Genomic DNA, 130226 nt, shown 5'->3' on the forward strand with positions numbered 1-130226 from the left:
AGACGTACACCATACATGGAAAACACAGTCTCCCCACTTCATGTCTCAACTCTGTCACATAGCAACACTACGGTATCCATAGAAACTGCTTCAAACTTAAAACAAAATGTATTTATATCTCTTTTGTCAGAAAAAAAAGTGTTCTTTATTAGGGGTGGATTGATTTAATTGCCAGTGAATCTTTCTTGTTTATTTGTATTAGTTTACCTTCTGTAAGACTTTGCAATGCCTTTGTCTAGATAACATGAGCCGAAGGGAACTATTTATAAGTAAGGGCAAATAAACGTTATGTACCATGTGACTTCAAATGTCTTCAGGAAAAGTGCACAAACTGGATTTTCTCACTGTGTCAAAAGATAGAGTTCACATGTTAACACCATCTTTTCACATGAGGAGAATTACATGTTTTCACCTCACGTGAAATCTGCGGTTCCACATGTTAAAAGCTTTCACGTGAAAATCGGATAGGCAGTTTCACGTGGTACTGCATTTTCACATGTGGAATTGCACACACATTAGAGGTAGACTCAGCGATATGACGTAGATGCAGAAAGTAAACAGCATACTTAGTGGGTAAATATCCACAACAACTAAGAGCGTTGGAACGCAAGGCTCAACTTCTCCACTGTTTTGGTCCCGTGGCTACCATGCTGTAACAGTGTGAAGTGAACCCATGCACATGTGCAGATACTGTGTATGACCGTGTGAGAGAGAAGTCTTGCATCTTGCTCATCTCAATATCTGCATTGCTGCTCATTGCAACGTCATTTTGCTGAGTCTACCTTTAACTTGTTGCAGTAGTAATGTTTCCACCGGTGGAATTAGGGTGACCATTTCTAAAAAGCCAAAATGCAGGACAAGGGAATGATTTTGCGGGATATTCGCGGAACAGTGGACATATTTTTTTTGGGGGGGTGCAGGTTAATGGATCACGTTCAAATGGGAACATAGTTCTACTGTATGAATGACACTGCCTGTTACAAGGGCAATCCTTACACACATTTTTGGATTTATAAATTAATGATATGTACCCACTGACTTTTGATGAATTTAACTTATAAATGCCTCATGAGCTTAGTTCAACTGTCGTATCTCATCAGAACCCATAATATAAGCTTGTTTGTAAACAAAGTAAATGTAAACAATTACTGTATAGCTTAAAAACATGGTTAAAACTATAATTTTCATATCATGTCAGTCCTTGAATCCATAGAGTAGTCTATGGATTTGAGAGTGGTTGCAAATTCTCCAGCCCCATCCCTCAGCTTTTTATTGAAACTGTGGCGGGGAGGACTCTTTGTTATTAATGTTTAAATTAAAGATTGCCGCTTTAAACACCTTAAATAGAGTCAATATTTATTGAAAGCAAAACATAAACCCCAATATATTGATAGCAAAACATAATATTGCATTGAAATAATTCCGATAAATTCAAATGAATTGTAAATGGATGCCAAAAAAATGTTTCAGTGATTTTTTTAAATGATTACATAAAACACCTCCCTCTTTCCTGCAATTTTCCCAACCTAGTATCACAGATTATTGTGAAATAGATGCCAATTGCTTATTGGAAATTCTTGACAGGCATGTGAAAAAGTAATAAATAAAATAAATAAAAATAACATGTATCTATTTAGCTAGCATGTTACCAAACCCTAACCTTAACCCTAACCCCTAAACCTAACCCTAACCTTAACCCCTAGCCTAGCTAACTTTAGCCACCTAGCTAGCCTAGCTAACGTTAGCCACCTAGCTAGCCAAGCTAACGTTAGCCACAACAAATTGTACACAAATGCGTTATGAAGAAAGAAAATAGTGTAATACACACGAAATGCGTTGTGATGAAAATCGTGTAACACACATGAAAAAGTGGATGGATTTTGAATAAGTTATTTGTGTCTATTTCACAATAAACTGTGATAATACCATCTCCTGAGTGGCGCAGTGGTCTAAGGCACTGCATCGCAGTGCTAACTGTGCCACTAGAGATCCTGGTTCGAATCCAGGATTCTCTGGGAGACTCATGGGCGGCGCACAATTGGCCCAGCGTTGTCCAGGGTAGGGGAGGGAATGAATAGCGTCAGTGAATGCGGTGGGCGAAGTCAAACGCAGGACACAGAGCTTACTGGAAACGCACCATAAACTACTGCCGATGACGAAAACAATCACACACAATAAAAGACAGAGGGTTATATAGGGAATACATCGCAACATCATAGGGAACAGGTGTACACAATTAAGACCAATCAAGTCAAACACAGAAACATAGATTGGTAGCAGCTAGTACTCCGGGAACGCCGAAGCCTGCCCGAGCAAGGAGGAAGGGCTGAATCCGTGACAGACTCGTGTTAAAATTAAATTAAAGAAAATAAGTTTCACATGTGTCTGAAAACCACATGTGTATTTTTCACGTGAGTTTATGTCAATAATTGAGAAAAAAATCCTGAAAAACGCATGTCAAAAATGTTATAAATTGATTTGCATTTTAATGAGGGAAATAAGTATTTGACCCCCTCTCAATTAGAAAGATTTCTGGCTCCCTCTCAATTAGAAAGATTTCTGGCTCCCAGGTGTCTTTTATACAGGTAACGAGCCGAGATTAGGAGCACACAAGGGAGTGCTCCTAATCTCAGCATGTTACCTGTATAAAAGACACCTGTCCACAGAAGCAATCAATCAATCAGATTCCACTCTCCACCATGGCCAAGACCAAAGAGCTCTCCAAGGATGTCAGGGACAAGATTGTAGACCTACAAAAGGCTGGAATGGGCTACAAGACCATCGCCAAGCAGCTTGGTGAGAAGGTGACAACATTTGGTGCGATTATTCGCAAATGGAAGAAACACAAAATAACTGTCAATCTCCCTCGGCCTGGGGCTCCATGCAAGATCTCACCTCGTGGAGTTGCAATGATCATGAGAACGGTGAGGAATCAGCCCAGAACTACACGGGAGGATCTTGTCAATGATCTCAAGGCAGCTGGGACAATAGTCACCAAGAAAACAATTGGTAACACACTACGCCGTGATGAACTGAAATCCTGCAGCGCCCGCAAGGTCCCCCTGCTCAAGAAAGCACATATACAGGCCCGTCTGAAGTTTGCCAATGAACATCTGAATGATTCAGAGGAGAACTGGGCGAAAGTGTTGTGGTCAGATGAGACCAAAATCGAGCTCTTTGGCATCAACTCAACTCGCCGTGTTTGGAGGAGGAGGAATGCTGCCTATGACCCTGTGGTCCTCTGTAGCTCAGCTGGTAGAGCACGGCGCTTGTAACGCCAAGGTAGTGGGTTCGATCCCCGGGACCACCCATACACAAAAATGTATGCACGCATGACTGTAAGTCGCTTTGGATAAAAGCGTCTGCTAAATGGCATATTATTATTATTATTATTTAACACCATCCCCACCATCAAACATGGAGTTGGAAACATTATGCTTTGGGGGTGTTTTTCTGCTAAGGGGACAGGACAACTTCACCGCATCAAAGGGATGATGGACAGGGCCATGTACCGTCAAATCTTGGGTGAGAACCTCCTTCCCTCAGCCAGGTTATTGAAAATGGGTCGTGGATGGGTATTCCAGCATGACAATGACCCAAAACACATGGCCAAGGCAACAAAGGAGTGGCTCAAGAAGAAGCACATTAAGGTCCTGGAGTGGCCTAGCCAGTCTCCAGACCTTAATCCCATAGAAAATCTGTGGAGGGAGCTGAAGGTTCGAGTTGCCAAACGTCAGCCTCGAAACCTTAATGACTTGGAGAAGATCTGCAAAGAGGAGTGGGACAAAATCCCTCCTGAGATGTGTGCAAACCTGGTGGCCAACTACAAGAAACGTCATGTTTTGCAGAGGGGTCAAATACTTATTTCCCTCATTAAAATGCAAATCAATTTATAACATTCTTGACATGCGTTTTTCTGGATTTTTTTGTTGTTATTCTGTCTCTCACTGTTCAAATAAACCTACCATTAAAATTATAGACTGATCATGTCTTTGTCAGTGGGCAAACGTACAAAATCAGCAGGGGATCAAATACCTTTTTCCCTCACTGTATATATAATCTCTACAATTCTCTAATATGATCATATCCAGCCTAAATGGACAGCATACATCTTCACGTGACATTTGTTCTGAGGTAGAATACAGATAAAAACCTTTTAGTTGGTAGCAGTATCGCTTCATCACATCATCACATCAGTATTGCTTGTCTCAATTATTCTGAAAGCCAGATGCCCAATTAAAAAGACACTCCAACTGAAACACTATGCCGTCCCCTATCAACAACGACGCTGGTACCAGCAATGAAATTACATTTGAATTGCAAATCTGGCTGCCTTTTGTTTGCTGTGAATAATATTTGGATGTGTATTTTGTTTGTTTTGGGTGTGCATGGGAATTTAAATGGAGACCTGGAAGAGTGACTGTGTGTTGTAATAGATCTGTATTCCTCGTTAGTATAACAGGTTGTGTATTAAGCTGGTTGAGTTGCTGTTGCTGCAAAGGTCACATCACTTCATTGCTCTGAGGAAAGAATTATTAGATGTTGTGCATATGTTATTACTATGTTACTATGAATTATTAGATTGCTACATGCTTTCTGACAGAGTTGCCAGTCAAAAACGTTGCCAGTCAAAAATATGAATTATTCACACATGTTGATCATTAAATTATCATGCAGTCTATGTGATCTTTTAATTTCATTTTGATTGTAAACATCAAGAATGGATATATGGGAATTCAATTATAAACAGACCGAACCCAAGATAAGTTTGCTGCTCACAACAACAGGACCATGAGACATCAAAGAATGTCAAGTGCATTCACTTCAGCCGTTAACCTGGGGCTACGCCTTTGAACTGTAATCTTTGAGTCTTTAAAAGGAGCCTCTTGAGTTTGTTTTCTCGTGTCCTCCAGTCACTGACCTTCCCTCCAGGACGATACATCACCATCATTTTGCTTTGTTGGAGAGAGACATCCTCAATTCCCCAGAGATGGAGAAAGAGAAGACAGTAGGTGATTTCTACTGGGATGAGGCAATGATGTGATGAGGCTTGGAGCTGTCTGGAAAGGACAAAGGACCAAAGGCCATGAACTGCACAACCTTTCCATTGACTAACCTGGCTTTTTGTAGACATCTATTCAAATCCACGAATCTTGTTGTTCCAACAACAACACATTGAAAATCTCAGGAATTCAAGAGATCTCAATTACAAAAAATGATGTTTTAAGTGAAATATTTAGCATTTGTCAGAAGCCTAAAAAGACAGGAAATCCAAATGAGCATCAAAAAGCTAATTTGACCTATGCACTAACAAGGTTTTTCAGCATACGCAGCTTTGACACCTGCTAGAGTACTGTAGCTGACCTGCTGCTGCTAATGTGGAGGCTGGGTTCCAGCAGCATTGTTTGCATCCCAAATTACACCCAATTCCCTACATAGTTTTACATAACTTTGCTTTATCTTGGCCAGGTCGCAGTTGTAAATGAGAACTTGTTCTCAACTGGCTTACCTGGTTAAATAAAGGTGAAATAAAAAATAAAATAAAAATAGTGCACTACTTTTGACCAGAGCCTGAAAGCCAGCGAAAGTGGAACATATTTGGGTATCTCAGATTGTTTTGGCAATTCTCACATAGAAACTCCATTGGGAAGAAGTACTGCATGTTTAACATGGTTTTTACATTTGTATCAAAAAAATTTTTTTGGGGTGGGGGGGGATCAGAATTAAATTGGCCATTTTAGGCCCTTTTTAAACCCTATTATCCGTGAACTGTACAGACAACATCTGGTGTCATTATAATCCTTATAGTGTGCTCTGAAATATGAAGTTTTTTAAAATATATATTCTGAAATACAATTTTTACATTAATTTATTCAACATTAACAAATATGAAAACAACTAATCCTTTTGAAAACGACCTACAGTACCAGTCAAACGTTTGGACACACCTACTCATTCAAGGGTTTTTCTTTATTTTTACTATTTTCTACATTGTAGAATAATAGTGAAGACATCAAATCCCCCGACCTCAACCCAATTGAGATGGTTTGGGATGAGTCGGTCCGCAGAGTGAAGGAAAAGCAGCCAACAAGTGCTAAGCATATTTGGGAACTTCAAGACTATTGGAAAAGCATTCCAGGTGAAGCTGGTTGAGAGAATGCCAAGAGTGTGCAAAGCTGTCATCAAGGCAAAGGGTGGCTATTTGAAGAATCTCAAATATAAAATATATTTTGATTTGTTGAACACTTTTTTGGTTACTACATGATTCCATATGTGTTATTTCATAGTTTTGATGTCTTCACTATTATTCTACAATGTAAAAAATATTAATTCCCCTTTAATATGAATATCTCCAAACTACCCTTTTTGATTTAGCTTATTTTTAGACAAATTGTTTAGAACAATATACTCTTCAAACACTTCAAATTTCCAGAGTGGGCTCTCTGGTACCCTTTTTTTCAATTTTCGCCTAAAATGACATACCCAAATCGAACTGCCTGTAGATCATGACCTGAAGCAAGGACATGCATTTTCTTGATACCATTTGAAAGGAAACACTTTGAAGTTTATGGAAATGTGAAATTAATGTAGGAGAATATAACACATTAGATCTGGTAAAAGATAATACAAACAAAAAAACATGTGTTTTCTATTTTTGTTTTTGTTCCATATTCTTTGAAATGCAAGAGAAAGGCCACAATATAATATTGCAATTTAGGCGCAATTTAGATTTTGGCCACTAGATGGCAGCAGTGTGCGCGCAAAGTTTCAGATTGATCCAGTGAAGCATTGCAATACTGGACTATTTTGTATCAAGTCTGCCCAAATGTGCAGAATTGGTCAATTGACACATTTTCAAGTACATAACTATAGAGAACAAGTTCCTATGTGAGAATTGCCAGAACAATCTAAAAATATTGTCCGCTCCTGTTGGCGTGGAATCGCACTATAGTCTTGGAAATTCCTGACCTAGGGCAATGTCAGAACATTGTGGGAGGCAACCCGTCTTCCTAGAGAGACTAAGAGCCGTATGGGTCCGGGTCAAAAGTAGGGCACTATATAGGGAATAGGGTGCCATTTTGGGATGCAGACATATTGTACCAGTGGGCTAATATTAGCATGCTAAGAGAAACAGAGTCTAACAGGGTCACACTGTAATATGGACCCCTGAGAGGAAGAGACAAGACACTAGTCCATGGCAACAACACAATTATCAACACAGTGCAGAACATTAAAACCTCCCCTTCTACAGCTCTGTTCCCTCGTGTCATAGCTCCATTATTACACTCATTCTGGCAGTGACGTGAAAATTAAGCACTAATTTGTCAGGTATATGCCATGCCAAATGTGTCACAGTCACACAGTGAAGTGTCAGCATACTTCTTGCTACTTTATAGATTCTATAGATTATAATTAATATAAATCATATAGATTACACATTTTCAATTTGCAATACAACGTCTGTATCAAATAATTTAATAATTGGGAAAAAGATGGATGGGACTGTGTACACATTTAGCTGTGTAAAATACTGACACTTCAAGTTCTGTATTACCATAACGATTTACATTTATGGTATATAGATGGTGGATAAAATCTAATCTGATCCAGTGTCTTCCACGTGATTGATGAGGAATGCATTTCAATTGTTAGTTACTGCTTGACAGAGAGCGATCCAGGAAGCTTATGTCTGTGATCTATTAAACTCTGCGGCGCTAATTGTTTTTAACACATAATTTTGCTCTCTGAATATAAATTAGTAGGCTTACCCTCACAGTCACAGCATTACAGGATATGTGCAGAAGACGTTGCACTCAAGCAGATCAACGAAGTGAACTCTTTTGTGAACTCTTCTATGTTTAATTTATTTGATTTTGGTAATGTGCAAGAAATATAGCATGTTGAGAGTGAATTTACATTAAGACTTACCCACTTCATGAGTTTCTTATCCAAATAGGCTACTTATGGGATTACACATATGCGAAATAAAAAAATTCTGACAGGATTCTCATGTGTTATTCCACTGACTGGCATGATGATTAAGATGGAAATGACAGGGAGGGAATGGATGACCGTTTTAAATGATGGAAATTGAAGGTCAATCTTTCTTTCGATTACTGTCAATGAACCTTTTTCCACTATCATCTGTTTTACCACCTGTGCAGAAATGAATTCCAATGCAGTATTCTCAACCATCATGATATTTTATGCATTTTCATCAAGTAGATTCAAACTATAGTACTGTTACATGATGATATTTGATCAGAGAAAAATATTAAGCTTTTCATGAACATTACTAGCTAAGGGATGCAAGATACATAGCTACTGTACTGGTCCTGGTCTCAAAGAATAACAGAATATGGTGAAAACTTTACTATTAGTGCAAACTGTATGCATAGTTAATTTATCAATTAAAGGCCATTTGATCCACTTGGGAAGATGTGAATCTGTTATATTCACTTTATTCTCTGGATAAGAGCGTCTGCTAAATGACGTAAATGTAAATGTAAATGTAATTCTACAGTGAGGCTAATGGGGATACTTGGCCCAGTTCTACAGCCTCTCACTGATACACTGAAATTAATATGTCGGACAGATAAATTATCACCAATTGTACATAAATAGCATTTTGAGTGAGTGCCATAGTTTTCAATTGCAGATCTATGGGACCATTCTCATAAAGGGGATATCCTGGTCCATATCAAGGTTGGGTCGCCCCATAAAAAAAAATCTCCTCTCAGGGCAAAAAGGCCAGTGTGAAAACACCTAACTACAGACTGACAAACCCCATGCTGTTGTTTCTGTGATAAACAAATGTTGTTAACTATCCCCTAACTCTTAGCCATACCCACACATTTTGTAATGAATGTTATGTCCTGAAAATAGATAAACAAATCAATTTTGACATGTAGTCAATAACAATGACTTTCTCCATGATTTCTTCAGGCCAGGTGTTAATTGGAAACGGAAAGCAGACACTGAAGCAGTGTCCCTCAATACAAGATTTAGGGCTAGATTAAATCAGATTGACATTTGCATAGCGTTGTTTTGGTGGTATCAGAGGTGGAACTGAGCTGTAAAATCCACAAGCGACTTCTTGCGTTACCTTACACTGCGATTGGATGCAACGAAACCACACCAGGCTATAATCCGACAAATCCCATACAGCCTCATTAAGGCGTCCGCATACATAGATTGTTTATTTATTTTATTTTGTATAAACTCAGCAAAAAAAGAAACGTCCTCTCACTGTCAACTGCTTTATTTTCAGCAAACTTAACATGTATATGAACATAACAAGACTCAACAACTGAGACATAAACTGAACAAGTTCCACAGACATGTGACTAACAGAAATGGAATAATGTGTCCCTGAACAAAGGGGGGGTCAAAATCAAAAGTAACAGTCAGTATCTGGTGTGGCCACCAGCTGCATTAAGTAATGCAGTGCATCTCCTCCTCATGGACTGTACCAGATTTGCCAGTTATTGCTGTGAGATGTTACCCCACTCTTCCACCAAGGCACCTGCAAGTTCCCTGGCATTTCTGGGGGGAATGGCCCTAGCCCTCATCCTCCGATCCAACAGGTCCCAGACGTGCTCAATGGGATTGAGATCCGGGCTCTTCGCTGGCCATGGCAGAACACTGACATTCCTGTATTGCAGGAAATCACGCACAGAATGAGCAGTATGGCTGGTGGCATTGTCATTCTGGAGGGTCATGTCAGGATGAGCCTGCAGGAAGGGTACCACATGAGGGAGGAGGACGTCTTCCCTGTAACGCACAGTGTTTAGATTGCCTGCAATGACAACAAGCTCAGTCCGATGATGCTGTGACACACCGCCCAAGACCATGACGGACCCTCCACCTCCAAATCGATCCCGCTCCAGAGTACAGGCCTCGGTGTAAAACTCATTCCTTCGACGATAAACGCGAATCCGACCATCACCCCTGGTGAGACAAAACCGCGACTCCTCAGTGAAGAGCACTTTTTGCCAGTCCTGTCTGGTCCAGCGACGGTGGGTTTGTGCCAATAGGCGACGTTGTTGCCGGTGATGTCTGGTAAGGACCTGCCTTACAACAGGCCTACAAGCCCTCAGTCCAGCCTCTCTCAGCCTATTGCGGACAGTCTGAGCACTGATGGAGGGATTGTGCGTTCCTGGTGTAACTCGGGCAGTTGTTATTGCCATCCTGTACCTGTCCCGCAGGTGTGATGTTCGGATGTACCGATCCTGTGCAGGTGTTGTTACATGTGGTCTTCCACTGCGAGGACGATCAGCTGTCTGTCCTGTCTCCCTGTAGCGCTGTCTTAGGCGTCTCACAGTACGGACATTGCAATTTATTGCACTGGCCACATCTGCAGTCCTCATGCCTCCTTGCAGCATGCCTAAGGCACGTTCACGCACATGAGCAGGGACCCTGGGCATCTTTCTTTTGGTGCACGTCGACAGATCTCCCACAAGGTCAAAAACAGGGACCCGAACCAGTGATCCATCAGCCACCGGCCCAAGCTCCCAACCGCCGGGCCACCAGCCCTCCAAGATCCCCCCCACAGTTCCCCAAGAGCTGCCCCTCAACCATCCGAGAACGTCTGTGCTTGCATTCTCCCTAAAGACCTACGTTTGTCCCTCTTGATCCATCTTGATTAATTAAGAAATCTGTAATTAATTTTTGCAGAGGAGGTCTTAGTCATGCGCAATTTTCCATCTAACTAAGATGTTTAATGCAGTATTGCTCAAGTGAAAAAATTGCATTAAAACTAGTAATCTCTTGTTGAATGACAACAAACTTCATTGGAGAATCCCATCCATAGTTCCCACTCCTACTATTAGTAGTACTGTTGACCAATCACTGGCAAAGGGGCGTAGACTTTGGCTACCGAACTTCGACTTGCCTCAAGAAAAAAAAAGTGTTCAGGAACAGCCGAAAAATCCCAGCCAAACACCAAAACGAAGAAAAAAAACGTTATTATAATATATGTGTAAACTGTTTCGACTGGGAAGCATGTGACAGGCTTTAGAAGTTCATGCAGCCTCGTTACAAGTTGAAACACTCTAATTAGACTGATAGGCATAAATCCCCCCATCCAAATTAACATGACAACATGCATTAGCCTAACATCAATGGTTTGATATTTGAGAGTCATTATCTTCTAACATTGATAGAGCTTACACTTTCTAGCGACGTTTTGAACATATAACGTGGTAGGGATAAGAAGGAAGTGATTGGTTTGTGACATACAAGAGCAGCCACTCACCGATAGACATCAAAAAACTGTCAAAACATCTGCTATGCGGATGTCGGCCAACGCTGGTTAACACTCAGTCTGATTGACTCTAGGGCTAATGCTAATCCACTGACTGACAAGACAGTTGAACCATATACAGTTATCTTCAATATGGTCCTGTGATGATACGGTACTATAGTAAAGCAACGAGAGCACAAATAAATTCACTAATTCAACACTTTCTTCTGCTGTCAAAGGCATGTTGCTTAGCCACCTTGCAAAAAGCAACTGTCCTTTGGTCTTTGTAAGGGATGACTAAGCAGGCAACGCGACAACTGAGTATTACATTTACATTTGAGTCATTTAGCAGACGCTCTTATCCAGAGCGACTTACAGTTAGTGAATACATTTTTTTTTTTTATACTGGCCCCCCATGGGAATCCAACCCACAACTATCAACTGAGCTACATCCCTGCCGGCCATTCCCTCCCCTACCCTGGACGACGCTGGGCCAATTGTGCGCCGCCCATGAGTCTCCCGATCGCGGCCGGCTGCGACAGAGCCTGGACTCGAACCAGGATCTCTAGTGGCACAGTTAGCACTGCGATGCAGTGCCTTAGACCACTGCACCACTCAGGAGATAGGGTGTAGGGTGCAAATATTAGGGGTTTTATTTTTCCAAACTTGAAGTTGTTTACAAAGTAAGAGAAGTAAAAACCCTAGTGCATAAAAAGAGTACTTAAAGGTCTGTAAATTAATGAACGTAAAACTGTTCTAATGCCTCAAACATAAATAAATGTATAACTGAGATCTACATAGGAGAACAGGCACCACTCCATGGGTTAACCCCTAGAGTCGATGTCCGCGCCACCACGGAAATCTAATTAGCATAATCAAACAATCCCCATAAAAATCTGTCAATTTAAACTAGAGGTATGCATTGGATACGTTGCATCCGCCGATGTCACATTTCCGCATCTGCGGTGAAAGGTGACAGAGCTAGAGCGGTGTTTGTCAAACCATGAGACATCCCGAAAATTGGTCTTCTCACAAAATCGTCTGTAGCGTCCGAATGTAAGGGGTTAATATGCATGCAGAGGCCAAAATGAGCTCCATACCGCATTGTTGTGCGTCTCTCAAGTCATGTTGTAACAATGCGGAGGGCGCCGTATAGATCGGCATTGACATGATTGGCTGACGGTAGGTGATGGTGGGTGGTCCTGTATAAACACAAACTCACTTCCTTGATAACTTCCTTCACAACAGCTCTGCGCTGCTCCGTGAAGCACAAGAGGTATGAATGCCCCGACTTCTGCAGAGGCCATATCACTGTAAATGCTGCACTGCCAATGCAGAAGTCAGATTGACCATGCAGCGCCTTTCAGACTATTATGGGTTAACTGAAGCCATAAGGTTAGCACACAGAATATAAAGGGAATGGCCAATTCCAAATATCTGAGGCAGGTAGGCTACAAAGATGCACATAAATGATCAATGAATTAAAATGAAAACCATGTGTTCGGTCATTATTTGATTGGACACATTTTTTTTGGTGCAAATCAATGTTAAAGGGAAACTTCACCGCTAGACACTATTTGGGGTGTTTTTCAGTCTGCCTACATAATTCTGAGTGATGAGGGGGTGTTTCAGACATAATTAACACTTTAGTCACATGTAAAAAAAAATATATATACAGCCGTGGTCAAAAGTTTTGAGAATGACACAAATATAAATTTTCACAAAGTCTGCTGCCTCAGTTTTTATGATGGCAATTTGCATATACTCCAGAATGTTATGAAGAGTGATCAGATGAATTGCAATTAATTGCAAAGTCCCTCTTTGCCATGAAAATAAACTTAATCCCCAAAAAACATTTCCACTGCATTTCAGCCCTGCCACAAAAGGACCAGCTGACATCATGTCAGTGATTCCCTCGTTAACACAGGTGAGAGTGTTGACGAGGACAAGGCTGGAGATCACACTGTCATGCTGATTGAGTTAGAATAACAGACTAGAAGCTTTAAAAAGGAGGGTGGTGTTTGAAATCATTGTTCTTCCTCTGTTAACCATGGTTACCTGCAAGGAAACACATGCCATCATCATTGCTTTGCACAAAAAGGGCTTCGCAGGCAAGGATATTGCTGCTAGTAAGATTGCACCTAAATCAACCATTTATCGGATCATCAAGAACTTCAAGGAGAGAGGTTCAATTGTTGTGAAGAAGGCTTCAGGGCGCCCAGGAAAGTCCAGCAAGCGCCAGGACCGTCTCCTAAAGTTGATTCAGCTGCATGTTCGGGGCACCACCAGTGCAGAGCTTGCTCAGGAATGGCAGCAGGCAGGTGTGAGTGCATCTGCACGCACAGTGAGGCGAAGACTTTTGGAGGATGGCCTGGTGTCAAGAAGGGCAGCGAGGAAGCCGCTTCTCTCCAGGAAAAACATCAGGGACAGACTGATATTCTGCAAAAGGTACAGGGATTGGACTGCTGATGACTGGGGTAAAGTCATTTTCTCTGATGAATCCCCTTTCCGATTGTTTGGGGCATCCGGAAAAAAGCTTGTCCGGAGAAGACAAGGTGAGCGCTACCATCAGTCCTGTGTCATGCCAACAGTAAAGCATCCTGTGTGGGGTTGCTTCTCAGCCAAGGGAGTGGGTTCACTCACAATTTTGCCTAAGAACACAGCCATGAATAAAGAATGGTACCAACACATCCTCCGAGAGCAACTTCTCCCAACCATCCAAGAACAGTTTGGTGACGAACAATGCCTTTTCCAGCATGATGGAGCACCTTGCCATAAGGCAAAAGTGATAACTAAGTGGCTCGGGGAACAAAACATTGAAATGTTGAGTCCATGGCCAGGAAACTCCCCAGACCTTAATATATAATCCCATTGAGAACTTGTGGTCAATCCTCAAGAGGCGGGTGGACAAACAAAAACCCACAAATTCTGACAAACTCCAAGCATTGATTATGCAAGAATGGGCTGCCATCAGTCAGGATGTGGCCCAGATGTTAATTGACAGCATGCCAGTGCGGATTGCAGAGGTCTTGAAAAAGAAGGGTCAACACTGCAAATATTGACAATTTGCATAAACTTGATGTAATTGTCAATAAAGGCCTTTGACATTCATGGAATGCTTGTAATTATTCTTCAGTATACCATAGTAACATTTGACAAAAATATCTAAAAACACTGAAGCAGCAAACTTTGTGAAAATTAATATTTGTGTCATTCTCAAAACTTTTGACCACGACTGTACATACTGTATGTACAACAGCTAGCAATATCTATACCACAATGCAGTTGTGAGCATTCTATATTATACTACAACATCAGTCTAACTGAATATGGATGTTGTGTTGGTTGAATGTTCCAGGCAGTTTCCAGAATGTTCTTCAGCTGGTGAACCTCTTCTTGTGTAGGGTAATGGCAGCTGGTTTAGCAAGCTTTGGAGCTGTGGTGATGTTGGCAGGGATGTTGGATTTGTGGGGCTGTGACTCTGGCTCCTTGTAGACATTCGTCTGGTCCTTTCTGCACTCCACAGCCAGGTGGACAAACCTCTTGTAGACATTCTTCACCATCCGCTGCTTTGACCTCTTACAGAAGATTTGTTTGTAATGCAAGTCTCCTGGAAAGACATGAAGACGGATCATGAGGATGTGTAACCATACAATAAACCATGTTCATCTGTAAACACAAAAGGGTACAGTAGACTGGTGAGTGTTTTGTCACCCTCAGAGTCAATAATGGGGCATTGAGATGGGCTGTTAGCAAAGATGTGAAAAGTTCGAGGGGGGGCTTGACTTGTAGAAAGTCTAGTCATATTGTTGTGTATGAGCACCTACAGTTGTGCTGTTGAGTAGAGAAGCACTGCCAACAATAGAGTGAATAGGCTAGAAGAGTATACTAACAGCCCCTCTCCCCATGCCAAAGAACTGACTGCAAAGGTGTGAAAAGTTTGAGGAGCACCCGTCTCGTTGACAGTTCAGTGTTTTGATGATTTTGTTTTCTCAAGGGGGTATTGTGCTTTTAAAAACACTGTTGGTTGTACTGGCTTGTTTCAAAGTCAGATGATGTTGAGCTTGAGCTTATTCCAGTCTGAAAGCATTCATCCAATAGGTCTACAGGCTCTGTACTACTAAAGCTGGTGTCAAGGTCATCGTCATCAGCAGCAAGATTATCTTTAGGACACACAGTAGTCAGAGATTAGACAACATTTTACTACTTTGCCCCCTTCAATACACACTCAAAGTACTAACACTGAACAAAAATATACATTTCAAAGATTTTACTGAGTTACAGTTCATATAAGGAAATCAGTCATTTAAAATAAATTCATTAGGCCCTAATCTATGGATTTCACATGACTGGGAATACAGATATGTATCTGTTGCTCACAGATACCTTTAAAAAGAATTAGGGGTGTGGATCAGAAAAATCAGTATCTGGTGTGACCACCATTTGCCTCATGCGGCGTGACACATCTCCTTCGCATAGAGTTTATCAGGCTCTTGATTATGGCCTGTGGAATATTGTCCCACTCTTCTTCAATGGCTGTGCGAAGTTGCTGGATAATGGCGGGAACTGGAACACGCTGTTGTACACATCAATCCAGAGCATCCCAAACATGCTCAATGGGTGACATGTCTGATGAGTTTGCAGGCCATGGAGGAACAGACATTTTCAGCTTCCAGGAATTGTGTACAGATCCTTGCAACATGGGGATGGGCATTATCATGCTGAAACATGAGGTAATGGCGGCGGATGAATGACACAACAATGGGCCTCAGGATCTCGTCACGGTATCTCTGTGAATTCAAATTGCCATTGATAAAATGCAATTGTGTTTGTTGTCCATAGCTTATGCCTGCCCATACCATAACCCCACCGCCACCATGGGGCACTCTGTTCACAACGTTGATATAAGAAAACTGCTTGCCCACACAACGCATACACGCTGTCTGCCATCTGCCCGGTACAGTTGAAACCGGAATTCATCCGTGAAGAGCACACTTCTCCAGCATGCCAGTGGCTATCGAAGGTGAGCATTTGCCCACTGAAGTCGGTTACGACACCAAATTGCAGTCAGGTCAAGATCTTGGTGAGGACGACGAGCACGCAGATGAGCTTCCCTGAGACGGTTTCTGACAGTTTGTGCAGAAATTCTTCAGTTGTGCAAACCCACAGTTTCATCAGCTGTCCAGGTGGCTGGTATCAGACGATCCCGCAGGTGAAGAAGCCGGATGTGGAGGTCCTGGGCTGGCGTGGTTACACGTGGTCTGCGGTTGTGAGGCTGGTTGCACCTACTGCCAAATTCGCTAAAATGACATTGGAGGCGGCTTATGGTAGAGAAATGGCAACAGCTGTGGTGGACATTACTGCAGTCAGCATGCCAATTGCACGCTCCCTCAAAACTTGAGACATCTGTGGCATTCTGTAAACAAATTTGTGCACAGAATTTGAGAGAAATAAGCTTTTTGTGCATATGGAACATTTCTGGGATCTTTTATTTCAGCTCATGAAACATGGATCCAACACTTTACATGTTGCATTTATATTTTTGTTCAGTCCACACCCCCCTCTTCTGTCAATAGATCATACCAGGCCCGGCGCCACGAGGGGGCAAATGCCCCCTTAGTTGGAATAATAGTTTTGTATCCCTATTCTGTCCCACAATCTGCCCCCTCCGTCATGCCCAACCGATTTGTTGTGTATGCTTCATTCATGCATCTCACTTGCACGCATCGTACATACGTCATACACATTTTACCAGTTGAAAAAAACGTCCTTCACAGTAGAAGGGCGGGGTCAATTTGACCATTTAGGTTTACTTTCAAAGTTATGTACTACGCGCAGCTGGATGGAATTTAGCTAATGTTAACAGTTAGGTAGTTAGCTGATAGCATGATGGATATTAGAAAGTGGCTTCGCCAGGGCACAACGGCAGCATCGGATCAAAGCGGCGGGGAGGGGGAGAAGCCTGCCACAGAGGCCAAGGCCGCTGAGCCGACGCTAATCACAGAGGCCAAGGCCGCCGAGCCCAGCAGCAAAGGCACCTGCACAACCGCCTAGTGACATAGGAAGTAACCAACCCGAGGAGAGGCCTGCAGCCGCCAAGACCGAACCTAGCAGCAGCACCGCCAGGATATTACAAGCACCGACGCCTCTGTTAGTGCCTGATGACCTCTGTGATAAGGAGCCAGCGCAAGTTTGTCTGGGGAAATACCCAACCGGCCTGTACTGTGGGAGAAAATTGGCATTTTGTAGCGCGTGGTTCAAAGGCAGAGAGTAGCTGGAATATTCCTACAAGGCAGATGCAGCTTTCTGCTATCCTTGTCGAAAAAAAATTATTGTCTCCAATGCTAACGCCGATTAGGCGTTCACCCAAACTGGATATAATAACTGGCGACATGCCATTGATAGCAACAAGGGACTGGGGAGGCATGCATCAAGCAACGAACATTTGAAATGCATGGTACTTTGGACAGAAAGACAAGCAAGGACTGCACAGGGAGCGGAGATTTCAACACTTGCAGTGGTGGAAAAAGTACTACATTCTCATACTTGAGTAAAAGTAAAGATACCTTAATAGATAATGACTCAAGTAAAAGTGAAAGTCACCCAGTAAAATACTACTTGAGTAAAAGTCTAAAAGTATTTTCTTTTAAATATACTTAAGTATCAAAAGTAAAAGTAAAAAAGTAAAATTCCTTATATTAAGCAAACCAGACGGCACCATTTTCTTGTTTTTTATTTATTTACGGATAGCCAGGGGCACACGCCAACACTTAGACATTATTAAAAAACAAAGCATTTGTGTTTAGTGAGTCCGCCAGATCAGAGGCAGTAGGGATGACCAGGGATGTTCTCTTGATAAGTGTGCGAATTGGACCATTTTCTGTCCTGCGAAGCATTCAAAATGTAACGAGTACTTTTGGGTGTCAGGGAAAATGTATGGAGTAAAAAGTACAGAATTGTCTTTAGGAATGTAGTGAAGTAAAAGTAAAAGTAGTCAAAACTATAAATAGTAAATTAAAGTACAGATACTTGCTAGTGCCTTAAGCACAATTCCCCGCAATGCCACATACACATCTCATGACATCCAGCTAACTAATGTTGGCCTTAGCACCAAGAAGATTCTTAGTCAATGTTATGATGGGCCAATGTGATGTCTGGTAAACATGGCGGCATGCAAAAGGTAGTGCAGGACAAGCTGAATCAGGAAATACCGTATGTGCATTGCTTTAACCACCAGCTGCATTTAGTCATAGTGCACGCTATGTCCTCTGAGGGTGCATTGGATTACTTTTTTAAGGCGTGTAATTCCCTTTACAAGTTTCTCAGGAAACCAACTGTGGCTGCGCAATATACGTGAGAGAAACTGAGACGGCTGCTTGAGCAGTGATGGACTGATCATCTGGCTACGGTGAGTGTCATTATAACATCTCTGGACAGCATCATCCACCTGCTCAGAGAAATCGAGAGTACCCGCACCTACGGTACAGAGGTGCGACTTGAGGCTGTGGGCCTATTGAAAGCTGTTTTCGAGCCGAGCTTCAGATTCATTGCCTTCATGGTCCACAAAGTACTCAGCCTGCTCGACCCCCCTAACAAGTTACTTCAGGCTGAAGCAATCATCTGAGTCGTCCGCAGTGCCCACAATTGCGTGAAAAACTGCGACGTGACAGTGAGTTTGATGAGTTATGGGAGAAATACAAGCACACGGACACACCCGCTCCAAGCAAACGGCAAAGAGTAGTGAGTAGTAATCTGAAAAAATATGTGGTTGAAACAACAATTGGCCAGCAAGAAGAGGAGCACTCTGGATGCTATACTGGGAGAAATGTCAGCAAGATTTAACGAACGAAACAGCCAACCTGTTGAGGCCCTGTGTGCCTTGCACCCAGAGAATGAAACCTTTATGGATGTGGAAAAGGTGAAACCACTGCTGGACTTAATCTCAGGAGACTTTGTGGAAGCTGAGTTTACTGTCGCACGCCAGTTTCTACAGACTGAAATCGCCCGATCTGGAGAAGAAAAATGGACTACGCAGAGCATTTTGGATAGATACTCCGGGCCTCTAACAACAATGCCTACTGTGATGATGGCATTGAAGCTGGGATTAACATTTGGAGCATCCACGGCAACTTGCGAGAACTCTTTTTCAACATTGAAAAACGTATTCAGTGAGCACAGACGGAGCATGTTGCACAGGAGGAAAGCGCAGCTGATTCAACTGGCATTTGAGAGGGATCTTACAAGCAAATTCCGTGTGGATTGGAACGAGAGAATGCTGAGGAGGTTCAACACAGCATCAAGGCGGCTGCAACTCTTTTGAATCTGGATAAGAATAGGCAGCCTGGCTGGGCTTGTATTATTTTGTTATTTGCTAGCTTTTGGAAATGCGTGGCAAATGTCAGAAATGGGCGTAGACGTGATTTTCTTTATTAGTGTTGCTGCCAAGTCTACTGCTTGATTTCTGTGATGTGATTGGAAATGTTTGGTTTATAATATAATCGGATTGTTTTTAATGTTGTTTTGTATGGTAGCAGAGGTGCATTGCATTACATTGATGAGGGTGGGCAGACCTTGACCAATGATTGAGTAACGATGTAGCTTTACTGTTGCCATAAACAACTCGTTGCTATGGAATACTAATTTCTCTGTTATCATACGCAGTTATAGTATGGCACTCTTGTGGGGAAACAGCTTGGTATCTGCGTCCAAGCTGCATTGTACCGATAAGGCGTGGTAGTGCATTGTACATTATTGTTTGCTTTCCGCGATTGGAAATGCATTGCATTGGCATGGGGAAGTGTTATTACGGTAATTAGCAACTGTTTTGCATTGCATTGATGGGTATTGTGCATGTAGCTGTGTAGGGTTGTCATAACTTGCAATTTCTCGAGCCGGTTATGAATTGTCCTTGTTTGTAAAGCTGTGCAGTAGCCTGTATTCTTGCGGCAAGACAGCCGTGCGTGGCTGCAAATACATTGTGTGTAATTGTACTATCGATAATTATCCATCCTGTGTTATCAGCAAGCAAAAATAGTTGTGTCCCCTTAGTCATTTCTGATGCCCCCTTGCCGAGTTAATCCTGCCGCCGGGCCTGATGCATACTAACCTTTACACACAATACCCACCCCCAACAGACACCAGTCAGTCACCCACACCATCCCCTCCTTACTATTACCTCCTTTTCTCCAATTTAGACTTCAAGCCTTGCATGAACAATCAACTAAGCCTCCACAAAACAGAGAAAACTACAGTAGAAATTGTAGCCTACTTGTAAACACACCAACTATGACAAAAACACACGGACCATGTTCATGCCTAGCTCCAGTATATTTATTTGTTGATCATGGAGTCATGGAAAGATTTAGTAGATTTGAATAAGACTCTAGAAGGTGACTTAAACTAGTTCCTGGTGCTAAGCTTGATGTTGATGCCTCTGCAGATGTTGATGGGATCGGACTCTAAATAGAATAAAGTCACGTTAGCCTCTACATTAGTTAGTTAGCTAGCTAGCTAACAGTTAGCTAATGTAACCTAATGAAGCTAACGTTAGCTTGCAAAGTTACAAATCCCATCTCCAGATAGAAGCTGCCTAATTACATTGATATGCTTTGGAATTACTTGCCAGTTTATGAAAGCTAGCTAGCTAGATTTTGGTTTAGATAAACAAATGTAGTTTGCTAGCTAGCTAGTTCCATTTCGAAAACCTCTGGCTGAATGTGCTGGCTACAAACAGACATTTTGATCATTCTCACAACTCAACTGAAATTGCTATGAATTCTGGATATTGTGGTTTGCTTACAACCAGGCAATGTAGCTGGTGTGACGAGTACTGAGGATACGAAGAGGCAGGACGCAGACGCATGAATCAAAATGTAAAGGTTTACTTAACACTGAGCAAGAGAACAACAAAGAGCGAGTACACGACAAGACACTAACAATCACACACAACACAACACTGAACAGTCCAGGGCTATATAGGGGATGATAAGGTGCAGGTGCGCTGGAGGTGATTAGGGTGCGTTGGGTTTCCATTCCGGTGTTGCCGAGGTGGTGCGCTCAGACCGGTGGCTCAGTAGACTGGCGAATCAGAGTGCCGGAGGGGAGCAACGGGAGGAGATGTGACAGCTGGCCCGTTTCTACCTGTGAGATGCAGAAACACTTGAATTTGCGTATAGTGAGGAAATACAAAATAGTATGATATATATTATATGTTAATAGCATATTGATGGACATATATAGTGAAATAGAGTAGTGGTGAAATGTCCCTTTAAACTGCAAAGGATAGGGATATTTAGCTGTGCGGCTACATGTGGCCGTTACAGTCTTCACATACTAAGTAAACTCATAACATTTCCCAAAACCAAATACAAATTCATCACACAGACAGTACAATAATGATCTGAGGGGCATGTACTGTAAGAGTTCTTGCAACCTTCAGTCAGTGTGTCTGGTTATGACCAGTTACAATTATGTTCCCAGTTCCCCCACGTTGTTTCTATTAGATCCCAACCTCTGATGGTAGGTAATGACGAGTAATGGGACAGAAGCGCAATCAACCTGTCATCTGACTTCAGCGTGAATAGATCGTACTGCTGCCTCCACTTTCCCCTAAGGCTGACAGCAGCAAGCCAACAGAGTATTCCTTCCCACTGAAATATAAACAAGGCTAGCAGGAGTGTTGTGCACCTCTTGTTTGTTTTGTTTAGGAAATGGCACTGATGGGAAAATGTGATATCTTTGGACTAAGTATGCGTAAAATAAATGATATCTCCTGTAGTTTAAGTGAAAAAATAAGGGCCTAAGCCCAATGTGCTTGACATCCCTGAAGGCTAGGACCTGTAGGCTAATACAAACATCCCAGTCAGACACCAATATCTGACACCAGAAAGACGACACAACTAACCTGCTCTACGGCAGAGCTTAGAGTATGATGGTGAGATATGCCTTGGTAATTATCGGAAGGTAGGCTACCAGTTGATACTGACTGGGCAGATAGCTACTGTAGCTAGGTAAACAAATGGTTTACAAGGACTTCTGCAAGTGTTAAAGGAAAATACCACAAAAAAACTATATTTTGGTATTTGTTTCATTAGTCCACTCTTAATATAGTCCCAAAATGTTTTGCATGTCAGCAATCAAGTTTTCAACATATAGAACTTTCAAAATAGAGAAAGTGTAACAGTATGATGCGTTTTGCATCATATGATGATCCAGCTTTGCTTTACGTCACAGGGAAATTGCATTTGAGTCATTTGTTTTCTTGTCCGAAGTGACATCCCTCCCAATGACATGATTATTAATTCAAGCTTAGTCTCTGGCCCTTGATATCCGTTATCAAGCCTGCTCAGCTTTCTTGTAGCAAGCAGAGCCGTGCTGGAAATTATACTGTGAAAAATGAATAGGTCTACTGTACATTCTTCACAAAAACATCCCAGATGACAAAGCATCTATCAATAAAAGGATTTGCCGATCCAATGAACTTACCAATTAGACAAGTAAGACACGAATGGCCTACATTTCATATCCTGCGAATGTGCTCTTGTTGCTTTGTCTTGGAGCACCTATAGTATTTCTGCGTGTATTGTCTTGACTCTCTGTTGCAACTAAACTTGCGGTAACACCTTGATAGATTTCCCCCTGAAGAGCCCGTAAAAGGAAAACAGCAGCAACAAAAAAAGTCTTAAAACAGCAGAGTGGAGCGGTCAAATTCATCCTCTCCTTATTCACAGATCTGTGATCACCTGGCCAGAATAACAAAACAACCTCAGATACTGTAGTTGACAGATAGAGATGAGTGTTTTATTGATGTTTATTTTAGCATTGGTATTACTTTACCGTTATAATTATTTTAGTGTTAGTGTTGCTCCTGACTGCATCAACAAATGGCTGCTGTTGGATGAAAAAAAGGAAGGCTACCGTACACAGATGTCCCTCCCAAGTTCTGATAACAGCCACAATAATAAACTCATGAAAAACATCTAGTGTTCTGCAGTTTATTCTGAAACTGGTGATGGACAGAGAGGTCTAGGTTTTTTCCGCAGATATTTCAACATTCATGTGTTTGTTGTGTCTCACAATTACAGCTAACAGAATTTGAGTGTGCACAGGCTGAGGCAGGATGGGTTTTCCGACATGCATAATGCATATTCACAATGACTAGATAATTCATACTGGAGAGAGGAAGATAATTTTTCCACATTACAGGAGTTATGATATATTGATGTATCGAGTACCCTTCATTGCACGCATCTCAGTTGATTGCTCAAACCTCCAATGTTACAGTAAAATTCTGATACATTATATATAGAACTGCTCAATGAGATGAACACTAGAAAAGCATTCACTTTATACCTCTGCTCTGCCCCTGGCTAATGTTCATACTTCAGACCATTAGTTGGGGTGGTATTTGGGAGAGTGGTGAATACACATCTTCAAATCTTACAAAAATGTGGTTAGAAAGCCATAAAGTGTTGTATGTTGTTGTTTTAGTGCAAATAGCAGGTTATATGACTCCAGCATGGTCAGACATATGGTTCTCAGACATGCCACTATCTCTACGCTGCTCAAATTAGATTCTGCTCCAGCCCTGTTGGTACGGAGGGGAATTGAGTTTGCCACTGGTTCCTAATTTTGTAATTAAAATTGCAATCTAAGGGAGGGCTAAAGGCAGCCAGTCAAAGTGCCAATAAATCTCAACTAGAGGCCTCAAAACAACCAACTTGTAATGAATTCATTGTTTTGTATTTCAGTCTAGCGAAAGCTTGATAAACAGACTTTTGTAGTCGTTTTTGTTCTATATGGTAGAAATAAAATCACTGTTTATTGCATTTCCAATTGGATTATGTAGAAAAAACATATTCAAAGCTTTCTTGCTCTTTAATATTCATCTGTGTATATTATAATTAGCCATATATGTAATAAATGTGTCAATATACATTTCCTTTAGTGCACTGAATAGTTTATCATTCATTATATTCATTGTCAACATACATAAACATTGATGAATAAAGACAGGTGGAATTTGATTTCCAGGATATTTTGTTATTGAAAAAATGAAATAATATAGCCAGTGTATGCACACATCCAATACGCCACTTACAGAATTTAGATAATTTGTTTTATGTTTACGGTAAGTGATATGAACAAATATGTTATTCCCATGCCATGATCAAATACACTAATTAGGAAAATTAGATTTTGGCTGATTCATGAAAAGCTTTCATGCTGTTACTATAACCCAAACTGCTTGAACACTTATCAAGTCTCTTTTTAATTCATAGTGGCCATTGCCCCAAGAGGGTGATCTGATCTGTAATCGACTGTTTGTTATACTTTGGGACACCTACCCTTCAGCAAAATGGTTCTCACAAAAACAAATGGGTTAGCTAGCGTTTTTGCCAGAAAGTAGTTTCTAGTACAATTGAATAGAATAGATGCTGCTTTTAGAGCTAACAAGTGGATGGCTTAACATTTCATGAGGTGGGAGGGGAAGTGAGTTGAATACCAAACACTGCAGAGTAGAGTTGCTTGAATTAATCATTTTTTTTCGAGTGGAGAAGCTGCATGTGTCCAGAATTACTGCTAACTGATTATTATAAATATTTTTTGCCAATAATGCTGTGGCTATAGTGGTGGCCGTTATCCACTGGTAAACAAAGAGAATGTACACTACAAGAAAGCTGTTATTCACACCTGAATTACAAAGGGATTTGAGACCTTAGAACTGTCAGAAATAGGCAGGGGTCACAACCCATCCCACATACTTCCACACTGTGTGATGCTGCTGCTGCATGGTAGCTGTACATCCTAATGATAACAATATAGTAAGGTAATCCAACCCTACTGTAGGAAGCTGAGTGGCAGTTATCAATGCTCCATTGTCCATCTCTTCTTTGAGTGACAACAATGATGGAATGAACCCTGCTACAAAAAAAAAACGTCAATAGGAAATTTGAGTATTATCCTTTCACAAAAGACAATCAGTTCAAATGGGGTGACCTACAAACGATGTAATGAAGCAAGCTATGATCATATCAAGGAGACTTTCAATTCCTCTCCAGTGTAGGGTACTGCATAAAACTGAGATTCTGTGTGTAGTGTTGCGTCAGGGGGAGATCTGGGGTGATTAGTATTGGTCAGTCAGGTTTTAGGAAGCACAAGTACATGTGGGTAAGTGGGTGTGTCAAACGTTGCCTTCTATCAGATCAATGCAACATCCCATCACCCAGAGATGAGACGGTGAATGTTTTGATTGTGTGTGTGTGTCTGCTCATGTGCAATCCATTAATCTGAACCAGGCCACCTCTGAAAGCTGGACCAGGGGTGAAACCACAGTCAGTTCAACCACCAAAGACAGACTGAGTCGATCTCATCATAAAGCTAAAGACCTTAATTTTCCCTCAAGAATTTATTTAAGGTTCCTTGGATTATAGTCCTGAAACCCTTAGGGATTGTCCCTTCACACATCATAGACTAAAAAGTAAGGACCAAATCAACACTGCATATTAACTAGTATAGTTAATTTAAGGAATGATGAACTCAAAGTGTTGCTTTTGTCTCTGAGCCTTGGCCTCATTAAATGTGGAATGTGTAATAGGGATTTTCAGGTGAATAAAAGAGAAGCACAGTCGCAGATGAAGTTAATCAAAATCAACCCGGTTTATTACAAGAATTCAGGGAGAACACCTCCAGAACAGAAGCAAACAAAATGTCTTACTAACCTTCTCCTATGCAGGCCCTTATATTTTCATCTCACAGCACCAATGTTCTGTAAACATCTGCCGAGACACTTGTAAGAAGTCACCACATCAGCTGCTACAGAATCACACAGTGTCACAGAATATAATAACAATCAGTGTCCTCAGTCCTTGTACCTCCTGTCTGGCGTCAAGTCACTATATGAGAACAATCCAACTTTCAGTATCTAGTCTAGTGACCATCAACCAGTACACAAATGATTGTCCCAAATAGAACACTGGAAATCATGTGTATTACATAAAGTGAAAACATATACAGTTGAAGTCGTAAGTTTACATACACTTAGGTTGGAGTCATTAAAACTCGTTTTTAAACCACTTCACACATTTCTTGTTAACAAACTATAGTTTTGGCAAGTCGGTTAGGACATCCACTTTGTGCATGACACAAGTAATTTTTCCAACAATTTATTTCACTTATAATTCACTGTATCACAATTCCAGTGGGTCAGAAGTGAACATGCACTATGTTGACAGTGCCTTTAAACAGCTTGGAAAATTCCAGAAAATGATGTCATAGCTTTAGAAGCTTCTGATAGGCTAATTGACATAATTTGAGTGGATGTATTTCAAGGCCTACCTTCAAACTCAGTGCCTCTGTTCTTGACATCATGGGAAAATCCAAAGAAATCAGCCAAGACCTCAGAAAATAAATTGTAGACCTCCACAAGTCTGGTTCATCCTTGGGAGCAATTTCCAAACGCCTGAAGGTACCATGTTCATCTGTACAAACAATAGTACGCAAGTATAAACACCATGGGACCACGCAGCCTTCATACCGCTCAGGAAGGAGATGCGTTCTGTCTCCTAGTGATTAACGTACTTTGGTGCGAAAAGTGCAAATCAATCCCAGAACAACAGCAAAGGACCTTGTGAAGATGCTGGAGGAAACAGGTACAAAAGTATCTATATCTGTCACGCCCTGACTCTAGGACTCGTATTTGTTGAGTCAGGGTGTGTATTTTCTGTGTCGTGTTGTGCTATGTTTATTGTCTATGGTTAGATCTAGTATGTATAGATCTATGTTGGCCTGTGTGGTTCCCAATCAGAGGCAGCTGTTGCTCGTTGTCTCTGATTGGGGACCATACTTAGGCAGCCTTTTGGCACCTGTTAGTTGTGGGATCTTGTTCCGTGTAAGGTATGTTTGTGTGCTACCTTGGACTTCACGTTTCGTTTGTTGTTTTTGTCGGGTGTTTATTCGTTTAATAAACATGTATGCTTATCACGCTGCGCCTTGGTCCGTCTCGTACGTAAACGATCGTGACAGAAGATCCCACCAAAATAGGACCAAGCAGCGTGTTCAGGAGCAAACGCCGGGAATTCAACGGGAGGTTACATTAGTTGGGGGAGAATTACGGAGGAGGAGGCCGTCCGTTACCGGAGGGCGATGAATGAGGATGCCCAGGTAGGAGAGGAGAAACGGCGCCAACAGTGGCGACGACGGAGACCAGAGAGGCAACCCCAAGACATTTTTTTGGGGGGGCACACGGTGTGGACGACGAGGCAGCAGGAGGCAGCGACAGGGCGGATCTGCAGGTTAGGAGAGGAGGCCACCAGGTTAAGGGGGCTATTGGTTCAAAGGGAGCAGGAGTTATTTGCTCAGAGGGAGGAGCTACAGGAGGCTATAAGGGAGAAGGAGAGTGTAGAGGCACGGCGAGAGGAGCTGGTTAGGCAGCAGAAGGAGCGGGGGTTTATAAAGGAACCCAGTCCCGCTCCTCGCACCAAGCAAGTGGTGCGTGTCGCCAGTCCGGTCCGGCCCGTTCCTTATCCCCGCACTAAGCCAGTGGTGCGTGTTCCCAGTACGGCCCGACCCATTACTGCTCCCCGCACAAGGCCAGTGGTGTGTGTTCCCAGTACGGCCCGACCCGTTCCTGCTCCCCGCACTAAGCCAGTGGTGTGTGTTCCCAGTACGGTCTGGCCCGTTCCTGCTCCCCGCACTAAGCCAGTGGTGCGTGTTCCCAGTACGGCCCGACCCGTTCCTGCTCCCCGCACTAAGCCAGTGGTGCGCGTTGCCAGCCCGGCCCGGCCTGTTCCTGTCCCTCGCACCAAACCAGTGGTGCGCGTCACCAGTCCGGCCCGGCCTGTTCCTGCCCCTCGCACCAAACCAGTGGTGCGCGTCGCCAACCCGGCCCAGCCTGTTCCTGCTCCTCGCACCAAGCCAGTGGTGCGCTTCGCCAGCCCGGTCCGGCCTGTTCCTGTCCCTCGCACCAAGCCAGTGGTGCGCGTCGCCAGCCCGGTCCGGCCTGTTCCTGCCCCTCGCACCAAGCCAGTGGTGCGCGTCGCCAGCCCGGCCCGGCCTGTTCCTGCTCCCCGCACCAAGCCAGTGGTGCGCGTCGTCAGCACGGTCCGGCCCGTTCCTGCTCCCCGCACCAAGCCAGTGGTGTGTGTGTCCAGTCCGGCACGGCCCGTGCCTGTTCCACCGGTGCCTGATCCGGCACCGGTCAGCTGCTCCACTCCGGAGCCAGAGCAATCCGCTCCACCGGGGTCCAGTCCTACTCCGGTCAGCGGATCCACTCCGGAGCAATCCGCTCCACCGGGGTCCAGTCCAGCTCCGGTCAGCCGCTCCACTCCGGAGCCAGAGCAGTCCGCTCCACCGGTGCCTGATCCAGCTCCGGTCAGCGGCTCCACTCCGGAGCCAGAGCAGTTCGATCCACCGTCGTCGGGTCCAGCTCCAGTCAGCGGTTCCAGTCCAGACCCAGACGTCAGCCCCTCTCCAGGTTCGGGGTCTCCCACACCAGGGTCCAGACAGGGCTTGGTACGTCGTGGGAGGAAGGAGAGGGGAAGCAGCGCGCTGAGGTCCAGACCAGACCAGGGGCGCAACAGGGAGGTGGAGAGTAAGTGTTGGTCACGCCCGGAGCCGGATCCGCCTCCGAGGCGGAATGCCCACCCGGCCCCTACCCTGTTATGTTTATATGGCGCGGTCGGAGTCCACATCTTTGGGGGGGGGGGGTACTGTCACGCCCTGACTCTAGGACTCGTATTTGTTGAGTCAGGGTGTGTATTTTCTGTGTCGTGTTGTGCTATGTTTATTGTCTATGGTTAGATCTAGTATGTATAGATCTATGTTGGCCTGTGTGGTTCCCAATCAGAGGCAGCTGTTGCTCGTTGTCTCTGATTGGGGACCATACTTAGGCAGCATTTTGGCACCTGTTAGTTGTGGGATCTTGTTCCGTGTAAGGTATGTTTGTGTGCTACCTTGGACTTCACGTTTCGTTTGTTGTTTTTGTCGGGTGTTTATTCGTTTAATAAACATGTATGCTTATCACGCTGCGCCTTGGTCCGTCTCGTCCGTAAACGATCGTGACAATATCTACAGTAAAACGAGTCCTATATTGACATAACCTGAAAGGCCGCTCAGCAAGGAAGAAGCCACTGCTCCAAAACCGCCATAAAAAAGACAGACTACGGTTTGCAACTACACATGGGGACAAAGATCGTACTTTTTGGAGAAATGTCCTTTGGTCTGATGAAACAAAAATAGAACTGTTTGGCCATAATGACCATCGTTATGTTTGGAGGAAAAAGGGGGTTGCTTGCAAGCCGAAGAACACCATCCCAACCATGAAGCATGGGGGTGGCAGCATCATGCTGTGGGGGTGCTTTGCTGCGGGAGGGACTGGTGCACTTCACAAAATCGATGGCATCATGAGGAAGGAAAATTATGTGGATATATTGAAGCAACATCTCAAGACATCAGTCAGGAAGTTAAAGCTTGGTCGCAAATGGGTCTTCCAAATGGACAATGACCCCAAGCATACTTCCAAAGTTGTGGCAAAATGGCTTAAGGACAACAAAGTCAAGGTATTGGAGTGGCCATCACAATGCCCTGACCTCAACCCTATAGAAAATGTGTGGGCAGAACTGAAAAAGCATGTGCGAGCACGGAGGCCTACAAACCTGACTCAGTTACACCAGCTCTGTCAGGAGGAATGGGCCAAAATTCACCCAACTTCTTGTGGGAAACTTGTGGAAGGCTACCCGAAACGTTTGACCCAAGTTAAACAATTTAAAGGCAATGCTACCAAATACTAATTGAGTGTATTTAAACTTCTGACCCACTGGGAATATGATGAAATAAATAAAAGCTGAAATAAATAATTCTCTCTACTATTATTCTGACATTTCACATTCTTAAAATAAAGTGGTGATCCTAACTGACCTAAAACAGGGAATTTTTACTTGGATTAAATATCAGGAATGGTGAAAAACTGAATTTAAATGTATTTGGCTAAGGTGTATGTAAACTTCCGACTTCAACTGTACATACAGTGTATGCTAAGCATTGTGTTAATTACTCTTAACTGAATTTGAACTTTATTTATTTTATATACTGTAGTCCCATTACCGAATGACAATTAGCTGTCGAAGGAAAACAAATTTAAAGAGCTAATGATGTTTCCTGTTGATAACTACCAGTAGCCACATTATTCAGTACCTTAAATTAACATTCTGTAATACGTGAGATACATTTCTAGCCACTTCTTCTTTGTGTGCGGTATTCAGTCATGATATATAAAGATATATAAACAAGAAGATAAACAAATATTCTTAAGTAGGCATTAAATATATTCACTGGATAACCAACCCAAAAAGTCACATAGTGTGAGTTGATCAGAAACACAAGACAGAGACTCTTTGGCTCTCCAAGTGAAGTATAAGCATTACCAGTATCAACATTTGTTGGTTGCCTGAGGGAGATGCAACTGTGGATTTTGGCTCCAGAATACCAATAGTATTTATCAACCAAGAGAAAGCCCACTGGGCACACCACCTAATTTCAACTTGGAAATTTGGGTCATATTTGGTTGAGACTTTGATCAATGAGATTTCAACCTTTATTCACCCACTCAAAAAGATAGCCAGAAGTTGAACGTTGAATTCCCAAAGTGTTACCACTATGCTTTCAACCATCTAAGCACAACCCAATTCCAATGGAGAAACAATGTCTGATTTTTGGTTTAGTTGTCATTTAAATGTGTTTTCACTGCACTTTCAAACATTTAAAAGCACAACAAAGATCAAATGGGAATACAATGTCAGATATTTTGTATTTATACAACAACTTAATGTGTTATCACTGTGCTTCATCTAATAGCAAATCCACGTGACCTGGATTGCAGTTGAGATTACTTTAAAAAGTACATAGTGGAAGTGATCCGCTCCTCCGCACACTCCACTGGCTTCCAGTTGAAGCTCGCATCTGCTACAAGACCATGGTGCTTGCCTACGGAGCTGTGAGGGGAACGGCACCTCCGTACCTTCAGGCTCTGCTCAGTCCCTACACCCAAACGAGGGCACTGCGTTCATCCACCTCTGGCCTGCTGGCTCCCCTACCTCTGCGGAAGCACAGTTCCCGCTCAGCCCAGTCAAAACTGTTCGCTGCTCTGGCACCCCAATGGTGGAACAAGCTCCCTCACGACGCCAGGACAGCGGAGTCACTCACCACCTTCCGGAGATATTTGAAACCCCACCTCTTTAAGGAATACCTGGGATAGGATAAAGTAATCCTTCTACCCCCCTGCTCCAGGTGGAACTCTACCTGGCAACCATCCACCCGGCGCCCTCGGGATACGAGAGCTTGTCCGCCCTCATCTCCTGTCTGTCCGGCAAGGCGCTGGAGTGGGCCAACGCCAAGTGGGGGGGAATAGACACCGCTACAGTCAACTATGCGGAGTTCACCCGCCGCTTCAGGGCAGTATTCGATCATCCACCAGAGGGTAAGGCGGCGGGTGAACGTCTATTCCACCTTCGACAGGGGAGGAGGAGCACGCAGGAGTTCGCACTGGACTTCCGGACACTGGCTGCCAACGCGGGATGGAATGAGAGGGCCCTCATCGACCACTACAGATGTAGCCTGAGGGAGGACGTGCGTCGGGAATTGGCCTGCAGGGACACCAACCTAAACTTCGATCAACTGGTGGACATGTCGATTCGCCTGGACACCCTGTTGGCTACCCGCGGACGTCCGGACTCGGGGCCGTCCATTCCATCCCCCAGCACTTCCGAGCCGACCCCGATGGAGCTCGGAGGTGCTGGTACTAGGAGAGAGACCAGGACAGAGGCCGTCCCCTGCACCAACTGTGGCCGCAGAGGACACACTGCTGGTCGATGCTGGGGAGGGTCTCCTCGGAATCAAGGCAGTAGGCCGCACACTGATGAGTCATTCCAGGTGAGTAGGCGCCCAACTCACCCAGAGCTCCCTGTTGCGCATATGTGTATTAAAGTTGTGTTTCCCGAGGTTTCTCCTCATTCCCAGCATAAGGCGCTAGTCGATTCAGGCGCAGCTGGGAATTTTATTGATCGCCATTTCACCCATAAGTTAGGGATTCCTATAGTTCCAGTGGATGTGCCCTTCCCTATCCATGCCCTAGATAGTCGCCCTTTGGGGTCTGGGTTGATTAGGGAGGTCACGGCGCCGCTCAGGATGAGAACGCAGGAGGGCCATGAGGAGATAATTCGGTTGTGTTTGATTGACTCTCCTGCGTTTCCTGTGGTGTTGGGGCTTCCCTGGTTGACGTCTCATGACCCCAACATTTCATGGCAACAGAGGGCTCTCAAGGGATGGTCTGATTAGTGTGTCGGGAGGTGTGTGGGTGTTTCCGTAGGGGCCACGACGGTGGAAAGTCCGAACCAAGTTCCCACCATGCACATTCCACCTGAATATGCCGATTTGGCTCTCGCCTTCTGTAAAAAGAAGGCGACTCAATTACCACCCCATCGACAGGGGGATTGTGCGATAAACCTCCAAGTAGGCGCTGCGCTTCCACGTAGCCATGTGTATCCTCTGTCTCAGGCGGAGACCGCGGCTATGGAAACGAATCGCTGAGACAGGGATACATACGGCCGTCCACTTCCCCTGCGTCCTCGAGTTTCTTTTTTGTGAAGAAGAAAGATGGGGGTTTACGCCCGTGTATTGACTACCGTGGTCTCAATCAGATCACCATCAAATATAGCTATCCTCTCCCTCTGATTGCTAGTATGATGGAGTCATTACACGGGGCGCGATTCTTCACAAAATTGGATCTCAGGTGCGAGTACAACCTGGTGCGCATTAGGGAGGGAGATGAGTGGAAGACAGCATTCAGTACCACCTCGGGTCACTATGAGTACCTATCGTCATGCCATACGGGTTAATGAATGCTCCTTCAGTCTTCCAATCTTTTGTGGATGAGATTTTCCGGGACTTACATGGACAGGGTGTAGTGGTGTATATTGATGACATTCTAATATACTCCGCTACCCGCGCAGAGCATGTGTCCCTGGTTCGTCGGGTGCTTGGTAGACTGTTGGCGGAGAAATGTCTGTTCTTCCAGGAGTCCAAATTGACCGTGTTTCAGCCGTGCGCAATTGGCCGACTCCCTCCACGGTGAAGGAGGTGCAGCGGTTCTTGGGTTTTGCCAATTACTCCTGGAGGTTTATCCAGGGCTTTGGACAGGTAGCAGCTCCCATTACGGTGCGTCTGCAGTGGTCGGCTGAGGCGGACAGGGCTTTTAGGCATCTGAAGGACCTGTTTACCTCGGCTCCGGTGCTGGCACATCCGGATCCCTCTTTGGCGTTCCAAGTTGAGGTGGATGCGTCCGAGGCTGGGATCGGTGCTGTACTGTCTCAGCGCTCGGGTACGCCACCTAAACTCCGCCCCTGTGCTTTCTTTTCTAAGAAGCTCAGTCCGGCGGAGCGCAATTATGATGTGGGGGACAGGGAGCTGTTAGCTGTGGTGCAAGCCCTGAAGGTGTGGAGGCATTGGCTTTTTCTCATTTTGACTGACCATCGTAACCTGGAGTACATCCGGGCGGCGAGGAGGCTGAACCCTCGCCAGGCTAGGTGGGCTATGTTTTTCACCCGATTTGTATTTACGCTGACCTATAGACCAGGGTCACAGAACGCTAAGGCAGACGCCCTGTCCCGACTATATGACACAGAGGAGAGGTCCATTGAGCCTACTCCCATACTTCCGGAGTCTTGTCTGGTGGCACCGGTGGTATGGGAGGTTGATGCGGACATCGAGCGGGCGTTACGTACCGATCCTACTCCCCCACAGTGTCCAGAGGGCCGCTCGAGGTTCGTGATCGATTAATATATTGGGCTCACATGTCACCTTCCTCTGGCCATCCTGGTATTGGACGGACAGTGCACTGCCTTAGTGGAAAGTACTGGTGGCCCACTTTGGCTAAGGACGTGAGGGTTTATGTTTCCTCCTGCTCGGTGTGCCCTCAGTGTAAGGCGCCTAGACACCTACCAGAGGGAAATTACAACCCCTACCCGTTCCACAACGACCGTGGTCTCACCTCTCGGTGGATTTCGTCACGGACCTTCCCCCCTCCCAGGGGAATACGACGAACTTGGTCGTTGTGGATCGGTGTTCAAAGGCCTGCCGTCTCATTCCTATGCCAGGTCTCCCTACAGCCCTACAAACTGCTGACGCCCTGTTTACACACGTCTTCCGGCACTACGGGGTACCTGAGGATATAGTGTCTGATCGGGGTCCCCAGTTCACCTCTAGAGTCTGGAGGGCGTTTATGGAACGTCTGAGGGTCTCGATTAGCCTTACCGCAGGATTTCACCCCGAGAGTAATGGGCAGGTGGAGAGAGTGAACCAGGATGTTGGTAGGTTTCTGAGGTCCTATTGCCAGGACCGGCAGGGGGAGTGGTCGGAATATATCCCCTGGGCAGAAATAGCCCAAAACTCACTTCGCCACTCCTCAACTAACCTTACGCCTTTTCAGTGTGTGCTGGGTTATCAGCCGGTCCTGGCACCTTGGCATCAGAGCCAGATCGAAGCCCCTGCGGTGGACGAGTGGTTTTGGCGCTCGGAGGAAACCTGGAACACTGCGCATGTCCATCTACAGCGAGCGATCAGGCGGCAAAAGGCAAGCGCCGATCGCCACCGCAGTGAGGCTCCGGTGTATGCACCGGGAGATCGGGTCTGGCTCTCGACCCGAAACCTGCCCCTTCGCCTGCCCTGCCAGAAGCTGGGTCGGCAGTTTGTGGGGCCATTTAAAGTCCTGAGGAGATTGAACGAGGTATGTTATAGGTTACAACTGCCCATTAATTACCGCATTAACCCCTCGTTCCATGTGTCTCTCCTCAGGCCGGTAGTAGCTGGTCCACTCCAGGAGAGTGAGGTACGAGAGGCTCCTCCGCCCCCGCTGGACATCGAGGGGGCTCTAGCGTACTCAGTCCGTTCCATCTTGGATTCGAGGCGTCGGATGGGGGGCCTGCAGTATCTCGTGGAGTGGGAGGGGTACAGTCCGGAGGAACGGTGCTGGGTCCCTAGGAGGGACATCCTAGATCCCTCCATGTTGAGGGATTTCCACCGGAGTCATCCGACTCGCCCTGCTCCGCGTCCTCCTGGCCGTCCCCGAGGCCGGGGTCGGCGCACGGCTGGAGCCGCGCGTCAAGGGGGGGGGGGGTACTGTCACGGATTCAGCCGAGGCTGCTCCTCCTCCTTGCTCGGGCAGGCTTCGGCGTTCGTCGTCTCCGGAGTACTAGCTGCTGCCGATCGATGTTTCGGTGTTTGTCTTGTTTGGTCTTTATTGTTTACACCTGTTTCCCATTATGTTTTATTGTGTTCCCTTTATAACCCTCTGTTTCTCATTGTGTATTGTGCGTTATTGTTTTGGTCTTTTCGCAGTTGCCCATGTGTGCGGGTCTTATTATTTCCTCGCTGTTTGAGGTTGCCTGTGTACTTTGTATTTTGCACTGCATCCAGTAAAGTTTCTGCCAGTAGCTCGGTGTCCTGCTCTTGACTTCGCCTACCGCATACACGTCGCTGTGACAGTGGATTATAATTAATTGACATTTTTGTAGGGTTTGTCAGATTTTTCGCAAGGAAAAATCAAGTCTGACATTTCAAAGTGGAAATTACAAACTTTAGAAGCCTTTTTAAACCTCAATCAAATACACTACAAGTTTAAAATGTCCTGCATTGCAGGAAAGTTCTCCTGCAACAGGGTGGTCAAATGAAGATTCTACATCTGTATAAAACGCTCAAATGCTTACAACACAAATATTGCACAGAAGGAATAATAAGATGAAGCATTTTCAATTTCTCTATCTCCCTTTTTTGAAGTTGAGTGCAACATCCAGTGGCGTGTATTCATGGATGCCTAGGGAAGCCAGGCTTTCCCAAGAAATGGACAAAGAATAAAATGTCTCTCTGTGTTTCATCATTTTCAGCCAATTCGCAAGAGGCTGAATGTATGTCACCGGAGAAAGCATCCGAGCGAGCGAAACAGCACCCCTCTGTCTCTGTATGTGTAGCCCATCTATCTGATGCTGTCTGGTCAAAAAGAGTATGACATTGTTGCTGCCCGTAGCATTGAATGCAAGGGAAGCCAGCGAGCATTTAGCCTCCCTTGATAATAAAAGTATAAAATAATAGCAAATCAGCGTTGAGCTAAACTGAGTGTGCTCAACTGTGAATGGTCCTGGCGCACTAAGGAAATGTGTCATGGGATGCCAGTTTGGATTTGGCTACACACCAATCACATCACATCAAAAGCGAAACGTCATTGACAGAAAAAACTTTAATGCATCTCGTTGTGTCGTTGTCCTCCGGTGGCTAGCTACAGTAGCTAGCTAAAATTGTCCCTTTCCTAAATTAGCCGTGGATGGAGATAGGGATTTGGACTTGTGGTTTTACTTAATTCTCCATACTGGCCAATGATTATAACGGCGATTCTGATCCAACCATAAATTCATACATTGTGCCCCTGGCCTGAGAGGATGGGAGTTCAATATGTAGCGAGATGTATTGGGCTAATGTTAAAAAGCTGGCTCATCGTTACCCATGAAAGGAAGTTAGACTAGCGAGCAAGCATTTAGCCAGGTAGCCTAGGACAACAAAAACTAAAAGCGTGTACTGTATGACATAGTCATAGACCATTTAGACAACATGAAAGACAGGAGGATGGCATTGGCGTTTCTACAAGTAGGGTGAGTCAACATGTTTTTTCTACTTGCATGAACACACGCATGCACGCGCGCACACACACACACACACACACACACACACACACACACACACACACACACACACACACACACACACACACACACACACATACACACATACATCCACCCACCCACACACAGAGAGAGAAATCAGAACCATGGACAGCCATATTTAGCTTACGATGATTGGATTAAATAGTTTTTGGTATCTTTTAGACTAAGCATAGGTGATTTGATGATGTTGAAATGTTGAAGTTGAAATGGTGATGGAATAGTGGAGGCAGCTCCTGTTTTCTTTGTGACTTGCAGTAACTCTCCGTGGTTCTAAATCAACAGTTGTTTAGTAGTCTGAAAATGCTGGAAACATTAACTTGCTTAACCATTGCCAGTATGAAAAATTTATGCACTCACTAACTGTAAGTCGCTCTGGATAAGAGCATCTGCTAAATGACTAAAATGTAAAAATGTAAAAATGTAACTGTTTGTTACATGCAATGTGCTTTGTGGACTTCACCGGACAGAGGTTGCTCTCCGGTTTTGTGATGAAACAAAGGTGTGGTTGAATTTATTCTGCCACTGTGTCTTCTTATTGTCTCGGCCTTAGTCCTATACAGTGAGGGAAAAAAGTATTTGATCCCCTGCTGATTTGTATGTTTGCCCACTGACAAAGAAATGATCAGTCTATAATTTTAATGGTAGGTTTATTTGAACAGTGAGAGACAGAATAACAACAACAAAATCCAGAAAACTGCATGTCAAAAATGTTATAAATTGATTTCCATTTTAATGAGGGAAATAAGTATTTGACCCCCTCTCAATCAGAAAGATTTCTGGCTCCCTCTTAAAGGGAGTGCTCCTAATCTCAGTGTGTTACCTGTATAAAAGACACCTGTCCACAGAAGGAATCAATCAATCAGATTCCAAACTCTCCTTCATGGCCAAGACCAAAGAGCTCTCCAAGGATGTCAGGGACAAGATTGTAGACCTACACAAGGCTGGGATGGGCTACAAGACCATCGCCAAGCAGCTTGGTGAGAAGGTGACAACAGTTGGTGCGATTATTCGCAAATGGAAGAAACACAAAATAACTGTCAATCTCCCTCGGCCTGGGGCTCCATGCAAGATCTCACCTCGTGGAGTTGCAATGATCATGAGAACGGTGAGGAATCAGCCCAGAACTACATGGGAGGATCTTGTCAATGATCTCAAGGCAGCTGGGACCATAGTCACCAAGAAAACAATTGGTAACACACTACGCCGTGAAGGACTGAAATCCTGCAGGGCCCGCAAGGTCCCCCTGCTCAAGAAAGCACATATACAGGCCCGTCTGAAGTTTGCCAATGAACATCTGAATGATTCAGAGGAGAACTGGGTGAAAGTGTTGTGGTCAGATGAGACCAAAATCGAGCTCTTTGCCATCAACTCAACTCGCCGTGTTTGGAGGAGGAGGAATGCTGCCTTTGACCCCAAGAACACCATCCCCACTGTCAAACATGGAGGTGCAAACATTATGCTTTGGGTGTGTTTTTCTGCTAAGGGGACAGGACAACTTCACCGCATCAAATCTTGGGTTAGAACCTCCTTCCCTCAGCCAGGGCATTGAAAATGGGTCGTGGATGGGTATTCCAGCATGACAATGACCCAAAACACACGGCCAAGGCAACAAAGGAGTGGCTCAAGAAGAAGCACATTAAGGTCCTGGAGTGGCCTAGCCAGTCTCCAGACCTTAATCCCATAGAAAATCTGTGGAGGGAGCTGAAGGTTCGAGTTGCCAAACGTCAGCCTCGAAACCTTAATGACTTGGAGAAGATCTGCAAAGAGGAGTGGGACAAAATCCCTCCTGAGATGTGTGCAAACCTGGTGGCCAACTACAAGAAACGTCTGACCTCTGTGATTGCCAACAAGGGTTTTGCCACCAAGTACTAAGTCATGTTTTGCAGATCAATTTAAAATGCAAATCAATTTATAACATTTTTGACATGCGTTTTTCTGGATTTTTTTGTTGTTATTCTGTCTCTCACTGTTCAAATAAACCTACCATTAAAATTATAGACTGATCATGTCTTTGTCAGTGGGCAAACGTACAAAATCAGCAGGGGATCAAATACTTTTTTCCCTCACTGTATATCACGGTCACAAGGCATATGAACTAACAGGTTATAGAGCAAACAACGCAATTATCACACATAGCTTATAACATGGCTTTTTTTTCTGGCTTGACTTCCCCAGTGATGTTACCCACGCACCGCTACTGGCAACATCTGCACTTTCTCAGTTCTGTTTGGAATTATTCAATTAACCAAACACCAAAGCTTAGCTTCTGTCAAGCAGAGTAGATAAAACAAATTGGAATAGGCCCAAAAAAGGAAGATGGGCCGGGACTCCGCTGTCCTAGCTTCAGGGGGAAGCTGGTTCCACCATTGGGGTGCCAGGACAGAGAAGAGCTTGGACTGGACTGAGCGGGAGCTGCCCCGCTAGTCTATGGTCAAATTAGAGTGATTATTTCTGTTTCAAAGCTGGACCCCTCCGCTACGCTCACTAGCTAGATGCTGGTTGCTATGGATTTCTGTGAAAAACTCTCAGAATAATGGCAGAATGGAACATCCCACCTGTGATGTCAGAGCTGCGAGGCTAGCTGTTGATGTAGAGAGGAAGGGAGAGCCTATAGTCTGTTGCTCATGATAATCAAATAGCCTGCTAGTACTCTACAAGCCTTGTGCCTGTGTGCAGAGAGAGCAGAGTTGGTGTTCGATGCAGAAGCAACAGCAACAGTCAGGACTTCAGGTTTTCTTGTATTTTTGATCACTTTGTATAAACTAAAACTCACAGCTGTTGGAAGAACTGATAAACAACCACAGTGAGTATTTCATCAAATTTGTTCTTTTTTACCTAATCTCAGAGGATGTTAATACAAATACTGTACAGTATATCAATCCATTTTGACAGCTTTGGTAAATGCATAGTGGTATCAACTAAGTGCTATCAGTATTCAACAAGACTTCAGCAAGTGTGTATCTGTTGATGCTGACCACCCTATCAACATTTTATGTACTGTATTTTGTTATAATTTTCAGTGTAACACATTATAAAATATTGGGTGATGTAATATTTGAATTGCTAATGTACTAATCACCCTCACAGTTGCCATGATTATGATCATACAGTTCCAAATTTAAAAATGTTCAGCAAAATGTTTCTCTTGTGAGCATGTTTTTATATTCAGCAACAGTTAGTTGGAAAAATGAGTCAACCATGCATCACATTCAGATTACAGTATTATTACGTTTTTATAATGATACTCTTGCACACATTGAGATTTTCACATGTACAGTAGCTACGTATATACTGCAAGTTTACATTTTCCCTCAGGTTTTGAATTAAATATTCATTATATCATATTCTTCCAGTGCCATAAACATTTGAGCTACTGTCCACTCTGATTGTATCCAATGGTTCCATCTGTTCATCTCCATGTCTGACCGATGACTATGATTACCATACTGTAGATCACTACATGGTAAAAGAGTGGCAGATACATTAGAGACGGTACATGGTAAGTCACATGTATTTATTCTTAGAGGCTAGATTTTGTTGGAATTCTGTAGCTGTAGCATCCGAGCAACATACAGAGAAAATACTATATGTTCTAGTCTGACAGACGTTTCTTTTTTTCTTTTTTTTCCACCTTTATTTAACCAGGTAAGCCAGTAGAGAACAAGTTCTCATTTACAACTGCGACCTGGCCAAGATAAAGCAAAGCAGTGCGATAAAAACAACAACAACACAGAGTTACATATGGGATAAACAAAACGTACAGTCAAAAACACAATAGAAAATCTATATACAGTGTGTGCAAATGTAGTAAGTTATGGAGGTAAGGCAATAAATAGGCCATAGTGCAAAATAATTACAATTTAGTATTAACACTGGCGTGATAGATGTGCAGAAGATGATGTGCAAATAGAGATACTGGGGTGCAAATGAGCAAAATAACTAACAATATGGGGATGAGGTAGTTGGGTGGGCTAATTACAGATGGGCTGTGTACAGGTGCAGTGATCGGTAAGCTGCTCTGACAACTGATGCTTGAAGTTAGTGAGGGAGATAAGAGTCTCCAGCTTCAGAGATTTTTGCAGTTCGTTCCAGTCATTGGTAGCAGAGAACTGAAAGGAATGGCGGACAAAGGAGGTGTTGACTGACAGATAGGTCCCTCAACATAACAATGTTTTATCATACTCCTTGCCAACAGTTCCCCATATTTGGTTGTAAGTGTAGAGACCCGCTACACTAATGTATAGGCTGCTTTAGGCATTTCCATGCTCTACATACAGTCCCTAACATATTTCTGCTCTACACTGTAAACCCCTACACAGATTTTCTATATTTAGTTGCAACCCGCAACATGAAGGAAGCAAAACCTTGATTACATCTCTGAAAGCCACTACTGGAAATAGCCTAATGGCAAATTATGAGCAATACCAGACCTAAGAAGTGAAGCAATATGAGCTGAGTTGATTTACTGGCATTACTGTTGTTAGATCACATATGTTAGAGGGTCATTAATCAATTGTGATACTACCAATACTCTGATCATGATTTTCTGCAAATGTATTCGTGCACAGAATGCAAGTTCCTTCTTTAGACCCCTTTATGGTGTATGGTGTGTAACCCATAGATCTATTTCTCCCACTCTACAAGGTAATTCTGATTTTAATGAGATGAACTAATGACTTTCTTGTATTTACATCTATAGCAGTCATGCTCCCCCACCCCACTCTGACTGGGTCAGTCATTATAATCTGCTATTCCCAGATGTCTTTAGAAGTGGAGGACCTGAGCGACTGTCCTGACATGTTATTAGATCAGACTGCAGAGTCGCCATTTTAAAGGCATTAATTAACTTACATTCTCAATGGACCTGAGGAAAATAGTCTACAGAGCCCTTTCTGCTCTCTGGTCAGGGCTAACTGTCAACACAAATTAGGCTGGGATAGGTGGTGTGTGATTGGAGAGCAAAAAACTTCACTCTTTTCATATAACTTGAGTTGAGTGCCTTAAAACGTTGGCTAGTTCCCGCATAAAATATTCAATAGCAATTGATGTACAGTACAAATATCCCATTTAGAATGATTTATATATTTTGGGTCTGAGTAATTTGGGCAAACCAATGCTGGCTGAACAGTAAGCAGACAGAGGCTTACATAAAAAATGATGTGCATTTAAACAGCATAAGACATTTACTATCTCCTTTTCTACAATGACATGTTACAGTACAGGAGATTATAATTTACAGAGGAACCTACTGTCCATCTTTTTGAGTCACTACCCATTCTATCAAATCTATCCTATTTGCTCCCAGTACCACTGGTGAAAGTAACAGTCTTCACTCAACACCACACAAAATAACTTGTCTTTTTTAGTCACTACCATTCTATTTGCTACCACTGCAGAAAATACCAGTCTACAGTCAACTCCACACAAAACACATTTGTCTCCTGTTGTAATTGCCTAGAGCCCAGATCTGTTAATCCATCCCATCAATTAAAGTAGTTTCTCTTCTCTGTTCAGGCTGACACAAATCTAATAATGGTGTCCAGAAAGACTGGGTGTTGTTTTTTCTCAAAACGGTCCATCCCTCATCCATCTCTCTTTTATCTGTCGTTCCCTGTCCTCCCTGCCAGACCATCCCACTGAGGCCTGTAGTGGGGTCTGGTTTGGTCTAGTAGCAACACAGAGCAATCCCTGCAAACACTCTGTCCCTGCAGTGACAAGACAGACAGGACAGGCAGCTCTCTTAATGAACATCAGACATCAGACTGTCTGCCTGTGCACATCCCTACTGGGATGCTTTTATCACTGAAGAGCAGGGTTGGGGTCAAATGAACCTTAATTGAACCTGCAAACACTGCGCCGTCCAAGACAGGAAATGACAGTACTATAACAGGATACTAATATGTGGTAATGTAATCTCACAGCTGAGATCTTACATAATCATTATGCAATCTAAAGTTGTGTTCTGTTCCATCTGTTAGTTTACTTTCTAACAGAGAGTGTGATATCAAACAAATGGAGATGGAGAATAAAGAAACCATATGCATAAGAACCAAATTCATGAGAACAAGATAAGAATACTTATCTGATATAGCTAGATAGAAACTACGTTTTGTTTGACAAATGTCCTTTTACCCGCATAATTCATCTAAATTATGATGATTGAGAGCTACTGTCTATTCTCTCAAAACAAGAATTCCTTGGGCCGGAAGATACAGTAGATTGTGCACAGAATGCCCCAAGTGTTGTCCATTAGCCAGTTATGTTTCCAGTTGTGTAGCCTAATGATCACTTAAATATGACAGGGAAATCTACTCTCTATTCCAAACCAGTGCCGTAGACACTTCAGAAAGAAGAATATGGAGGTTAGGTTAGGGTGGAGGATGACCGTTTGGGTGCTACCGTAATTATTGTCAGTCACGGTGTGGTGGCGTTGAGGGGATGAGAAGGAGTGGTGAGCATAATATGGAGCAGTCGGGCAGAAAAGGAGGAATTGGCAGGGTCTTCTCAGCTTCTGTCTGGGTAGTCCTGAGGGCACGATGAAGGACAAGGACGGAACACTAAGATTAATGGAGAAAATGATCAAGTACGATAATTCCCATTAGCGGCCTGACATTTGCTGAGAGTGGGAAGAATCTACCGAAAGAAAGACAGAGCAACTGTAAGAAAGGATATCTCCATAGCTTGGCGTCGAAAGTTTCCCCACTGCACACAAAATAAACATTATTTCAACAAATTTGAAAGATTGCATGAAGGGTTCTCTTCAAAGTAAGAGCGACAGGAAAGATAAAGATGGTTTTCATTATCATTTCATAATCCAAGTATGCAAATATAAAGCACAGTATGTAAAATATACAATATACTGTATGAAACCAACTGTTGGTTATATGAAAGATGTATTCAAGTATGGTGTGGATTAAAGTAAATCACATTTGGATATTGTGGACAGCGGTGAGGGCTAGCAAGGCAATTATATCCCTTGAGATATTTCTTATTCCAATGTAGTCCATTTTTATTAAATCCACCCACTTACATCAGAAAAGGGCCCTTTTTTATATTCAGCAATTCCTGCCGGAGTTTCTGTTAGCATAGGTCTTACGATGTAAGGTTTGCTCCAGGCGTGGATTCTTGCCTGCATTAAAAACAGATCTGAAAAGAGAGAGAGAGAGAGAGAGAGAGAGAGAGAGAGAGAGAGAGAGAGAGAGAGAGAGAGAGAGAGAGAGAGAGAGAGAGAGAGAGAGAGAGAGAGAGAGAGAGAGAGAGAGAGAGAGAGAGAGACATGGCTTTAGGTCTATGTAGACACTGTTATACTGTTATGGGGTGAAGGAAATGATAGTCCTCCCAGGAGAGGAGAGCACACAAGTCATTAGAAGAACAGGGACGCAGACCAAGTCCTCCAGACAGACTCGTTTTTATCAATTTTGGCAAAGTAAGACCCGTCTGTAGTAGAGGGTGAAAAATAGTTCTCACACCACGTAGACAGGATTATTAAATAATGACAGAGAATACAAAACGAAAGAAATATATCTGATTTGCTTATTCAAATTCAACCTTGGTGTGAGTCTTCAATTTCACAGACCTTGATTCTGTATTGAATTGTAAATATTTGATTTATAAGAGATTGGCCAAATTTGGACTCAGTCTCGGTCATTTGATTTAAACTAAACATAAAAGTGTCTAGCTCAAAAATGCCTCAAGAATAATAATTTAAGCTTCGTATAATTAGTCAACTATAATGTACTTGTTTTTACACAGACTTATCTGAAACCAAACATATTTTACTCATGACCAAACCAATGGCCTCTAAAAGCTAACAGAAACTTCAATGTTGATTTAAGGTGTGTCAGAATTGAGAAAATATCACCAAATAAGGATGACTTCTGATCAACATAATATTTGTGCCATTACGATGCGCAGTGGTCTAAGGCACTGAATCGCAGTGCTAGCTGTGCCACTAGAGATCCTGGTTCGAATCCAGTGTCTGTCGTAGCCGGCCGCGACCAGGAGACCCATGAGGCGGCGCACAATTGGCCCAGCGTCGTCCAGGGTAGGGGAGGGAATGGCCGGCAGGGATGTAGCTCAGTTGGTAGAGCATGGCGTTTGCAACGCCAGGGTTGTGGGTTCGATTCCCACGGGGGGCCAGTATGAAAAAAATATATATATAATGTATGCACTCACTAACTGTAAGTCGCTCTGGATAAGAGCGTCTGCTAAATGACTAAAATGTAATGTAAATGTAATGTAAATGTGAACGACACAACTCCAGGATCTCAGTTATAGCCTTTCTCAGACACTTGAAGTGAGTTGCTCACTACATTTCCAAAGCAGTTTGTGTCAGATTCTCAAGGCGCTGTAGGAAATCTGCTGTATTTGTGTTACATTTCGAAGCCACAGACAACTCTAAAATGTCAGTAATAGCCTTTCTCAGACCCTTGACGTTTCCTGTAGAGTCTGGTAGTGCTTTTCAAAGACAGTTTGTGTCAGTTTCTCGAAGCACAGTTGGAGATGCATGAGCACTGCAGACAGAAAGAATCACAGCCCAGGCCAGTGACTCACAAGCAATCTGGAGAGAACATGCCCTGTGGCAAAGCTGCGATGGATACCACGGCACAGCGCCGGCACGGAGAGGCCCATCGAGAGAGGGCCAGACCTCAGGCGATCTGGTGGAGAGAGAAACATTTCTCTGGCTCTGTGTTGTTTCATCTCTTCCTCAGAGATTTCTGGGAGATACAGCTCTCCCTCAAGGAGGTGTTTAAAGGCACAGTAGAGTTCTAAAACACAACTACTTCACGGGTGCTCCTGTGACTGGAAACAGGCCAAAGGACCACCTGTTACTACTGGCCCCAGAGAGAAAACAAATAGTGCCTGGGCGATTGAAGGGTTTTATCTATCCTGTCTTTGCCATCCATGTATTTGGGCAAAGAAGAGGACAGGAATTTAAGATAATTTATTTGAGAATTGTATTTTTGGAGTATGAAGAACACATAATTGTTCTTTAATTTAGAGTGGAATGTTCTTTTTACTGTCTTTAGGCAAAGAAGAAGAGAGGATTTTAATAGTCTCACAATACATTTTATTACAGATTGGTATCGATCAGTATAATTACCTTGGAGCGTCAATAAATTAGTCAATTTAATGGACATTTCTTTTTACTGGATATTTAGGATTTTAGAAGCAGATACGACACAGTTTGTTGAAACTAAAATTATCTATTTGCCACACCACTTACTGGTGATATGTTGAGTATTCCATCAAGATACAGAATGCTGTTGAGAATCACTGCAGTGTCATTGGCCATCACAAAAGTGGCCTGTGTACAGTAGTTTATTCAAGCGGTTGAGTAGAAGTTGCTGTTCATTGTGACCGAAATGTCTCTCCTCACCCCATCTCATACATATCCATACACTTTACATTTACATTTTAGTCATCTATCAGACACTCTTATCCAGAGCAATTAATCAAGACTCTCATCCTTGCTGAACTCCACTGGCTACCGGTCAACTGTAGGATTGTATTTAAAATCATCCTCCTAGTGTTTTATAGCCTCAAATGTATTGAGTCCCACCTACATCAGCGACCTCATTTCTATCAATGAGCCACCTCGCACTCTCGGCTCCAGCAACTCCCTACTGCTTAAATTCCCCAAGACACGTCTCCGTACTATGGGGGACCGAGCCTTCTGCTCCCTTGCCCTTCGCCTATGGAATGCTCTCCCTGACCATCTGAGAGCTGCTCCATTAATCAGAACTTTTAAAACTGGCCTTAAAACACATTTCTACAGACTGTCATTCCTATAATCCTAATTTGGAAAGTCCTTTTAGGACTTATTATTGCTACTTCCTGCCTTGATTCAAAATGTACTGTGTTTATTGTCAGGAAGAGTGGGGTGTGCCCTACTACACAAGCGGCAATGAGTAAACACACAACAAAATAGTTAAAGTTTTAGATGCTTTTACTTTAGCTTTTAGTCTTACAGCTTTTACTTGCTAAGCTTTTTAGTGTCTCTTGAGTTTTAGTCCACAAAGCCATTAAGGCAAGAGGGTGGTTAAAGATGGCGGCCACCTATATCTCGTCGGCTGCGGTGTGGCTTCACTGGCAGAGTGTGTAATTCTCCTTCTGAGGAGTCTTTAGTAGAAGCGCGAAACCTAGTGTAAATGGGAGAGTAGGCGCGCTGTGGCTGTGTCTTCCTAACTGCTCCATTTGAGCGAGGTCCAGCTCTTGTGCCAGTCATTTGATTAGGGAATGCCTTGCAGGTGTGCTGATTAGTAATCCTGCACAGGTGTGTTGGGTGAGAAGAGCTGTGGCGTGTCTTCGGCTGGCCTGGAGCCAAAGGGAGTGCAGCTTTCCACAGGCTGAACTGAGTGCCGTTGTCCACTTTGCTGCAACCAGTGCCACTGTCCATGGTGCTGAAGTGAGCACACCTGTCTCCTGTGCTGAGGTGGGTGGGTGGCTCTGTCCATGGTGCTGAAGTGAGCACACCTGTCTCCTGTGCTGAGGTGGGTGGGTGGCTCTGTTCATGGTGCTGAACTGGGCGCCCTTCAGCCACATCTATGCCCATGTCTCTCACGGTGCCACATTTACTGTATATTGTATTTTATTGTAATTATTTATATTTTTGCCTATGTAGAGCTTTGAGATAACACTGTAATGAAAAGCGCTATACAAATTAAATGTATTATTATTAGTATTATTAAGATACTCTTTTCCTTCTATTTAAGATGGGGCACCCTGTTCTTTAGAAACAACCAGTGGCAAACCAAACACAGATTTCTCCCATGGGAAACCAAGCAGGCTAAATGAGAGGAATAGGTGAATGTTAATGTACCATATAATCTTTGCCTTCACTTGGGGTGGTTCACTCTGTGACAGGTGGGAAACAGAGAGAAGGCCAACTGTAATCATTGGTCCAAGGCACTGACCGTGCAAACAACTAATAACCATCCACTGACCGTGACGAACTCCGATCCCTCAATTTGTATAATTTTTGTCATGTGTTTTTTATTTACAGCTAAAATATGTGTTGTATTGTGGGATTGGTAGTCATTTCACACACAACAAGATGGAAATTGGAGTGTTACAAACGGCAATTCTTTGTAGTTGTAGCTGTATAACTAAGAGGTGATTGTATTGTAAAACATGTTCAGTACCACATGCACTCAATCCATCCCTAAATGCTCTAGCTACAATATAATCTGAAAAAATTAAAGCAGCATTGGAAAAACTACACTGCAACTGTAACACAATGGATAGCAGATGTTTTCTGACAGAAAATGGTTTGGTTATGTTTATATCAATTCATCTAGATGAGTAATCATGTTCAAATATGTGTAAATGGCATCTTTATGTAACAGGGACCAACGGTGTGGGTGTAGTGTTGCACCATTAGATGATAATGATCAGTCTGTTGTGACTAAACTGGGTAATGGGTTTGGGGTTGCCTCTGCTAAGCTGCCTTGAAGGTATAGGGGTCAGTCATATGACATACCAGCAGGAGGACGTCAAGAACAACTAAATATGCCCAATGTTGTTGAACCAGGAATGTGGCAGGAATGTTCATATTGGGAAGAGCCAATACTGGCAGTCTTGGCAGATTAGAAATCAATTTTTGTAAGCAGGAAGTCACCCCGCTCTTTATGATGATGTCATATTGCTGAGTCTAGGCCTACCTGCCTATGTGTCTGTATCTGTGTGTGTGTGAGTGTGTGTGTATGTCTGTGTGTACTGTGTATGCAGTGTCGTTATGCAGTGCTCCTGAAATAGAAGCAGTTTGCTATAAGATCTTGATTCCCATCTACTGTAAATAGAACTACATCACCTTTGGCTATGAATGAGTCTTGCCAAGTTCTCACCAGTGTTTTCATTCCAAGTACATTTATCATCTCACCCCAGTGTTTATCATAGTTACATGACTCCTCTACATGATACATCATTGCCCTATGGCTGAATAGAACCAATAGCATGTGTGACATCCACTACAATGACATCCACTACACAACCAGACCCCAGAATAATTTCAGCTCTCGTCAACGAGCATCAACATCACAGTGAAATCATATGTTGCCTAAAATCCTGAGTCAGAATTATTTATGAACCCAAGGCATTTTATATATCCATTAGACAGAGCTTTTAAGTGCATTACAGGGGAAATCAACCACAATCAGCAACTGTTTCAAGCATCTAAAAATCAACCAATAAATGTCATAGGGTTTATTTTGTTGAGGCTTTTGCTAATTAGTGACATATGAGAAAAGACAGTAAATCAATGATTTATTAATGTTTTTTGTTTTTCATATCACCTGGCACATGTTGACTCCACATATGTTATGTGTTAACTGTACATTATGGTCACATAGTAATCCTTTAAATTGAAAAATATTTTATCCTGTTTAAAAGTCAAAGGATTTAGGCCTACTACATCTGTGAAATTAACAGACCACTTATTTGAATGAACTTATAAGTGAAATTGCATGATACATAAAGTCAATAAAAACCCTAACTAGCAACAAAGATGCTTTGCCTCTTCCTCTCTGCTAGCAAGTACATTCCCCTCTATGAACAGTCAATAGAAAACTAGCTAGCTAGCTACCATTATTACATTAACCAACATTATCTTCATTCTTAATCAAGCTATTGTGAATGACTGACTGACATCAAAAATAATTGTGGGTAGTCATTAAACAAATCTGCCAAGAGTACCAATGCTACTAAAAACAAGTTAGCACAGTTAATAAAGTTACTAAAGAGAAATGTCCACCAAGTTGTGTGGACATAGGATGAGCAGCTAGCTAGCTATCTTCCCAGCTAATTTTTATTTTCTACCAGCCAGCAAAGTCAAAGCAGACGGTATTTTGTAGCTAACTACAAAGCTACACTACCAAAGTTATTGTCGGTAATTCCGTTAAATGAAAAGATGTAACGTTAGGAAAAAGATTATGAGATAATGATACATAGAATTTTGTGTTTTTCCTTTCCTCTACTTCTAAAGGTAAACGTGTGCCAGTGAGAGGTCGACCACAGGGATGTGACCAGCGATGGAGGTAGAGGGGTTGTTCCTGTACAGGTAAAGATGACTCTGCTGGCAGGAGATGGCTCAGACTACGACTACAGCGCTCTGAGCTGTGCCTCCGATGCCTCCCTCCTCCTCCCTCAACCCCCGCCCCTGTCAGAGCAGGAGGCCCTCAAGGGGGCTTTCTACAAACGGGCCCAGTTCCTTCCTGAGGACTCGGACCACCTCCTCACCAACACCACTTCGCCCTCCGCTACCCATAAACTTCACGCCATCATCAACGTGGGCGGGCTGCGTTATCAACTACCCTGGACCACCTTGGAGGACTTCCCTCTGTCCCGACTGGGCCAGCTGCGCCTCTGCAGCAGCTTCGACGAGATCATGCGCGTCTGCGATGATTACGATGTTGCTCGAAACGAGTTCTTCTTTGACCGTTCGCCCTGTGCCTTCCGCACCATCCTGACCTTCCTGCGGGCTGGGAAGCTGCGGTCCCTCAGGGAGATGTGTGCCCTCTCCTTCAGGGAGGAGCTGCTCTACTGGGGGGTCCCTGAAGAGAACCTGGAGTGGTGCTGCCGTCGCCGCCTCATCCAGCGGGTGGATGAGTGTGACGAGTTGGAGCGGGCCGCCCAGGAGGACGAGGAGGAGGAGCTGATGATGGACACGGACAGCAGGCACCGTAGGGGTTCCACTGCCCTGGCTACGGAAACCCGGATGGGACATTGTATGAACAAGCTGAGGGACATGGTGGAGAGGCCCCACTCTGGCCTGCCAGGGAAGATCTTTGCCTGTCTGTCGGTGCTGTTTGTCACCATCACGGCTGTCAACCTGTCCATCAGTACCTTGCCGGCCATGAGAGAGGAGGAGGAGCAAGTAGGTGGACATTGTGAGGACTAGGAGGCCTCAGTGCAGCACAACAGGTCATACACTCCGTACACTTCCCAGACCCTTGATAACAAAACCTGCACTTTGAAATTGTAAATAATCTTTCTTGAATATCAGAGCTGTAATGTAAAGCCCAAAGAGCATTTGTAAAGTTAAAGTAATAATGGATTACATGCATGGGCTATAATTTGCAAAGAAAACACATCTGAAACATGTGGAAAAGTATTGTTCTAATTTAATATACATGCTCAATTTCATGGCTGACTTCAATCACTGCAGTAATTCACTTTTTCTGGCCTTGGTAGCCAGAAAACATTTGAGTGACACACACACACCACTGCACTTCTCTGGTTTCATTGTGAATTCTAGGAGAGTACTTCCAGGTGGAGCAAAATCAATTAATTTGTTTTTAGCCACAGTTATCTGGCTGTAACCATCATGGAACATATTTTTTAACCCAGAAGTTAATTCATTACCCCAGAGGTGATGGACTTTAGATGGTGCTCCAAAGGCTGGTACCTGAGCAGTGCATTCCAAATTTGCATCCCTGATAGATTCTATTGTTAGACAGTTAGAATCAATTGAAGAGGAGTATTTTGCTTTCTAAACAGTGTTCTGTCTGAGAACAAGCTTATTGTACATTCTGTGTAGACATGATACACTGGTATAAGTAATTTCCTACTCTGTGGGAGTGTTTCATAATAATACTGCATGCTTTCTTTTGAAATAGAATCAACTCAAAAGCCACTTTATATCATACCGTATGTGCTTTGAATCGGTTAAACAATTTAATATCTACAATTGAAAAAACATTTCTAAAAAACAACCTTCCAAATAATACATAACCTTCGGGCTTGGAGAGCATTATTTCGTGTTAACTAAATTCAAGAATTTGTTTGTGTTTTTGTTTCAGTACATAGTTTTAAAAAATATTTTATGTAGCTGAATAAAGCAACACGTACAATCACAACACATCACTCAGAACCGTCTGAGCAGAGAACAGAGAACATAACAAATATTGGGAATAAGCTGTGAATAGAAAATATTTGGGCTGTTATAAATGGAGTCTGTGTTTAATACCCTGCAGTCGACAGTTTGACATTTGAGGAATAGAATTTGGGATACCACAATAACATAACTTAGATTTTAGGCAGCACCATAGCTCCCTCTAGTGTCAAACTACTCTTGCAACCACAAAAAGTCAAGAACAAGTTCAGAACATAAGCCTATACACCATGTATATGCTAGATGTTTATATACAGGTGCTAACCAGTATCTCTTGTGTCTTTTAGGGCAAGTGTTCCCAGATGTGCTACAACATCTTCATTGTGGAGACAGTGTGTGTGGGCTGGTTCTCCCTAGAGTTCACCCTGCGCTTCATCCAGGACAGAGACAAACTAGCCTTCCTGAGACGCCCTCTGAACCTCATAGACGTGGTGGCAATCCTGCCATACTACATCACCCTGGTAGTGGACAGCTACCAGGGGGAGAAGAAGCTGGGCTCGGGCAGCAGTTACCTGGATAAGGTGGGTCTGGTGCTCCGGATCCTCCGCGCCCTGAGGATCCTATATGTGATGCGGCTGGCCCGCCACTCCTTGGGCCTGCAGACTCTGGGGCTGACAGCGCGGCGCTGCACACGGGAGTTTGGGTTGCTCCTCCTCTTCCTCTGTGTGGCCATTGCCCTCTTCTCCCCGCTGCTCTACCTCATCGAGAACGAGATGGCCGCCACCCACGAGTTCAGCAGTATCCCCGCCACCTACTGGTGGGCTGTCATTACCATGACAACGGTGGGCTACGGGGACATGGTTCCGAGGAGCATCCCGGGTCAGGTGGTGGCGCTAAGCAGTATCCTGAGCGGGATTCTTCTCATGGCATTCCCAGTCACCTCCATCTTTCATACATTCTCCCGGTCGTACGTGGAACTGAAGCAGGAGCAGCAGAGGCTACTGCAAAGACGAACACACTTCCTTTTACGCAGGAGGATGGGTGGGCTGGGAAGTAACATGTCGCTGGAGAGTGACTACCCCAACTGTGGCTCCTCTGAGACCAGGGACCAGGACGACTGAGGAGGAGGAGGAGGAGGAGGAGGAGGAGGAGGAGGAGGAGGAGGAGGAGGAGGAGGAGGGGGAGGGGGAGGGAGAATTAAAGGAAACAAAGCACAAAGAGAATAAAACAAAAGAGGGGTTAGGACTTGGCAACTTCATCTGTGAACAGGGACCCAAATGACTAAGGATGATGAGAGAAAAAAAATCAAGGACACAAAGCATAGAGGTTAAGAGGACCTGGCAATGCTCTGCTAAAAATGTTTTAGTTTATTATTTTTCTCTGGACGATGTCATCTCTGTCTGGCATTATGATGTAATAGAGGCCGGAAATGTTCCCAGAAACCAGAAGTTCTGCACAATAACAGAAAGAAGATTATAATGAATCATATTAGATCATTGACATTTTGCTGTATAACAGAACATGATATTCCATAAATGCATATATCAAAAATAACATACAGTATAAGCTATATGTAATATGTGATCGATTTCTTATTCATTTTTGTGGCTCAATTGTGAAGAGTGAGTCCAGTCCATAACCATATTTCTTAAGAGTTAGAGGTGTATTGGTGCTCAGCACTGTTTGGGGTTGTATATGCAATTTTTTGTATGAAACATTGAAGAAACATGTATATGTCCATAGTTATTGTGTGCTCTGTCTCTTACAAATGTATTTCTAAATAATGCTGTTGGTTGTTAAGTATTTATAACTTACACTCTCTTTAAAGTTTAACTGAACTGAAGCTGATCTGCCTCGTGATTGCATGGACATATTTGTAATTTCACTGACTTTGTTGCTATTTCCCAACCAATTATATGTTTATTGGGTCCTTCTAATCACCCCAAACAACCCAAAACAACCCAAAAGTACCAACAAGTACCCAAAAGTACCCAATAGTACCCAAAAGAACCCAGAAGTACCCAAAAGAATCCCAAACAACCCCAAACAGGTAACCAAAAGAACCCCAAACAGCAGTGGAGGCTGGTGGGAGGAGCTATAGGTGGACGGCCTCATTGTAATAGCTGGAATGGAATTAATGGAACGGAGTCAAATTTGGTTTCTATATGTTTGATGTGTTTGATACCGTTCCATTTATGCCATTCCAGCCATTACAATGAACCCGTCCTCCTATAGCTCCTCCCACCAGCCTCCTCTGCCAAACAGGTATCAACAACCTAAAACAACCCCAAACAGCTACTCAAATGATCAGTTCAGGTTCACGTTTCCAACGTTTCAGGTGTTACGTCACTTTCACATGCTAGTCAGAACTGGGAAACTCCGAAATTTCAGTTTTGCTGAATGCGGCACATATAACTACAACCAGTTAGCAAGTCGGAAATGTCTGTGTTTCCTAGTTCCGACTAGCACATGAACGCGGCATTATGTCCGACTGAGCGAAGTGAGTGGGCGCGTTCACTTATGTCAAGGCGGTGACCAACGTTCGTCACCAACTTTCAAAGTGTGTTGCATTATGGGTATAAAAATTGTCAGACTACATGTCGGCTGCATGACCTTTACCACAACCATGTGATCAAAGGTCATGAACTTTCGAATGCAGGCGACTGGACTGCAACTTGAATTCGCAACCAAAGCATTGTGGGAGACGACCCTCTTCTGTTTTTTTGGAAGCAAAAGGCACTACATGTTCATAAATGGTTGATGTCGCCACCTATCATTGGTTATTATCAATGCATGTTTACTGTTTTGGGTGGATGACTATTTAGAGTTTAAATACATCTTTATCCTTACATCCTTTCAATCTAATTACATAGGCCTACATGTGATCCAAATTTCTAACATAAATAAATGAAATATCCTACTTGTGACAATATAGCTAATATATTTATCTAGATGCTACTGTAATGTTGTGTCCTGTGTTATAGCCTACAATTTGTCTAGTCTGTAATATTGTTAACATTTGTTGATCTTCTATTAAGTGTGAATAAAATTGAATACATATTGTAGGCTACACATGGCTTATTTTAGGGGATTTCTACACTGGCAATTTTAGAGGCTTAATCTGTGTCCAGGAAAACAGACCTTAATGAGCAAGTACCCAGACACCAGTCATGGGGTCAATACCAACTGCATTTGACTGCTTGGCATTTGGTTTACCCAGTAATGTATGTGAATTGATGTACATGTATAGTCTAATCCTTTTCATATTGTTTACCCATTATGTGAACTGATGTACATGTATAGTCTAATCCTGTTCTGTACAGTGAGTGTTTGTCCTTCATGTGCTTGAATCAAATTCTGTTCTTTACATGCTTACTGAGAAATGCAACATAAAGGTTGAGAATTAAAGAAATACACTTCAGGCTGTAGTGATGCTGGCCTTCATTCAATTACCATACAGTAAGAATCTTTGTGGACTCCATTTATTCACATCTGTTACAATTCCATGTTGCACAAGCACAAACAATGAGGAAGGTACAAGGCCATGAAGTAATGGCAAACAACAGAGCATATCCCATATGCTGCAAAAACACCTGTATGTTCTCATTCTAGTAGCCTATGCACTCACTACCTGGTTATATTTTGAGAAACCCATCACAAAAATGCAAAACAAGTCCTGTGAATGTTAGAAAGAGCTTGGGCTGGTATCTAACTTCCTTATCAGGATATTCATTCCTTGGACCATGTTGATCATGTTCAGCTTCGTGTAGGAGAAGTCGAATTTCGATTGCATCCACTTCATCGGCAATAACAAAGGCGAATGCCATGTCTGCCATTAGCTATGTTTCCATTAACTTTTTTTGACGACTTTTACAAAGTGCTCGCATAGAAAATAGATGCGACAATTGCCTGCTAGGGTGAGTTTCCTTTTAGGCTAACTATCTTATCGATAAAAACAGCTGGACATAATGACGTCACACCTAAATAAAATAAACAATATTTTTTTGCAAAAACCTACGGTTACTGTCGAATAACAATGTAGCGGTTGAAGTGTTTCCATTACCCCTTTAGACAAATTGCGCATTAATAAATTGCCGACAACCTCCCGCTTATCTGTGTCATGTCTCGGGTAGTCCGCGAAAGCCTGCATGTATAGAATGCAATAATTTACTAATATTTGCCATGGTCTAATAATTCTCCTGTGCCAACCCTATCGCCACGGTCCATGCCAGGGTGAAACGTGCACTCCTGTAGATCTGAAATAATTGGATGGTGAAACTTGCCAGCCAACCAGAAAAGCAAGGCGAAGCAATTTAGGTAAAAAAATGATTTTGCAAGCAGAAAGCATTTAGAATTAAATGTTGGTGGAGTGGAGCTTTATAGTTACACGGTGACATTACATTTACATTTTACATTTTAGTCATTTAGCAGACGCTCTTATCCAGAGCGACTTACAGGAGCAATTAGGGTTAAGTGCCTTGCTCAAGGGCACATTTACGTCATTTAGCAGACGCTCTTATCCAGAGCGACTCACCAATTGGTGCGTTCACCCTATAGCCAGTGGGATAATCACTGGGGGGGGGGGGGGGGGTAGAAGGATTACTTTATCCTATCCCAGGTATTCCTTAAAGAGGTGGGGTTTCAAATGTCTCCGGAAGGTGGTGAGTGACTCCGCTGTCCTGGCGTCGTGAGGGAGCTTGTTCCACCATTGAGGTGCCAGAGCAGCGAACAGTTTTGACTGGGCTGAGCGGGAACTATGCTTCCGCAGAGGAAGGGGAGCCAGCAGGCCAGAGGTGGATGAACGCAATGCCCTCGTTTGGGTGTAGGGACTGATCAGAGCCCGAAGGTACAGAGGTGCCGTTCCCCTCACTGCTCCATAGGCAAGCACCATGGTCTTGTAGCGGATGCGAGCTTCAACTGGAAGCCAGTGGAGTGTGCGGAGGAGGGGGGTGACGTGAGAGAACTTGGGAAGGTTGAACACCAGAAGGGCTGCGGCATTCTGGATGAGTTGTAGGGGTTTAATGGCACAGGCAGGGAGGCCAGCCAACAGCGAGTTGCAGTAGTCCAGACGGGAGATGACAAGTGCCTGGATTAGGACCTGTGCCGCTTCCTGTGTAAGGCAGGGTCGTACTCTCCGAATGTTGTAGAGCATGAACCTGCAGGAGCGGGTCACCGCCTTGATGTTGGCGGAGAACGACAGGGTGTTGTCCAGGGTCACGCCTAGGCTCTTCGCACTCTGGGAGGAGGACACAGCGGAGTTGTCAACCGTGATGGCGAGATCATGGAACGGGCAGTCCTTCCCCGGGAGGAAGAGCAGCTCCGTCTTGCCAGGGTTCAGCTTGAGGTGGTGATCCATCATCCATACTGATATGTCTGCCAGACATGCAGAGATGCGATTCGCCACCTGGTTATCAGAAGGGGGAAAGGAGAAGATTAGTTGTGTATCGTCAGCGTAGCAATGATAGGAGAGGCCATGTGAGGATATGACAGAGCCAAGTGACTTGGTGTATAGGGAGAAAAGGAGAGGGCCTAGAACTGAGCCCTGGGGGACACCAGCGGTGAGAGCACGTGGTGCGGAGACAGCTTCTCGCCACGCCACTTGGTAGGAGCGACCGGTCAGGTAGGACGCAATCCAGGAGTGAGCCGCGCCGGAGATGCCCAGCTCGGAGAGGGTGGAGAGGAGGATCTGATGGTTCACAGTATCAAAGGCAGCAGACAGGTCTAGAAGGACAAGAGCAGAGGAGAGAGAGTTAGCTTTAGCAGTGCGGAGAGCCTCCGTGACACAGAGAAGAGCAGTCTCAGTTGAATGACCAGTCCTGAAACCTGACTGGTTTGGATCAAGAAGGTAATTCTGAGAGAGATAGCAAGAGAGTTGGCTAAAGACGGCACGCTCAATAGTTTTGGAAAGAAAAGAAAGAAGGGATACTGGTCTGTAGTTGTTGACATCAGTGGGATCGAGTGTTGGTTTTTTGAGAAGGGGAGCAACTCTCGCTCTCTTGAAGACGGAAGGGACATGGCCAGCGGTCAAGGATGAGTTGATCAGCGAGGTGAGGTAGGGGAGAAGGTCACCGGAGATGGTCTGGAGAAGAGAGGAGGGGATGGGGTCAAGCGGGCAGGTTGTTGGGCGGCCTGCAGTCACAAGTCGCAGGATTTTATCTGGAGAGAGAGGGGAGAAAGAAGTCAAAGCATAGGGTAGGGCAGTGTGAGTAGGACCAGCAGTGTCATTAGACTTAACAAACGAGGATCGAATGTCGTCAACCTTCTTTTCAAAGTGGTTGACGAAGTCATCCACAGAGAGAGAGGAGGGGGGGGCGGGGGGGGGGAGGATTCAGGAGGGAGGAAAATGTGGCAAAGAGCTTCCTAGGGTTAGAGGCAGATGCTTGGAATTTAGAGTGGTAGAAAGTGGCCTTAGCAGCAGAAACAGATGAAGAAAATGTAGAGAGGAGGGAGTGAAAAGATGCCAGGTCGGCAGGGAGTTTAGTTTTCTTCCATTTCCGCTCCGCTGCCCGGAGCTCTGTTCTGTTAGCTCGCAATGAGTCATCAAGCCACGGAGCTGGAGGGGAGGACCGAGCCGGCCGGGAGGATAGGGGACACAGAGAGTCAAAGGATGCAGAAAGGGAGGAGAGGAGGGTTGAGGAGGCAGAATCAGGAGATTGGAGGGAGAAGGATTGAGCAGAGGGAAGAGATGATAGGATGGAAGAGGAGAGAGTAGTGGGAGAGAGAGAGCGAAGGTTGCGGCGGCGCATTACCATCTGTGTAGGGGCAGAGTGAGTAGTGTGGGAGGAGAGCGAGAGAGAAAAGGAAACAAAGTAGTGGTCGGAGACATGGAGGGGAGTTGCAGTGAGATTAGTAGAAGAGCAGCATCTAGTAAAGATGAGGTCAAGCGTATTGCCTGCCTTGTGAGTAGGGGGGGATGGTGAGAGGGTGAGGTCAAAAGAGGAGAGAAGTGGAAAGAAGGAGGCAGAGAGAAATGAGTCAAATGTGGACATAGGGAGGTTGAAATCCCCCAAAACTGTGAGGGGTGAGCCATCCTCAGGAAAGGAACTTATCAAGGCGTCAAGCTCATTGATGAACTCTCCAAGGGAACCTGGAGGGCGATAGATGACAAGGATATTAAGCTTAAATGGGCTAGTGACTGTGACAGCATGGAATTCAAATGAGGAGATAGACAGATGGGTTAGGGGAAAAATTGAGAATGTCCACTTGGGAGAGATCAATCAATCAATCAATTTTATTTTATATAGCCCTTCGTACATCAGCTAATGTCTCGAAGTGCTGTACAGAAACCCAGCCTAAAACCCCAAACAGCTAGTAATGCAGGTGTAGAAGCACGGTGGCTAGGAAAAACTCCCTAGAAAGGCCAAAACCTAGGAAGAAACCTAGAGAGGAACCAGGCTATGAGGGGTGGCCAGTCCTCTTCTGGCTGTGCCGGGTGGAGATTATAACAGAACCATGCCAAGATGTTCAAAAATGTTCATAAGTGACAAGCATGGTCAAATAATAATCAGGAATAAATCTCAGTTGGCTTTTCATAGCCGATCATTAAGAGTTGAAAACAGCAGGTCTGGGACAGGTAGGGGTTCCATAACCGCAGGCAGAACAGTTGAAACTGGAATAGCAGCAAGGCCAGGCGGACTGGGGACAGCAAGGAGTCACCACGGCCGGTAGTCCCGACGTATGGTCCTAGGGCTCAGGTCTCTCAGTTGGCTTTTCATAGCCGATCATTAAGAGTTGAAAACAGCAGGTCTGGGACAGGTAGGGGTTTCGTAACCGCAGGCAGAACAGTTGAAACTGGAATAGCAGCAAGGCCAGGCGGACTGGGGACAGCAAGGTGTCAGCATGCCCGGTAGTCCTGACGTATGGTCCTAGGACTCAGGTTCTCAGAGAGAAAGAGAGAACGAAAGAATTAGAGAGAGCATACTTAAATTCACACAGGACACTGGATAAGACAGGAGAAGTACTCCAGGTATAACCAACTAACCCCAGCCCCCCGACACATAAACTACTGCAGCATAAATACTGGAGGCTGAGACAGGAGCGGTCCGGAGACACTGTGGCCCCATCCGAAGAAACCCCCGGACAGGGCCAAACAGAAGGATATAACCCCACCCACTCTGCCAAAGCACAGCCCCCGCACCACTAGAGGGATATCCTCAACCACCAACTTACAATCCTGAGACAAGGCCGAGTATAGCCCACAGAGGTCTCCACCACAGCACAAACCAAGGGGGGGCGCCAACCCCGACAGGAAGATCACGTCAGTAACTCAACCCACTCAAGTGACGCACCCCTCCTAGGGACGGCATGAAAGAGCACCAGCAAGCCAGTGACTCAGCCCCTGTAACAGGGTTAGAGGCAGAGAACCCCAGTGGAGAGAGGGGAACCGGCCTGGCAGAGACAGCAAGGGCTGTTCGTTGCTCCAGAGCCTTTCCGTTCACCTTCACACTCCTGGGCCAGACTACACTCAATCATATGACCTACTGAAGAGATAAGTCTTCAGTAAAGACTTAAAGGTTGAGACCGAGTCTGCGTCTCTCACATGGGTAGGCAGACTGTTCCATAAAAATGGAGATCTATAGGAGAAAGCCCTGCCTCCCGCTGTTTGCTTAGAAATTCTAGGGACAATTAGGAGGCCTGCGTCTTGTGACCGTAGCGTACGTATTGGTATGTACGGCAGGACCAACTCGGAAAGATAGGTAGGAGCAAGCCCATGTAACGCTTTATAGGTTAACAGTAAAACCTTGAAATCAGCCCTTGCCTTAACAGGAAGCCAGTGTAGGGAAGCTAGCACTGGAGTAATATGATCAAATTTCTTGGTTCTAGTCAGGATTCTAGCAGCCGTATTTAGCACTAACTGAAGTTTATTTAGTGCTTTATCCGGGTAGCCGGAAAGTAGAGCATTGCAGTAGTCTAACCTAGAAGTAACAAATGCATGGATTAATTTTTCTGCATCATTTTTGGACAGAAAATTTCTGATTTTTGCAATGTTACGTAGATGGAAAAAAGCTGTCCTTGAAACAGTCTTGATATGAGATGAGGATTCCTGTGCCACCACCCCTCTGACCAGATGCTCTCGGGGTATGCGAGAACACATGGTCAGACGAGGAGAGAGCAGTAGGAGTAGCAGTGTTTTCAGTGGTAATCCATGTTTCCGTCAGCGCCAGGAAGTCGAGGGACTGGAGATTAGCATAGGCTGGGATGAAGTCAGCTTTGTTGGCAGCAGAACGGCAGTTCCAGAGGCTGCCTGAGACCTGGAACTCCAGGTGTGGGGTGCGTGCAGGGACCACCAGGTTAGAGAGGCAGCAGCCACGCGGTGTGGGGCGTTTGTGTAGCCTGTGCAGAGAGGAGAGAACAGGGATAGGCAGAGGCATAGTTGACAGGCTGTAGCAAATGGCTACAATAATGCAGAGGAGATCGGAATGAAATGAACTAAACATCGGGAGAGTAGAGAGCAGGGCCTCCCTCACCAAAAACTTCTACTTCTAACAACTATAATTGTTTCACTGAACCACCCGAACAAAAACTCTACCAACTTCCACCTTTAGAAATCAGAATTGTTGTGAACCACAGCGGTTCAATGTTTAAAGGAATAGACTAAAATAGGCTATAGTGCAAAATAATTACAATTTAGTATTAACACTGGAATGATGTGCAAGAGATGATGTGCAAATAGAGATACTGGGGTACAGATGAGCAAAATAAATAACAATATAGGGATGAGGTAGTTGGGCGGGCTAATTTCAGATGGGCTGTGTACAGGTGCAGTGATCGGTAAGGTGCTCTGACAACTGATGCTTAAAGTTAGTGAGGGAGATAAGTGTCTCCAGCTTCAGAGATTTTTGCAATTTGTTCCAGTCATTGGCAGCAGAGAACTGGAAGGAATTGCGGCCAAAGGAGGTGTTGGCTTTGGGGATGACCAGTGAGATATACCCGCTGGAGCGCAGACTACGGGTGGGTGTTGCTATGGTGACCAATGAGCTAAGATAAGGCGGGGATTTGCCTAGCAGTGATTTATAGATGGCCTGGAGCCAGTGGGTTTGGCGACGAATATGTAGTGAGGACCAGCCAACAAGAGCGTACAGGTCACAGTGGTGGGTATTATATGGGGCTTTGGAGACAAAACGGATGGCACTGTGATAGACAACATCCAATTTGCTGAGTAGAGTGTTGGAGGCTATTTTGTAAATGACATCGCCGAAGTCAAGGATCGGTAGGATAGTCAGTTTTACGAGGGCATGTTTGGCAGCATGAGTGAAGGAGGCTTTGTTGCGAAATAGGAAACCGATTCTAGATTTAACTTTGGATTGGAGATTCTTAATGTGAGTCTGGAAGGAGAGTTTACAGTCTAACCAGACACCTAGATATTTGTAGTTGTCCACGTACTCTAGGTCAGACCCGTCTAGAGTAGTGATTCTAGTCGGGTGGGCGGGTGCAAGCAGCGTTCGGTTGAAGAGCATGCATTTTGTTTTACTAGTGTTTAAGAGCAGTTGGAGGCTACTGAAGGAGTGTTGTATGGAATTGAAGCTCGTTTGGAGGTTTGTTAACACACTGTCCAATGAAGGGCCAGATGTATACAAAATGGTGTCGTCTGCGTAGAGGTGGATCTGAGAGTCACCAGCAGCAAGAGCGACGTCATTGATATACACAGAGAAAAGAGTTGGCCCAAGAATTGAACCCTGTGGCACCCCCATAGAGACTGCCATAGGTCCAGACAACAGGCCCTCCGATTTGACACATTGAACTCTATCTGAGAAGTAGTTGGTGAACCAGGCGAGGCAGTCATTTGAGAAACCAAGGCTATTTAGTCTGCCAATAAGAATGCGGTGGTTGACAGAGTCGAAAGCCTTGGCCAGGTCAATGAAAACGGCTGCACAGTACTGTCTATTATCGATCGCGGTTATAATATCATTTAGGACCTTGAGCGTGGCTGAAGTGCACCCATGACCAGCTCGGAAACCGGATTGCATAGCGGAGAAGGTACGGTGGGATTCGAAATGGTTGGTGATCTGTTTGTTGACTTGGCTTTCAAAAACTTTTGAAGGGCAGGATGGATATGGGTCTGTAACAGTTTGGATCACTGAGTGGCGCAGTGGTCTAAGGCACCGCAGTGCTAACTGTGCCACTAGAGATCCTGGTTCGAATCCAGGCTCTGTCGCAGCCGGCCGCGACCGGGAGACTCATGGGCGGCGCACAATTGGCCCAGTGTCGTCCAGGGTAGGGGAGGGAATGGCCGGCAGGGATGTAGCTCAGTTGATAGAGCATGGCGTTTGCAACGCCAGGGTTGTGGGTTCGATTCCCACGGGGGGCCAGTATAAAAAAAAAAATATATATATATATATATATATATTCACTAACTGTAAGTCGCTCTGGATAAGAGCGTCTGCTAAATGACTAAAATGTAAATGTAAATGTAGAGTGTCACCCCCTTTGAAGAGGGGGATGACCGCGGCAGCTTTCCAATCTCTGGGGATCTCAGACGTTACGAAAGAGAGGTTGAACAGGCTAGTAATAGGGGTTGCGACAATTTCGGCGGCTAGTTTTAGAAAGAAAGGGTCCAGATTGTCTAGTCCAGATGATTTGTAGGGGTCCAGATTTTGCAGCTCTTTTAGAACATCAGCTGTCTGGATTTGTGTGAAGGAGAAGCGGGGGGGGCATGGGCAAGTTGCAGCGGAGGGTGCAGAGCTGGTGGCCGGGGTAGTGGTAGCCAGGTGGAAAGCATGGCCAGCCGTAGCAAAATGCTTGTTGAAATTCTCGATTATTGTAGATTTATCGGTGGTGATAGTGTTTCCTAGCCTCAGTGCAGTGGGCAGCTGGGAGGAAGTGCTCTTATTTTCCATGGACTTTACAGTGTCCCAAAACTTTTTGGAGTTAGTGCTACAGGATGCAAATTTCTGTTTGAAAAAGTTAGCCTTTGCTTTCCTAACTGCTTGTGTATATTGGTTCCTAACTTCCCTGAAAAGTTGCATATCACGGGGGCTATTTGATGCTAATGCAGTACGCCACAGGATGTTTTTGTGCTGGTCAAGGGCAGTCAAGTCTGAGGAGAACCAGGGGCTATATCTGTTCTTAGTTCTGTATTTTTTGAATAGGGCATGTCTATTTAAGATTGAGAGGAAATTACTTTTAAAGAACAACCAGGCATCCTCTACTTGGTCACAACAAACCACCAATAGTGTGTTAACACACTAAGCAGATAATTCGTGTCCGTGTCTGTTGGCTAGCTAGCAATGGCCACTGCGTTGACCTTGTTTGAAGAACGGCTAGCTAGCTAGCTTCGTGCTACCCCCGGCACCGCCGAACAACAATGCCAACCCACAGTAACTAACCACAACAGCCCACGATGCCTAGCTATGACGCCATAGCTAACTAGCATGCTAGCATCCAATAACACACAGTTTAGCACCAATACTTGGTTACAACAAACCACCAAGAGTGTGTTAACACACTAAACAGATAATTCATGTCCGTGTCTAGTTTCTTTCGTAACGCAGCAAAAATTAAACGTTGGTTAGCTAGCACATTAACATTGGAAACAACTCTCCACCGTTGCACTAAACAGATAATTACCAATAAACGTTACCAGTAGCTACCCGCTAGCTAGCTAGCCTCGTGCTTCGCCGGGCATCCGCCGTAACAATACTTAAACAATACGTAAACAATACTTACCTACAATAATTGCCTACGGAAACCTACAATAACTACTAAATAAACTACCTACCTACCTACCTACGATCTAAATACCATCGATCTAAATACATCAATTGTCTTCAAAATGATTTGGCGATCATTTATATATATTTTTTTTTTTTTTTGTCGCAATAAGGAAAGTTAGACAAAAGACAAATCCACCTGTCAAACAAATAAAATGTTTGTTGATCTTTAGAAAATGTGTCATATTGGCCTATCTGCGTTTCCATTATGGAATAAACCTGGGTCAATGGAAACCTGCCTATAGAGCGCCACAGTGGAGGTGTAATAATACCCATAAAACCTAGCGATCAAACAGAAATGGTTCCAATCATTTTTCCCATATGGAATTTTAGAAACACTTAAAATAAGGTCTGTGTTTCGTGTAGGCGTACCCTGGCGTGACGTTTTGATAACCATGTAAACCTTGAGTGGCACTAGAGATCCTGGTTCGAATCCAGGCTCTGTCGCAGCCGGCCACGACCGGGAGACTCATGGGCGGAGCACAATTGGTCCAGGGTAGGGGATGGAATGGCCGGCAGGGATGTAGCTCAGTTGATAGAGCATGGCGTTTGCAACGCCAGGGTTGTGGGTTCGATTCCCACGGGGGGCCAATATAAAAAAAATATGTATTCACTAACTGTAAGTCGCTCTGGATAAGAGTGTCTACTAAAATGTAAATCTCTCTCGGACAAGGTGACTTTTATCAGGGATGAGGGGTTTCTTATTTGTCTGAAAGCAATGGCTAGCTAGTATGCTAACTATTCTAGCTAACTAACTGGCTGAATAAGTTGACGACGGACTCGCTCAAGCTGTCGGGACTAACCCACACGTTAGACACGGACACGAATGATCTGCTTGGCGTGTTGACACACTGGTGGTTTGTTGTGGCCGAATATTGGTGCTAAACCGATACTGTTGTTGGAGTCCGCCATGCTAGTTGGCTGTGGCGTCATATGACTAGGTGCCCTGGACGATTTTCACGGAAGAATACTGTACCAAGTTAGCTAGCTGAATAAACTAAGTTAGTCTATTCCTAGAAAACATTGAACCGCTGTAGTTTACAACAATTAGTTGGGACAGTTATATTTGGGTGTTTCAGTGAAACGTAAGTGAGGGAAGCCCCGCTCTCTCCTTTCCCAGATGTTTAGTTCATTTCATTCCGATCTCCTTTGCATTATTGTAGCCATTTTCTGTAGCCTGTCAACTATGCCTCTGTCTATCCCTGTTCTCTCCTCTCCGCACAGGCTATACAAACGCCTCACACCACGTGGCTGCTGCCTCTCTAACCTGGTGGTCCCTGCACGCACCACCCACGTGGAGTTCCAGGTCTCAGGCAGCCTCTGGAACTGCCGTTCTGCTGCCAACAAGGCAGAGTTAATCTCAGCCTATGCTACCCTCCAGTGCCTCGACTTCTTGGCTCTGACAGAAACATGGATTACCACTGAAAACACTGCTACTCCTACTGCTCTCTCCTCGTCTGACCATGTGTTCTCGCATACCCCGAGAGCATCTGGTCAGCGGGGTGGTGGCACAGGAATCCTCATCACTCCCAAGTGGACATTCTCTCTTTTTCCCCTGACCCATCTGTCTATCTCCTCATTTGAATTCGATGCTGTCACAGTCACTAGCCCATTCAAGCTTAACATCCTTGTCATTTATCGCCCTCCAGGTTCCCTTGGAGAGTTCATCAATGAGCTTGACGCCTTGATAAGTTCCTTTCCTGAGGATGGCTCACCCCTCACAGTTCTGGGTGACTTCAACCTCCCTACGTCTACCTTTGACTCATTTCTCTCTGCCTCCTTCTTTCCACTCCTCTCCTCCTCTTTTGACCTCACCCTCTCACCGTCCCCCCCTACTCACAAGGCAGGCAATACGCTTGACCTCATCTTTACTAGATGCTGTTCTTCTACTAATCTCACTGCAACTCCCCTCCATGTCTCCGACCACTACTTTGTATCCTTTTCTCTCTCGCTCTCCTCCAACACTACTCACTCTGCCCCTACTCAGATGGTAATGCGCCGTCGCAACCTTCGCTCTCTCTCTCCCGCTACTCTCTCCTCTTCCATCCTATCATCTCTTCCCTCTGCTCAATCCTTCTCCCTCCAATCTCCTGATTCTGCCTCCTCAACCCTCCTCTCCTCCCTTTCTGCATCCTTTGATCCTGTCCCCTATCCTCCCGGCCGGCTCGGTCCTCCCCTCCTGCTCCGTGGCTTGATGACTCATTGCGAGCTCACAGAACAGGGCTCCGGGCAGCCGAGCGGAAATGGAGGAAAATTAGACTCCCTGCGGACCTGGCATCTTTTCACTCCCTCCTCTCTACATTTTCTTCATCTGTTTCTGCTGCTAAAATCACTTTCTACCACTATAAATTCCAAGCATCTGCTTCTAACCCTAAGAAGCTCTTTGCCACCTTCTCCTCCCTGCTGAATCCTCCTCCCTCTCTGTGGATGACTTTGTCAACCATTTTGAAAAGAAGGTTGACGACATCCGATCCTCGTTTGTTAAGTCAAATGACACTGCTGGTCCTGCTCACACTGCCCTACCCTATACTTTGACTTATTCTCCCCTCTCACTCCAGATAAAATCTTGCGACTTGTGACGGCCGGCCGCCCAACAACCTGCCCGCTTGACCCTATCCCCTCCTCTCTTCTCCAGACCATCTCCAGTGACCTTCTCCCTTACCTCACCTCGCTCATCAACTCATCCTTGACCGCTGGCTATGTCCCTTCCATCTTCAAGAGAGCGAGAGTTGCACCCCTTCTCAAAAAACCAACACTCGATCCCTCTGATGTCAACAACTACAGACCAGTATCCCTTCTTTCTTTTCTCTCCAAAACTCTTGAGCGTGCCGTCTTTAGCCAACTCTCTTGCTATCTCTCTCAGAATGACCTTCTTGATCCAAACCAGTCAGGTTTCAAGACTGGTCATTCAACTGAGACTGCTCTTCTCTGTGTCACGGAGGCTCTCTGCACTGCTAAAGCTAACTCTCTCTCCTCTGCTCTTGTCCTTCTAGACCTGTCTGCTGCCTTTGATACTGTGAACCATCAGATCCTCCTCTCCACCCTCTCTGAGCTGGGCATCTCCGGCACCTCTGTACCTTCAGGCTCTGATCAGTCCCTACACCCAAACGAGGGCATTGCGTTCATCCACCTCTGGCCTGCTGGCCCCCCTACCTCTGCGGAAGCACAGTTCTCGCTCAGCCCAGTCAAAACTCTTCGCTGCTCTGGCACCCCAATGGTGGAACAAGCTCCCTCATGACGCCAGGACAGCCGAGTCACTCACCACCTTCCGGAGACACTTGAAACCCTACCTCTTCAAGGAATACCTGGGATAAAGTAATCCTTCTAACCCCCCCGTACCCCACCCCCCCCAAAACATTTTTATATATATATATATATATATATATATATATATATATATATATATATATATATACATATATATATATACATATTGTAAAGTGGTTATCCCACTGGCTATAAGGTGAATGCACCAATTTGTAAGTCGCTCTGGATAAGAGCGTCTGCTAAATGACGTAAATGTAAATGTAATGAATCACTTAATCACTGTGTTTTGTTGTATAATTATTTTCACTTAAGAAAATTGTGCCTCTCTCTTTTAGATCTGACACCCCTATTGGCTCAACCACAGCCCTCACAGCTGCAGTCGTCTGCTCCTGCACCTGCTACACCGGCCGCGACAGGTGATACAGGTAATTATCGCATGGATACATACATGCAAACTCTCCCTCACTTGGGGCTCTATTCAATCACATCCCCTTTAGCCGACATCCACATAGCGGTTGTTTTTGTGGTGTCTGAAGTGGAACTGTGTTAGAGCTGTCAAATCCACAAGCGGATTTGGCTGATAGAAATACTCATTATTTCGTTTAATGATTTAGAATTTTGAGCGTCATTCTTTCTATATAACCTACACTTTCTCGTTCTGAACTTGTAACGCGAGTAGGATGGGTGTGGCTTCGTGACAATGATCAAGTGCAGCTGCTTACCGATTTGACAAATCCAACGCAGTTACACCTCAGACACCACCAAAACATCAGCTATGCTGGTGTCGGCTATCGGCAGTTAACGCTTGATCTGATTAAATCCAGGCCTTACACTCATTCACTCTATTTAGTTGTATAATTATTGTCAGCTAAAAAAATTGTGCCTCTCTCTTTTAGATCTGCGACCCCCAGCAGTTCAGCTGCAGTCACAGCAGTCCTCTGCTGTGGTATTTAATTTACCGGCTGCACCAGTTCCTACTACACTGGCCATGAAGGGAGAAACTTTTGAGGATTCTCAGATGGATACAGGTAATTCAGAATTATATTACATACACATACGCTCACTCACTCACACCAACAGATATGCACACAAACATGTTGTTGAACTGTATACTTACTGTCACTTTGTGCATCTCTCTTTCAGATCTGCCAGGCACTCCACCACTGCCTGACAGCCTCACCCAGAAGTGCATACACTGGGCCTATCAAGACTGACAAGCAGAGATAGGTGGCTGACAAGGAAAAATAAAACACAATGTGCACACACACACCCTCGCTCTGTCTCTGTCAAACACACATTATCCCCAATGTAAATCAATTGTAATTACTTGTTTATTTTATTTATGCTCCATTTTATTTTAGGATTGGAGATATCTACTCCTACATATCCATTATCAATATCTACATAATTAATCTAAATAGCTATCAAATCAAAGTGTGATTGATAATATTTTAAATGAGTTTTGCTTAATGTGTACAGTTTGAGGAAATTCTGTGTGCTTTTTCTGAGTTGAAAAACATGCCTCCCTCTCACTCTCTCTCTCACACACTCACACATTAGACCCAATTTAAATATATTGTTTATTTTATGTATGCTCCATTTTATTTGAGGATAGTGTGCAATAAAGTACAGGTTTATTGGATATTTCTCTGATTTAAAATGAATGACCAAAAGGAAGTCGGCAGACCTGTAACCCTTTGGGAGTGTGTGCAGGTTTTGTCATCTGGAGCTGAAACAGGGCCCCAACAGCCCTCACACATATGTACAGGTGCTAGCTGTGCCACTAAAGATCCTGGTTCGAATCCAGGCTCTGTCGTAGCCGACCGCGACCGGGAGACCCATGGGGCGGCGCACAATTGGCCCAGCGTCGTCTAGGGGAGGGAATGGCCGGCAGGGATGTAGCTCAGTTGGTAGAGCATGGTGTTTGCAACGCCAGGGTTGTGGGTTCGATTCCCACGGGGGGCCAGTATAAAAAAAAGAAAAATTACTAACTGTAAGTCGCTCTGGATAAGAGCGTCTGCTAAATGACTAAAACATTTAAAATCATTAATAACTGACACAATTCTATAATTAATACATATTATAATACATAATAGAGTGACCAACTCTATTGTGATTGTTTAGGGTTTTAATTAGTCAACAAGTAGTGCCCCACGGTGGGATCGAACCGTGGCTCAAAAACAACAGACAATGTCACAACGCGTTCCGGCTATACAAGTCTGGCCACAACGCGGCGCCTGATCGTCGCTTGTTAACACAAACACAAAGTCATACAATCCCACCTATTTCTACAATTTATCTTCTTAAAATGTGATTTTGAACCTAAAGCTAACCTTCACCATACTACTAACCTTATGCCTAACCCTAACCTTAAATGAAGACCAAAAAGCACATTTTTGTTTTCATTCATTATTTTACGATAGTGAAAGTTTTGACTTTGTGGCTGTGGTAACTAGTGGAAACCGTTGTGCCTGTTGTTCACACGCGTGTCCGTCCTCTCATTGGCTACAATGGTCCCACCTGATCTTGCCTCCTCCCAACTGCCTTTTTTGAAGACATGGGGCACGTCGAGCAGATCACTTTTGTCAAGTCGCCTTTCAAAATGTGTTGCATTATGGGGATACAAATTGCCTGACCTGTGCCTACATGTTTCTCCAGAGTGGTGCAACTAGAGATTCTGGTTCGAATCCAGGCTCTGACGTAGCCGTCCGCGACCGGGAGACCCATGGGGCGGCGCACAATTGGCCCAGCGTCTTCCAGGATAGGGGAGGGAATGGCCGGCAGGGATGTAGCTCAGTTGGTAGAGCATGGCGTTTGCAACGCCAGGGTTGTGGGTTGCAAACGGCCATTCCCTCCACGACGCTGGGCAATGAAAAAAGTATGTATGCACTCACTAACTGTAAGTCGCTCTGGATAAGAGCGTCTGCTAAATGACGTAAATGTAATGTCGACTGCATGAACTTTACAGAAATCATGTGATCAAAGGTAATGAATTTGACAGCAAGTTTCTGCAGTTACTCTTCACCAACTTCTTCCTGCAGCATTGCCTGCATTGTGGGAGGCTCTATTGTAAACCAATCATTAGTGTGTTTTTGTTTGATCAACGTGAATGTGACCAAAGATATGACTGAAACAGGAACCAACTTCATGTGTATAACCTATATACAAATTAATGTGAAATTTGAGGCTCTCAGTAATTGTTTGTACAATGAACACACATATGATTTCAGTTTGTGAGTGTGTGATATGGGGTTGGAACCATGTTTATTTCAACATTATAAAGAAAAACTTGTATAAACAATGGCAACACTGCGATGTTGGTCTGAGCATTGCTGTAGGAAAATCAGTGTCCAACTTTTGTCTGTCGCAGATGCAACCCTCCCAACTTCACGCCTTGACTTTTGTCTACAGTCGGTAGCTTTCGCCTTACCACTGAACATAAATGGCTGTGTTCGAGAGCATCAAAACGACTGCAGTCGACTGGCTGATCTACAAATCACCTTGCATCATAAATAACGACTAATTATTGGTAGATCAGTCAGTCACAATTTCCCGTGATACATTGCGGTTTTGATCCTCTCAAACTCGAACATTTATTTTCATTGTTGTTAGCAGCCACTACAGTATCTGTTCAATCTGTCTAAAATAACTCAAAAATCTGTCATTAATTTTGATGTTTTTGCAGAGAAGGTCTTAGTCGCGCAATTTTGCATCTAACTAAAATGTTTGGTGCAGTATTTAAGTGAAAAAATGTGCATGAAAACGAGTCGTCTCTCGTTGAAAACACTCAATTTAATAATCCCTACTATTGACCAATCACCGACTGTAAGGGTGGATGGTAGGCCCCTTACTTGCCCTGGATGGTGTGAGCTGTTTGGCTGGTGTTGGTGAGCAAGGAGAGGCAGGAATCAGAATATCCAGTGCAAGGTTTTTATTTTAAGGTTCTTGGAGCAGGTGCAGGTATTTACAAAATATACTAATCATCCAACAAGATGCTGGACCAGGCTCAAAGTAAATAATAAACTGATAAACTAGTCAAATGAATATAAAGACTAAAGATCAGTCTGACTAGCCCCTAGGGCTCAGAAAACCCTAACTAACCCCTACAGAGACAGGAGGCCATCTTAATCTCCCATAAATCCAAATAAAATTGTCTTGGTCTCATACACATATTTAGCAGATGTTATTGCGGGTGTGGCGAAATGCTTGAGTTCCTAGCTCCAACAGTGTAGTAGGATCTAACAATTCACAACAATACACTCAAATCTCAAAGTAAAAGTATGGAATTAAGAAATATATAAATTAGGATGAGCAATGTCTGAGTGGCATTGACTACAATACAGTAGAATACAGTATGTATGTATGGAAGGAGTAAAACAGTATGTAAACATTATTAAAGTGGCCAGTGTTCCATTATTAAAGTGACCAGTGTTCCATGTCTATGTACACAGGGCAGCAGCCTCTAAGGTGCAGGGATGAGTAACTGGGTGGTAGCCGGCTAGTGACAGTGACTAAGTTCAGGGCAGGGTACTGGGTGGAAGCCAGCTAGTGATGGCTATATAACAGTCTGATGGCCTTGAGATAGAAGCTGTTTTTCAGTCTCTCGGTCCCAGCTTTGTTGCACCTGTACTGACCTCGCCTTCTGGATGATAGCGGGGTGAACAGGCCGTGGCTCGGGTGGTTGATGTCCTTGATGATATTTTTGGCTTTCCTGTGACATCGGGTGCTGTAGGTGTCCTGGAGGGCAGGCAGTGTGCCCCCAGTGATGTGTTGGGAAGACCACACCACCCTCTGGAGAGCTCTGCGGTTGCGGGTGGTGCAATTTCCGTATCAGGCAGTGATACAGCCCGACAGGATGCTCTCAATGGTGCATCTGTTAAAGTTTGTGAGGGTCTTAGGGGCGAAGCCGCATTTCTTCAGCCTCCTGAGGTAAAAGAGGCGCTGTTGCGCCTTCTACACCACACTGTCTGTGTGGGTGGACCATTTCAGATTGTCAGTGATGTGTACGCCGATTAACTTGAAGCTTTTCACCTTCTCCACTGCGGTCCCGTCGATGTGGATCTTGAGCATTTTTAACCTGGCAGAGGCCAGGAAAAAGGAAGCTCTTGTAATTGAATGCACTTTGTCTAACTAAGCCAATAAACGCTTCTTTTTTTGGGGGGGGGGGAGTACATACATACATATATACAGTGAGGGAAGAAAGTATTTGATCCCCTGCTGATTTTGTATGTTTGCCCACTGACAAAGAAATTATCAGTCTATAATTTTTATGGTAGGTTTATTTGAACAGTGAGAGACAGAATAACAACAACAAAATCCAGAAAAACGCATGTCAAAAATGTTATAAAATAATTGGCATTTTAATGAGGGAAATAAGTATTTGACCGCTCTGCAAAACATGACTTACTACTTGGTGGCAAAACCCTTGTTGGCAATCACAGAGACGTTTCTTGCAGTTGGCCACCAGGTTTGCACACATCTCAGGAGGGATTCTGTCCTACTCCTCTTTGCAGATCTTCTCCAAGTCATTAAGGTTTCAAGGCTGACGTTTGGCATCTCGAACCTTCAGCTCCCTCCACAGATTTTCTATGGGATTAAGGTCTGGAGACTGGCTAGGCCACTCCAGGACCTTAATGTGCTTCTTCTTGAGCCACTCCTTTGTTGCCTTGGCCGTGTGTTTTGGGTCATTGTCATGCTGGAATACCCATCCACAACCCATTTTCAATGCCCTGGCTGAGGGAAGGAGGTTCTCACCCAAGATTTGACGGTACATGGCCCCGTCCATCGTCCCTTTGATGCGGTGAAGTTGTCCTGTCCCCTTAGCAGAAAAACACCCCCAAAGCATAATGTTTCCACCTCCATGTTTGCCGGTGGGGATGGTGTTCTTGGGGTCATAGGCAGCATTCGTCCTCCTCCAAACACGGCGAGTTGAGTTGATGCCAAAGAGCTCCAATTTGGTCTCATCTGACCACAACACTTTCACCCAGTTCTCCTCTGAATCATTCAGATGTTCATTGGCAAACTTCAGACGGGCCTGTATATGTGCTTTCTTGAGCAGGGGGACCTTGCGGGCGCTGCAGGATTTCAGTCCTTCACGGCGTAGTGTGTTACCAATTGTTTTCTTGGTGACTATGGTCCCAGCTGCCTTGAGATCATTGACAAGATCCTCCCGTGTAGTTCTGGGATGATTCCTCACCGTTCTCATGATCATTGCAACTCCACGAGGTGAGATCTTGCATGGAGCCCCAGGCCAAGGGAGATTGACAGTTCTTTTGTGTTTCTTCCATTTGCGAATAATCGCACCAACTGTTGTCACCACCTCACCAAGCTGCTTGGCGATGGTCTTGTAGCCCATTCCAGCCTTGTGTAGGTCTACAATCTTGCCCCGAACATCCTTGGAGAGCTCTTTGGTCTTGGCCATGATGGAGAGTTTGGAATCTGATTGATTGATTGCTTCTGTGGACAGGTGTCTTATACAGGTAACAAGCTGAGATTAGGAGCACTCCCTTTAAGAGTGTGCTCCTAATCTCAGCTCATTACCTGTATAAAAGACACCTGGGAGCCAGAAATCTTTCTGATTGAGAGGGGGTCAAATACTTATTTCCCTCATTAAAATGCAAATCAATTTATAACATTTTTGACATGCGTTTTTCTGGATTTTTCTTGTTGTTATTCTGTCTCTCACTGTTCAAATAAACCTACCATTAAAATTATAGACTGATAATTTCTTTGTCAGTGGGCAAACATACAAAATCAGCAGGGGATCAAATACTTTTTTCCCCTCACTGTATATATATATATACATATACACACATACACACACACATACACACCCACATACATACATACATACATACATATCCTTTAAAACATTTGATATATTCCCCTTTATTACATTCCAACCCCGCCACCCTTTCCCCACTTGGAGTAAACTAGTGAACAACAACGCCTAGGCCTCTACTTCCAGCCCATACCCACTATCTACATTTTATGGACACAGTCAATTTTACAATAATTATATTTTGTTTGTTCTTTCTCCTGAACTTCTTCTACTCTCAACCTCTCCGATCATTTTCATGATGTCCATCCGGTTTGCTTCTATATGCCATAGCTTTCTAACTGTGCTCTTTCCCAAAAGCTCCCAACATACAACCTATATACTTATTATGGACACAGCGTGCCTACATTATTAGTTATCTTGTTATTGTTTGTTGTTAGTTGTTATTAGTCCCATCCTTCAATTCCATTCAACACCTCCCATCTATCTTTTAACACCATCCATATTGGATTTCTATTTGCCATATATATTTCAACTGTACTGTGATGTCTTACAAAAGTTCTGAACCTTTCTATTCTCATTGTTTCTACAGATTGTGAATTGAAAATAAACATTTTTGCTAATAGTATTATTATGTTATGGATCGATTGACTATGACTTTTCAGATCACCCAGTAGTGCTATCTGCAGGGTTAGCTCCAGGTAAATATTGCAATCCTTTAGCCATTCCTGGACCTGTGTCCAAAAACAAGCCAATAAACACTTAGCAAGTAAAGAACTCCACAACAGTTTAGATACTATAACCTGTACGAGACAGAAATATATAGAATCATTTTAAAGAGCTGGACTAGAGCAGAAACTCTTTCCTCACAATTAGTAATGGCGTGTCCCTTCTTAATGAGCAGACCATGGTCACCTGCGCGCTTGGTGGCCATGCCTCTCCACATGCTACAAGATAGATGTCATACACAAACATTTGTAAGAAAGATGATTTTGGCCCAGTGGGAGTGAGATTTTTAGAGGGAGATCTGGGAGATTCCTAGATGTGTGAAGAGTGCAGGAGGACATGAGACAAAGGAATGTGTAGTATCGGTGGGAAAAGTTGTGTGTAAACTGTAGGGCTACCCATGGCGCTGGAGATCAGAGGTGTCCGGTGAGAGAAAGGCAGGTTGAGGTTACCAGGATCAGAGTAGTGAAGAAGGTGTCGTATGCTGAGGCAGTGAAGAGAGTAGTAGAGGAAGATGGGTCCAGGTTGATTGATCCTAAGAGGATCCCTGTGAGTAGGCAGATGACAATAGTGATAGGAATAATGTGCTTCAGTAAGGTTGGTTTTTTGGCGTTCATGTCCATGGTTGTCAGGTGTACCGCAGGAATTGTACCGCAGGAATGTAAATCACAGAGGATAGATGTTGTGGTGGCAGCTGCAGAGAAGTACTTGGGTGTTTTAGATTTTACTGCAGAATAGTTACAAGATGTTATGAACAATAGTATCCTGTCCTCCCAGGCTGCTGGCCTGGAGTAGGATCAGATCAGGCCAAAGTAGTGGAATAGTGGTGAGGTTTTAATGGGTGCAGGGTTAGTTCATAGGGCAATTTTTTCACAAAGTGTTATGAATTCATACTGGAGAATAGTAGGCTGATACACAGCCACTACAGTAGGTGGCGGCATGCACCTAGAACATTTGTTTGCGGATCCCCATAATACCGAAGAAGAAGATTTGTAATAACCGCTTTAGACTGGCAAATAGTACTGCTTTAGACTAGCAACATAACTATACTGAACAAAAATATAAACTCAACAATTTCAAAGATTTTACTGAATTACAGTTCATAAGGGAAATCAGTCAATTGAAATTAATTAATTAGGCCCTAATCTATGGATTTCACATGATTTGGAATACAGATAAGCATCTGTTGGTCACAGATACCTGAAAAAAAGCTAGGGGTGTGACCACCATTTGCCTCATGCAGCATGACACGTCTCCTTCACATATAGTTCATCAGACTGATGATTGTGGCCTGTGGAATGTTGTCCCACTCCTCTTCAATGGCTGTGCAAAGTTGGTGGATATTGGCGGGAACTGGAACACGCGGTCGTACACATCGATCCAGAGCATCCCAAACATACTCAATGGGTGACATGTCTGGTGAGTATGCAGTCCATGGAAGAACTGGGACATTTTCAGCTTCCAGGAATTGTGTACAGATCCTTGAGACATGGGGCCATGCATTCTCATGCTGAAACATGAGGTGATGGTGGCGGATGAATGGCACGACAATTGGTTTCAGGATCTCATCACGATATGTCTGTGCATTCAAATTGCCATCGATAAAATACAATTGTGTTTGTTGTCCGTAGCTTATGCCTGCCAATACCATAACCCCCCTGCCACCATGGGGCACTCTGTTCATAACGTTGACATCAGCACAGCGCTCGTCCACACGACACCATACACGCTGTCTGCCATCTGCCTGGTACAGTTGAAACCAGGATTCATCTGTAAAGAGCACACTTCTCCAGCGTGCCAGTGGCCATCGAAGGTGAGCATTTGCCCACTGAAGTCGGTTACGACGCCGAACCGCAGTCAGGTCAAGACCCTGGTGAGGACAAAGAGCACGCAGATGGGCTTCCCTGAGATGGTTTCTGACAGTTTGTACAGAAATTATTTTATTGCGCAAACCCACAGTTTCATCAGCTGTCCGGGTGGCTGGTCTCAGTCGATCCCGCAGATGAAGAAGCCGGATGTGGAGGTCCTAGGCTGGCGTGGTTACACGTGGTCTGCGGTTGTGAGGCCGGTTGGACATACTGCCAAATTCTCAAAAAACGACGTTGGAGGCGGCTTATGGTAGAGAAATGTACACTAAATTCTCTGGCAACAGCTCTGGTGGACATGCCTGCAGTCAGCATGCCAATTGCACACGTTTTTAAAACTTGTGGCATTGTGTTGTGTGACAAAACTGCACATTGTAGAGTGGCCTTTTATTGTCCCCAGCACAAGGTGCACCTGTTTAATGATCATGCTGTTTAATCAGCTTCTTGATATGCCACACCTGTCAGGTGGATGCATTATCTTGGCAAAGGAGAAAAGCTCGCTAACAGGGATGTAAACATATTTGTGCACCCCATTTGAGAGAAATACGCTTTTTGTGCGTATGGAACATTTCTGGGATATTTTATTTCAGCTCATGAAACATAGGATCAACACTTTACATGTTGCGTTTATATTTTTGTTCAGTATATTTAGGAAGAGGTCATCATTTCATGGATTCTGTGAAGGAAGAAACTACATCGAACAAGTGGTAAGTAAGTTAAGTCCCAAAATGTGTTTTGCACCAAGTCAAATGAATGTATTGTGTAAGAGGTTTCATGATGATTGTATCTAGTAGATAATTTTAAGATTGTTCTATACATCAGTTTGGGTCTCTATAAGCTTCAATATAAGGTCCCAAACCTAGCATGAAAGTGCATCCTTGTAGTTGTGTGGGCTAATATAGTCAAAATGTTTGCCTTGGCGTAGGTTTAGCCAATGGCGATGGGGTAAATTGAGCCAATAGCAAGTTGAAAACACGCAAGTTGAAATTGAAGTGTTTTCTTCCCAGGTGTAATGAAATGCATTATCGCTGGGATATGAGGTAACAACAGGGCCTAGCCTATGTTAAAAGTGTTTACAAAAAGTACTAAGTGTTTGTTAGGTGTGCAGCCTGTGTTAAAAGATGCTTAAAGTGATTAAATTACAAAAAGGTATTGTGATTCTGTTGAATTGTGTTTGGGAAATAAAGATACACATTGTTTTAAAAAGGTAGTGGTACTATTTCATTCTCTACAGAAATTTGTAGGCTCTTAAAGCTGCACTATGTACCTTTTTGGGTGACCCGACCAAATGCACATAGACATTTTTGTAATAGATCTGTCATTCTCATTGAAAGCAAGTCTAAGAAGCGGTAGATCTGTTATGTGTTCTATGCTTCCCGTGCTTAAAATTTAGTTTTTGTGTCTTACTTTCGGTTTTCTACACCAGCATCAAACAGCTTAAAATATATTTCACAGCGGTTTAGATCGTACAATGATTCTCTACACTATACTTGCTTGTTTTGTCACAAACTGTAATGAGGCTAATTATTAGAATTTTAGCAACCAGGAAATGGCATAGTGCATCTTTAATTTACCCATTCCCTCAGCTCTATTTATAGCTGGGGTAAGTTTTGCCAAGATTTGACTATTTCCAGGGATGCACAACATACTGTATATGTAGATATGTTTGTTCCCTTGACGGCAAGATGCTGAATGTAAAAAATGGCTCAACTTACGCCACTCTCCCATATATTGTTTTTCTATATTTAGCCTACTGCCCTAAAATAATAGCATATTTTCATTACCCTAAAAATATAGACTCAAGGACTGTGCCTAAAGTAGCCCTTTGATTTTTAACCATGACCTGCAGTGAGAAATATACAAAATACCTGTCAAATTATTATGCATGCTTATGTATAATAAATGCATATCTAATTGTGAACATGTCCCGCCTTATCCCAATCACAGCCAATGGCAAAATTGTGGATACCTCCAAAATAGTGCATGTGTGCGGACTCTCCCTTTTTGCGGGCGGTGCTCAAATGGGGAACAATTCAAATGAGCCTAAAGCTAATTATGCAAAAACACAGCCTATTAGGGCTCCATAGTCAGCTGGGCCAATAGTCCAAATCCCTCCCCTTACCCACTCCTATCCCCTTCTGCCACCCTCAATGTTTTGGTCCTGAATTCTCTGCATGTGTGATTTACTACGCGCAGCAGTGAACGCAGTACCCTAGATATTTTTCCATCGCAAAATCTAGTCATACCTATCCTTTGATTTCTAGGCAATTGTCAAAGTGCTTGAAAGCCTACTCCCTTTCAGAATTATTGGGATTAAAATGATTGCTGCAATCAGACTATTTCTGACTGCCTCCATAATTCTCAGGCATTCCCCGTCATGACCTAGCCCGCCCTTCTGGTTGAATGGATGGGAAACTTCCTCAGTTCGACCATCGATTCTCTGCTGTGAACGTCGTCTGAAATCTGTTATCATTTTTGGGTTTACTTCGATGACGGATCTGTGTGTACTGTCGTTACATTCGATGAACTATTGTCCGTCTGGTAAATAAACGAGCAACGGCAATACACTGGTACGCGTTAGGGTAAGTGACTTGTTATTTTTGTATAAAGCCATTGATTGAACATAAACAATGTATCACAAATGTATCCGGTCCGTCAAGATGTATTGAAATGAAATGCATTCTGATCTCAACATTGCCGCAATGCTTCTGATAGACTACAGCTGATATGAAATAGATCGCTGGATCAGGGTGCTCAGGAGGGGCTTTCAATCCGATAAATTATTTGAATGCAAGTATGTTAATTGTGTGCTTACCATTTTACATAGATATTTTTTAGTAGTCAGTACTAGGATTGGGACACAAACCCCATTGATCATCAGTCTTTTTCGAGTAACTACATTTCTATGCCAATATGTAAGTCAATCGACAATACACTAGCGTGCGTGTGCGTGGTAGGGATATGTTACAAGTTTAAGGTGTTGATATACACTGAGTATACCAACCATTAGGAACACCTTCCTCAGAACAGCCTCAATTGTTTGGCGTATGGACTCTACAAGGTGTCAAGCATTCCACAGGGATGCTGGCCCATGTTGACTCCAATGCTTCCCACAGTTGTGTAAAGTTGGCTGGATGTCCTTTGGGTGGTGGACCATTCTTGATACACATGGGAAACTGTTGAGTGTGAAAAACTCAGCAGCGTTGCAGTTCTTGACACAAACCGGTGCGCCTGGCACCTACTACCATACCCCGTTCAAAGGCACTTACATTTTTTGTCTTGCCCATTCACCCTCTGAATGGCACACACAAACAATTCATGTCTCAATTGGCTTAAATCCTTTTTTAACCTTTCTCCACATTGATTGAAGTGGATTTAACAAGTGACATCAATAAGGGATCATAGTTTTCACCTGGATTCACTTGGTCAGTCTATGTCTTGTATACTCAGTGTACAGGCGGGTCTCTGCCGGTGCCTATGGCCTATTCACTAAACTATGGGTTGTTCTCCCACTCAAGATGAGTTAAAGAGACAAATATTGACTCTTAATAATGAAGCGGTATCCTAGCATGTCTAATTCCTGTTTTTGAACAAACAGTATGAATTATGTTTTCCCCATTGAGTATGGCTTTAAAGAGTAATGACATTATACTCCTGGTTTCAGTGTTGAGATGTAGGGAGTGGTCTACACTTGATTAAGTAATGGGTTCACCTGGCCCCATGGCAATTTAATGTATCCAACACTGAGAGTTGTCATAATCCTAAAGCACACACATATATTACACAGTATACATTAACTTTGTTTACACCGTGCAGAGTGTGTTGTCTTGTACATTTTGATCTGCTTGTTTTTTGTGAACAAAGGCAAAAATCTCATCTGCAATCCAGGAATTCACCCAGAATTTCACCCAGATAATCTTAGAATCACAAATTTGCCAAGGAATTTCATTTTTGTTTAAAATATTATATTGCCAGTAAATTGTCAACTGTTCATGGTTGTGTGTTCTGTGATGATGACAATGAATGTAGGGCGCAAGAACAGCAAGCCTATATCTATTTCTGCATTATTGAGGAATTATGTTGTTTGGCAGAGCATTCTGAAGCTATTAACATCTCTGTATAGGCTATATCCGTTCCAAAAATCAGTTAATCTGTCTCCCAAAATCTGACACGCAAATTTACGCTCCATGGATATTTAGTTCTACGGTTGTAATGCCCCAAAGCATACAAAATGATGAGATGAGCGCTGCAGTCATTTTAATCACCCTTTATTTTCCTCCAGAAGATTTCATTTAAATGTGTTTATTTTGTAATAAAACAATAGGATATTTCAATATGATTTTGCTGCTTTCTTGGCAGCCATCCTCTCTCTACATGACTTTTCAGCTGGCCTGTCAGTCATGAGCGTTTCACCACCATGCCTAACTGAATCTTCCCTGGCTGATTTGGGGGCCATTGATGAAGGAAAGGCCTCACAGACAGAACTTAATGCCCCTTGGAATCCTATGAAAGAATGTCATCCAGTGAAAGCTCTGGAACTTTATGTTGGTTCTGATGAGATCACTGCAATGTGGCTCTTGAAGCAGAAATTCCTGTCAATTGGTGGATTGGCCCCGTTGTTCCCCCTATATACTGAATCACTCTGTCTGACAGGGTAGTACACTACACTGGGCCTGGTGGTAGTCAATGACTTGCTTGTTTCCAAAGTCAGGCGTCCAAGCCTTGAGAATGATCTGCCTCTGAAACAAGTTGTGACTTCCTTTCATAAAATGTCTTTGTGTCTTTGTGCTCATAATGAAAAATAATAATGGAAAGGGCATTTCGACAGGCCTTGTAGAGCGACTTGAGGAGTGACTCCATTACCATGAATCTCACTCGAGGCTGTCTAATATGTACAGTTTTGACCCTATATTGTTGTCCTTGAATTGGAGAGTTAATCTAATTTGGCTGTAGGAAGCAAACTGGGCAAATGGAATGAAACAGAAAAGTCTAGCTAGTTTGCTAGTGAAGATAATTTCAGCCGGGTTGCCCCAGTTTCCTTCAGGTCAGACGAGGATTAATTGGAGTAAACTTTTAACTACTTAATTGCCTATAATATTATGGGCGGCAGGTAGCTTAGTGGGTAAGAGCGTTGTGCCAGTAACCGAAAGGTCGCTGGTTCTAATCCCCGAGCCGACTAGGTGAAAAATCTGTCTGTGCCCTTAAGCAAGGCACTTAACCCTAATTGCTCCTGTAAGTCGCTCTGGATAAGAGCGTCTGCTAAATGACTAAAATGTAAATGTCTGGTTCTTGTGCCTGAGGAATAGGATAGAAATGATGAACACATGGTGGGATGGTGAAAAGAATAACCCATACAGAGTATAGACGTGCTGTTTTGTTGGTCCAACAAGAATAGCACTACGTTCCCTGATATCTGATGCCAACAATCCCCCTTAATTTTGGCCTTCGGATTTATAATTCACAGTCACACTGCTCAGTGCAGTTGTATTGGTACTTTGGCTAGCTGGCACGAGGACTGTGACAGCTTCTGAACTCATTGAATTTTTCATGTGGCAGACGTACACTCAGACAGACACCAAACTTCTGTTGCTCTATCTGGCCCAGTTTCGGTGCTAATTAGTGCCCAGCAATGTTCAAGGGCAGCCATTTTAAGGGGGGATTGGAAATGCCACCTGTTCTCTTTCTGTTGAAGCAGGCTTTGTTTAGGGTAGTTTTTCCATAAACAGTGACATCTGTTTTTCAGGTGATCTTTAGCCAAGTGAGCCCTGGCCATCTTCACAGAGCTGGGTGGGGGTGTCTAAGACTTATTGTAATGTACTGACAGAGCTTCATGTAATAGTGTGTTTGTGAACGTGTGTGTGTGTGTAAAGGGAACCAGACTTATGACCTGGAGTGTATTACCAAGTTACATGTTACAGTGAGCTGAGCAGTGAACACCCCGCAGGATGTCACCTGAGTTACATCAGTAGATTTACGTAAGGGTGCACAATATGCAAAAGTCAAACCATTGTTAAATCAATGTTGTTAAAGTTTTCGGCTTAGCAACCACTGTATATTATAATAAGAATGGAAAGGGGTTGCACAGCACAGATAGCAGTCACTCACCCAGCCCTCTCTGCATGCAGCTGTCGGAGGCTCTGTGGCTGTTTTTGTGGCTGGAGACATTTTGAATTGAATATCTGATTGTGGTTCATTGAGAGGAATAGAACAGAGGAGGGACAGTGTCCTCTCAGTCCTCCCAGGGTTCAAGGCTAGTCACTTCCTGTTCTAGCCTAGCCTGCTCTGGGAACAAGGTGACAGGGGCCATACTTCTCATCTCAATCCCTCCACTGTTGCAAGGGAGTGGGGACGGGAGGGTTATCAGTCGAAATGTCTTGTTTGGATTTTCTTCTCACTCCCCCACTTCTCTTGACAGGAAATGGATCCTTTGCATTGAAAGAGATGTCTCTCTGTGTCCGTGTCTTAATGCAGTCACAGCTGGGCCTCAAAGTCAAGTTGTATGACTGCTTGCGGCTTCCTTTTGGCCAGGGCTCCCTTGAAAAAGAGATTCATATCTCAATGGGACTCACCTGGTTGATACATACAATTTTGAGATGATACTGTCTCTTTGAGATGCTGGACCAGCCTTGGTCTTTGTTCCTCTGCCCTACCTGAAAATCACTAAATTGGAATGGGTTTTATGTAAATGTTGTATTGACAAAATGTGCCTCTCAAGTTGGACTTGCTGTCCTTTTCCCTGCAGTTGTAATCTGACTGAAGACACAACACAGAACCTTTTTTTGTCTGTACTGGTCTAAAGTTCCATTTCAATATTAGTACAAGAGGATGTAGGTAGATGACACGATCTCAGATCCTCTCATTTACAGGGGAATGGAAACACACAATTCTCCTTTCTGGATTCGCTGTGTGACTTTAGTGTCTATTGTAACAAAAGACAGACCAGACCTGCATCACTGTGATTCCTGTGAGGGCTATTTGTTGACAACAACCATTACTAAGTCAGAGCAGCTCAAGGAGCAACAGAGAAAGGGGAATTATCTGTGAGTAGGAGTGGGAATGGAATCAGTCATGCTTGAAGAGCAGCCTTTATCTATCTATAACTGAAAACCTGTTCCACTCCTCAGTCCTCACATGATGGACAGACAGGAGCAGTTTTCCTGAGTGGTGGCCTTAGTCGACCTTGAGTGCCCTGATGCTTATCTGTGTGAGTGTGAGAGCCGCTCCCTGGGGTCCTCTTCCTCCTCATCAGTCGTGTGAGCTGAGCAGCAGCAGCCACGCCCTGGGGACTGGAAGCTATACAGCTGGTGTATTTATTAGTGCACACTGTAGCAAAACGTTATGCAACAAAAAGCCAAGCGTTTCTTATTGGATAAGTCCAGGTAGTCCCTCCCTGTTTGTCTGTTTTCTTCTATTTAGTGCCTAATGAACATGGCCCTGCTGTCCCATACCCAAAGGAAGTTTCCCCTGGTCCTCACCCCTGAATGGCAGTGTTCATTTCAATATTAAAATCAGGCTCTGTGGTGAACAAAGGCTGATATAAAAGCAACTGAGGATATCGCTCCATTGATGGGGCCCTCACCCTCAAATCAGTTATGGAAATTATGTTATGTTTTGATGATCATGCGCAATTTCACGGTAACGGAATTGTGCTGAGACTCAAAGTTTTCACTTAAAATGTATGCCAAACAGAAACCATTGATTTTTTAAAAAAGTTTAACAAACGTGGTCACAAAAAACTGAGGGAGATTTTACTGTCATTCTGTTAGCAAACTTTACATCTGAACTGTTTTTCGAGTAAATGGGTTTTTGCTAAATGTTCTTTGCCTAGTTGTATGGTTTGTTTTTAAAGGGATTCTCTGGTACTTTTGTATACTTTTTTTAGTCATTAATTCTGAAAGTATCGGTCACGAGCCAAAAGTGGTCCCCAATTGCTTAGTATGTCACATGGCGATATGTGCACCACGTCATTGCACCCTCTCTCTCTCTCTTTCTCTCTCTCTCTCTGCTGTGTCCACCCGCCCGTCCTTTTAAATCAAATCCAATTTTATTTGTCACATGCTTCATCAACAACAGGTGTTGACTAACAGTGAAATGCTTACTTAGCCCTTCCCAACAATGCAGAGAGAAAAATAATTTAAGAAAATAACACAAAGAATAAATACACAATGAGTAACGAAAACTTGGCTATATATACACAGGGTACCAGTACCAAGTCGATGTGCAGGGGTAAGAGATAATTGAGGGATATATGTAGTTATTGGTAGGGGAAAGTGACTAGGCAACAGGATAGATAATAAAACAGTAGCAGCAGTGTATGTGATGAGTCAAAAGAGTTAGTGCAAAAAGGGTCAATGCGGATAGTGTCGGTGACTGATGTGGTAAACTCCTCAATGTTATCAGATGAATCTCAGAACATATTACAGTCTGTGCTAGGGAAATAGTCCTGTAGCTTAGCATCTGCTTCATCGGACCACTTCTGTATTGAGCGCTTAACTGGTACTTCCTTTTTGAGTTTTTGCTTGTAAGCAGGAATCAGGAGGATAGAGTTATGGTCAGATTTGCCAAAGGGAGGGCGAGGGAGAGCCTTGTATGCGTTTCTGTGTGGAGTAAAGGGATCTAGAATTTTGACGCCTCTAGGTGCACAGGTGTGACATGCTGGTAAAATGAGGTATAACGGATTTCAGTTTCCCTGCATTAAAATGTTGTTGTTTGATGCAAGAAACCACTTTATTATTATTATTATTATTATTTCATACCATTATTACAGAGAATCAGACAAATTATGCTACTAAGCTTATTCAAGCCTGTCTCATAATACAACACTGCCCCTTTTAAGACAAAAAAAACCTCATTAACCCAACTCGCTTTTCTAAGATGTCTAGAAATGTACACGTTTTGTGCTCCTGTAGGAAGCAATCACTCCCCCATTGCTGACTACAAGTTATCTATAACTGGGCTAATAATTCACTAACTAGCAAAGGAAATGAACAAATGTGCACACGTGTCTACATGCAGCTCTTGCTTTGATCTCAAAACAAGTGCATCTACTGACGACCGCTCATGCTGTAAACAGTCCAGTTCAAAGTGAATGGCACAGATCCATATATGGCAATGGTCTACTTGCATATAGGTCTGCTGCAGCTCTGATTGGTTATGCCGCACCGGTCTGTGTAGCATTATACCTACAACAAAATCTACTGCATAGTTTGGTTTGTTTTCGGTATGTTGCATTGATTCGATCACAATTCCCACAGCAAAGGGAAACGCTGATAGTGTTAACTTGAGTGAAGTTCAATCTCGGGCTTCTCTGTGCGGGCTGATATTTCTTCTGTGTGGCAATCCCGGGGGAGCTGCGCACCCGCACACAGCTTAGAACATTGTTCATGACCCTAAGGTGGCAACACATACATTTTAAGTGATTTCATTGAGGCTTTCTCCATTTATACTGTTCAATCCAACCAGAAATAATTGTCAGCATTTTAATCAATTTCTGCATTTCCTGCACTCTATTATCATTTGCACACTGTGCCACGCAGCATGATATGGGTAAAAAATATAGGCCTAGTTAATTGGTGAACTGTTGGAATCATGGAAATAATATAATGATTATTCTATAGTTGTAATATAGTGGGCAGCACCTTGAATACGTTGTTGTTTGACATGACAACAAATGAATAAACCAGGGAGATATTGACAGGGTAGGAACCACAATGTTGGTCAGTGCATGGTTCCCATACTCCAATCCGCTCGCTTCAACCGGACAAACCGGGCTCACTTCAAAGCTAGCTTCTCGTTTTTGGGACACAACTGAGTCGTAACCCCATCCTTGTGGGTATTACTGTACTATGTGGGTATTACCGCACTAGCTACGAATGACGGAAAACTACTACAACGCTCACTCGACTACCACTACCAAACGCACAGGAAAAGAGGAGATGCAGTTTTTCGCATGAATTGATATGGTTTCTTCGTGGACGTACATAGTAGCTCACCAGCGCCAACACTTGGTAGTAGCTAACGTTAGCCAGCTGTAACTAGCTAGGTAGCACCGGTTCTCCATATGACGTTGAGAAATAGTGTATTGTGGGTAGCTCTGATGATATCCGGAAATAAGTTAATAAATATGTGAAAACGCTAAAACATAACTATGTTTGAAGTTAGAGGTAACCAGATCGTGACTACACCTAAGTTACTAAGTCTTTGACCACACTGTGTTGTTACTTTGGTGAGTAAAAACTCATGCTTCCTACCCTTTAGCATTAGAGATTGCGCAACAGCTGTTGTTAAAAAAAAGACTCCCCCCTCATCTTAATTTCCTGTAATTCTACACATTCTGCCATGGGGCGGAGAGAGAAAATAACAGTTTTCCAGCTAATTTTCAGCAGTTCTACACATTTTGCCGTAGGGTGGCACAGGACCGAGATTGGGAAACCCTGCAATAGATAATAACACAAGGAGTCCCGGATCCATATCCCAGATAGGCCCCCCAAAAATAAAAAGAGGCTCCTGCCACAGGTATAGCCTAATGTTGGTGCAAATCTATAATGAATGTTTCTTCTTTTGTAGAAAGATAATTGATGTTTTTTGACCGTTCTGTTCTGCTTCAGGATAGTTCTTGTCTCATTGAGGAAGTGCTCTTGTCTGAAGCCTCAAGAGGAAAATATAATTGAAACTCTTAGAATTTCCAGTCAAATGATGAACCAAACACTGATTCAGTCGGTTCTATAATATAATATATGCCATTTAGCAGACACTTTTATCCAAAGCGACTTAATCATATGTGCATACATTTTACGTATGGGTGGTCCCATGAATCGAACCCACTACCCTGGTGTTACAAACACCATGCTTTACCAACTGAGCTACAAAGGACCATAGTTCTAAATCCAAACATCCACTAGTCTAGTCTGGGGAAGTCTGTGTTGACGAGAACAACGATCAGTCTTCTATTGGTTTAGTGCTGCTTTTTGGTTTCAAGAACGGAAACACTCCCGTAAGTTATTGTAAAACGTTTATCTTTTCTATTTGAAATTGTGTATTCACTGGCTGACAATGAGTTTGGTTGGGAATGTTCTGGGATTCAATCCATGGCCTGTGGCATCATGAACATCTATCCACATCCTGGGTGTACGGTGTCTCTACCTGTTCCCAGAGCATTCCTCATGTGGGGTGTGTGAGTGGGAGAGGAGATAGGACCTGTCTTATCCTCCAATCTACATTCCACAGCCATGACTGGGGCTACCTCACTCTCTCTCACATTGACTGTACATAGACACACAGCCCGCCCAACAAACCGACCCACTACACACACCTGGTTGTCTCATTCCTCATACCTGTCGATGGCTCATACCTGTAATGGAGACTCTAATATTTGGGCTTGTGTGTATGCACACGTGCGTGATTGTGTTTAGAGTTGCTGTGAACTGCCATTTTACATTTTTATTCGCTTTTCCTGATGGAGTTCTCCCATCTCTATTATACACTATATATACAAAGGTATGTGGACACCCCTTCAAATTAGTGGATTGTGCTATTTCAGCCACACCCGTTGCTGACAGGAGTAGGAAATCAAGCACCCAGCCAAATGTCTGCCCTGCTAGAGCTGCCCCGGTCAACTGTAAGTGCTGTTATTGTGAAGTAGAAATGTCTGTCCTCGGTTGCAACACTCACTACTGAGTTCCAAACTGCCTCTGGAAGCAACATCAGCACAAGAACTGTTCATCACAAGAACTGTTCATTGAGAGCTTCATGAAATGGGTTTCCATAGCCGAGCAGCCGCACACAAGCCTAAGATCACCATGCGCAAAGCCAAGCGTCGGCTGGAGTGGTGTAAAGCTCACCGCCATTGGACTCTGGAGCAGTGGAGACGCGTTCTCTAGAGTGATGAGTCATGCTTCACCATCTGGCAGTCCGCCAGACAAATCTGTGTTTGCCGGATGCCAGGTGAACACTACCTGCCCGAATGCATAGTGCCAACTGTAAAGTTTGGTGGAGGAGGAATAATGGTCTGGGGGCTGTTTTTCATGGTTCGGGCTAGGCCCCTTAGTTCCAGTAAAGGGACATCTTAACGCTACAGCATACAATGACATTCTAGACGATTCTATGCTTCCAACTTTGTGGCAACAGTTTGGGGAAGGCCTTTTCCTGTTTCAACATGACAATGCCTCTGTGTACGACGCGAGGTCCATACTAAAATGGTTTGTCAAGATCTGTGTGGAAGAACTTGACTGGCCTGCACAGAGCCCTGACCTCAACCCCATCGAACACCTTTGGGATGAATTGGAACGCCGACTGCGAGCCAGGTCTAAACGCCCAACATCAGTGCCCGACCTCACTAATGCTCTTGTGGCTGAATGGAAGCGAGTCCCTGCGGCAATGTTCTAACATCTAGTGGAAAGCCTTCCCAGAAGAGTGGAGGCTGTTATAGCAGCAAAGGGGGGACCAACTCCATATTAATGCCCATGATTTTTTTTATGAGATGTTCGACGAGCAGGTGTCCACACACATTTGGTCATGTAATGTATATGTTTCCCTGCTGGGGTTTCAGATTTCAGAGCTACATGGATTTTTCTTAAATGGTAACAGTACTAGGCACTGCTGCCTAGATCAGAAGTTAAACCGTCAAACCCCCGAGTTACTGAAGCATGCAGCGCTCTCCAGTCTCTGTGGATGCTAGCTGGTCAGATGTTAGCTCAGTTGCTCTGATGTTCCCTCTTTGAAATAAGATTGAAAAGTGCTAGAAGCATCATTGAAGGGTTATACTTCATAGCATCTCAGTGCGTTCTGCTTTGTAACATGTTTGCTGGTTCTCTCCTTGATTATCCTATATTTCTGCCCTTGTCATTTATGTTGCGTAGTTTTTAATCTGTTCTGACAGTGTTCATAATGTGAACAAGCAAAACCGTAGGGAAGAAAACACATTGGTTATATTTTCGAATACATTTCTATGCGGATCTGTGTGTTTTTCAACTACTTGCGGTTGACTAGTTCAATAACATTTGGGAAGCTGGGAAAGAGGATGTTTGTTCTTGTCACGTGGCGGCATAGGCTGTGGAAGGAATTGGTTTATTTTATACATTTTCCTTTGGAAATCTCTTGAAAGGATTGGAGAAGAATTGGAAAAGCTAAACCCTTAGAATTATGCTTTTCTTCTGCCTCTCTCTCTCACTCACACTACTTGTCCCTCAAACACATGACCACAGATCATCAGTCTTTGTGCACATAATTACCATATTTAGATGAAGGGAAAGAGATGGTGAGGAGATGTGATTTTTTGGGGACAATGGCAGAACAGTATAGGGTACCCAAACATTACAGACTTCCGGTAAGGCTTCCAGGATTCCAAAGTGAAGCTATGGCAGAGCAGATTTAAACAATTCAACAATAAATCAGCCATTCTATTCTTAGTGTAAATATACCACGGTGACACAAAATGGATCTTCTTATGGTCTATAGAACACAATGCACACACAAAGTTCACTGCAGTGCAGTCACTTCATTGCTGAGCCCTAGATGCTTAAAGGCCCAGTGAAGTCAAAAATGTAATTTTTCTCTGTGTGTGTGTATATATACAGTGTTTCCACACTATGAGTTTGAAATAATACTGTGAAAATTATAATTTACATTTTTAGTCATTTAGCAGACACTCTTATCCAGAGTGACTTACAGGAGCAATTAGGGTTAAGTGCCTTGCTCAAGGGCACATTGACCGACTTTTCACCTAGTCGGCTCGGGGATTAATAATGCCCTTTTAGTGTAAGAGCTGGTTGAAAAGACCGTCTGAAATTTCCGTTGGTTTTGGTGGAATGCCTGGTGACATCACCAGGCGGTACATTAGTTAAAGGTCGACTTTGGGCATAAAAAAAACGGTCCAACTCCTCCTCTTTCTCAATTCTCAAACAGGAATGGGGTGTGCCTTTTGGTAGTTCATCATTGTGTCATTCTTGTCATGCGCGCCGCAACCGACATAGCTAGTTTGTTAGCTAAGCTAGCCACTTGTAGCTAGCCAGTAACTCCTCCAGTATGTGATTTCATTTCACAGGCTTTGTTTTTGGACAGAAGCTGTAGAGATCGGTAAGAAATGGCACTTCCGTAGCCAAATATCATATTTGTCCATTTTGTTTTGTATTAAATTGCCTGGTGTGCATTGATCAGTTATACAGTTTAAAGCTGTTATTTTTGCCCAAAGTCTACCTTTTAATAGACCAATAAGAAAGAGAGTTCCAAACCTCTCTGCCAATAGCAGCTAGTTTTCCCTTTTCTACTCAGACCACTCACAAGATGCCAAACACCCGGGGCTACAGCACATCAACGGTACCACTGATGCAACTCATCACTATGAAGTTGTGCAGCTGTTCTGTCAGTGATCATAGGGAGGCGTGATCAATCCACCTTTGACACCTTGCATTGTATTTATTTACTTGATGAAAATAGACACGCCTTCTCACCATCCGGTTAAAGTTTGAAACAGGAAGCTTTAGCTGCTATTAAGTTTCTGCTCGTACTTTTCAAAGCTTTTTACTGATGCATCAGGGGCGCATCATCACTCCAATCGAGCAAGTAAATAGTCTCCCTTAGCCTCTCCACCTCCATCAAGGCAAGGCAACGCCTCTGACATCGCATGGCCTAAGTGGATGACGAGAACAGCCAGCGTAACATCATTGATCTATGTTTTCTTTCATTTGTATTTTACATTTTAGTCATTTAGCAGATGCTCTTATCCAGAGCGACTTACCATAAGTAAACTGATTCAGTAAGACAGATGAGCTCGTTTAACGATGGAAAATACCCTAGTGAGTTAGGTTCGGAAGATGAACTGCGTCAAGTGAACTGCCGAGATGAGTTGAAGTTTGATTACCTGTTTGAATACGAACCACATGCCATATTCATGCCTAGTAGCACATGTCCTAGCAAAATTCTTGCTTGAGAAATTGATCTTTGCTAAAAAGCTAAAGGTTGTTTGACCATTATAAATTGAAAACGATCACAGTAAGGTACAAATTATTTGATATTGAGATAGAAACGTCTGCATTGGACCTTTTTTTAAAAAGGGAAATTCTGCTAAATTACATATTGATGAACCATCCCTTTTAAGATCTTTAACTCTCAGGCAGGAGAAAGTGACTAAGGCTTTGGGTTGCTTGCTTCAGTCTCTTCTATATTTATCGGAAGATATTTGGCCAAGATGGCAACCGTGAAGCCTGAGGCCTGAAATCAAACACGCTTTTGTATAAAGACGGTTTCACAAGATTACTGTAACCTAATAAACTGTTATTATAACTGCCATTTCTCACGTATATGAACGGCACAACTGCTCTTATAATGGCTACTTACTTCTCACATAGAATAACTACACAACTGGTTTTGCTTTGTCGCAACAAGATCATGAACTGCTGTCTTACCTGCCCATTGTCTTCCTAAAAGTTGAATAGTAGCCTCTGCAAACCTGTAACCTATCTGTATGGCTTCTAGGGCTGACCCTAATTAGTTGACTGGTCGATTGTTTGGTCGTTGGGCTGTTAGTCGACCGAGATTTATTTGCGCCCAGATGCGCAATGCACTTCTCTCTCCAGAATGCGCTCTCTCCCGCCAATTTGTGCACATTCATTGTTTCATAACTTAATTGTGTGAATTGTTTGCGTTTGATTGTTAGTGTATATAAATTCCCCATTACATATATCACCAGTAGTACATTTACCGTTAATTCCTATAATTTCTAATCTACAATGTTTGTTACTTTGGTTACGGTCATTTATTTTAGTGTATTCAATATTATTATTCCAGTCTTCCTGTTCTCATTGTCGGAGTGGACACATTGTTTGCAGAGTGCACAACCTATGCTACACTTGTGAGAAACAAGTGTTGGTTTATTTAATTTCACTTACGAGTTCTGTCAATTTAGTCATTGTCTTTTGTTTAGAGCCCTCCTGTCAATAGAAGTAGGCCTATAGGCTACCTGGCCTGCGTGCAAATGTAGGCATATAAATGTGCCCATTTGGGGATCTGATAGTATTTCTGATTGGCTTAACGCACCACCACTAATGACCCTTGGAGCTTCTCAAATAAATGTTTTCTTCACCTCAAATGGCAAGCAAATGAAGTCTGTTTTTACATCCATTGACAATTACAATAGTTCCTCAATGTATTTGAAAAATCTTTCCAGCTCTCTCCCTTTCGATAACCACTCAGCTTGAAAGGGAAAAATGTAATGCTCTGATCCAGTGGAAACGTCATAAAATAGGCTTCTTATCAGTGCTTGACTTGGACTGAAATAGGTTCCGGTACTCATTTTGGGTGCTGGTACTGTTATATTTAGGTGCAGGAGCTCCACAATACTTTTGAGCTAATATTCTATAAGAGGAACAGGAGCTCAAGCAGTAGAACATCTGAGGTGCTGGTACTCAGCTCCGGTGAGCTCCTGCCCAAGTCAAGCACTGCTTCTTATCCCTTGCGCAAATAGCCTACAGCTGTGTCTGTCCCGAGCTCACTGGCGCGGGAAACTCTAAGGCCCAGAATATTTTATACAATGTTGCAAGTTTGCTAGAGCAAGCTTCAGCCAGACCCAAGTTAATAGTTGATACGTTTCAAGTTCGTTGCAGACAGGCCATGGGGTAGCCAATGCGATTCATAGGATATTTATTTTCATCAGGATATTTTCTACCTGCAGGCTGCATTGTTTTTATTTTTTTGCTTTATGTAGGCTATATTTACGTAGTTGGCAATAGAAGTTACTTTTTAGGTTGATCATTTTCATTTAGATTTGGATAGAATTTTGATTAACCACATGACAATGAGTTTGAGATATGAAGACGTTATTATAAATTAATTGAAACTGTTTCACGAAAATATAAAAACCATAACTGCCACGCAGATGGGTAGAAATTGAAAGATAAATTGGCATTGCACATTACAAAGTTTCCCGACTCCTTGTGTAGCCTATTACCGGCAACTTCAGGAGAGTAATGGCAGAATCTGCGAAAGCCAGCAAGAGCGGGAGGAGAATAGTTGGGTCAGGGATTTTATTTATTTATTATTTCTTCATCTAGATCTCTGGTGCCCTCTTGAGGCATCAAACCGTAAGCTTAAAGCGTCAGACAAGCTCAATGCATATAGTTGATTTTATTCAAACACATAGGGTGTGTCTATATATGAATAAAAAATAAAATAGAAATGTAGCAATCAATTGGTCGAAAGAACAGAAGACTTTTGGTCGACCAATATATTTTTTTGTCGGGAACAGCCCTAATGGCTTCACTACTGCTCTGAAGCTGTCCACATCAGTAGTGTTTTTGTTTGCTACCTCTTTATTAGTTAAGGAGTGATGATCACTTTTGGCGCTCTAGGAGTTCCCTCTTTTTGATAGTATCGTGATTCAACAGTCAACCAATTTTTGTTTTTCAATTCCAAAATCAGTCAACAGCTTGAACCTCTTACGCATCATCAGAGACGGAAAGAGTCATATTTTGTAAATCCACTTCCCAAACTTGTGTAAGCTAACCATTTTAATTCTCCATGTCTGTCTCTTGAGAGCCTCTTTATAAGCCGCTAGGCATGGTACAGCACAGTCTGAGTTGGGATGGGTGTAGGCCTATGGCTCAGTCAGTCAGAGTTGCGTGGGAAACGGTGCTGTGATGCTATCTAACATGGGATTTAGCCCACACCGAGGTATAATCTGTGGATGATTCACACACAGAGCTGCTGTGGGACTGGGACTCGTCTCCTACTGTGTGTGACTCAGATCAGATGGGCCAGGCTTGCCCGGGTGGGAGGCTCACTGCAGGGATGGAGAGAGACTGGCGTGCTGCACTCTGCTAGCTCGGCTCGGCTCGGCTCGGCTCTGCTCTTGCTTGCCACACTCAATTTGGTCACAGAGTAGTTTGTGTCCTGGAATTACTTTGCTATGCCTCTGAATCATGGTTGAAGAGAGCAGGGATAGTGCTAGAAGTTGCTCCTCTCTGCTCTCGCCACACTCTCATTTTGTCACAGGATACTTTGTGATACATGATATTGATGTGTCCTATGTTGAGTAACTTGACTGAATTATAGGAGCATAGAGAATGTGGAGTGGTGTAAGTTTGTGTTTTGCCTTGAGATACTGTATGAGAGATGGAGTTGGATGTGGGGTGGTCCTGGTAGGGAAGGAATAATGAGAGAAGGAAGGAATGAAGCAAGGGAGAGATGATTTAAGGAAGCAAAAGGAGGGATGAAAAAGTGAAAATATCCAACTTTTTTTTTGTTGCTCTACAGTAAGTGAAGTACTATTTTTTTTTTTTTTACTTCACTTCTGTTGTTTAGGTTCTTTCAGAAAACTCCCTCCCTCCGTGACGTCACAGGAACTGTCCTCTGAACTAATCCCTTTTTATACAAAATGGCCCAGATTATTTTCGAGTTGAGCCTGAATTCCAAAATGATTTAATATGTGTTGCAGTGAGATTAAGAACTGGTGATAACAGGCCTTTAGAAAATCCATGGACCTGGGAACCCTGCCAGACCAGTGGGTCATTTGTTGTTGTGAAGTCGTAAATATGAAAGGCCTGCCTGAAGAGACAGGGTTATAAGGCTAACCAGCCTCAGCCTCTGAGCCTTTTTGAGGGTGAGAGCGATGTCACTCGCTTTCATGGTCACACTGACAGGACGTTTTGTTTTAAAACAGACGGTGATGTGAACTTAGATTGGGTTAAATTCACATCCCCCCACCCCAAACACACACATACCTGAGCAGTGAAAGGGATCAGTGCTCTGCACAGTACAGTAGACTCTTAAGAGACTGCTGGGTAAAGGAAAGTGGGTAAACGCTGCGTCCCAAATTGTAGCACTGCCGCAACGCGTAATATTTTACTGCAAAGACTGCACCAGAAGCGAACTCCTTCCTTCGCTACTCTTTCGTACGCATGAGGCTAAAATACATTGAGTTTCCCAAATGGCACCCTATTCCCTATGTGGCGCATTTCTTTTGACCAGAGACCTATGGGTCACTTTAAAGGTAATAGGCTGCCATTTTGGGATGCAGACTGTGTTTTTATAGGACTCTCTGGAGATCAAAACATAAATGGAAAGAATTTTCCAGGTTATTTCACTTCAGTCGCTCTCAGGACATGATAGGCATCCAACCTGATAGCTCAGAGACAGCCAGGGAGACTTCTCGCTCTTTCTCTCTCTGTCTTTCTCTCTTTATCTGATCAACTCGCTGCTGTTTCCGGCACGTTTCTCTGGAAAAAAAAAAAAAGGTGGGTGTGTACAAGTGCGTTTGGCCGTCGCATGTGGAATGCGAGGAATCACCTCCATGGCAACGACTTGTGTGTGGAGAGGTAAATATTGACTCCAGTAACTCCCCGTCCCGACCTGGTGTCTCTCAGTGATAGAGAGACCCTGCCTGGGCTGACAGCCTGTGGTATGGATCGACCGAGCCGCCTGGTTGTACTTGTGTCAGCACTTACTAGCAGCCTGCATCCTCTCACTCTCACTGTGGGTGGATGTTTACAGTTTTGGCCCTTGCAAAACCCCATGTTCAATTGTAACTGTCTTTTGTATACAGCCATGAACCAGAGCACCTGTCTTTGTCTGAGCAGGATAAGCATGACTTAAGTTACTTAATGAATTATCTGACTGAGTCCTAGATCTTCCTGGAGTCTGTAGGGGAGATTTACTGTTGGGTGCCTGCTCGTATTTAGCACACTGCGGCAGATGGATTTGTCTAGGCAGGATAAGATATGTGCTCGGCAGAGCCGCTGCCTGCAGTGAATCCGACCGGTATATCCGGTCTTTCAATTTTGTTGTAGCCATGTTGTTCTGTTACAGCTAGTCTTGACTCCCCAGATGGAATGTCATCACGGCATAGCCAAACACGATTACAGAATTGATGTTGATAATCTGTGGGGAACAAGCAGATGGTGGGCAGTGACGCAGAAAAGGAGGGCTGAGCTAAAGCCTCCCACTTTCCCTGCTTTCCCTTAAGTAATTACTTAGAGAGCATTAAGATGAAGGAATATATCCAGGGCCTGATCCATGGCTGTCTAAAAATGTTACAACTGTAGCAGTCAACTCCTCGCTTCCTCCATTCTTGTTTCCTCAGTTCCTCACCTAGCGTATTGGAGGAGGAGGTCCGAGGGAGGGACCTTAGATCCTATCCTCCAATGCACTTTGAGAAGAATTGAGGAAACAACGACCAAGTGTGGAAGCAAGGATTTGACGGTCAGTAACTTCCGTCTAAATGAGAACAACATGAAACCTTAGCCTCAGGGATATTTGACCTAGGATCCGATCTTTCCATACTTGATGTACAGTACCACAGTGTTTTGATATGAGTCTTTCTCTGAATCCTTTCCTTAGCATCCCCTGTTGACTATACCTGTGGCTCAGACTTGTATCCAGCTGATAACGATAGTAGTAGCCTGTGAAGCAGTTCACATGTTATGTAACAGGACAGAGTCAAGCTATATCTTGATTTGTTGTCTAGAACCTATGTGGTAAGATCAGGGATTGGCAACTGGTGGCCGGCCCACGGACCCCCTTTTACTGTTGAGTTATAATAGTAGAATACACAGGTGGTTTTGCATCAGCAGTTTCTCTTGTTATGTCAGTCACTGACAGTCACTCAATTAGCCCATGTCAGCTAACATTTTTTAGATGAGTAAGTTAGTCTAGCCAGCTATCTAAACTTGTAGTAATCATGGTCGAATTACCAACCGAGGGGCCCCCATAAGATTATTTTGTTACTCTCACTCAAATATCATATAAAAAAACTGCTAACATTTCTCGCCACCCTATGGCAAAATGTGTACAATTGCAGCAAATATGCTTTAAAACTGCACAATTTTCTCTACGCCCCATTGCAAAATGTGTAAAATTGCAGGACATTCACTCTAAAAATGCATGTTTTTCTCTCCACTGTCAAGAGGGGGGCCGCTAAAATCTTTTGCTCGTAAGGTGGGCAGGGGGGCCTCAAAAGGCTACACATGACTGCATGTGTGGTATGGATGTGGGTATGCAGACCTGCGAGCCACTGCGGCCCCTCATGATGAGTTCAGATTTTTGATGGCCCCCACCTCCATCAAAGTTACCCATCCCTGGGTTAGATGTACTATAAGTTGCACGCCACATGAAAGAAGAAGCACATCTACAGTACATATTTGTTTTTCCTGGCCTGAGCCTAAGAGACACAAACTGTACCGAGCTGTCCAGGGCTCAGATGCATACAGCATATTAAAACAATATTTGATGTCTGACTCATGCAAATGGAATACAATCATGATGGATATCTCTCCACCAGTCTGGCACCTGTTGTTCTGTCACTCATGTGATGGGAGGACTGCGGAAGGAAGACTAGTGGATAAGATGGGACATAAATGTCACGCCTCACCACTGACGTCAGACTGCTCAGCATGGTCACAATGACGACTTTCAGGATCATTATGTTCGTCTCTTTTGTTCCCCCCGTGGCGATTCTCATTATGAGTTTAAATTTGATTTCCTCTGTGTGGTTTTCAGCTGTCTCACTGGAATGAGCGTGCAATACTATGTAAATATTGGCTTTTCCTTTCTCACTTACTATCAACAGTCTATCATCATCATAGTTGGCTATAGGGTTTCAATCTTAGCCTGAACAAATCAAATCAAGCCTGCATGCTGTTTTATTACTTTCATAATATAATAATATGTCATTTAGCAGACTATTTTCTCCAAAGCGATTTACAGTAGTGTGTGTATACAAATTCGTATGGGTGGCCCCAGTGGGAATCAAACCCACAACCCCATGGCGTTGAAAGCGCCATGCTCTACCAACTGAGCCACGAAGGACCACTATTCATGAGTAAATGAAGACTGCTTGATTATCAATAATGAGCTTCAAAAAATTAAGCAGAGACACTAACTGAATTCATCAGGGATCTTTAAAAAAAATTGATGTTATTGAATTAATAGGAAATGTTCCGACAAAGAAGTGATGAATGTACCGTCTTAAAAAGATGAATGACACCATAGCCTTTGAATTGTCTCAGTTTCACTTTCCTATTCAGAGATGATCCTTTATCCTTTCAGAAGAAGCAGAAAAATGAAGAGAGAACGACAACAGAATATACAAAAAAACAACCGGCAGCGAAATGAAAAGACCATTCCCCCCATTCAGCCAAAGCCCATGAGACTTGAAGGATTTGGAATCCGTTGCCGGTTTCTTGTGCATAATTATCCCTCATCACCCCCTGCCTTGCTGCCAGAGGGATTTTACTGGGTTTCTTTCTGCATCGTAGTGAGTGGAGCAGGTGCTGAGTGCTTAGTTACTGCAATCTTATTCGAACCAATGAGGCACTGACTGGACCTCACTGGTTTATTACACACAGTGTACATGCACAAAGGGCAGAATCTGGGTATCTATCTTATCTATCTTATCTATTTATCACCCTTTTCCTGTGAACACATTATGGTCACTTCATGATTCATTTCCATATTTCCTAGTGGCTGTCATCAATAGAGAAGCAGCATTTGAAGATACATTAATACACACGCAAGGTTTTGGAAGACCTCGGGCCATAGCAAGCACAGCACAGTGGCTTGGGCATGAACACAGTGCTGCCTGTTTCAAACCATACAGTAGCCAAGCCAACACAGTGCGGTCTGGGTCGGATCTATAGTGTGAATCAAGTCTATTCAAATACATTTTTTGATTGAAGGGCTTGCTGGGAGTGTGAGCTAACAATATACTTCTTTGTTTGAGCAGCAGTGTAATAGAGGAAGGCTGGAATGCCCCAGAGCCCAGACCTTGAGACTTTGAGCCCCATCTGATGTTTACTTCACTCAGCTGTCTGAGACTTGGGTAGATTTGGTCAGATCTGACAAACAAGCTTTGTTGGGAGTTTTGTTTTGGATGTTAATGGGAGGAAATTCTGTTGAATTATTTTGCTGAAAATAGGGATTTATTTCAGATCACATGGTATGTTATGCTGCTATACATATTGCATGCTAAAGTCTAAAGCTGACTTAGAAATTACATTGATTGCTACTAATGAAATAGTTTCAGCATATTCACTAAGAAGCTGTTATGTATATTACTAAATAAATACCTGAGACATATTAAAACAACATCTCCATCATGAAGGTGCCAGTTGTGTGAAATGTGACGGGGTTAATTGATAGAGGGAGACAGTGAAATGGGAGAGGAAGTGTCTGAAAAGGCGTATTAACCATACAACCACAATCAGAATCACTTTATTCGCCAAGTAGCCTACATTTACACATACCCAGAATTCGACTTAGTGAATAGGTGCTGGCAGTAATAGACAATGTACAGACAGAATGCAGACACAAAGCCAACATTGTCACCATACAGAATATACAATATACATTAATTAAATACAGTAAACAAACATAAAACTCTGGAGTATAGGCTGATGTAGAGTGAGGATATACAATATACAGTGGATGAGACACAAAAGATACAAAGACCGGCTTGCTGTGCCACCTGTCTTCTTTGTGTCTGCCTGAGTGTGTGCGCTGACTGCGCTCTAACCTGGCCACACTGTTAGCTACTGTACAGTAAAACTACCCTGTTGTACAGACATACCCTTGGGGGACATATCGACCGCCTCTATCCTCATTGACCCCCTCTCTCTCCACTCCAGCCCCCCTTGCCTTCCAACAACCAGCCCCCTCCCACACCCTGACGCCGGCTGGGCTAGAAATGTAATGAGCCCCCCTGGTTCAGCTTTTCCTCCTCATGAAGTGTGTGTGTGTGTGTGTGTGTGTGTGTGAGAGAGAGAGAGAGAGAAAAATATGGAGGCTGGCAGGCTAGACGGGCTGCTGCTATGTCCTAGTCTACATCGGATCCATAGGAATCTCCTCAGCTGTTTGATAAGCAGCAAGAGGCTATGGGGCCTCCGTCTCCAACACTCCTGGCTGCCTGCCAAGTGTGTGTGTGTGTGCGTGTCTCTCCTCTGACTGACGAGAAGCACGGCTAGGTCTCACAAAGTTCCCCCTGGTGAAAGATGGGTGTTTTTCTTTGTGTCATACATTTTTCCAGCATGTGTCGTCAGTACATTGCAAGCCTCTGAGAAGCTGTCTGTCACCCTAGCCTTGCTAGCTAAATTCTTTGGATCTTACTTTGGAGTTTAGTTTAGTTACTTTGGAGTTTAGTTTATTAGAATCCCAATTAGCTACTGCACATGCAGCAGCTACTCTTCCTGAGGTCCACATAAAACATACAAATTCATGACGAAGTACAGAACAGTTATAGACAAGAACATACGATATTACAGATGCACAAAGATCATGCCCCCAAAACGTGCTAACCTCTCACCATTACCAATAACAGGGAGGTTACCATTTTTGGGGGTATGATATTTATGCATATAACTTTCTCACCTATCATTCCATTATTCACGATTCATTCAGGATTATCCGTAATCCTGGTAGCATCCACATTAATGTAGAAGTTCTCTTATTTACAGTAAAAGTGACTCCAAAATGACACAATATGTTATTTACCATTCATTTCTATTGGGCACAAAATAATCTGAAACACAACCAAAACAAACAGCAAATGTATCCAACAAGTTTGTAGAGTCACAAGCTTGAAGTAGTCATTGCGTGCAAGGAATATGGGACCAAATACTAAACTTTTGACAAAATGTTATACACCAAGTACATTTGTCCAAATACTTGACACCTTCAAATGGGGGGACTAGATACATAGTGCTTTAATTTCTAAACAGTAAAACAGATATGTACATGCCCTCAAATAAAAGGTGACGTTCTGTACTGTCGCCTCATATAAAACATTGAATCTCAAATCCAAAATGCTGGAGTATAGAGACTAATGAAAAGTTTTAGCTTCACTGTCCAAATAAATACATATCCATCCATAATAGTAGTGGAGGGTTGAGTCCCTAAATTATCCTGGACTTAGTGTAATGAATACCATGCACTAAACTGTGATTAGACTGAAATGTATCATGTGTTTATAACTGGAGCCACTTTCTAAGAACGCAGGGAGCTTAGGAGTAAAGAGCAAGAGTCTTTAAGAGATCTTAGCGCCTTAATTGTACGTTAAAGCGTAAACTCTCCTCATAGGTCATTGTTACTCTTGACAAAACCTCTTGTGGAATTGCAGCTCTTGGTTTTATTTTGTATTTTACTTAACCTTCATTTATCCATTCATTCTTCTTGAGATTAAATATATTTTTCTAGAGAGACCTGTTTTGTTTACAGCTGCTACAGTACTTCCTCTTTCATCTCTTGATTTATACAGACTGGTCATGTGATTATACAGACTGGTCATGTGATTATACAGACTGATTCAGCAACACCTCAATATTTATGCTCAATTGAACTCTGTCCAATTATGAGCCTGCATGTAGCCTTATGTCCGGATGGACTGTCGCCTTGGGCAACATGTTCACAGCATTCATTTGGAGCAAATGAGCTCGAGCGATGGCACGGCAGCAGGTCACACTATTCACTGGGTGGTAGGAGGGTGTGAATGAGAGGTTAGGTTGGGTACTGTACAACCAGTCCTTTGATCTGACTGATAGTGAGTCTATTGATCGTGACTCATTAATATCAGTGTGTGTGTAAACTAGAGCTGGGCTATATTGACAAAAATCCATATTGTAATAAATCGCCTGAATTGATGCGATAACAATAAATAGAAAGATAAGTTTATAACATTCATGTGCACCACACATTTTGTCAAATGATCCTTTAAACTACTACTAGTTTGATGGTTGTAGCCATCTTTGTCCCATTAACAATCCCCCATGTTAGCAAACGTATTTCATTTCAAACTTCACATGTCTTTTGGTGTTTGTTTTTTTACCCATTTTTCTCCAAATGGTAGTTAGTCTTGTCGTACGGACTCGGGAGAGGCGACGGTCGAGAGCCGTGCATCCTCCGAAACACAACCCAGCCGAGCCACACTGCTTCTTGACACAATGCCTGCTTAACCCGGAAACACCGTACACCTGGCGACCGTGTCACTGCGCCCGATTCATTCATTCCCATTCTGTATTTTCTGTATTTCATACATTTCATATTCAATCATCTCTCTTGGGGTGGAGAAGCCTCTGTTTGGTATGTTGGGTTGGGTTGTGGATGGAGGGTGGGTGGGTGGGTGTGTGTGGGTGGAAGCTGGGATGAGGGGTCTTACAGCTGTGGCTTCCTGTCTGGTGGCTGAGGAGCGGCAGCTGCAAGCCCATCCTTAGGGAAGCATTGGTTAAGCATGTATTATTACTGCACATGACACTGTACTTCTGTGGGTTAGAACATAGCAACTGTATGGCTTCCCATGTATCTCTGGTTTCTGCCCTTGGCCCTGCTCTCTGGTTTCCGCCCTTGGCCCTGCCCTTGGTTAAGAAGCCTGGGAGAGGCCTGGGGTCAGAGAGTGAGTGTTCTAATAAAAAAAATCTAATCAAATAAAAGTTTATTGGTCACGTACACAGATTTTCAGATGTTGCACTGCAAGTGCAGTAATACCTAGCAATACAAAACAATACATACATTACCCAAAAATGTGAAATTAAGAAATATCAGAACGAGCAATATCAGAATGAGAAATGTCAGAGTCCAGAATATAAATATTAGGGCTGTCCCTGACATCAACAGAAAAATGTGTCGACAGAGTCGTCTGTTCTTTTGACCAATTGATTGGTCGAAAAATGTGTATGTATATTTTTCCATACACCCTATGTTTGAATAAAATCAACTATATGTAGGCTACTGAGCTTGTCTGATGCTTTAAGAATGAAGACACAAATTACTAAAGAGGGAGCCAGAGATAAATACAGCCTAACCAGAAGAAAAACTGTTCCCGAGCCGCCTCCACCCGCTACCCGCTACCCGCTGCCCGCTGCTGCTGGCCTTCGCAGATTCTGCTGATGCCCGTAATAGGCTACACCAGCGGTCGGCAACCTTTTCCATTTGGAGTGCCAAGTTATCCTACCATTTCTACTGATCGGAGTGTCAGTTATGATATTCATATGCACATTTTCGTGGAACCGTTTCATTTAATTTATACTAAAGTCTAAATATCTCAAAATCAATGTCATGTGGTTAATAACAATTCTAAATGAAAATGATACAAATCTAAAAGTAACTTCTATTGCCATTGCCAATATGTAAAAATAGCCTACATAAAGCCAACCATTAAAAACACTGCAGCCTGCAGGTAGAAAATATCCTGATTTTAGAATAAATATCCTATAAATCACATTGGCTACGCATGGCCTGTCTGCAAGGAACTTGAAACATATCAACTATTGTATAAACTTGGTCAGGCCCAAAGCTCATACTGGCAAACTCGCAACATTGTATAAAATATTCTGGGTCCTCAGGGTTTCCCGCACCAGTGAGCACCGGACAGACACACAGCTGTTGGCTGTTTTGCACAAAGGATAAGAAGTAATCAGGCCTATTTTATGACATTTCCACCGGATCTGCGCATTACATTTGTTTCACCTTTCATGCTGAGTGGTAATCGAAAGGGAGAAAGCTGGAAAGGTTTTGAAAATAGGCTACACTGAGGAACTATTGTCATTCTCAATGGATGTAAAAACAGACTTCGTTTACTTGCTGTTTGAGGCGAAGAAAAAAAATATTTGAGAAGCTCCACAATGATGGTGAGCTAAGACAATCAGAAATAGTATCAGATCCCCAAATTGGCACACTTTTAGGCCTACATTTGCGCAAAGGCCAGGTAGACTAGTCTGGAGCGCTCCAAACAAAGACAATGAATAAATGGAATGAAATAAACCCAAAATATTTTCTCACAAGTGTAGCCTAGGTTGTGTGCTCTGCAAACAATGTGTCCACTCCTACAATGACAATGGTAAGACTGTAATAATAATAATATATTGAATACATCAACAGAAATGACCGTAACCAAACAAGCATTGTAGATTAGAAGTTATGGGAATTAATGGTAAATGTACTACTAGTGTGCCAACCCCGCAGCCTACGCAATGGATCAGTCCACTCAGACAGGCGTGAATCAGACACGTCTCGTGCCATATATAAAAAATATTATTATTATTATTTGTATTTATTTTTGCCACTGCTAGACTAAAAAAATCTTGGTCGACCAACAGCCTATTGACCAAACAATCAACTAAATGAGGTCAGCCCTAATAAATATAAAGTATCCAGATATACAATGGTGTTTGGCTGAAGGTAATGTAGCTATTCTAAGCCTATACCATCATGTAGAAAGGAGGTGAAGTCTGAACTGTGCTATATCTTAATGAGCTGTTTAATTAATCCAAACACAGCATCTTTTTTTTGTTGTTGCTGAAAGTGCAAAAACTCATAAGTCTCTCTGTTTGTCTTACAGGCCTAGGCCATGGGGGGAACCAAGAGCAAGCCCAAAACCGCAGGCCTTCGGACACGGAGTCTTGATGGTAACATCAGTTTAGGAGAAGGGGGTGGCGGCTACAACATCAGCCCCGCCCAGCACACACTCATGCCCAATCTGAGTCCAGCAGTGGGCGGGACACGCCGGTCCACTCAGCCGTTGATCAATACCCCAGAGCTGGCCCTGTTTGGGGGCGCGGAGTCCACCAATAGCGTCACATCTCCTAACAGAGGGACACTTGCAGGTAAGACTGGAGGGCCCAGATACCCCACTAATACCTAGAATGGAATATAAATAAATGATTAAATCATTCTATTTCACTAAAGGAATGATTATCTAAAACAGCCAGAGGTGCATTGAATGTAATTTATTTGATGCTACTGACAACTGTAGTACATGCGAATCTTATTCAGTACAATGTATGTTTGATACCCTTTTATGGAAAAGCTACTTAGTTTACTCTGCATATATGAATAGTACTGTGTCTTTTTAAACATGGTATTGCAATAGTACTTCATATTTAATGCCCCACTCATCTGAGATAATTGTGTCTATCTGCTCTCACCCCTGCAGGAGGTGTGACGACGTTCGTGGCACTGTATGACTACGAGTCTCGCACGGCCTCCGATCTGTCTTTCAGGAAGGGTGAACGGCTACAGATATTGAACAACACGTGAGGCAACACCACACACACACACTGAGATGAGTTTTTCAAGTTTCACATTTTATTAGTCGTATATACGGGATCCGCATGTTATACATCGTCCAACGAAATACTTACTTGCAGGATCCTTCGAAACAAGGCAACAACAAGAATAAATAATAAAATATAAGAATATGAACAAAGTAAATGGCTCAGCAGAATAGAATAAACATTTTAGCATAAGATGAAGATGGAGACATACACTCAGGGATAGACACAGACATACCCCCCGCACACACACACACACACACACACACACACACACACACACACACACACACTGTACTCTGCATGTCTGGTCTCTTGCTGCGCTGGCTGGCTTTTTTGCCCCCAAACCCTGTGTCAGTCACCCTCCCTCTGTAAAGTATGTAACCATAGAAACAGGCTCCCTTCACAAGGATCTGTTTTGTGTGAGCTGACAGGTTTTTGTTGTAGAATTCCTATTTTCTCCTGGTCATTCACAAACAGTACAGCTGTACATCTCACTGGTGCGTCCACATGGAAGCTGATATGTTTCTACCCCCTTCCTGTTGTGACTAGCCCTTTCCTGTTGTGACTAGCCCATCCTGTTGCGACTAGCCCATCCCGTTGTGACTAGCCCCTTCCTGTTGCGACTAGCCCCTTCCTGTTGCGACAAGCCCCTTCCTGTTGCGACAAGCCCCTTCCTGTTGCGACAAGCCCCTTCCTGTTGCGACAAGCCCCTTCCTGTTGCGACTAGCCCCTTCCTGTTGCGACAAGCCCCTTCCTGTTGCGACAAGCCCCTTCCTGTTGCGACTAGCCCCCTTCCTGTTGTGACTACCCCCTTCCTGCTGTCTCTACCTTAGTTGAATGCACAGATTGCAAGTCTTGCTAGATAATTGTCTGTTAAATAACTCTCATTTAAATGTACATGTTAAAATGATAGAAATGACTGTTCATTCATTCTAATGATGTCAGTCTGTGCTGCTTTTACACGTTTTAGGCTTTCTCTAATCAATAAAAGTGCAGTGGGCCATATTATTCTAGTGAGCCGAGCCCCCAATACTGCAGCTATAACAGTGTTGACCTAGAAGGCCTGAGCTGAGGACAATAGAACTATAGTGGATTATTGTGATTAGTGCATCTGCCCCCTGACGCTGCTACAGCTATTCCCTTAGGGTTACCAGGTCAAATACATAAACTCTGTGAACTCACCGAGATATGATAACCATAAGATAATGTTTCACTGTTTCCTATTTTATGAGCCAACCCATTCTTAGCTTTATTTCTGCACCATGCACTTGTTATTATATTATGAAGCTTTCTTGATACTAATATTAGGTCTGCACCAATTATATTATCTGTCCTCTGTTTTAGGTATGGCTGCTTAATGTCTCTTCTTTCTATAAAATCAATCAATAACCCTGTTTTCATGGACATACAGTATAAGCTTTAGACAAACTTCTGGTTTAATGGTTGTACTGTATGTCTTTGAAAAGTGAGCTAGGTTCCACTGTAGTGTTGGGATGAGGGGGTGGTGGATAACTGTTGTTGTAATGATTCTGTTCTGTATACTGTATCTCTAGCTACAAATCTGCTTTGCTAACACGCTTTCTGTCTCTTTTTTTTAACCCCATCCACCCCCTTCGCATCTCCTCTCTATCTCCATCTCCCCAAACTATTTCTCCATACCTTCATAATTGTATTTAGGAGAAAGTTGAACAGCAGGTCAGTGAAGCTTCTCTTGTCTTTGTGTCCTTCATGTGAATGAATACGCTGTGTGTATTTGTGTCCCAGTGTGTTCATGTCACTAACGCATCATAGTTACTGGTTCACATGATAACTTCCCTGCATTTGGTTAACGGTGTCATAGTACACGTTTGTGTTTGAATCCCCTGTGCATCCATACCATTAGTATTCCTAGTAGTTGTAGGGTTGATTTCCTGGACACAGATTAAGCCTAATCCTAGAGAATTTATTGGAGTTAACGTAGAATCTTCATTGATACATCTTCTTAGTCCAGGACCAGTTTTAATCTGTGTCCAGGAAACCGCCCTGTAGTCTACGGATATTGTAAATAATTTCCTCCCGTTGAGTCGACCCTGTATGAATGTGTGCTACTGTTTCACCATAGTCCTGTGCATGTGAAACTCCATGTGAAGAAGATCATCTGTGAGACTATTCGATATGTGTCTCCCAATATGAATGTACTGTGTGTAAAGTTTGTTTTCTTCACTCAGTCTGTGTTAAGAATCACTCCATATGAAGTAGAATCAAAATCAGCCCATGTAAACTAGAAGCACAGACTTGCAAAGGAGACCATCTGTGAAACATTTCCATTCTTGTCTCCACAGAGAAGGGGACTGGTGGCTGGCTCGCTCTCTGACCACGGGAGGAAGTGGTTACATCCCCAGCAATTATGTGGCTCCGTCCGACTCCATCCAGGCAGAAGAGTAAATCCCTCCCTCTCTTCTCTCCCTCTTATCTATTTATCCTTCCCACCTTTTCTTCTCTCTCGTATTTCATTTAATCAAGAATTGAAAATGAAACTGATGGAATTCAAAGAAATTCCAACTACAGTATCTCTCTATGCACCTTGAAGGCATACATACTCTACAAGCTGACATGCATAGACACACGTGATAATAACACACACAAACTAACCTGTGTAATGATTCCATTTCTTACCTTTATCCTACCAGTCATCTCAGATTGCCTATGGCTTCCAGGTAAGGGGCAGTAATCAGAATGCAATACTTATTTGATTGGGGCATGCACAGAAGGCAGTTCTCTCGCTCGCTCGCTCTCTCTCTCACACACCCCCACACTTTTTCCCTCCTCTCAACCTGGTCACTGTGTCCCGTGCTCTCTCCCCTCTCTTCCCTAGGTGGTATTTTGGGAAGATCACGCGTCGCGACTCGGAGCGGCTCCTCTTGAGTTTGGACAACAGGAGAGGGACGTTCCTGGTTAGAGAGAGCGAGACCACCAAAGGTGAGTGTCTGAGGCTAGCATCTCCAGTGGAAACACATCACAGATTACACCAAAGCATCTCCACTGACAATTAAGACTACATTGGAATGCTGGCTGGCCCATGGGCATTGTCCTTTTCTGGGGATGAAGCTGTGGAGCTGTGTAACCATGATCTTTTAAAATAGCTGTTTCGTAAACCTTTTATGTAGAAAAAGCAAACCTCTGATTTGTAAAATAAGAATTGAGACATGGATTGTGTATGTGTTCCATTCAGAGGGTGAATGGGCAAGACAAAACATTTAAGTGCCTTTGAATGGGGTATAGAAGTACACGCTAAGCGTACCGGTTTATGTCAAGAACTGCAACGCTGCTGGGTTTTCCCCACTCAACAGTTTCCCGTGTGTATCAAGAATGGTCCACCACCCAAAGGACATCCAGCCAACTTGACACAACTGTAGGAAGTATTGGCGTCAACATGGGCCAGCATCCCTGTGGAATGCTTTCAACACCTTGTAGAGTCCGTGACCCGACAAATTGAGGCTGTTCTGAGGGCAAAAGGGGGGTGCAACTCAATATTAGGAAGGTGTTCCTAATGTTTGGTATACTCAGTTTATCTACCTCAATTACCTCATACCCCTGCACATCGACTCGGTACGGGTTGTGTATATATCACTTGTATTATTACTACTTCTCTATTATTTATCTATTTTTCTTTACCTCTGCACTGTTGGGATGGGCACGTAAGTAAGCATTTCACTGTTAGTCTACGCCTGTTGTTTACGAAGGATATGCCAAATAAAATCTGATTTGGGATTTGATGTGACACCCCTGGGACGCAGCGAATGTTAGATGCCTCTGATCGTACAGCACAGCCACGGTAATGTCACACACTCCCCATGGGCCGAGCTCAGCGGAGAAAGAGAGTGGGTAAAGGTGGGGGGGGGGGGGGGGGGGGACGCTGCCGGGAACTGAGTGGGAGCAGTGGGGAGGCTTCGGGTGAGGGAGTAAGACAGAAGTAGGTTATTGTGGAGCCATGGGCGCATTCAGCAGGGCACAGCGTAAGGGAACGAGCGTTCAGATAGAAATGTGTTATGTAAACATGCCTCTATATAACATATAGAATAAGGAATCATGTCGGCTCTATTCATGACATCTCTATCTGTAACGTTTGACAACCACAAGAGTATCACCCAGTTTAAACAGAGAGGGAAGGAAGGGGAATTGCCCAGGGGTTCTTTGAGGTCACTCATCAGGCTGGCTCACTGGGCTGGTGCTGCCCTCTGATGGCAGACTCGGTGTATTGTTTCGTATTTGTGGGACCACAAAGGAAAGGAACTTGTGAACACAAAAGGACACTAATAAAGCAATTTTTTTCAAACTACTTTTCCTTTGGACCCCAGGAAGACTAGAAGTTGCTAAAGGCATCAGCTAATGGAAATGTGAATAAAGGAGTAGGCAATATTTCCAGCCCAAGGTTATCTTGCTTTCTTTACTGATTTCCTCTCTTATGTACCTCTCCCCAGGTGCCTACTGTCTGTCAGTCCTGGACTATGACAACACTAAAGGGCTGAATGTGAAACATTACAAGATTAGAAAGATGGACAGTGGCGGGTTCTACATCACCTCACGCACTCAGTTTAACAACATACATGAGCTGGTCACACACTACCACAGTGAGTCACACACACACACATTGACAACACTGTGTACAAGTATAAACATCTCAACCAATTCCTTCTAAAAAAAATACCTCTGATAAGAGACTCTGTGTGAAGAACAAACAGCAGTAACACTACCAGAAGATGATATTAGAGCTTCCCTCCCTGTCCTCTCAGAGTATGCAGACGGACTGTGCCACTGTCTGACGGCGGTATGTCCCGTACTGAAGCCCCAGACCCAGGGCCTGGCCCGCGATGCCTGGGAGATCCCCAGGGACTCCCTGTGCCTCGACCTCAAACTGGGACAGGGATGCTTCGGAGAGGTCTGGATGGGTAAGATAGCCTCTCTCCACTTACTGTATACAGTGGGGAGAACAAGTATTTGATACACTGCCGATTTTGCAGGTTTTCCTACTTACAAAGCATATAGAGGTCTGTAATTTTTAACATAGGTACACTTCAACTGTGAGAGACGGAATCTAAAACAAAAATCCAGAAAATCACATTGTATGATTTTTAAGTAATTAATTTGCATTTTATTGCATGACATAAGTATTTGATCACCTACCAACCAGTAAGAATTTCGGCTCTCACAGACCTGTTAGTTTTTCTTTAAGAAGCCCTCCTGTTCTCCACTCATTACCTGTATTAACTGCACCTGTTTGAACTTGTTACCTGTATAAAAGACACCTGTCCACACACTCAATCAAACAGACTCCAACCTCTCCACAATGGCCAAGACCAGAGAGCTGTGTAAGGACATTAGGGATAAAATTGTAGACCTGCACAAGGCTGGGATGGGCTACAGGACAATAGGCAAGCAGCTTGGTGAGAAGGCAACAACTGTTGGCGCAATTATTAGAAAATGGAAGAAGTTCAAGATGACGGTCAATCACCCTCGGTCTGGGGCTCCATGCAAGATCTTACCTCGTGGGGCATCAATGATCATGAGGAAGGTGAGGGATCAGCCCAGAACTACACGGCAGGACCTGGTCAATGACCTGAAGAGAGCTGGGACCACAGTCTCAAAGAAAACCATTAGTAACACACTACGCCGTCATGGATTAAGATCCTGCAGCGTATGCAAGGTCCCCCTGCTCAAGCCAGCGCATGTCCAGGCCCATCTGAAGTTTCCCAATGACCATCTGGATGATCCAGAGGAGGAATGGGAGAAGGTCATGTGGTCTGATGAGACAAAATTAGAGCTTTTTGGTCTAAACTCCACTCGCCGTGTTTGGAGGAAGAAGAAGGACGAGTACAACCCCAAGAACACCATCCCAACCGTGAAGCATGGAGGTAGAAACATCATTCTTTGGGGATGCTTTTCTGCAAAGGGGACAGGACGACTGCACCGTATTGAGGGGAGGATGGATGGGGCCGTGTATCGCGAGATCTTGGCCAACAACCTCCTTCACTCAGTAAGAGCATTGAAGATGGGTCGTGGCTGGGTCTTCCAGCATGACAACGACCCGAAACACACAGCCAGGGCAACTAAGGAGTGGCTCCGTAAGAAGCATCTCAAGGTCCTGGAGTGGCCTAGCCAGTCTCCAGACCTGAACCCAATAGAAAATCTTTGGAGGGAGCTGAAAGTCCATATTGCCCAGCGACAGCCCCGAAACCTGAAGGATCTGGAGAAGGTCTGTATGGCCAAAATCCCTGCTGCAGTGTGTGCAAACCTGGTCAAGACCTACAGGAAACGTATGATCTCTGTAATTGCAAACAAAGGTTTCTGTACCAAATATTAAGTTCTGCTTTTCTGATGTATCAAATACTTATGTCATGCAATAAAATGCAAATTAATTACTTAAAAATCATACAATGTGATTTTCTGGATTTTTTTTATAGATTCTGTCTCTCACAGTTGAAGTGTACCTATGATAAAAATTACAGACCTCTACATGCTTTGTAAGTAGGAAAACCTGCAAAATCGGCAGTGTATCAAATACTTGTTCTCCCCACTGTATATGAATAGTGTATAAATAGTATTTTTGTTGTCTCTTGGTGTCTTTCCAATATATAACTCTTATTTTATTATATTTGTTATTATTTTTAATGTTTTTATATATATATATATATATATATATATATATATATATATATATATATACATACATACATACATACATACATACATACATACATACATACATACATACATACATACATACATACATACATACATACATACATACATACATACATACATACATACATACATACATACATACATACATACAGTGAGGGGAAAAAAGTATTTGATCCCCTGCTGATTTTGTACGTTTGCCCACTGACAAAGACATGATCAGTCTACAATTTTAATGGTAGGTTTATTTGAACAGTGAGAGACAGAATAACAAAAAAATCCTGAAAAACGCATGTAAAAAATGTTATACATTGATTTGCATTTTAATGAGGGAAATAAGTATTTGACCCCTCTGCAAAACATGACTTAGTACTTGGTGGCAAATCCCTTGTTGGCAATCACAGAGGTCAGACGTTTCTTGTAGTTGGCCACCAGGTTTGCACACATCTCAGGAGGGATTTTGTCCCACTCCTCTTTGCAGATCTTCTCCAAGTCATTAAGGTTTTGAGGCTGACGTTTGGCAACTCTAACCTTCAACTCCCTCCACATCTTTTCTATGGGATTAAGGTATGGAGACTGGCTAGGCCACTCCAGGACCTTAATGTGCTTCTTCTTGAGCCACTCCTTTGTTGCCTTGGCTGTGTGTTTTGGGTCATTGACATGCTGGAATACCCATCCACGACCCATTTTCAATGCCCTGGCTGAGGGAAGGAGGTTCTCACCCAAGATTTGACGGTACATGGCCCCATCCATCGTCCCTTTGATGCGGTGAAGTTGTCCTGTCCCCTTAGCAGTAAAACACCCCCAAAGCATAATGTTTCCACCTCCATGTTTGACGGTGGGGACGGTGTTCTTGGGGTCATAGGCAGCATTCCTCCTCCTCCAAACACGGCGAGTTGAGTTGATGCCAAAGAGCTCAATTTTGGTCTCATCTGACCACAACACTTTCACCCAGTTCTCCTCTGAATCATTCAGATGTTCATTGGCAAACTTCAGACGGGCCTGTATATGTGCTTTCTTGAGCAGGGGGACCTTGCGGGCGCTACAGGATTTCAGTCCTTCACGGCATAGTGTGTTACCAATTGTTTTCTTGGTGACTATGGTCCCAGCTGCCTTGAGATCATTGACAAGATCCTCCCGTGTAGTTCTGGGCTGATTCCTCACCGTTCTCATGATCATTGCAACTCCACGAGGTGAGATCTTGCATGGAGCCCCAGGCCGAGGGAGATTGACAATTATTTTGTGTTTCTTCCATTTGCGAATAATCGCACCAACTGTTGTCACCTTCTCACCAAGCTGCTTGGCGATGGTCTTGTAGCCATTCCAGCCTTGTGTAGGTGTACAATCTTGTCCCTGACATCCTTGGAGAGCTCTTTGGTCTTCTACTGAATTAGGTGATCACCTGAACCAAATCTTATTTAACCAGGAAAAGTATAAAAACCACTGCTGTGGTCATCACTATCCTCTTGCAATAGGACCAGCTGGATGGCAAAAACAGTGCTAATAGTACCTCAAAAGTAATATTAATCAAAAAATAACTATTGACCATGCCAAAAGAGTTGAAAAATAAAGTTTTGTGTGAGGAAAAGAAGGGTTCAATTCTGGCTTTACTGGCAGAGGGATACAGTAAGCGTCAGGTTGCTTCCATCCTTAAAATTTCAAAGACGGCGGTTCATAAGAACAAGGTCAAGCAGCAGACATTGGGGACAACAAAGCTACAGACCGGCAGAGGGCGAAAACGACTCTCTATTGACCGGGATGACCGCCAACTCATTCGAATGTCACTCAACAACCGTAGGATGACATCAAGTGACCTACAAAAAGCTGGGGTGAAGTGCACGGTGAGGACGGTTCGAAACAGGCTCCTAGGGGCAGGGCTGAAGTCGTGCAAAGCTTCATCAATGAGAAGCAAAGCAAAGAAAAGCCAGGCTGAGGTTTGCAAAATACCATAAGGATTGGACCGTAGAGGACTGGAGTAAGGTCATCTTCTCTGATGAGTCCAATTTTCAGCTTTGCCCAACACCTAATGGTTAGACGGAGACCTGGAGAGGCCTACAAGCCACAGTGTCTCGCACCCACTGTGAAATTTGGTGGAGGATCGGTGATGAGCAAGGCTGGAATCGGGCAGATTTGTCTTTGTGAAGGACGCATGAATCAAGCCACGTACAAGGTTGTCCTGGAAGAAAACGTGCTTCCTTTTGCTCTGACATTGTTCCCCAACTCTGAGGATTGGATTTTCCAGCAGGACAATGCACCAGTCCACACAGCCAGGTCAATCAAGGTGTGGATGGAGGACCACCAGATCAAGACCCTGTCATGGCCAGCCCAATCTCCAGACCTGAAACCCATTGAAAACTTCTGGAATGTGATCAAGAGGAAGATGGATGGTCACAAGCCATCAAACAAAGCCGAGCTGCTTGAATTTCTGCGCCAGGAGTGGTATAAAGTCACCCAACATCAATGTGAAAGACTGGTGGAGAGCATGCCAAGACGCATGAAAGCTGTGATTGAAAATCAGGGTTATTCCACCAAATATTGATTTCTGAACTCTTCCTAAGTTAAAACATTAGTATTGTGTTGTTTAAAAATGAACATGAACTTATTTTCTTTGCATTATTTGAGGTCTGACAACACTGCATATTTTTTGTTATTTTGACCAGTTGTCATTTTCTGCAAATAAATGCTCTAAATGACAATATTTTTATTTGGAATTTGGGAGAAATGTTGTCAGTAGTTTATAGAATAAAACAAAAATGTTAATTTCACCCAAACGCATACCTATAAATAGTAAAACCAGAGAAACTTATATTTTTGCAGTGGTCTCTTAATTTTTTTCCAGAACTGTGTGTATATACAAAATTGTCTATAACTGTTCTTTACTTTGTCATGTATTTGTACATTTTATGTGGACCCCAGGAAAAGTAGCTGCTGCATGTGCAGTAGCTAATGGGAATCCTAATAAACAAAACTAGCTCTGCTATCTTGTGATTTAATTAGCAACTTTAGGAATCAATTTCAGTGTGATCCTTCTGATCTTCAGCCAACTCCCTAAACCAGCTGATCCTCTCAGACAAAACAAGGAGTATTGCCATGTAGAGGAACTAAAGTGTCTATACAGTGCATTTGTCATTGCATCAACACATTCCTTGGCAGTTGGCACCTATTTGACAGTTTTGAAAACATAATCTGATGATAATAATTGTTACTACAACAACATAACTAGCTGTGTAACCTTTATGTAGGCACGTGGAACGGTACAACGCGGGTAGCGGTCAAGACCCTGAAGACCGGTACCATGTCCCCTGAGGCCTTCCTTATGGAGGCCCAGGTCATGAAGAAGCTGAGACATGAAAAGCTGGTCCAGCTCTATGCCGTGGTGTCTGAAGAACCTATCTATATTGTCACGGAGTACATGGGACAAGGAAGCTTGTTGGACTTCCTGAAGGGAGACATGGGCAAGATGCTGCGCCTTCCTCAGTTGGTTGACATGGCCTCGCAGGTAAGAGAGTTTAGAGATGGTCAGTGTAAATACTGTCTAGTCATATTATGTACCCGGACACACACACACACACACACACACACAGTCTTGTATAACTAACCTTGTGGGGACACACAATTCGGTCGCATTCAAAATCCTATTTTCCCTAAGTTTAAAACCTAACCCTAACCCTAAACCTAAACTTAATTCTAACCCTAACACTGATTCTAAACTTAACCATAAACCCCCTAGAAATAGCATTTGACCTTGTGGGGACTAACAAAATGTCCCCAGTTGGTAAAATGTTTGTTTGTTGACTATTTCATATATTTAAACACGTCCACACACACACACTGGCTGTTTCAGTCAAACCTAAACATGCGTCTTCTCTTCAGATTGCCTCAGGTATGGCGTATGTAGAGAGGATGAACTACGTCCACAGAGACCTCAGGGCTGCCAACATTCTAGTGGGAGACAACCTGGTGTGTAAAGTGGCTGACTTCGGCCTGGCCCGTCTCATAGAGGACAACGAGTACACTGCTAGGCAGGGTAAGACTACTAGAGGGCTCTGATTACCATCTCCCTTCCTTTTGTCTGTCTCCTCTCTGTTTTATGTCTCTCTCCTCTCAATGTTTGGGCTGCCAGACAAATTGGCCTGCACTGAAGTCACCTCTCTTCAGACATAATTGGCATCATTTTATTCTCAGGTTTTCTCACCACAACTTGAATTACAGAGTCTAGTCAAACGTGTGTCTCTCGTTGCAGGAGCAAAGTTCCCCATCAAGTGGACGGCTCCTGAAGCTGCACTGTATGGCCGCTTCACCATCAAATCAGACGTCTGGTCGTTTGGGGTCTTACTGACAGAACTGGCCACCAAGGGGAGAGTGCCATATCCAGGTAGCTACTGGGAATCTTCAAAAATGGGATGTAGCTCAGTTGATAGAGCATGGCGTTTGCAACGCCAGGGTTGTGGGTTCGTTTCCCACAGGGGGTATGAAAAGAAAAAAAAAAAAAAGAATAATAATAATGTATGCACTAACTAACTGTAAGTCGCTCTGGATAAGAGCGTCTGCTAAATGACGTAAATGTAAATGTTGTGTGATAGAATTGCTTACCACTCTGAGCACATCCCAAAGACGCACACTGCTGGCAAGCAAGAATACCTATGTGAAGACACTGTTGGCTGTTATCCTTTGAAACCATGAAGGTCAATGCACTATCTATCTCTCCTGTCATTCGGTCCCTGTATATTGATGTTTGTGTTCTCCCCGTCCCATTCCTTTCCTCTCTCTAACTCTCTCCCCCAGGCATGGTGAATCGGGAGGTGTTGGACCAGGTGGAGCGTGGTTACAGGATGCCTTGTCCTGCTGAGTGCCCTGAGTCCCTTCATGACCTCATGCTCACCTGCTGGAGGAAGGACGCCGAGGAGAGGCCCACCTTTGAGTACCTGCAGGGCTTCCTGGAAGACTACTTTACCTCCACTGAGCCCCAGTACCAGCCCGGGGAGAACCTTTAGTCGAGAACCTGAGGTACTATAGGGCTCATGTTTGAAGGGGAGAGGGGAACGGTGCTCTGGATACAACCAGACTGACCTCTGTTGCACCTGGAACTGAACTGCCAATGACCACACATCTACTCCTGACTATATTATCATTATTCATTGTGATGATGTCATTATTTTGATTGATATTGATATCCTTCTGATTTGCACTAATCTACTGGTTTATTTTGAGTTAATCTACATTCATACCTGTCAGTTACTGTACGCTCCTATTGACTGTGTGCGGTAGCTCCACCCCTCCTTCATTATCATTGGACATGAGCAGCAACTTGCTGTATGCACCACTTCAATGCATCTCTTTAGAGAGACACCTTTGGAGGGCTAAATAAATAACACATTTCTCATATCCCTATTGGTTCCTCTCTACAATGAGATTCCATGTTTAAGGATGGTTTCTTGTTGTGGTATGTCTTCCAATCTATTCCCACAGACTGCTTGAGAAGCAACTCTGAGGGGTACTTTTGTCAGGATATCACTTATGTTTTTGATTATATTTGTTATAAAACCTGGAATATTTGGCATTATTATCAGGCCACAGGTATTTCAGGTGTACATTTCCTCTACATTGTGGCTATTCTTGACAGCTTGAGGTGTTTGTAGTTGACCGAGGTGAGCGGAACCTTGACTACGCAGACACTTCCATGAAACCATAGAATTAGAATTGCTATGCATGGAACACACCTCCCCAGGCACTCTTAAAGAATATGAGAGGAGAATATTGTTTGTTCATTTCCATTTTATATTCACAACTTTTCTAGAAGAAGACAAAAAGGCTACTGATGATCACTCAGTCTCCTCTCAGGAAGGGGAACATGAATCCTGCTGCAATGTTTTTGTGCTAATGGTGTAAATTACTATTTTCTACTCTCTTCTATTGTTTAAAGTTTACTTTTTATTACTCTTTATGAACTTTTCTTAATACAAAGTTCAATAAGCGTTGCCCTGTAACTATATACACTTTGTGAATCATGCTCACACCTGTTTACTGCATCCAATAATACCATCCATAGTCCATCAAATATCTAAGGCATGTATTTTAAGGCTTTGGTTGTTCAAACATTCTGATTAAAACTCAGTCAATGTTCTGCAATGATTTTTAGTTATTTTCAGAAAAGGAGTAACCATTAGGCCTTTCACAATCTATTCTTTGAGAAGTGTTATCAGTGCAGCCGCTGGTTAAAGGTAGACTCAGCGAAATGACGTTGCCACGAGCAGCACCGCAGATATTGAGATGAGCGAGATGCAAGACTTCGCTCTCACACAGTCACACCCAGTATCTGCGCATGTACACGGGTTCGCTTCACGCTGTTACAGCGTGGTAGCCAGGCGACCAAAACAGCTGAGAAGTTGAGCCTTGCAAAATGAATCACTATGCTGTTTGTTTCTGCATCTATGTCATATCGCTGAGTCTACATTTAAGCACATTCTCACTTTGGAGGGACACTACATGACCAAAAGTATGTGGACACCTGCGCGTCGAACATCTCATTCCAAAATCATGGGCATCAATATGGAGTTGGTCCCCCCTTTGCTGCTATAACAGCACCCACTCTTCTGGGAAGGCTTTCCACTAGATGTTGGAACATTGCTGCGGGAACTTGCTTCCATTCAGCCACGAGCATTAGTGAGGTCGGCCACTGATATTGGGTGATTAGGCCTGGCTCGCGGTCTGCATTCCAATTCATCCCAAAGGTGTTCGATGGGGTTGAGGTCAGGGCCCTGTGCAGGCCAGTCAAGTTCTTCCACCCCGATCTCGACAAACCATTTCTGTATGGACCTCGCTTTGTGCATGGGGGCATTGTCATGCTGAAACAGGAAAGAGCCTTCCCCAAACTGTTGCTACAAAGTTGGAAGCACAGAATCGTCTAGAATGTCATTGTATGCTGTCATTCTAGACACGTTAAAAGTCACTTAGCTCTTCAGTAAGGACATTTTACTGCCAATGTTTGTCTATGGCGATTGCATTGCTGTGTGCTCGATTTTATACACCCGTCAGCAACAGGTGTGGCTGAAATAGCCGAATCCACTAATTTGAAGGGGGTGTCTACATATTTTTGTATATATAGTGTATTTTGTGGTTTTGTTTTAATTGAATGATGGAGAGATGATTCTGAAGATATGAGAGGAGCAGGTTAGCGTTTTTCATCATGAATCTTGTTCTGGAGCCAGCTCTGCAGAGTGGTCACTAGCTGGAACAGCCACAAAGTCATAAAATCAGATTTTTAAAACCTAATCTTTACCCTAACCACACTGCTAACCCTAATGCCTAACCTTCAATTACGACCAAAAAGCTAATTCGTGTTTTCATACATTTTTACAATATCGCCAATTTTGACTTTGCAGCTGGCTTATCTAAGGGGAAATTGTTCAGTTGTGCCTCCAGGAAAAGACTCATGACAATAAACGTCAGGCTGCATGAGAGGACAGAGCTTCCCAATGGCCTGGGATGCTGAATTGGCATTTTGAACATCCACTGTCATTGGGCAACTGTACATAAATATCTTCAATGCTAATATTTGTGTATATATCCTGTTTCTAATTTATTCATATTTTAAAGGTCCTTTTGGTTTGTCTATTTATTTTCAGCATCATTCTGCCTCTTGCCATGTCTAAGGTACATCCCATTATTATATTGGGAGCTCATCAGTGACGAGTGAAGAATTTTTACTTTGTTTCCATCTTTTTATGAAACCATACTTATTGGTACTACTCTGTAATCGGAGTAGAAAACATTAACCTGACTGAGGAACTGCCAGAGGAACATGGTTGAAAACAAGCTTTCATCAGTGCTGCGTTCAGTACGTTTTTACGTTCTGGAACGTTCAATTGAACGGAAACGGTGCTGAACGACCAGTTGAAAAACGGGGTGTGGTTGGGTTGGGGAAAGCTGTTATCATGGCCACTGACCTTTAAATACGTCACTCATTGCGTCAAGCCACACCTCACCACACCCACCCAAGGGCAGCAAACATACCTCAAAGTCTGTTAAAGAAGGTACAAGAACGTTTTCGGGAAATGTGTCGTTCAGTACAAACCGTTCCGTAAACATTTAAGCAAACTGAACGCACCTCAGGTTTCATCTTCCTAATTTCAGAATAAGACACCTTTTTATATAGCCTCTAAAGGTGCCACTAATTCTATTTCTGCTATGAAGAAAAACTGCATTAATCAATCATACATTTACATGTCGAAGTCTTTCCTACTCTTAAGACCATTGATGGGGAGGCTGGCTTTGCGAACTGAATGGCAGTGTTTTTATAGAAGACAGCTGATGTACAGTACTTTGGTACAGCATGGCTTATATGTTACTGTGGCAAGAAGACTTGCATCAGGAATCTGAACTGGGTATTATGGTACTGTAGGACTTGTTAAGAGTGCTAAGATTTCATAAACCACTAGAAATTCTACACTGTTTTCCTCGAAGTCTCAGACATTGGCATAGGTTATTAATCTGAGTTATGTTTTCTGTCCTGTGAACATATGGAGCAGCAGATTGACTAGTCTGCCGTCTTAATCCTAATCCCCATTGTATGATCATATTGCTAAAACAAGGACGTCTCCATTGGGTTCTTTGGGTATTTTTCTCTTCAGCCTATGCAGTTTTTGGATCTGTGATATTCCTTTGTATAATCTTTTTTACTGCATTCAGTGGAAAATGTAAGAATTTCAGGCAATATTTTTGCTGTTGTCTAAATACGACTGTATATTGTTTAAAATTCAAATGACAATGTTGGAATAAAATGTGTACATTGCAAACTGTAATCTGGCACGTTGTAAAATGCATTGAATTATGTTTCTTATATTGACTTCATCAAAATTGGTTGAGCAACCAGACAGTGAGTCGGTTGATGTCTATCAGTTTACAGTAAATGGTGTTCTACCTCACATAAACTCATGATCCATAACAGACTAGATGCCAAATTGAACTTTAGACCTTTCATTTCATTCTGAAGTGATGGCTTCCTTTCAGTGAGCTTATACGGGGTGGAGGTAAGGTGCAGACTACCTCAATGTCATTTTGTCCAAAAGCCTCCTGTAGTTCAAGGCACTGTGAGCTAAGGTTGGTCTAGATAATTGTGTATCTTTGAGATACTAACCTGATGTCATTTTTAGATATGTTTTATAGCTTGGTAAACAAATAATATGCCAAATACATATTGTATGTTATTATGAGGCAGTAGCCTAGGATACATGTTAGAGGCTACTGTAGGCCTGTTTGGGTTGTCATATCATTCAATTTAAGATGATGGAGAACAAAACAAAGACAATGCAGTGAACATTTTAACGTTCTATTACTTCAAGTGAAGTGATACCCTTGTTGCATAATTGTCAGAAGTTATACCTAAACCAGACTTATCTTCTTTAAATCTGATTTTAAACCTAACCTTAACCCTAACCACACTGCTAACCTTAAATTAAGACCAAAAAGCAAATTTTTTGTTTTCATTAATGTTTACAATCTAGTCAATTTTGACTGTGTGCTGAACGTGCGTGCAAGTGAGAATGAACAATTTATTTCTGGAATTCCCTTCAACTGTGATTAGACAGTAGGTAGCCAGCAGATCCGACACCTTATGCTTGCTTACAGCTGCACTACAGGGTTGGACAGGCCATTTGCTTAAATTATAACACCGTGAAGCTGGCGTGAGATATGGCTCAGAAAACGTGATGCGAAATTGCGTTGTACTCCGAATTGTCCCATTATCCCAACTGTTATGCAGAGAAGATTTGAATGACTGCTAAAACTAACAGTCATTCAATCTTCTCGGTGTAACAGTTGGGATAATGGGACAATTCAATTTTATTCTGAAAGTCCAGTAATATTCCAGATACTAGGCCTACTTTGTAATAGAAACCAGAAAGAATGTTCTGTAGGGCAGGATTGGCACAACCCCTTTTTCCTGTTATTTCATTGATCAACTTCCCATTATTGTATATCAAGCAACCTTGGTAGCTGAGAATTCTCAACTCCACAATATTTACGTCACATCTCAATGGAGATGAGTGGCAATGAGTTTTGGCGGAGTGGACTTTTATTTTGAAGTCGACCCACCAAGTCCACTATTGTTGCTCATGCTAATGTTGTTCTCAGCACTTTAAAGGGTAACTACACCCCAAAATCAAAATGCAAGCTTTTTTTCCCAGAACTCAAAAGTGGTCTCCTGATATGGTTTAAGCCTTGTTGTGGATTTAGAATATCGAATGTAGTTGTTTTTTCTATAAGAAAATGTGATTTTGGCTGGCTACTTGTTCTATTTGGCTGGCTACTCTATTACTTGTGGAAAACACTTTTACTGTGTACCTGTGCTTGTCCTGATTTGATATTCAGTTGTCAATGGGGTTTGGAAGCCATAGTTCTATTTTGGCATCCCCTGCCAAAACTAAAAAATCTGCCTTGCAATGACAGGGCTGCTCCTTCTCTGTTAACAAACAATGGCTCCCATGGTGGAGGTCGTATTAAATGCCATTTTTATCAAAAAGTACAGATTGCAGCACCCAAAAAAAATAAAACCTTTACACAGGACAAACATACACATTAAAGAATGAACATTTTTACAAGTATCGACTGATACCTACTCGATGTAGTCTGAGGTACACTCTGACAAAACTCATTGCCACTCAACTCCATTGTATGGAATTCTCAACTACAACCTTGGTAGCATAGTTGTTTTGTTTTTTGCAAATGAACAAAATCACATCAGTTAACTTCAGGGAAATACGGTAGCCTAGATCAGACAATAACATCTCACACCCAATTCACTCACCTCTCTCACTCTTTCTACCGCTGTCTCTCATTTGCGTTGTCTACTGTTCTGCTGTCCCCGCCCATTTCCTGGCCCCAACTTTAGGCTGCTCTGTCATGTTACAGAGGCATCCAGCAGCTTGATAAAAACACCGCAACGTTTGCAGACCAGTCATTGTGGCAGACCCTTTGTTCTCAGCCGACAGATGTGACAGGGTAAGACAAAAACACTTTACCACTGTTGTTCTCCTCATGTAAATGTAACATCTGCATTGTCTGTCAGAAGTATAGAAATAACTTGATGATCATTGCTCAAGCAGAACAGTCTACTTCATAAGGAAAGGTTCTTCCTCACTCTTCAAGGTTTTGCTCTTGGCCATTTCCATATTTGTCATGGCTAGACTTGTTTCAGTAGAACCTCTGTTGCATTCCTGACTCTAAATGGTGTTTGTGTGTACCAGGCAGATGCTCTGTGCTTTGCAGGGTGCAGCATTCTTAACCACATACAACATCACAAGAATCAAGAACAGGCAAGAACTGTCTACTTTCTATCTTCCACCACAGCAGCCAACACTTCATTGAGGCTGTCAACTGTCTTTCTACAGTATGAACAAACACTGTTGCTCTTGTCTCTCTTAGATTAAATACTCAGGATGTTGAGCATGAAGACGAAATAAACAACTTTCTGTTTGCTTGACCCAAAATATAACATCCAAAATTAAGCTGAGCGAACAGTTATAGGTGTGTGACAGACTTGAATGACTGACTGACATAAGAGGACTCAGAGAAGATGAGAAGCTGGGGACAGTAGGATAGTAGGACATTCAAGTTGCACACCACTGATACTGAAAGTGACCTACTCCTGCTTACATTTATCGTTATTGTATTGGGCACACTTTTTTATTTGTTTACTTAAGGAGGTCTATTGAGAGAAGGGCTTTTACCCTGACATTTGTGCCCACATGCAAGCTGTTATTGTATTTGATAAGGAACGATTATTCATTTATAAGGCAGAAAATGAATACTTATATTTTAGTGTGGTTGTGTGCCTCTGGTACATACCAGCTTTATGGCAGTCACGTCACTGTAAAGCTGAGTTCAAGAGCATGCATGACCGGAGAGAAATGCAGCTATTTGTATTTTTTGTATTTATTATGGATCCCCATAGCTGCTGCCAAGGCAGCAGCTACTCTTCCTGGAGTCCAGCAAAATTAAGGCAGTTCATACAATTTTTAAAACATTACAATACATTCACAGATTTCACAACACACTGTGTGCCCTCAGGCCCCTACTTCACCACTATGATTGATTTTAATGATATGGTTATGGGAAAATGTTTAGTCATTTTATCTCCAGTGAAGCAATATCCTGTGTATTTTGACAGATATAGTTCCTTTGCATAGCTACAGTGTGACTGTTGGGCCTGAGTTGATACGATATACTGCTAGATCTGACAGCTGAAATGTTCCAACTCTCAAGTCTGTGTCTGATTATAGCTCTGCTGGAATCTGTCTGATGCAGTGACAGAGAGGTTCAACTCTCAGCTCCAATGTTAGATCAATGTACAGTATAACATTGAGTTGTTAGGGCCTCCCGAGTGACACAGCGGTTTAAGGCACTGCATCGCAGTGTTTGAGGTGTCACTACAGACCCGGGTTCGATCCCAGGCTGTGTCACAACTGGCCGTGACCGGGAGTCCCAAAGGGCGGCGCACAATTGGCCCAGCGTTGTCTGGGTGAGGGCTTGGCCGGGGGGGGGGGGCTTTACTTGGCTCATCGCGTATTAGCGACTCCTTGTGGCAGGCCGGGTGCCTGCAGGCTGACTTCGGTCGTCAGTTGAACTGTGTTTCCTCCGACACATTGGTGCAGCTGGTTTCCGGGTTAAGTGTGCGGGTGTTAAGGAGCGAGGTTTGGCGGGTCATGTTACGGAGGACGCATGACTCGACCTTCACCTCTCCCGAGGCGGTTGGGGAGTTGCAGCGATGAGACAAGATGGTAATTGGATCACAATTGGATATCACGAAATTGGGGGAAATAAATAAATAAAATAAAAACACATTGAGTTGTTAACTGGCCTTTTGGGTTTCAAACACACGCAGCTACACAGCCAGACAATTTACACATACAGTAGATGGCATGGGCAGGAGTTTGACTGCTGTAGGATATATTGGCCAGTCAATCGTGAGTCAGCTAGGATTGTGCCAAGCTGTGAACAGCAGTAATGATTTGATTCTGTAAGAGCGAGTGGGGTTGAGGACAGGCCAGGGTAGTTGGATTGAGCTTCATTAGCTCTGTTACAGAGCAACTACATGAGGGCCAAAGAGAAGTCAGGGAAAAGGCTACAGTACCGAGAGGGAGAGCTACTGAGAGGGAGAGGCTTCTTCATACATAGAGCCTGTTTTATAACCTCATTCTTAACATCCACATAATGAAGACCTGGACAATCTCGGTCCATTGAATGAATAGCTCTTCATACAGTTATGTTTGATTGTACTGGACAGTAGCCTACAGTGGGGAAAAAAGTATTTAGTCAGCCACCAATTGTGCAAGTTCTCCCAGTTAAAAAGATGAGAGGCCTGTAATGTTCATCATAGGTACACGTCAACTATAACAGACAAAATGAGGAAAAAAAATCCAGAAAATCACATTGTAGGATTTTTTATGAATTTATTTGCAAATTATGTTGGAAAATAAGTATTTGGTCAATAACAAAAGTTTCTCAATACTTTGTTATATACCTTTTGTTGGCAATGACACAGGTCAAACGTTTTCTGTAAGTCTTCACAAGGTTTTCACACTGTTGCTGGTATTTTGGCCCATTCCTCCATGCAGATCTCCTCTAGAGCAGTGATGTTTTGGGGCTGTCGCTGGGCAACACGGACTTTCAACTCCCTCCAAAGATTTTCTATGGGGTTGAGATCTGGAGACTGGCTAGGCCACTCCAGGACCTTGAAATGCTTCTTACGAAGCCACTCCTTCGTTGCCCGGGCGGTGTGTTTGGGATCATTGTCATGCTGAAAGACCCAGCCACGTTTCATCTTCAATGCCCTTGCTGATGGAAGGAGGTTTTCACTCAAAATCTCACGATACATGGCCCCATTCATTCTTTCCTTTACACGGATCAGTCGTCCTGGTCCCTTTGCAGAAAAACAGCCCCAAAGCATGATGTTTCCACCCCCATGCTTCACAGTAGGTATGGTGTTCTTTGGATGCAACTCAGCATTCTTTGTCCTCCAAACACGACGAGTTGAGTTTTTACCAAAAAGTTCTATTTTGGTTTCATCTGACCATATGACATTCTCCCAATCCACTTCTGGATCATCCAAATGCACTCTAGCAAACTTCAGACGGGCCTGGACATGTACTGGCTTAAGCAGGGGGACACGTCTGGCACTGCAGGATTTGAGTCCCTGGCGGCGTAGTGTGTTACTGATGGTAGGCTTTGTTACTTTGGTCCCAGCTCTCTGCAGGTCATTCACTAGGTCCCCCCGTGTGGTTCTGGGATTTTTGCTCACCGTTCTTGTGATCATTTTGACCCCACGGGGTGAGATCTTGCGTGGAGCCCCAGATCGAGGGAGATTATCAGTGGTCTTGTATGTCTTCCATTTCCTAATAATTGCTCCCATAGTTGATTTCTTCAAACCAAGCTGCTTACCTATTGCAGATTCAGTCTTCCCAGCCTGGTGCAGGTCTACAATTTTGTTTCTGGTGTCCTTTGACAGCTCTTTGGTCTTGGCCATAGTGGAGTTTGGAGTGTGACTGTTTGAGGTTGTGGACAGGTGTCTTTTATACTGATAACAAGTTCAAACAGGTGCCATTAATACAGGTAACGAGTGGAGGACAGAGGAGCCTCTTAAAGAAGAAGTTACAGGTCTGTGAGAGCCAGAAATCTTGCTTGTTTGTAGGTGACCAAATACTTATTTTCCACCATAATTTGCAAATAAATTCATAAAAAATCCTACAAAGTGATTTTCTGGATTTTTTTCCCTCAATTTGTCTGTCATAGTTGACGTGTACCTATGATGAAAAGTACAGGCGCCTCTCATCTTTTTAAGTGGGAGAACTTGCACAATTGGTGGCTGACTAAATACTTTTCTTCCCCACTGTATATTTCTCTCACAAACACATCTAATTGTACAGCTCTATGGCCATAAAAAGCCCTCACCCACTCTGTCCAATAGGGTTTGTGTCTATCTACCTCAAGTATCTAGCAGAAGATGCTGAATATATGTCACAACCAGCAAGTTACAGCATATGTTAATGTCCTCTCAGGAAGTAATGTGTGAACAAAACATTAGTTTCAGGAAATGACTTGCCAACCACAATTCACTACATGCTTGACACATACATTAGCTTGAGTAGAGTTTGTCACCTAGTTGTTGTCACTGCTGTTAAACATTTTAGGTTGGTCTACATTTGCCTACACATTTAAACTGGAGTTTAATGATCTATATCTGTATGTATATTTACTGCTTTTTTGACTGACATGTAGTAGTTGTAGTATAGGTGAATGGGAGGAGTCCTGGTAGCAGCCTGTTTTAGTCATTGTAATGCTCAGCTATGTGACTTGACAGTGGTTTATCTTGATATTAGCCCCCTATGTGATCCAAGTAAGCCCTTTTCAGATCTATTAGTATCAACCCGCTCAGAGCAAATGTTGACTAAGTTATTATTTTCTAACCAGTTTAAGTAAAGAGGATAGCGACTGTATTATTTGTGGCCAGTGTGAAGCTAAGTTTATCACATCTGGTCAGTGTGATGTGGCTAACCACTTTTGTCTCTCTTCCCTCTGAAAGAGAAACACTGGACCAAAGATACAGGAAGTGTTAGACTATCTTATTTGTGTCGTATATCTTCACTAAGTTCAATGGTAAACACCCATCATGGTGTCATTCAATCTTAGGGAGCTGTCATAAAGACAATGAACATACACAGAACACATGGTTGGGGAAGTTAGCGATGACTTGGACTCAGGTGACTTTAAAACCATCTCATTTTAGTGTTTTTATTTTCAGACAGAGGGGATTGTCCCCAGTCGTTGTCTGTTAGTCAGACCTCTGGACCACCTCCATATATTTCCAAAGCCCAATGGCAAAAATGTATCACTTTGTTAGCTAGTCTTTTATTATAGTAACTGCTATAGGTGAGCTCAGTTATTTTTAGGTACGTTTTTCTTATGGTGTTTTTTGGTGCCCAACCTCAGAGGACAACTTTTTTACGATAACTAATATATATATTTTTACTTTTCTCATGGTGTTGGTGTTTACTTTATCCACAGTGAACATCCAAGAATCTGACTGAGGCACAGGTTCATCATCCACTACAATGGTGAACCAGACCCCACCGACCCCTCCCATGCCCTCTTTGACCAGTTTGTCCAGACACAGACCTGTAAGGAGGTGCAGCGTACCTTCTCAGAGCTCTGCCACCACCTAGAAGTGGACCCCAGGGACTACCAGAGTTTCTACACCAAGCTCAAGGAGAGGCTCAACTACTGGAAGGCCAAAGCCCTCTGGATCAAGCTGGACAAGCGGGCCCAACACCAAGATTACCAGCAGGGCAAAGTCTGTGCCAAAAACAAGGTGTGTGTATTTATTTATTCTCATTTAAACGAAGAAGAGGAATAATCAAGAAGTTATCTAACGTAAAATACATGTGTACAAGGACAGTGGCTGTGTGGTGCTCTGTTAGTAGTGCATCTGTAGTTGTGTTAAGGTTTCAACATCAGCATTGTGTATCTACAGTGGCAGAGTACTGTCAGTGCTTTGATACTATCAAGGTGCATTCAGCAACTGCAGAGCTTTATCTCTCTATCCTGTTTCCTTCCTTCCTCTTTTTATTTCTTCCTTCTCTCTCCTTCCCATATCTCTTCTCTCTCTCTCTCCCTATCTCTCTCTCTCCTCTCTCTCTCTCTCTCTCTCTCTCTCTCTCTCTCTCTCTCTCTCTCTCTCTCTCTCTCTCTCTCTCTCTCTCTCTCTCCTCTCTCTCTCTCTCTCTCTCTCTCTCTCTCTCTCTCCTCTCTCTCTCTCTCTCTCTCTCTCTCTCTCTCTCTCTCTCTCCCCATCTCTCTCTCTCTCTCTCTCTCTCTCTCTCTCTCTCTCCCTTCCCCCATCTCTCTCTCTCTCTCTCTCTCTCTCCCTTCCCCCATCCTCTCTCTCCCTCCCCATCTCTCCTCTCTCTCTCTCTCTCTCTCTCTCTCTCTCTCTCTCTTCTCTCTCTCTCTCCCTTCCCCCATATCTCTCTCTCTCTCTCTCTGCTCTCTCTCTCCCTTCCCCATCTCTCTCTCGCTCTCTCTCTCCCTCCCCCATATCTCTCTCTCTCTCGCTCTCTCTCTCCCTTCCCCCATATCTCTCTCTCTTCTCTCTCTCTCTCTCTCTCCCCTTCCCCCATATCTCTCTCCCTCTCTCTCCTCAGTGCTGGTGCTGGGTGCAGGGCCGTGCGGGCTGAGGACAGCCATAGAGCTGGCTCTGCTTGGGGGCTCAGGTGGTGTTACTGGAGAAGAGGGATTCTTTCTCCGGAATAACGTGGCTGCCACCTCTGGCCTTACACCATCTAT

The 130226-nt window shown here is 43.5% G+C and overlaps 2 protein-coding genes and 1 pseudogene across 4 annotated transcripts in view; all 3 read left to right on the forward strand.

Moving 5' to 3' along the window:
• Positions 1-50071: 50071 nt before the first annotated feature.
• On the forward strand, positions 50072-52959 carry LOC311150074 (voltage-gated potassium channel regulatory subunit KCNG1-like; the record flags this gene model as incomplete). Its single annotated transcript, XM_084187341.1, has 2 exons — positions 50072-50881; positions 52186-52959. The coding sequence occupies 2 exons, from the start codon at positions 50072-50074 to the stop codon at positions 52957-52959; spliced, it is 1584 nt and encodes a 527-aa protein (XP_084043467.1).
• Positions 52960-79349: 26390 nt separating this feature from the next.
• LOC311150072 (proto-oncogene tyrosine-protein kinase Src-like) lies at positions 79350-121688 on the forward strand. Of its 2 annotated transcripts, XM_084187339.1 has the most exons (12): positions 79357-79766; positions 97256-97374; positions 105497-105761; positions 106091-106190; positions 108533-108631; positions 109066-109169; positions 110672-110821; positions 110984-111139; positions 116132-116388; positions 116763-116916; positions 117133-117264; positions 117675-121688. In XM_084187339.1, exons 3-12 carry the CDS (start codon positions 105506-105508, stop codon positions 117881-117883), a joined length of 1617 nt encoding a protein of 538 aa, XP_084043465.1. In that variant the 5' UTR covers positions 79357-79766; positions 97256-97374; positions 105497-105505; the 3' UTR covers positions 117884-121688. The 2 variants fall into 2 exon arrangements, with proteins under 2 accessions (XP_084043464.1, XP_084043465.1); XM_084187338.1 differs by lacking the exon at positions 97256-97374 and having other exon boundaries at positions 79350-79766.
• A 6922-nt stretch (positions 121689-128610) lies between these two features.
• The window catches only part of LOC311149930 (F-actin-monooxygenase mical1-like), a 20833-nt pseudogene continuing 19217 nt past the window's right edge, over positions 128611-130226 (forward strand). Inside the window, exons 1-3 of the transcript XR_014615680.1 lie at positions 128611-128644; positions 129008-129256; positions 130085-130226. The product of XR_014615680.1 is annotated as an F-actin-monooxygenase mical1-like (transcript). The remainder of the gene's footprint in view (positions 128645-129007; positions 129257-130084) is intronic.

Source organism: Coregonus lavaretus, assembly GCF_964263955.1.
Source record: "Coregonus lavaretus genome assembly, chromosome: 22".
NCBI lineage: Eukaryota > Metazoa > Chordata > Actinopteri > Salmoniformes > Salmonidae > Coregonus > Coregonus lavaretus.

Coding starts and splice junctions, on each gene's coding strand:
- LOC311150072 (XM_084187338.1), top strand. CDS start 105,506: ATGGGGGGAACCAAGAGCAAGCCCAAAACCGCAGGCCTTCGGACACGG. Junction 111,140..116,131: donor CTTCGGAGAGGTCTGGATGG/GTAAGATAGCCT, acceptor ACCTTTATGTAG/GCACGTGGAACGGTACAACG. Junction 117,265..117,674: donor GGGGAGAGTGCCATATCCAG/GTAGCTACTGGG, acceptor TCTCTCCCCCAG/GCATGGTGAATCGGGAGGTG.